Source organism: Cervus elaphus, chromosome 9 (assembly GCF_910594005.1).
Source record: "Cervus elaphus chromosome 9, mCerEla1.1, whole genome shotgun sequence".
In the NCBI taxonomy this organism is placed as follows: domain Eukaryota; kingdom Metazoa; phylum Chordata; class Mammalia; order Artiodactyla; family Cervidae; genus Cervus; species Cervus elaphus.
Window position 1 is genome coordinate 18941904 of NC_057823.1, and position 134913 is coordinate 19076816.

The 134913-nt window shown below is 53.9% G+C and overlaps 9 protein-coding genes across 31 annotated transcripts; 6 read left to right on the forward strand and 3 right to left on the reverse strand.

The window, feature by feature from the left end:
• Positions 1 to 1274: 1274 nt before the first annotated feature.
• Positions 1275 to 11105, reverse strand: PEX11G (peroxisomal biogenesis factor 11 gamma). 2 transcript variants are annotated; one of them, XM_043911657.1, is made up of 6 exons: positions 10999 to 11067; positions 10411 to 10456; positions 8904 to 9092; positions 6205 to 6383; positions 2485 to 2547; positions 1275 to 1856 (listed from the first exon to the last, which is right to left on the reverse strand). In XM_043911657.1, exons 3-6 carry the CDS (start codon positions 8940 to 8942, stop codon positions 1625 to 1627), a joined length of 513 nt encoding a protein of 170 aa, XP_043767592.1. In that variant the 5' UTR covers positions 8943 to 9092; positions 10411 to 10456; positions 10999 to 11067; the 3' UTR covers positions 1275 to 1624. The 2 variants fall into 2 exon arrangements, with proteins under 2 accessions (XP_043767592.1, XP_043767591.1); XM_043911656.1 differs by lacking the exon at positions 10411 to 10456 and having other exon boundaries at positions 10999 to 11105.
• Positions 11106 to 27056: 15951 nt separating this feature from the next.
• On the forward strand, positions 27057 to 34109 carry TEX45 (testis expressed 45). Its single transcript, XM_043913790.1, has 10 exons — positions 27057 to 27071; positions 27786 to 27801; positions 28709 to 29332; positions 30713 to 30819; positions 30920 to 31020; positions 31291 to 31403; positions 31486 to 31595; positions 31946 to 32147; positions 32721 to 32806; positions 33436 to 34109. Exons 1-10 carry the CDS (start codon positions 27057 to 27059, stop codon positions 33661 to 33663), a joined length of 1602 nt encoding a protein of 533 aa, XP_043769725.1. The 3' UTR covers positions 33664 to 34109.
• Positions 34110 to 40817: 6708 nt separating this feature from the next.
• On the forward strand, positions 40818 to 45244 carry ZNF358 (zinc finger protein 358). Of its 5 annotated transcripts, none has more exons than XM_043911647.1 (3): positions 40847 to 41223; positions 43112 to 43217; positions 43453 to 45244. In XM_043911647.1, exons 2-3 carry the CDS (start codon positions 43145 to 43147, stop codon positions 45168 to 45170), a joined length of 1791 nt encoding a protein of 596 aa, XP_043767582.1. In that variant the 5' UTR covers positions 40847 to 41223; positions 43112 to 43144; the 3' UTR covers positions 45171 to 45244. The 5 variants fall into 5 exon arrangements, with proteins under 5 accessions (XP_043767580.1, XP_043767582.1, XP_043767585.1 ...); XM_043911648.1 differs by lacking the exon at positions 40847 to 41223 and adding an exon at positions 41280 to 41594; XM_043911646.1 differs by lacking the exon at positions 40847 to 41223 and adding an exon at positions 42086 to 42386.
• A 1965-nt stretch (positions 45245 to 47209) lies between these two features.
• MCOLN1 (mucolipin TRP cation channel 1) lies at positions 47210 to 55660 on the forward strand. Its single transcript, XM_043911651.1, has 14 exons — positions 47210 to 47375; positions 48911 to 49116; positions 50180 to 50347; positions 50434 to 50599; positions 50990 to 51098; positions 51323 to 51419; positions 51644 to 51743; positions 51949 to 52055; positions 52163 to 52312; positions 52439 to 52540; positions 52910 to 53032; positions 53416 to 53631; positions 55210 to 55340; positions 55442 to 55660. Exons 1-14 carry the CDS (start codon positions 47345 to 47347, stop codon positions 55476 to 55478), a joined length of 1743 nt encoding a protein of 580 aa, XP_043767586.1. The 5' UTR covers positions 47210 to 47344; the 3' UTR covers positions 55479 to 55660.
• Positions 55661 to 55831: 171 nt separating this feature from the next.
• On the forward strand, positions 55832 to 79135 carry PNPLA6 (patatin like phospholipase domain containing 6). 12 transcript variants are annotated; one of them, XM_043911666.1, is made up of 35 exons: positions 55853 to 55899; positions 56044 to 56121; positions 57060 to 57121; positions 57459 to 57546; positions 57720 to 57802; positions 57987 to 58084; positions 60050 to 60190; positions 60279 to 60438; positions 60924 to 61004; positions 61209 to 61337; positions 61699 to 61779; positions 61868 to 62069; positions 62584 to 62667; positions 63227 to 63336; positions 63472 to 63639; positions 63727 to 63804; positions 68390 to 68595; positions 68835 to 68966; positions 69046 to 69169; positions 69532 to 69645; positions 69902 to 69977; positions 71851 to 71994; positions 72212 to 72275; positions 72554 to 72722; positions 72916 to 73098; positions 73266 to 73384; positions 73562 to 73718; positions 74022 to 74138; positions 74225 to 74294; positions 74736 to 74852; positions 76654 to 76955; positions 78132 to 78248; positions 78389 to 78494; positions 78596 to 78705; positions 78806 to 79135. In XM_043911666.1, the coding sequence occupies exons 3-35, from the start codon at positions 57095 to 57097 to the stop codon at positions 78908 to 78910; spliced, it is 4062 nt and encodes a 1353-aa protein (XP_043767601.1). In that variant the 5' UTR covers positions 55853 to 55899; positions 56044 to 56121; positions 57060 to 57094; the 3' UTR covers positions 78911 to 79135. The 12 variants fall into 12 exon arrangements, with proteins under 12 accessions (XP_043767602.1, XP_043767605.1, XP_043767601.1 ...); XM_043911667.1 differs by lacking the exon at positions 56044 to 56121 and having other exon boundaries at positions 55832 to 55899; XM_043911670.1 differs by lacking the exon at positions 56044 to 56121 and having other exon boundaries at positions 55832 to 55899; positions 61868 to 62039; positions 71854 to 71994; positions 78836 to 79135.
• Positions 79136 to 103163: 24028 nt separating this feature from the next.
• On the forward strand, positions 103164 to 119840 carry CAMSAP3 (calmodulin regulated spectrin associated protein family member 3). 6 transcript variants are annotated; one of them, XM_043911678.1, is made up of 19 exons: positions 103164 to 103514; positions 110298 to 110551; positions 110931 to 111053; positions 111143 to 111238; positions 111426 to 111458; positions 112341 to 112388; positions 112656 to 112794; positions 113611 to 113750; positions 113826 to 113919; positions 114017 to 114071; positions 114232 to 114305; positions 114606 to 114675; positions 114772 to 116245; positions 117529 to 117668; positions 117751 to 118058; positions 118384 to 118483; positions 118864 to 118976; positions 119057 to 119175; positions 119266 to 119840. In XM_043911678.1, the coding sequence occupies exons 1-19, from the start codon at positions 103367 to 103369 to the stop codon at positions 119569 to 119571; spliced, it is 3834 nt and encodes a 1277-aa protein (XP_043767613.1). In that variant the 5' UTR covers positions 103164 to 103366; the 3' UTR covers positions 119572 to 119840. The 6 variants fall into 6 exon arrangements, with proteins under 6 accessions (XP_043767613.1, XP_043767611.1, XP_043767609.1 ...); XM_043911676.1 differs by lacking the exon at positions 111426 to 111458 and having other exon boundaries at positions 114823 to 116245; XM_043911674.1 differs by lacking the exon at positions 112341 to 112388 and having other exon boundaries at positions 103166 to 103514.
• A 1174-nt stretch (positions 119841 to 121014) lies between these two features.
• Positions 121015 to 130014, reverse strand: XAB2 (XPA binding protein 2). The gene is made up of 19 exons (XM_043911679.1): positions 129822 to 130014; positions 128573 to 128721; positions 128179 to 128302; positions 127751 to 127948; positions 126894 to 127028; positions 126655 to 126819; positions 125252 to 125396; positions 124690 to 124841; positions 124462 to 124581; positions 124237 to 124368; positions 123973 to 124104; positions 123693 to 123806; positions 122632 to 122794; positions 122351 to 122541; positions 122043 to 122165; positions 121777 to 121948; positions 121446 to 121575; positions 121222 to 121331; positions 121015 to 121127 (listed from the first exon to the last, which is right to left on the reverse strand). Exons 1-19 carry the CDS (start codon positions 129870 to 129872, stop codon positions 121066 to 121068), a joined length of 2568 nt encoding a protein of 855 aa, XP_043767614.1. The 5' UTR covers positions 129873 to 130014; the 3' UTR covers positions 121015 to 121065.
• Positions 130015 to 130064: 50 nt separating this feature from the next.
• On the forward strand, positions 130065 to 131926 carry LOC122699563 (protein PET100 homolog, mitochondrial). The gene is made up of 4 exons (XM_043911683.1): positions 130065 to 130207; positions 130906 to 130992; positions 131130 to 131162; positions 131776 to 131926. Exons 1-4 carry the CDS (start codon positions 130181 to 130183, stop codon positions 131857 to 131859), a joined length of 231 nt encoding a protein of 76 aa, XP_043767618.1. The 5' UTR covers positions 130065 to 130180; the 3' UTR covers positions 131860 to 131926.
• Positions 131920 to 133505, reverse strand: PCP2 (Purkinje cell protein 2). Of its 2 annotated transcripts, none has more exons than XM_043911682.1 (4): positions 133371 to 133505; positions 133142 to 133256; positions 132765 to 132889; positions 131920 to 132105 (listed from the first exon to the last, which is right to left on the reverse strand). In XM_043911682.1, exons 1-4 carry the CDS (start codon positions 133371 to 133373, stop codon positions 131986 to 131988), a joined length of 363 nt encoding a protein of 120 aa, XP_043767617.1. In that variant the 5' UTR covers positions 133374 to 133505; the 3' UTR covers positions 131920 to 131985. The 2 variants fall into 2 exon arrangements, with proteins under 2 accessions (XP_043767617.1, XP_043767616.1); XM_043911681.1 differs by having other exon boundaries at positions 133124 to 133256; positions 133371 to 133421.
• Positions 133506 to 134913: the final 1408 nt, after the last annotated feature.

Genomic DNA, 134913 nt, shown 5'->3' on the forward strand with positions numbered 1-134913 from the left:
GGACCCTACTGGCTTCTGGACCTGTCAGTCTCCCTCCTCAAAGGAGCCTAATTTGCCATACACATGCTCTCCCACATCCCAGGAAAAAGCTGGAGATCCCCCTGGGGCTTGGTCCCCTGGAATCGTCACCTTAGTGCACCCCAACCTATAACTGAGCTGCCAGCCCAGGGAAGGGCACTGGGCAGGGGGCGTGGACACACGACTGGCAGTGCCCGCAGCCAGATCCCAGCCCTGCTGCCCAGGCCCTCGGGGATGCCAGCCCCTGGGTACCTGCGACCTGCCGTATCACACAGGCAGGTGTTCACGTGGTTCCCTGGCAAGCACACTGCCTTGCAGGTGTTAACTCAGTCCTCAGACAGGCAGCTGCCACTCTGACCCCCACCCTAATCTCCCAGGTCCCCTGGGTGCCTGGAAGGCAGAGCAAGAGAGAAGGGGGAGACTGACCTGGCCCAGCCTCCTAACCCAGAGGGAGCCCCCCAGATGGACAGGGCAGGGGCTCAGCTGGAGGCCAGGTGGGGTCCTTGTGTCCTGTGAGACCCTGAGCGGCCCCACGCCCCAGCTATTCCCCACCACGTACCTTCTTTGTAAAAGAAAACATGGTTGAAACCACAGGCTTCAGGGCCTGTAAACATGACCATTCATTGCTCTTCCAGGGGCCAGTGAGTGAGGGGCAGGCGTGGACCGCCCGCCACCTGCCAACATCACCTGAGGCCACACACGCACGTGGCCTCTGTTCCCCAGACTGGAAACAAACTGGTCCCTTCTCGCCCACCATGCTTTCACAAGCTGAGAGCCCCAGGCATCTCCAGTGATGATGCTCAGAGCCCTCGAAATGCTCAGACCGGCCCTGAATGGACCACGGCAGCCCCGAGTCTATGCCGTGGCTGTGAGATGCTTCAGCCACGACAGGCGCCCCATGATGCCTGGGAGCTTAAGACCCGGGCAGGGCCTGGCAGAGAAGGCGGCATCCACGGCCAGCCAAGGGTGCCCAAGCCCGCGGGCTGGGGAGGAAGGACCGCCCTCTGTGGCTGAGCCTCTCGGGGTCAACAGGCTGCGTTTGCAGCATCGGAGGGGAAGGTGGGCCAGGAGATGGTGCTTCCTGCTGCAGCTCCAGCCCACAGGAGGCCGAACCCTGGCCCACGGGGAGTTGGTGGGGGAACCTGTGCGCCCTCCCAGAAATAAGGCCCAGGGGGCGCCCCCGACCGCTGGAGAAAGAGGGCATGAGAATGAGCAGACAGAGACGGGGCTTAGGAATTCGCTCACACCTGGCCTGACACCATCACCACCTCATTTAATTGATCCTCACTTCACATTCCTCAGGCCCAACCTGGCTGCCCTGCTTGCCTTTATTGCACACAAGACTCTGGCCTGCCAGGGGCCAGTTCCTCTGCAAGCGAGTCTTCAGGGTCTTCCTGCTCCACCCCTACTGAGGCGGCACCTGGGGGACCTCGGCCCCCCAAGCCCACCCCTCTGGGGGCTGATACCCTAGACTGCTCTGGTGTGTCCTCTAGCCACACCTCCCTCCCGGCACCTGGCCGTGATCTGCTGGATTAGAGACCCGCCCCTCCCAGGCAATCACACTCCATGGGAAGGGTCCCTGCTGGGGTTCTGGCTCCCCTATCCCTCAGGGGGTGTCGTTGGCCTGGCGGCCTGCCTGGACTGCCTGGTACACGCTGAGGAGTGAGGACAGGGTGCCCAGGAGGCCCACCAGCCACTGGGGGAAGCGGCCGGCCCACAGGACACCCGGGGGCAGCCAGTGCACCGCGTTGGCCAGGTCCGCCAGGTTGCTCAGGAGGGTCAGTACCTCCGAGCAGATCTGGGTCTCCACGGTCCTCCGCTTGCCCCGGGTCAGCCGGCTGTGGGAGCAAAGGGTGGGGGAGGGGCACTCAGGGAAGGCCCCGTGTCCCCCGCTCGCCCTCTCCCCCACTCCCTGCAGGGACAGGGCAAGGAGTGCTGGGGAGGGCGGAGGACCGGCAGGCTGCGTCCGTCACATCCGCCAGAGGGAGCCCACAGTGGGGACCAGAGTCTCAGGTCCACGGGCGGGGGGAGGGGGGAAGGGGGAAGGGGGAAGGGGAGTGGGGAGCAGCTTCCGGGCCTGTGCTGGGCACCTGCTCCACCCTGCATTCTTTCCCAGGATGAGACAGTGACTGACCTTGGTCCTCAGGACACTGACTCCACCTCTGATCATCCTCCTAGACCCAGGGCCAGCCGTGAAGGCTCAGCCCTGGAGTCCCAGCTCTGCCACTTCCTGCCTAGGGACCCCCAGCTAGCCTCAGTTTCCCCATCTGTAAAAGGGCTCCCATCTCTGGGGGGAGCCACAGCGATGCCCCGGTACCCAGCACACATCAGGCCCCCAGCCCCACCCAGCAGAGCCTGCATGCATGGGGCAGGGCAGTGACTCTGGGCACCTCCTTGGCTGGGCAGACCCGCCGGGGACCCCGGCTTGCCGGAGGAAGTCTTCTAGGGGAACCCTGGAAGACGTACCTGGTGAAGGCTGCCGGGGGCTTCCTCAGCCTCTGTCTCAGCTTCAGGACCATCCACAGAGACCTACAACACCACACAGGCTGGGGTGGGAGCAGCTGGGTGACCCCCCGGTCACCAGGTAAATGGGGTCCAGATGGGTGCAAAGCCTGTCCACTCCCACCCTACCCACACACACCCTGGACACTGGCTGGGCCTGTCTGAAGGGAGTCTAGACAACCTTCGGGGTCCCCAGGGCTGGATCTGCAGGCTGGAGAAGCAGCCACCAGATGGGCGTCCAGTGCTCCCTCCAACCTTTGCTCCCTGCAGCCTGGGCAGGTGACTCTCCGGCACCCCAGGGTCTTAGGGACACCTGGTCATGATGTTGTTCAGTCACTCAGTCGTGTCCGACTCTTTGTGACCCCATGGACTGCAGCACAACAGGCTTTTCTGTCCTTCAACAGCTCCTGGAGTTTGCTCAAACTTGTGTCCATTGAGTCATGATGAGCACACACCAAGTGCTCCCCAGCCCCCATACCCTTGCTCACACCAAATACAGAGAAACGATGGGCAAACTAGCTGCTGTAAAATGAATGGAGGACTTCCCTGGTGGCCCAGTGGTTAAGACTCTGCCTGCCAATGCTGGGGACTCGGGTTCAATCCCTGTTCCGGGAAGATTCCACATGCTGAGGGGCAGCCCAGCCCGTGAGCCAACTACTGAGCCCACATGCTGCAACTACTGAAGCCTTTATAGCGCCTAAAGCCCCTTCTCCACAAGAGAAGCCGCTGCAGTGAGAGGCCCAACCGCTGCAACTAGAGAGAAGCCCCCGCACAGCAATGAAGACCCAGACCAGCCATAAATAAATGAAATTTTAAATAGATAAAAAGCACCCTAAAAGGTATTTAATACAAAATAAGATGAATGGAAGAACAGGCAGAGCACATTCACCCTAAAAATAGGACTTTTAGGGCAGTGAAAATACTTCAGTGGTGGATACATGTTATATGTTTGTCCAAACTCAAAGCCCAACACAGAGTGTGAACCCTGCTCTAAACCATGGACATGGGGCGATTAGGCCACGTCAACGTCAGTTCATCGACTAACAAATGTTGGGGTGTGGTGACGTGTGGATGGTGGGGAAGTCTGCGTGTGTGCTGGGTACGTGGGAAAACTCGGCTTCCAGTTCAGTTTTGCTGTGAACCTAAAACCGCTCTAAAAAATAGTCTATTTAAAAGAAAAAAAATTAAGGGAAACAAGGCAGACCTGAAAGCAGGAACGGGAAGTCTCTTGGGGCCGCAGAAGAGGCTGTGGCCTCAAAGGCACCCGGAGCCCGGCCTGGGCACCCTGAACTCACGGGGTGGGGGAGGTGGGGGCAATGCTGATAGAAAGACAGGGCCAGCTCCATAACAGCCGCCGAGACTGTGAGGGGAGCCATGTCCCTGAACCAGGAGAGCAGAGACAAGGGAAAACATGTCAGCACGGTGTCCGAAAGAAAGGCTGTTGGGGCTGACACGTGGGCACTGCTGCCGCTGTTTGGCCGCTCAGTCGTGTCTGACTCTGTGACCCCATGGACTGTAGCCCGCCAGGCTCCTCTGTCCATGGGATTCTCCAGGCAAGAATACTAGAGTGGGTAACCATTCTCTCCTCCAGGGGATCTTCCCGACCCAGGGATCAAGCCCGCATCTTCTTCTTGGCAGGTGGATTCTTTACCACTGAGCCACCTGGGAAGCCCACTGCTATGTATAAATTAGATAATTAACGAGAACCTACTGTATAGCTCAGGAACTCGGTGCTCTGTGGTAGCCTAAATGGGAAGGAAATCCAAAACAGACAGGGTCCAGGTATACATACAGCTGATTCACTTTGCGATACAGCAGACATTAACACATTTTAAAGCAACTAAACTCAAAAAGAAAAAAGTTTGTTGTTTTTTTTTTTTTTTTTTAAATCAAAGACTGGGAAAAATCACCAAAGTATAAAGAGAGAGGATCTCTGGGTTGGACAGTGGGTGACTTGAATCTTCTACTTTGGGGTCTGCTCATTTTCCAGGGCGTCTACGGTAAACATATAACTAGGGTGAGGGGGAGACAAGGACTACTGGACGTCAGTGTATGCCCAGGGACAAGGGACAGCAGATGAGGGCACTGGCCCCCCAACCTCGAAGTCAGGGGCTGCCCCACATCCCTTCAGGGATATAAGAGACCTTTGCCCCCAGGAAACAGGGGCACTGGAGGTCCTGCTTCGCCCATGCTTTCTGGGCCACGGGGCTCTGAACAAACCCACTCAGCAAATTGGCAGAGGGGGAGAAACCATTAAAGTTTTAGAGACCTTATGGTTTGTGGAAGCACGGAGCCAGTCTGGAAACTCCTGGCTGCTTCGTCTGAGGTTTGCTGATGATAATGCAAGCAGGACCTGGGGACCCAGGGAAAGGCAGCCACGCCAGCCACTTCTGTCCATGCCCCCCAAGTTATTTTCTTCTTCCTGGGTCTGGTAGGCACAGTCACGTGCCCCCACCCCCACCCCCAGAGATTCCCACATCCTAATCCCCAGGCTTATGATGTGAGCATGTTCCCTTCCACAGCAAAAACGACTTTGCAGGCCTTCCCTGGTGGTGCAGTGGATAAGAGTCCACCTGGCAATGCATGAGACACAGGTTCGATCCCTGGTCTGGGAAGATCCCACGTGCCTCAGAACAACTAAGCCCATGTGCCACAACTAAAGCTCGCATACCCAGGATCTGCAACAAGAGAAGCCACCACACGTCAGAAGAGAAGCCTGCACACCACAACAAAGAGGAGCCTCCGCTCGCCACAACTAGAGAAAGCCCGAGCACAGCAGCAAAGGCCCGGCACAGCCAAAAAAAATGAATAAATTTTTTTAAAAAGGAATTTGCAGATGGAACTGAGTTAAGGGTGTGGACATCAGAGATGATCTGGGGGGGTGGGGTGTCATCACAGGGGTCCTCAAAGGAGGGAGGAGGAGGCTCAGAGTCAGAGAAGGAGTTGTGACAAGAGACGCAGAGGCTGGAGCGACGGACACGCTTCAAAGACGGAGGGAGGGGCTTGAGCCAAGGAATGCGAGTGCCTCCAGCAGCTGGAGGGCTTCCCAGGTGGTGCTAGTGGTGAAAGAACCTGCCTGCCACTGCAGATGGAAGAGATGTGGGTTTGATCCCTGGGTCGGGAAGATTCCCCTGGAGGAAGGAGGGCACGGCACCCCACTCCAGTATTCTTGTCTGGAGAATGCCATGGACAGAGGAGCCTGGCGGGCTACAGTCCATAGAGTCGCACAGAGTTGGACACAACTGAAGCGACTTAGCACACACACACACACACACACACACGCACACTAGAGGCTGGGAAGGCCGAGAACAAAGTCCCTCAGAGCCTCTAGGAGGAACACAGGCCTGCCCACGCTTGGATGTTAGCCCACTGAGAAGCCGTTAGAGGCTGTTAGAAGCTGTTTTGGACTTCTAACCTCCAAAACTGTTAAGATGATCAATTTGTGTTGCTTAAAGCTGCCGGAGTCGGACAGACTGAGTGACTGAACTGAACTGAGAGCTGCCAAGTTTGTGGGAATCCATCTCAGCAGCAGCAGGGGATGGATACAACGAGGGAGGACAAGAGGGGGAAAAGCAGGAGAGGCAAAGACAGTCCCACCCCCGCCCCTCCAGCCCACCTGCCCACCTGCCCAAAGGATATCAGGGGCTCCCTTCCAGTCTCCTGACGGGCAGCAATGCTGCTTACCTAGCAACCCCCAGGAGCAGGGAGAGGCCCCAGAGGGTGGTGCTCAGTGTCCACCACCGGGCAGAGTCCACGTGGAGGATTTTGGCGTCAGCGGCCCAGGCGACATGCTCACAGGGGTAGTAGAGCTGGTCGGCCAGGTTGCCCAGGATGGACACGCAGCGGACAAACACATCCTTCTCCTGCAGGAATGGAAGAGAGTGGGGGGTGGGCCTGGGGTGGGTGGGACCCACTGCGGGACTCACCCACTGTCCATTTCACAAGCTCAGGCCATACCAGGGGGCAGTCACAGGGCAAGGTCCAAGCCAGGCAGGTTGGCTCATGGCTGGCACTATGGGAGAAGAAAGGCCTGATTTCTCAGTGTGGTCACCTCTGCCCAGTAGAGCGGCTGGTCTCAACCCCACCGCGCTGTGGGATCCCTGCCTGTGTGTGCTAAGCTGTTTCAGTCATGTCCTCTTTGCGACCCCGTGGACTGTAGCCCACCAGGCTCCTCAGTCTATGGTATTTCCCGGGCAAGAACACTGCAGTGGGTTGCCATTTCCTTCTCAAGGGGCCCCTCCTGACCCAGGGATCAAACAGATGTCTCCTGTGTCTCCTGCATTGGCAGGAAGATTCTTTACCACTGCACCACCTGGGACGCCTCAGGGGATGCCTAGGGAGCTTCAAAAAATCCCCACCCAGCCCCCAGCTCCAGGGGTTCTGCCTCACCAAGGTTGAGGTGGGCCCTCCCTGGCACCAGAAATTTTTTTAAGTTCCCAGATGATTCCTGTGGAGGACAACCTGGAATGCCCTGATGGCATTCCTAGTTCCTGTGCATGGGTCTCAGGCTCAGGACCCTGAGAGGGGCCAGGCGAGGGAGCCCCGCAGAGAACCCTGACCAGGCAGAGCGGCCGGCTGGCCTGCTGGGTTGCCACACACGCAGTGCCAGCTTGAAGCAGGCACAACCCTCACTGCAAAGCTTGGGTCACCTCCCCCAGATCAGACAGGGGTGAGCACCCAGCAAGGCAAGGCCGGTTGAGGCTGCAGGAGCCTCTCCCCTGGGCCCCAGCCCCCAGGGCCAGGCCCCCTCCAGGCCTCCAAGTTGGCCAGTCCCTGGCCGAGTCCTTCACTTCCCTGCCTGTAACCGTGTCATCCTCGCTGCCTGCCGTGCCCTTCCCCTCCTGTCTTCCCTGTCTAGCCCTCTCCTTCCTGGTAGCCGGCTGTGGTCCTGCCTCCCTCTAGGTGCTGAACCCCACTCCAGCTCCATCCCATCTGGGACCTTCTGGGATGTCCCGGCACACTTCATCCCTCCGTGAGGATAGGGCTCACTGCACTGGTGTTTTCTGAGAAGCTGCAAGAACCTGGGGCCCTATGCTGGGGAAGAGGCAGGAGCAGAGGGCACTCAACCGAAGAGGTTCTTGCCCTGGCTAGGGATATACGAGATGCAGAGAGCCCCCCCACCCCGACCCCGCTCACCTAGGAACTCAGGGGAGTCTTCACAGAGATGGTTGGGGGGACAGTGCAGGGAACATGCCCTCATCAAAGAGGAGGCTGGAGAGATGGGTGTCAACACAGGAGGAAGGTCCAGGCAAACCCTTGAGATTGGGGATAATCAGGCCATGGGCACTGGGGCAGGATGAGGGGGAATCTGAGCAAGTGAGTCTGGGAGGAGACCCCCGGAGGGTCGGGGGAAGGGCAGGGCAGCCCAGGAAGGGGGCATAACTTGGCCACGCTGGCCCAGGGCAGTGTCTCAGCCCATCCCCTGGGAGAGCAAGATTGCATTCCCTGCTGCCCCCTCCCCAGGTGAGGAGCATCACTCTAGACCCACTGGTGACAAGATGAGGTTCTGTTGTATCTGCAAGATATTATAAATAATCTACGTGTCCAACAGGGGACCAGTTCACTAAGTCACCATCCAGCTATACATGTGTACCCTGAGGCCCTAAAGGAAGGAGCTTCTTTTGGTTTTGGCTTTTTGGCCGAGGCACATGGCTTGAAGGGATGTTAGTTCCCCAAATGGAGATTATACTCAGGCCCTCTGCAGTGAAGGGGCTTCTCAGGTGGCACGGTGGTAAAGAATCTGCCTGCCAATGCAGGAGATGCAAAAGATGAGGATTAGATCCCCAGGCTGGGAAGATCCCCTGTAGGAGGAAATGGCAACCCATTCCCATATTTTTGCCTGGAGAATCCCACGGACAGAGAAGCCTGGAGGGCTACAGTCCATGGGGGTCACAAAGAATCAGACACGACTGATGGCACACTCTTCTGTGGCAGTGAAAGTGCTGAGTCCTAACTGCTGGACCACCAGGGAATTCCAAGAAGGAGCTTATTTTGGATGACTGATATGGAATGACCTCCAAGTTGCGCTGTTCCATGAAAAAAGCAGGTGGCAGAAGAATGTAAATGTCATGTAACCATTGATGTAAGCAAAGCACAGGTGCAGGAAATCTCATGAAAGAAACACAAGAAGCTGACAGCAGTGGCTGCCTCCGAGGAGGAAAACTGGTGACCGAAGGGTCAGGAAGAAGGCTTTAATTACATAGTCTTTGGGAATGAGCTAATTTGTTTAAATGAAATTGAAACGAGAACGTCTGATTGTCTCAAAAGTAAAATTGAAAAAATAATAAACTGCCCATACTGTTGCCTTTGCAAAGGCCAGTCCATAAGATGCCAACTTCCCAGGGTCCGCACCCCCTCCCTGGAGCCCCACGCACCCCCGTTACCTCTGCCCCCAGGCCGTACTGCTTAGTGTAGACAAACATGGCTGCGTCATCAAAGAGTCGCAGGACGATCCTGCAGTGGCTGAGCTGGGAGGACAGTGCCAGCAGGCGCGTCCCCACTTCTGACCTGGCAGGACACTGTTCCACCAGGACCCCGCCCACCAGCTGGCAGCTGTAACCCAGTGTTCGGATCTGTGGGAAACCAGAAGCAGTCAGGAGGACTGAGCCCATCACCCCTGACCCAGCTGCGGGCTTCGGGGGATCAAATAGCAGGAAGACTCTCAATCCAACTCCCAATGGAAAGCTGAAAGATACTTGTAGGCGGGATACATGGAGACACACGACATCATTGTGGAAAAGGCTCTGTGAGATTGGGATTGACAGGTATGCACTCTTGATACTATGTGTAAAACAGATAACGGTGTGTTAGTTGCTTAGTCATGTCCGACTCTTCGAGACCCCACGGACTGCAGCCTGCTGGGCTCCTCTGTCCATTAGGATTCTCCAGACAAGAATACTGGAGTGGGATGCCATTCCCTTCTCCACAGCATCTTCCCAACCTAGGGATTGAATCTCAATCTCCCACATTACAGCCAGATTCTTTACCATCTGAGCCACTAGGGAAGCCCAAAACAGGTAACTAATGAGAACCTACTGCATAGCTCAGGGAACTCTCAGTTCTCTGTGGTGACCTGAATGAGAAGTAAGTCCAGGATGGAGGAGATATATGTATATTGATGGCTGATTCATTCTGCTGTATGCTAGAAACTAACACAACATTGTAAAGCAACTATATAGGCCAATAAAAATTAATTTTTAAAAGAAAAGGTACTGTGGAGGCTAAGGGCACGCTCGCTCATGTCACTGAGTGGCACAGTCTTTGCAGACACGTGATGGGGACGAGAAAAAGAAACCCCCATTTCTTACCTCCTGGATCCTTGTTCCCAGCAGGCAGGAAGACTATTTGCATCTACCTTATTTGCATCTACCTGGCTGGACCAAAGTCCGTGGCTGGGCTGTGACTTAGGAAGGTGAGCAGGCCTCAACCCAGTGAACAAAAGGATAATTTGTTTGCATTACTTTGGTGAGAAGGAAGCCAGTGGTGATTCGGGAATCAGTGGATGATCTGGAGCATGGTGAACAGGGTCTGCTTCCCCACCCTCACATCTTTATTTCATCTGCTTTTCAGAAGTTGCTTTTTCCTGTTGTTTTATATATTATTTTTAGTTGTAATTCCTTTTCGCACCTTTGTAATGGCAAAAACGCTGCATTTTAAAAGTCCAGCTTTGTTGTTGGTTAGTTGCTAAGTCGTCTCCGACTCTTTTGCAAACCCATGGACTGAAGCCCACCAGACTCCTTTGTCCATGGGATTTCCCAGGCAACAATACTGGAGTGGGTGCCATTTCCTTCTCAAGGAGATTTAGAACCTGAATACTCAAACAGAGAGGGTTTGCCTAGAACCTAAATGCCCAGCCACTGGTACATTCCCTGGTACAACTGGAATGCCTACCTGTAAGAGGTTGATTGGGACAAGCTCAGAGTCCGACCTCAGCGGCCTGGAAGGAACAATCTAAATGCCCAATCTGAGTTGGGCAGAAGGTCAGAACCTAAACATCCAGCCACAGGGAAAGCGGTGCAAAATCTTATATCCCCGTATTAGATTTCAACAACCGAGGGACTAACTACAGCGGCTTAGTCTGATCCTAAATGTCCAAACATGGGTTTGTTTGGCATGGGAATGTCTGGCCAGGCCGAACTGGCCAGAGCAACCTAAGCGCCCAACTTCAGGGGATTTAGTCAGAACCCAAATGTCCAGCCTTAAGGGGAGCCTGCCACATCCCAAATCCTCATACATTGTTTGGGACCAACTTCAGTGGTCCGGCTGGATTCAAATGTATAAACGTGAGGATCTGGCGGGTACTGTAAATGTCCAGTCGTTTGGGGTGGCGGGAAGAACCTATATGTCCACCGCTAGGGGACAGAGCATCTGCCCTGGGGGGATCCTGAGTGACCCCGCTCCCTCTCTGGCCTCAGTGTCCCGGCCTCTGGATTTTGGCCGGACTCCAGGACCTCTAGCCTCGCTCCACCCCAGCCTCACCAGGCGATCGCGACCCCTATAGGACTCCAGCGCCGACGCCAGATCACTCAGGGCCACCATAGCGACTCCGACGTGACGACACCGTGACGTCAGTTCGCCGCGCCAGGGGGCGGGCCCGGTGTGGGGGCGGGGGGGGGCGGTCCTGGGAGCTTTCTGCGCAGGCGCGGGCGCGACCCTTTGTCCGGGGCTCTGCCCTTTGTCTGCTTCTGGGAGCAATGTAGTTTGCAGATTTAGGACCTCCACGTGTGGTTTCTCCCGGCCCTGTGCACCTAGATGGACGGTCTGAGCGCGCTACCCATGTTTCCAGAGTTAACCAGTTACACACATGCACACATAAAGATTTCAAGCAAAAGCACCAATCTGTTTGCTGTGGTCCAAGAAGAAAGTTTTCTGATTTTTCTGCTTCACCCTTTCGGCACTGTCGGCTTGTTTTTAGAGAGCATGGTTTGCTGTTATGCTCTGTAAGGCAGTTTTAAAAAGTCAAGGAAACGTTGGGGAATTCCCTGGTAGCCTAGTGGTTGGGACGTTCTGCTTGGACTACAGGGGGCGCGGTTCCATCCGTGTTTCCGCGTGCCTGCGTGCTCAGTCGTCCGACTCTTTGAGGACCCCATGGACTCTAGCCCGCCAGGCTCCTCTTTCCGTGGGATTTTCCGGGCAAGAATACTGGAGTGGGTTGCCATGCCCTCCTCCAGGGGATCTTCCCAACCCAGGGGTCAAACCCGAATCTCTTGCATTCTGAGGCGGATTCTTTACCACTGAGCCACCTGGGGAGCCCAAGTTCCTGCATGCGTGCATAAATAAACTAGTCCCCTTAAAAAAAAAAAAAGGAAATGCATGGAACCGATCTAGAAGAATAGACAAGAATCTGATAACTGGAATATTCCCAGAGGATAACTGGGTGGCTGATGTTGACTGAAATAAAAATGCACACCATGAGAGCTGTGAGTTTTTCCATTTAACTGGGGGGTTTACTGAGGGCTATAACCCAAGAAGTCTCAGGAAGAGTTGAGCAGAAAGTCTGCATTGCATGTGTGTGATTTTGGAGATGGTTATGTGTAATTGTCACTCGAGTGTATGCTCGTTGGTTCTTTGTCTCGTCACAACAAAGATTTGGAGTGACAGACATTAAAGACCCCTCGGCGTGTCATAGTTCTCGGGTCTTGGACAGACCGTGTTATAGCTCTTAGACAAATCAGTGTTATAGCTCCATTTTATTTAGCAGGTAGCAGGAAAATCCATCTTTGAGGCGTGAGGGCACGTCGAAGAGCGCCCCATCGCGTGGGGGTGGGGAGGGGAGAGAGAGAGTACATGCAAGCACCCGTGGGGGAGAGAGAGAGAGAGCCCTTTGGCTCCTCTTTTTGTTTTTTTCTTCCCACTGGGCCTGTCCTATGCAAAATTGGGCTTAGGCAGGAGCTCTGTTCTACCTGAAGTCCTCACTCCGGTCCTCGGACCTTCCTTTGACCTTCCTCTGTTCTATTTTCGCGGGCTTTTCCCTTCCTTGTCTTTTAGCCACCGCCATTTTGGACTCCTTTTCCCTATTCTAACTACCTAACATTCCCCCCTCAAGAGATGGGAAGCCCAATTCTTTGGGAATAGGGGCATCGAGGTCTTTCTGGCTACTTCCTGCTGAACTGGGACAGCGAGGGGTATTGGGCCTCCCCCTCTTGCTAGTCTCAAGCCTCAGAGTCCTTATAGCGGTGTCCACCTAAGGGTGAGTGATATTTTCCGTGGTTGGCTGTAGTTTTATATCGTTGTTGAACTGGCACTGCATGTTGTATCTTGTTGACCTGATCAGAGACAAAACAGGTTAGACAATTGATAATACATGGAGCAATCATAAGCAGGATCAATATGGCATAACAAGGACTAGTAGGGGCATTAGCCAATTCTAAATTCACATCACCAGATGGCTCAAGTCCCTCCTTGTTCAGGGATCAGAAGATCTATCTCCTGTCTGTTTTAGAGTATAATCTCTCAAGCTGTGTTGGCTCTTTAGAGATATCCTGAGAAATCTTATCCCCAGAAACCAGATTTTGGGAGTGTTCATTAGAATGTCACTCATTTGTAGTTCTGAATAGGTATCTGAGATCTCCCAGGGGCTCACAGGTGTACTGAGTGTCCTCTTCTGTTTTCTTCCATGGCTTGACTCATGAGTAGTGAATCCAGGAGTCATGTCCTGGCACTTTGACTGCTGTGGGGGTAGAAGGTATTACAGGGTAGGGGCCCTTCCATGTGGGCTGGAGTTGAGCCTTTGGGGACCCATCTTTCCAGATTTGAATTAGGACTTGAGTCCCTGGAGCATGTAGTGGTGACTCCTTAGGGTCTTTTGTGTCCTGGTTCATACCCCACAAACATATGTCCTGTTGGAATTGCCCAATGGCCATGGTATAAGACTGGAGGGTCTGAACCTCTGGATCTAGGAAGTCATTGACATAAATAAAAGGTCTCCCATATAGCATCTCATAAGGACTAAGACCGACCTGTTCCTTAGGGGCAATATGGGTGCGGAGGAGGGCTATTGGAGGTAAAGGAGGTAAAGCCTCCTTTCATCCCAGGGACGTCTCCTGGGTTATCTTTTTTATCACTGATTTTAAGAATTGGTTGGCTCTTTCTACTTTTCCTGAAGACTGAGGCCTCCAGGCACAATGGAGATAATAAGTAATGCCCAATGCTTTAGAGACCCCTTGGGTGACCTTAGAAGTAAATGATGTCCCACTGTCACTTTGTAATGACCTGGGCAGACCAAATCTTGGAATGATTTCATGGAGTAGTTTTTTCACCACCTCCTCAGCCTTCTCAGTCCGGGTGGGAAAGCCTTCAATCCATCCTGTGAATGTATCTATCATGACTAATAGGTATTTATACCCTTGAGAAACTGGCATCTGGGTGAAGTCCATCTGCCAGTCCTCTCCTGGAAAGGTCCCACATCATTGGACGGGCTGAGGCTAGTTGGGGTCTTCAGGCTCCTTGGGGTTGTTTAATTGGCAAGTGGGACAAGAAGAGACCACTTGCCTTATAGTTGTTTGGAGGCCTGTTCCTCTGAAGGACCTTTCTAGTAATCTTTGGAGGGCCTTTTCTCCTAAATGAGTGGTGGCATGTAAGGAGTTAACCAACTTCCACTGGAGGTTCCCAGGCAGAAAAAGGAGTCCTTCCTTTTGCAACCACCTTGTATGATCTTCTTGAAAGCCCTCACTCTTAGCTTTAAGAGTCCCACCTTCCGTATATGAAGGAGTTTCTGGCAAATTAGTCTGTGGAACTAAGGTGGCAACCCCTATTAGATCATGGTTCTGTAACGCTGCTCTCTTAGCTGCCTAGTCAGCTGCTTGGTTCCCTCGTGCCATTTCTGTGCTCCCTTTTTGGTGTCCTTCACAATGGGAGACTGAAACTTCAGTGGGCAGATGGACTGCCTCCAAGAGTCTAAGAATTTGATCACCATATTTGATTGGGGACCCTCGGGTGGTCAAGTGGCCCCTTTCTCTCCAAACAGCTGCATGTGCATGTAGCACCAGAAAGGCTTACTTGGAGTCAGTGTAAATGGCTATTCTTTTTCCTTTTCCCAGCTCTAAAGCTCGAGTCAGGGCTATGAGCTCTGCTAATTGGGCTGAAGTACCTGGTGGCAGAGGCTTAACCTCTATGATCTCAAAATTGGAGACTACTGCATACCCGACTCTTCTTTTTCCATCTAAGACAAAGCTGCTTCCATCAGTGAACCAGATTTCCTCAGGATTGGTCAGAGGATCTTCTGACAATCCCTCTCGGGATTTTGTCCAGTGGTCCAAGGTTTCTAGACAAGAGTGAAAGAGGAGAGAGCCCTCAGGCGTAGGCAGGAGGGTGGCTGGGTTAAGAACCTCACAAGGGGATATAGTGAGGCCTGGATTTTCCATCAGCATTACTTGATATCTGAGGATTCTTTGATCAGACACCCATAAATGGCCTTTCCCATTTAGGAGTTGTTTCACTTGGTGGCTGGTAAAAATAGTTTGCCCCCAAAAGAGAGTTTTAAAGCATCTTCTATTATGATTGCAATAGCTGCAAGATTTCAAAGGCAGGGGGGCCAGTCTTGGGAGGTTGGATCGTGTGTCTTGGATATGTAAGCTACAGGCTGGGGCTCAGATCCCAACCTTTGAGTTAACACTCCCAAGGTTATTCCCTCTCTTTCATGGACATAAAGTTGGAATGCTTTTTCTGGGTCTGGCAGCCTCAAGGCAGGTGCCTGAGTTAAGGTCTGTTTTAGTGTAGCCTCTGCCTTCTTTTGAGGAGTTCCCCACATCAGTGGGATTGAATCATCTCGTCCCTTTAAGCTTTCATATAAGGGCTGGGCAATTAGACCATAGTTGGGTATCCAGATTCTGCAATACCCAGTTAGCCCCAGGAAAGCTCGCAATTGTTTTCGAGTCATGGGGGAGGGCAACTGGAGGATTCCTTGTACCCAGTCCGAGGACAGCCTCCTAGACCCGTATGTAATCTGAACTCCCCGGTAAGTGACTTTTGTCTTGACCATCTGTGCCTTAGCACGGGAGACTTTATATCCCCTTTCTGCCAAAAAGTTTGGAACCTGAATTCCATGTTGTTGGGCATTTTCCTCATCTGGAGAGCAGATTAGTAGGTCATCTATGTATTGTAATATTTTCCCATTAGGTCCCAGGTCCAGATCTAGGAGATCCTGGCTAAGGGCCTGTCCAAAGAAGTGGGAGCTATCTCTGAACCCCTGAGGTAATACTGTCCAAGTCGTCTGTTGGTGTTTTTCTCCTGGGGCCTCCCACTCAAAGGCAAAAAGATATTGGGATTCTTTAGCCAGTGGTATGCAAAAACAAAATGCATCTTTGAAATCCAAAACTGTAAACCACTTGGCACTGGGTGAGATTTCCCTCAAGATTACATAGGGATTGGGTACTGTGGGAGGTAGGGGGACTACAGCTTCATTTATGATCCGGAGATCTTGAACCATTCGCCAGGTTTTGTCCTTTTTCTTTACTGAGAGGATTGGGGTGTTACATGGCGAACTGGTGGGGACCAATAGCCCACAAGCAAGGAATTTGTTTATTAAAGACTATAGTCCCTCCCAAGCCTCTCTTTTGAGGGGATATTGTTTCCGGTTAGGAAACCAAGTGGGATCTCGGAGGACAATGATGACCAGTTTAGCTTGGTGGGTTCATCCAGGAATTCCCTGGTCCCACACCTGGGGGTTAATTTTGTCCTCCCATAGTTTTTGGTCCCTCTCTATTGGAGAAGGTGTAATGGGTTCTTCGGTAGTAACCAGGAGCTGTAGAGCTCTAGGGGCTGAAAACTCCCCATCACAAGGGTGGTCCCCAGTTTAGTGAGTATATCTCTTTCCAATAAGGGAATAGGACACTCAGGGGCCACCAGAAACTGGTGGGAAAATATTTGTCCATCCCAGCAACAAAGTGCTTGGGTGAATCGTTTAGTAGTTGCTTTTCCTGTAGCACCCAAAATGGTACAGGTTTGGGAGGAGAAGGCTCTGGAGTAGGAGATCAAGACAGAGTAGGTAGCCCCCGTGTCAACCAAGAAATTCTTGGACCTACCTGCCACATCCAGTCGCACCCTTGGCTCCAGCCCCGTGATGGTTATCTGTGACAGGCGGGCTGGCTGGAGCGGGCCGCTTCAGTCCTCTTGAACCATCGTGAGGGAAGGCTTGGCATTTGACCTTGAGGCTCTTGGGTCCCCAGGGCAGAGTGCCACCCAATGTCCCAGTTGATGGCATTTGTAGCAAGCCATTTTAGGAGACTTGTCACCGTTTGGACACTCTTTGGCCCAATGCCCCGCCTGTCTACAGATTAGGCATTTGCCCCGTGGCTTGTCCTTCAAGGACTCGGGGTGTGCCATAGGGCTTCTCTGGAGCGCGGCCAGCATCTGGGCATGACTTCTCTCTTTCCTTCTCTCCCTCTCCTGGGCCTTGGCTTCCTTCTCCTATCCTCTGTTATAAAAGGCATCGGTGGCTGTCTGGACCATCTCATCCATAGAGGCAGCGGGGTCCTGCTGCTGTAGCTGTTGTAGCTTTATTCTGATGTCTGATGCACACTGGGACAGGAATTTGTCCTTTAAAATCACCTGTCCCTCATAAGAGTCTAAGTCCAAATTGGTAAACTTTTGGAGGGTCTCTTTTAGCCTTTCCAGACAGGCAATTGCGTTCTCTTTGGGCTCCTGAGTTATTGCTGAGACTGGGCACAGTCCCACAAGTAATAGGCTTGCTTCTGTTTCCATGGGTGGACTTCCTTAAGGGTGAGTCTTTCTGAAGCTTATCCTACCCAGAACTGTTGCGACCTGAGAGCCAGGCGTCCCTGGGTCAGGGTGCAGATCCCCAGGCAGGCTGAGGCGTGACAGCCTCCTAGAGATTGAATCCCCAGGCAGGTCAAGGTGTGATGACATCCTGGGACCCCCAGACTGGAGTTTGGGCATCCCCAAGATCTCCAGCGTGATCAGTGCTGGGTAGAATTAAGGGGTTGTAATCTTAACTCATTGCTGGTTTGCCCACCCTGGATGGGAATAGATACCATGATGTAAGCTCATCCTACCTAGTACTGTCGCAACCTGAGAGCCAGGTGTCCTTGGGTCAGGGTGCAGATCCTCAGGCAGGCTGAGGCGTGACAGCCTCCTAGAGATCGAATCCCCGGGCAGGTCGAGGCGTGACAACCTCCTGGGATCCCTGGGACTAGCGGATCCCTGAGCAGGTTGAGGCATGACAACCTTTCGAGGACCAGATCCCTAGGCAGGTCAAGGCGTGATGACCTCCTGGGACCCCCGGACTGGAGTTTGGGCGTCCCCAAGATCTCCAGTGTGACCAGTGCTAGGTAGGATTAAGGGGTTGGATATTATACAGTACTTTCCTCCCAAGGCCAGCTATTTTCTGGTTGTCCCTCTAGAAGATTGTAGAGGCAACATTGTGGGCTGGGATGGGGCTGAGGAAAGGAGCATGAAACAGGAGGGAAGGAAGCAGAGCACAACCTTTGAAAGAATGACATAGCACAAGGGCATAAGGTAAACCAATTAAAATCAATTGGGTCCAACAGGACAAGTCGAATTCAAGTAAACCTTAATCCCCAATCTATAAGCCAAAAGACACACCCAGAGGTGGCAGGACAGCTCTAAGTCACTGTCAAAAGAGGGAGGAGTGGGTGGTTCCCCAATGGCTGGGATGATCCTCCCACTCGCATATGAATTAACCCTGTGCTCACAAAACCTAACCAGGCCGCATTCCGTGGCCCGAACCCTTGTCCTCGGCAATGGCCCACACCCTGAAGCATGTGCTTCTCTCTGAATCCTAACAAATCCACCTCTTACTTTTTGGCTGGGCTCGAGTCCCAGGATAGAGCTGAAGGACAGGAGGAAAAAGCAGTGGGAAAAACGTGCCAAGGAATCCCCTTCACAGCCTGCCGGAAAAATCTGCTAAATTCCTGACCTGTGCTCACAGTTTCCATTGGCCTGATTCTTGGCACAGAGGAGAGAATGGACAGAAGAACCCCCACCGGCTTGGGTAACCGCTACTGGGGCCCAGCAGATAGTGCCTTGGGGACAGACCAAAGGGTAGCCTCTCCAGAGTCCCTTAATTGCGCCCACTGCCGCCCACCTGTTTGCGGGGGGTTCAAGGAAACAAGAAACGAGAGATTGTAAAGGAATTAAGATTTCTTTAGGCATATGTCCCTCCAGCCAAAGGAGCGAGGACCTCCTACCTTAACCAGAGGCCTTCTGGAATCTGAGGCTGAGCCGTGTGAGCCTTCTGCTGAGTTCGTTTTTCGCTGCCCGGGTTTTCAGCACGATGGGCTTTCCCCTGCGCTGAGTTTTCTTCACGTTTTGCTTCTATCACAGGAGCTTCGCTGAGTTGGGCTCCTGCTGCGCTTGGCCTCTAGCACGCAGAGGTTGTTTCAGCCAGGTTAAATCCGAGTCACGGCACCATAGATGTCAGGCGAGTGTATGCTCCTCGGTTCTTTGTCTCGTCACAGCAAAGATTTGGAGTGACGGACATTAAAGCCCCCTCGGCGGGTCACAGCTCTCGGGTCTTGGACAGACCGTGTTATAGCTTTTAGACAAATCAGTGTTACAGCTCCACTTCATTTAGAAGACAGCAGGAAAATCCATCTTCGAGGCGTGAGGGCATGTCAATCCAAAGACACCAAGAGAAGAGTCGCGCGGCGGTGGGGGGGGGAGGGGGAGAGAGAGAGAGAACGCATGCACCCATGGGAGAGAGAGATAGAGAGCCCTTTGGCTCCTCTTTTTATGTTTTTTCTTCCCCCTGGGCCTGTCCTATGCAAATTGGGCTTAGGCAGGAGCGCTGTTCTACTTGAAGTCCTCACTCCGGTCCTTGGACCTTCCTCTGACCTTCCTCTGTTCTATTTCCGCGGGCTTTTCCCTTCCTTGTCTTTTAGCCACAAACATTTTGGACTCCTTTTCCCTATTCTAACTACCTAACATAATCACGCATCCCAGTGGAAAGTTGTTTCTGTTCACAAAGAGCAAATACTGCAGTTAATGATTTTAGTGCTTTTCTAAGTGTGGGAAGATGGACAAGAATCCAGACTCATAAAAATTTTTTCCTGACAACATCTTCACTATCTGAAGGACTGTCCTGTCAGTTTTCCCAGAGCAGAGAGCAGCTCGTTTCTGATCCTCCACCTGGAACTCTTTTCAGGGGGGGTTAAAGGTCAGTGACCGCAGTGGCCAATGACTCAGTCCTTGTGGAGCAAGATGGCTAGCCATTAGTCATCACTGGGAAGAGATTAAATGTTCACCTTTGTACTGTTTTGTAGTCTTTGAATTTTGTGCCATCTGCATGGACTAGCCAGTCAAAAAAATCAAAGACACTGAGTTTTGTTTTACTTAGTATGAATAGAATGCTAGATTTCTATTTTATATTCACTCAAAATTTTGATATAGTTCCATGTATTTTGACATCTACTATTACTATTTAAAGTCTAGAAAGTTTATTATCTTAGTGATTTTAAAAAAATTTTTGAAAGAGGCTTGAAACTTTTAATCCAATTCTGAGAATATAAAGAAATACTATGTTGTAAAAAATCAAAGCACAGGGAATTAACATGTGATACACTATTATTAACTAATACACAGATTTTGTTCAAATTTCACAAAATTTTGTGTTAGTGTGCATTTATTTTCATACCTCATTCAAGATTCCACATTGTATTTAGTTGCATTGAGCAGCTTCAGCTGCATGCAACAAATCATGGTAAATTCTCTCTTCATTTTTATTCTATCACAAATATTTTCTAATTTTTCTTGTTATGGCTTCTTAGATTTACCCATCATTTAAAAGTGGACATTTAATTTCCAAATACATGGAGTTTCTAAAGTATCTTTGATATTAATTTCTCACTTTGATATTAATTTCTCATTTAAATGCTTTCTTTTCTGCAATCACCCTGTGTTTTTTCAGTCTTCTAACTTTACTGAGGCTTTCAATGGCTAAGTCAAAGATCTCTCTTGGTCAATGTCACATTGCAGTTAAAAATATGTGATTTATTCAAATATCTTTTGATATTGATTTTCTCACATAATTCCACAGTGATAAGAGAACAAACAGATTCTGTATAATTTCAGAACCTTTAGATCATGAAATTTTTGTACCTTGTTTTATGCCCCTGGATATGTTCCAGAGACTCCTAGTTTATAGTCTATGGGAACTTGAATAGAATTTGTATCCTACTGTTGTGTGAAGATTGCATAAATCTTAATTATGTTGAATTGGTCCATAGTCCTTTTCAGGTCTACTATATCCTTCTCTCTGCAACCCCATGGACTAAACAGTCCATGGAATTCTCCAGGCCAGAATACTGGAGTGGATAGCCGTTTCCTCTCCAGGAGATCTTCCCAACACAGGGATCGAACCCAAGTCTCCTACATTGCAGGCAGATTCTTTACCAGCTGAGCCACAAGGGAAGCCCACTATATCCTTCTACTTCTCTATATATTCATTCAATTTTGAGAGTTTGATATTGGAACTCCAACTAAAAATCTTAATTTATCTACTTTAAAAAATAATTGTAAGATATACTGAAACTATATGTATTAATAACCTTGTTCTATATTTGCCAAATCTCCCATAAATGTATTATCATACTTTCATAATTTGAAAAAGAAAAAAAGAAAGAGAAAAAAATGAAAGACATTCTTTCAAAGAGGTAACATAGCCTGTTTCCTTTATTTGTTTTATTTTTTGGCTGCGCTAGGTCTTTGTTGCTTTGCACGGGCTTTCTCGAGCTGTGGATAGCGGGGACGACTCTGTTGCTTGGGAGGGCTTCTTGCCGCTGTGGATTCTCAGGTTGCCGAGCGGGGCTCTGGGGCACAGGCTCAGCATCTGTGTCACACGGGCTGCACTGCTCCTCTGTCATGTGGGTCTTCCTGAACCTGGGATCAAACCTGCATCCCTTGCTTTGCAAGGCAGATTCTTAACTGCTGGACCACCCCTGAAGCCCCCTTTGTTTCTTTTTTAACTGAGGTGAAATTCACGTAACTGAGAGCTCAGTTGGTAAAGAATCTGCCTGCAATTCAGGAGACCCGGGTTCAATTTCTGGGTTAGGAAGGTCTTCTGGAGAAGGGATAAGCTACCCACTCCAGTATTCTTGGGCTTCCCTTGTGGCTCAGCTGGTGAAGAATCCACCTGCAATGCAGGAGACCTGGCTTCGATCCCTGGGTTGGGAAGATCGCCTGGAGAAGGGAACAGATACCCTCTCCAGTATTCTGGCCTGGAGAATTCCATGGACTGTCCAGTCTGTGGGGTCGCAAAGAGTCAGATACGACTGAGTAACTTTCACCCTCACTCACATAGCAAAAATTTCATCATTTTAAGATGTACAATTCTGTGGCATTTAGTACACTCATGTGTCATACAGACATCCCGCCTTGATAGTTTTCAAATGTTTTCATCACCCACCCTCAAAAGAAACTGTCACTCTTTCATGCAGTCATACTAATCCTCCTCCGCCTAGTCTCTAGCAACCACCATCTGCTGTCTGTGTGTACTGATTTACCTATTCTGGACATTTCTTATAAACAGAATGATGTAATATGTGAACATTTGTGTCTGGCTTCTTTCACTTACCCTGTTTTTGAAGTTCTCCACGTTGTGCATGTCTCAATAGTACTTAATTCCTTTTGTGGCTGAATAATATTCCATGCTCTGGCTACATCATATTTTTATCTGCTCACTGGTTGATGGACACTTGGATTGTTTCTCTTTTGTTTTGTTTTTTTCTACGCTGGGTCTTTGTTGCTGCTTGAGGCCTTTCTCTAGTTGCAACAAGCAGGGGCTACTCTCTAGTTGCAGTGCGAGGGCTTCTCACTGTCATGGTCTCTCCTGTTTCAGAGCACTGGTTCTAGGGCGAGCGTGCTTTAGTAACTGTAGTACGCCGCTCAGTAGTTGCGGCTCACGGGCTTCATTGCCCCTGAGGGTATTGCCCTTTGAAATCTTCCTGGACCAGGGATCGAACTCGTGTCCTTTGCACTGGCAGACGGTTTCCTAACCACTGGACCTCCAGGGAAGCCTCGTTTCCACCTTTTGACTCCTGTGAACAGTGCTGCTGCGAACATGGTGTACGTGGACCTGTTCTAGTCCCTGCTTTCAGTTCCTACCTATGAGCAGAATTGCTGGGCCATTCCACTATGTTTGACTTTTTAAAAAAAATATTCATTTGTTTATTTGGCTGTGCCGGGTCTTAGTTGTGGCATGCAAACTCTTAGTTGCAGCATGTGATCTAGTTCCCTGACAAAGGATCAAACTTGGGCCCCCTGCATTGATAATGCAGAGTTTTAGCCACTGGACTACCAGGGAAGTCCCCATGTTTGACTTGATGAGGAACCACTAGACCATTTTCCACAATGGCTGCACCATTTTACATTCTCACCCACAATGCACGAGGGTTCCAGTTTCTCCACATTCTTGCCAACACTTGGACTATTCTTTTAATAATACATTTTGTTTAACCCAACGTGCAAAAATATTGTCATGCCAGCTTGGGATCCGTGCAGACTAATGTACACACATTATACCACCTAATCCTCTCACCTCCATTCTCTTCTCATAGTTCATCGGCTTTCTTTGTCCTCTTCTTAGTCAACTCAGGAAATTCCTCTACATACATTCCTCCTTTGCAAGATTGCATCTGCTGTCCTATTTTTCCCAAGGCTAAAATAATAAATAAGGGTCAAGGAAAGGTAAGCTGGCTTACCAGTAAGGAGACACCCAAGAGCACATCTCCTGCTGACTCTGAAGTGGTATCTCATTGTGGTTTTGTTTTGCATCACTAATGATGCTGACTGGTTTCCTTTTTTTAAGAAAAAAAATACATTTCCTCTTGATTTAGACACATATTACTCATCCACCCTGGTTCACTCATATCCAACCATGTTGCCTTTTTCCTGTTCCTTGAAGTTGCAGCCCACACCTGCCTCAGGACTTTTGCACGTGCTGTTAGCTCTGCCTGGAAGGCTCTCCTTCCAGATCCTGGTCTGGCTCCCTCCCACACTTCCTTTTCAGATATACTCAAATGTCATTCTCCTCTGGGACCACACACACATACCCCTGGGCACTTCCTGCCCACATTTCTTGCTACCTTATTTTTCTTTTTAGCTTGTAACACTATTTAACATGACTATATATGTTACTTTTTCTTTTTCCTTCTTTAATATGGCTGCACCAGGTGTTAGTTGCAACACATGGGATCTTCAATCTTCACTGCAGGATTCGGGATTTTTAGTTGCAGCAGGTGGGATCTAGTTCTCTGACCAGGAATTGAACCTGGGCCCCCTTCATTGACAGCATGGAGTTTTAGCCACTGGACCAACAGAGAAGTCCCTATGTTGCTTCTTAACCTGTGTGTGCATACTCAGTCACTCAGTCTTGTACAATTCTTTGAGACTCCACGGCCTGTAGCCCGTCAGGCTCCTCTATCCATGGGATTCTCCAGGCAAGAATACTGGAGCGGGTTGCCATGCCCTCCTCCAGGGGATCTTCCTGACCCAGGGATCGAACCCTCATCTCTTATTTCTCCTGCATTGGCAGGAGGGTTCTTTACCACTAGCACCACCTGGGAAGCCCCCAACATGCTGCGACTAAAAAAAAAATCCCACATGCCTCAGCGAAGATCAAAGATCCTACAACTAAGGCCCAGAGCAGCCAAATATATAAATATTTAAACACACACACGTATACACACACACTGCAGAAAAAAACTGAAGCCAAGCCCAAGGCCTACAAAGGAAAGGAGACCTCGGGCTGCGGAGTGGCCGGATCCCTTCTCCTGAGGCTGTACTGTCCCCATGGTCCTTGTAACAGCACACTACATTTCTCTGATGCCTACTGTGTGCCAAGCCCTGTTGTAGGCACCAAAGAGACAGCAGTGAGCCTGGGGGCCAGGGCCCAGCCCTCCCACTGTTCATCACCGTCTGGTTAGGGCTCAGCTTGACCTTTGGGAAAGCGACAGGAGCTGGCCTGGCATTCACGGCTGGCCTTGTGGTTGCTAGGAGCTGGCCTGGAGCTCACTTGCAGTTGGGCGCTGGTGTTCTGCTGGACACAGATAATTTCACAGGATGCCTACATCAGACAAGGCCACTCTGTGACCATGGTGGAACAAGACAAAACAAGCCCGCTCCATCATGCTGTCTGAACACAGACAAAACATGAATACTGTCCAAATCATTACAGCAACCAGATGTGTCCCGGCTAATCTGAATGACTCTGAGTCTTTGCCAATCCCTGCTTTTTTTTTCTTTAAAAAACTATTATATTACTTATTTGGTTGCCTTGGGTTTTAGATCCTGCATTCAGGATCTTTCATTGTGGAATGCAGGCTTAGTTGTCTTGCAGCATGTGGGATCTTAGTCCCCTGACCAGGGATCGAAACTGTGCCCCCTGCTTTGGAAGGCAGACCCTTAACCACTGGACTACCAGGGAAGTTCCCAATCACCGCTTTCAAGTTGCTTCATTCCTTAGACTTTGTGATCAAGATTATTCAGTTCCTCCATAACAGCGTTACTTCTCCCCCTTGCTTCCAGACAGCATACAGAACCTCCCCACTCCTGCATCCTCCTTTTCCAGGCAGGCAGAGAAAATCAACATGGGCTTCCCCAGTGGCTCAGCTGTAAAGAATCCGTCTGCCAATGCAGGAGATGCAGGTTGGATCCTGAGTCAGGAAGATAAACTGAAGGAGGAAATGGCAACCCACTCCAGTATTCTTGCTTGGGAAATCCCGTGGACAGAGGAGCCTGGTGGGCTACAGTCCAAGGGATCGCAAAGAGTCAGACACAACTGAGCGACTGAGCATGCACACACGGCTGGACCAAAGCCCTCAACAGGACCCTGGGATGGGGACCAGGTGATGGAACCTCAACCCGGTGGACAAAACAACACTTTGCTTGAATTTAGTGAAAAGGAATTCATTCAGTATATAAGTCCTGGAGCTTGAATTCAAAGTATAGGGATGACAGACCACACACACACACACACACACACACACACACAGAGAACTGTATTATCAACATAAAACCCAGTAATACACCAAATGTTCACTGTTGCAGACCCTAGAAGAAATGATAGTGAGGTGATGCCAATCACGTGTGGGCTAAGGCGGGGGGCGGGCGGGGGGGCGGGGGTGGTGAAAAGAAGGGAGGGAGGAAGAAAGAAAGAGAAAAAGGAAAGGACGGAAGGAAGCTGTCATTCAGTAGATGATCTGGGGCAGCGTGAAAGAATCACCACCCTTACATTTTTATTTCATCTGTGTTTTTTTTTTTAAGAAATTGCTTTTTCCTTTAAATTTTTTTGTGTTGTGGTAAAATATACTTAAAACTGACCATTGTAATCATCTTTACATGTTCAGTGGCATTAAGTGAACTCAGACTGTAGTACAACCATCCCCACCATCCACCTCCAGAACTTTTTCTTCTCCCTAAACTGAAACTCTGTCCACATGAAACATCCATTTCCCATCCCCCACCCCATTCTGAGGGTTTTTTGAATATATTATTTATATTTGTCCGGACATTAAAAAAAAAAAAGAAAAAGAAGTCAATAGGACTTCCCTGACAGTACAGTGGTTAAGACTCTGTGTTCCCAATGCAGCGAGCGTGGGTTTATTTGCTGGTCTGATGCTGGGAAAGATTGAGGGCAGGAGGAAAAGGGGGTGACAGAGGATGCGATGGTTGGATGGCACCGTCGACTAAATGGACATGAGTTTGAGCAAACTCTGGGAGATGGTAAAGGACAGGGAAGCCTGCTGCGCTGCAGTCCATGGGGTCGCAAAGAGTCAGACACGACTGAGTGACTGAACAGCAAACTGGGAACTAAGATCCCATATGCCATGCTGCACAGCCAATAAATAAATCAATAAAAAGAAAGTCCAATTTCCAGCCAGTAAAAGCATCCAAGACACAGCAAAGTCCCACGTATTAAAACTTCCCTGGAAGCACCGAAGGCAAAGCCCAGACCCATGACATGCGTTGTACCCACTGCTGCAAGTAACAAGCCATGTGTGTTCAAATACATGTGTGTTCCTGGTGGTCTTGGGGCTGAAGGTGGGAAGCACAGATGTCTTTAAGGCTACACTGGAGGTCTGTGAGCCCTGGAGTGGCATTAAGAGGTATGGTGACTCAGACAGTTTGGTCCATCCTGTGCAGACAAGTGTTAGAAAGCTGATGAGAAATCAAACCTGGGGAAAAGCTGACAATGCATTCAGGTGGCCTCTGGCATCAAATCCTCCCCCACTCAAGTGGCTGCTATTGCCAGCCCCATTTTCCAGATGACAAAACTGAGTCTTCGAGAAGTCAAGTCACGAGCCAGACTCCCTTGAGCTCTCAGGGGGTAGGATCCTCTGTCCTTGCTCCTGATTTCCCCCTCGGTTGCCCCCAGAGTTGCTGGGGGACCCTTGTGACAGCATCGTCCCAGGCAGCTTATTGGGTCACAATGGGCAGGGCCAGACCACACTTGGATGAATCCCCAGATGGAATATCTGAGCATCCTCTGGGAGACCAGGGACTGAGGGAGTCTCGAGGGTCATGCCCATGCCAAGTGCATCTTCTAATACTCACTAGCTCCCATGTCCCACGTCGAGGTAGGTGCACTCTCTTCAACCCTGATCAGGAAACAAAATGAAGCTCACAGGAGCCCAGTTAATTATTCCAAGGTGATCCGGCTAGTCATTTCAGTCGTCAGATTCTCCTGCAAACTATTTGAAAGCTTCTTGATCTTCAGCTATTTTAGGTGGTGAAATGATCAGGGAAAAAAACCACTGTGGTTTCACTTAAAAAAAAAATCCTTGATGTGTGTTTTCTGAAGAGATTGATGTGAACCAATAGTTGTGAGCTGAACCAGTCTGGGAGGGCCTCCTGAAGGAGGTGATGCTGGGTGAGCCAGGAGTGTTGGTGGTATCCAAGGATCTGGTCTCTGAGGGGCAGAGACGGGTGAGGGAGACATCTCAGCTCTGAGCAAAAGCCAGAAAGTCTCGGTAGGCTAAGTGGGGGTGTTGAGAGTCCGGAGCTAAAGGTCAGAGAAATGAGTAAGAGGTGTGTAAAATGCAGATAGCTGGAAGACAGAAAGAATAGTCAGGGCCTAGGAAAACTGCTGAGGGCAGGAAGACCAGTGAGGAGAGGGGTATGGCAGAGATGGGATAATGACCAGAACTTGGAAGAGACAGAAGTGGGTTCCCAGGTGTGAAGGAGGGGAGGGCCACGGTCTTCACAGCTGACTAAGAGTGAAGGGAGTGGGTTCCAGTAGCAAACTGTCAAACGCAGTGGTTAATTCTGCAGCTCTTCCTATCTCTCTGCAGCAGCTGCAGGGCCTTTGTACCTGCTGTTTCTTCTGCCCAGAATGTTATTACCACCACCACCCCCAATACCCAAATGCCCCACTGCCCATTTTTCCAGGTCTTTGCTCAACTATCATCTTAGTGATGCCTTCCCTGACTATTTTTTTGTTTGTTTGTTTTTTGTTTTTTGTTCCTTCCCTGACTATTTTTTAAAATTTTCTGTTTATTTATTTATGACTGCACTGACTCCTCGTTGCTGTACATGGGCTTTCTCTAATTGTGGCACGCAGGGGGCTACTCTTCACTGTGTGTTTCTCAGTTCGGTGGCTTCTCTTGTGGTGCATGGGCTCCTAGAGTGTGGGCTTTGGTAGTTGTGGCTCCCACGGGCTTAACTGATCTGCAGCATATAGAATCTTCCCAGACCAGGGATCGAACCCATGTTTCCTACAATGGCAGGTGGATTCTTATCCACTGCACCACCAAGGAATGCCTTTCCTGACTATTTAAAACAACAAGGCTTCTAGCCCAAACCCTATCCTTTACTCAGTGTGACTTTTTCCCCCCAAGGCACTTATCACCTTGTAACTTACTCTTTAATTGATGTGATTACATTTATTCATTATTGTATGTTCCTGTTACCATCTCCACAAAGGTAGAGCTCTAGGTCTGTTGATGAACCCTCTCCGGGAGCCTAGAGCCGTGCCTGGCACACTCTAAATGCCAAATAAGTGATTATTTCTATCTCTACTTTCCCTGCGGGCAGGCAAAGGGGCTACACCTATTTCTTTTGGGCGGGGGTAAGGGACGCTCCACAGGGCTTGCGGGATCTCAGTTCCCCGATCAGGGTTGAACCCTGGTCCCTGGAAGTGAAAGCGAGGAGTCCTGGCCACTGGACCGCCAGTAAAATCCTTAAACCTGTTACTTACGATGTGTCCAACCCCGAGCCCACCTGCTCATTCCTGTCTCCGCCTCCTCGCAGGTGGCACCTCCCCCCGCTACGGCCGCGGGCGCCTTCCTGCCGTGCCCACTGTCCCGGCTGGACTTCCTCAAGGCCTCGCACTTCGCGCTGGGGCCGGACCCGCGGCTGCACGCGGACGCCAAGCAGTCCACATCGCATCGGGACTTTCCCGCCTACTCGAGCTCTAGCCGTGGGCCGCTGTGCCAGCCGCCGCCCTGCGCATCCCTCTTCCAAAAGGATGCGCGCTGGGCGGGCCAGGAGCGCCTGTCGGAGACGCGCTGCGCCTATGAGCCCCCGCCACCAATGCTGTTGAGGGAGCAGGAGCAGGAACTGGCGCGGGAGCGCACACTCGCCAGGCAAGCCAGTCACCTGCACGTGCACGCGGAAGCGCGCGCCCGCACCGGCCTCTCCACCGCGCGCGCCGACTACGGCTGGCCAGAGCCGCCGGAGCGCGCTCGCGAACAGACCCGCGGCGCGCGCCTCATCTTCGACCGCGACTCGCTGCCGTCCGGCGACCGAGCCAAGCTGCGCATCCCGCCCACCACGTATCGGGAGTTCTTCCCGCTCCACGACTTTTGCCTGAAGCCCCGCGAGCCTGCCTGCCGCCTCTGTGAGTGCGCGCCTGGGCGCCCTAGGCAATTTAACCGACACACTTATTCTCGCGGCGAACAGGGATTCTGCTCCTCGCCCCTAGTGGACACCCGGCAGTGTCTGATGATCGTCTTTTTCAGTCTTTACGACGGGAAGGAGAGAACACTACTGTCAGACGGGAGTTGGGAGGCCAGGGATACTACTAAACATCTTACCACGCATAGGGGAGCTCCCCGCAGTAAAGCATTATCCAGATGTTGGCTTCCCTGGTGGCTCAGTTAGTTAAGAATCTGCCTGCCAATCCAGGAGACCCGGGTTGGATCCCTGGGTCAGAAAGATACCCTAGAGAAGGGAACTGCAACTCACTCCAGCATTCTTGCCCTGGAAACCCTATGGACAGAGGAGCCTGGTGGGCTACTGTCCACGGAGTCACAAAAAGTGGAACACAAACGACCGATTAACACTTTCACTTTCACGTCAAATGTCAACAGCGCAGAGGCGGAGAAACCCTGGAACCTCCTTGAGCCTCAGTTTCTGCATCCACAGAACGGGCACATCTCCCTTAGCTCTCCAGGGTGCTTTGCTGTGGGCAGTCATGAAGCTGGTTTGGGGTTAAACAAATTCGCTAAGTGTCCTCCACCTCCACCACCCAGCCCTGCCACCTCAGTAGCTGTGTGACTCTGAGGAAAGCAACCTCTTCCAGCCCCAGTTTACTCATCTGCAAAGTGGGTGCAACAACCAGTTTTATAGTTACTGGTGAAGCCAAAAGAGCCCCGAGTGCAGGACATGCCTGCCAGATAGTGAGCAACAAAGGGTTGCTGTCATTTGTATGATTTTTCCGATTCTCTGACTCAGAGGAACCTGGGTCACAGCAGTGACAACCTGGAATCCTGACCACTAGGCCATCAGGGAACTCCCTTGTTGTCATTTAAAACATGTATATATATATATATATATTTATTTGGCTGTACTGGGTCTTAGTTTTGGCCTGCGGGATCTTTGATCTTTGTTGTGGCATGTGGGGTCTAGTTCCCTGACCAGAGATCGAACGAACCCAGGCCCCATGCATTGGGAGTGACCCCATGGACTGTAGCCTGCCAGGCTCCTCTGCCCATGGGATTCTCCAGGCAAGAATATTGGAGTGGTTCTTCAGGGGATCAACCCAGAGATCCAATCTGCTTCTCCTGCGGCTCCTGCATTGCAGGTGGACTGTCTACTGCTGAACCACCAGGGAAGCCCGTGGAAGTCCCTACTTATTATTTTTGATGTTTTCCAGACAGGCCTTTGGCTAAGCTAGTCTGGACTGCCCACCTGCCCTTCCCAGGTGAGGAACAGAATCCCAGTGGTCCTGAAGCTGCCAAGAATTGATCCCATTCTCTCCCCTCTTGCTCATCCTCAGGTGGGCCCAATCCCCTCCAGTGGGAACACAAGAGACAGGATGGCAACACCTCCTACCAGAGACAGTTCCAGGCCCTGCCAGGCCCACCTGCCTTGCCGTGTAAGAGGGTAAATTGAGACCAGGCTGGTGCTGCGGGTTGGGGGTCAGGGGGAGAAGCAGCGATGGGGGCTGGGTGGTCTTGCCCTCCCCACTCCTGTCCACCCACAGGTATCCTCCAGCATAGAACTGGGAGACTTCAAGATTGGCTACAGGCCTATGTGCACAGAGCAGAAACAAGCCTACAGGCCTCTGGATCTGCCCCTGGACAGGTACAAAGGAACCATGGCCTTTTCTACCAAGACAGGGTGAAAGGGCCCTCAGCGATACGTGGGGTGGGTCACCTAAGTCTCTAGGGTCAACACTGTGCCCTTGAAGTCTCCATCACCCACAGGCAAGACCCACTATTGTGCCAGATCACTCACAATTAGCACCCCACAGCTTGGCCATTGGGGAACCTGTCCCTCCCTCCCTTTTCCCGGGAGTTGTAAGGGCCCAGATCAGATGGATCCACCTCCTGCTTCCCATCCCCTTACCTGCAGGTATGACAAGGCCCAGGCCTCAGCCCACATCCACTGTGTGAACATCCGTCCTGGGGATGGCCTCTTCCATGACAGGACCACCAAGGGGGAACACTTCTATGCCCGGGAGCCAGGTGAGATCCAGCGGCCTGCCCGGCCCCCTCACTCTCACAGCAGCCACGCAGGGTTGCTCAGGACCTACTCTACCACTGGCAGAACCTTTCCTCCTTCACCACAACCAGACTCCGGAGTCACACATCCTGGAAGGAAACGGGTGTCCCGGTCCGGGCAGCCTCACCACCTCCACACAATTCTTCTACCGTCAGGTCAGCAGGAAGGCGAAAGGCTGCAGGGCGAGTCAGGGAAACGGGCTTTCCTCTGTTTCCCAGAGTGAATAATAGCAAGTGCAAAGGCCCTGAGGTGGGAGGGAGCTGGACCTGTGTACCGGGACCTCCTGGATCTATTTGCCGGATGTAGGGCGAGCCACTTAACCACTTCATACCTCAGTGGTTGTGTGTAAACTTAGATAACAGTACCAATTCCCAGCGCCATCACGTGGGACCCAGAGAGAGTATGAGCCGTCCAAGGTCACACAGCTCCCGCTTTTGAGCTTCATCCCCGGCCTTGGGACATCCACGACGAGGGGAGCTTCCCAGATGCCCTGTGGTCCTTACAGCCGCTGCGAGCGAGCGAGCCAGCCAGCCGCCATGTGCCTCATGAGACATTGCAGAGTCACATAACCCTAGGGGAGCCGTCGCTGCTCGGACAGTTCTTCCAGACCTCCATGGGCACGGACTATTTACCCCCTGGGATGCCAAAGCCGCCGAAAGCGCCCAACCTCCACCTGCAGCGAAGCAACCTGCCAGAGGGCACCGGCGGTGAGCGAGGCCCCGCCCACCTTTGGAAGCCCCGCCCTACCCCCCTGTGGTCCCGCCCCCGGCCAATCCCACCTCGCCCACTGCCTGCCTCTGGCTCCGCCTCCTGAAGGGTTAGAACTCACGCCCTGGGCCAGGATTCCCAGCTCTGACCCTGAACAACCCCATGCCCTCGTCATAGTGACTCTCAGCAACCTACTCCATCTCTGCATGACTCCGCCCCTCTGGCGTGGCTCCTCCCTTCTCCATATCCACCCTCTCAAGACTCTTAGCCCTCCTCCTCCTCGGCAACACTCTGACTCCGCCCCTTGACCAGCTAGTCCACTCTTCCTGTCCCCCGACCAGCTCCTCGCCCCGGATCTTCTGCCCTTGCCCCGCCCCTGGCCACCTCCCCCAACCCTGGCTCCCTTACCCTCCCTGCCTCCTAACGCATCCTCCTCCCCTGACAACTTCAGCGGGAATCCAGGCGTCGCCCTTGAACCCTTGCCGCATCCTTAGTCTCCGGCGTCCTTTCCCCCTGGGCCCTGCCTTTCCTCCCTCAGCCCCTCAGCTCGGCCACCCCACCCAAATCTCCAGACGTAGATTTTTTAACCATGAACCGGAAGATGCTGAAGCCACACGGAATAGCTCCAGCCTCTGTGACCGAGGAGATGCTACAGCGGGTGAGGGAGGAGGAAAGGGTATCTCCTTAACCAGGTAACCTCTCAGATCAGAATTAGCCTCACATCTGCTCAGGGTCAGGCTTCCCTGGTGACTCAGATGGTAAAGAATCTGCCTGCAAGGCAGGAGACATGGGTTAGATTCCTGGGTCGGGAAGATCCCCTGGAGAAGGGCATGGCAACCCACTCCAGTATTCTTGCCTGGAGAATTCCATGGACAGAGGAGCCTGGTGGGTTACAGTCCATGGGGTCACAAAGAGTCAGACACGAATGAGTGACTAACACTTTCACTTCACGGCTCAGGGTCACTCTAGGGTCACCCAAGGCTCAGGGGCCCATCACAGTCAGCTCGGGCCACTGTGGTGAGCCACTTACATTCCAAGCTGAGGATGAGCTCAGAATCACCTACGGTCAACAAGGCCGTGGGGTCTCTCCCGGGGCCTGCACTGATTTCTCTTCAGCTTCTCATCCAGCTCCTATGTCACCCCAACCTTTTGCCCACTTCCCCAGGACCCAGTCAGGGGCCAAACCTGGCTGAGTCTCTCCCCACAGCTTTATGCTCCCAGGGTGGCCTGGGTGGGTCAGCCGCCCTCCAGGCTGCCCTGCCAGGCTCCCCCACCCTGACTCCACAGTGCAAGTATAGCCACTTGGAGCCACCGCTGGGTCAACAGCGCTTCTTCTCAACCCTAAACAAGGATGAATATACCTTCAAGTACCAGGGCCCAGCGGTGCTAAGATGGGACGACTTCCAGGAGAGTCACTTGCCCCTGGGCTCTCTTCATCAGTGGGGCTGTGGGGCTCGGAAAGTGGACCCTCGGGTCCCCCAGACCCCTATCTACCCATGCCCTAGCCAGCAATAAACAGCGCTTTGGCAACCCATGCATGTGTGCTCAGTCGTGTCTGACTGTGCAACCCCATGGACTGTAGCCCACCAGGCTCCTCTGTCCATGGAATTTTCCAGGCAAGAATGCTGGAGCGGATTGCCATGCCCTCCTCCAGGAGATAGGGGGCTTGCAGGATGAAGGATGGAGGTCGGGGAGAATGTACAAGAGGGAATGACTCCGGGGAGAATCCCTTTTGCAGACCCTGGGTGTTGTCCCACTCTGGGCAGGGAGGCCATCCCAGTTTGTGCAAAGGCTTGGTGGTTGGATTCATGTAAGGAGTTTAGGTGCTGTCACAAGCTCTGAATGATGTGGGTGAATGACGCAGTGTCATGAGGCTGAGATCGCAGCCTCCTGGAACTGAATGGACAGAGTCCAAATCCTGATTCCACTATGTCCTGAAAAATACTCTTGGGCAGGTCATTTGACCCCTCTGAGCCTCTAGTTGCTTATCTATAAAATGGAGATAAATAATAGCTCTCTCTCATTGCATGTGTGCTGCGAGCTAAGTTGCTTCCATCACGTATGACTTTTTGCGACCCCATAGACTATAATAGCCTGCCAGGCTCCTCTGTCTGTGCGATTCTCCAAGAAAGAATACTGGAGTGGGTTGCCATGCCCTCCTCTAGAGGATCGTCCTGAACCAGGGGTTGAACCTGTGTCTCTTATGTCTCCTGTATTGCCAGATGGGTTCTTTACCACTAGCACCACCTGGACACAATCTCTCTCAGATTGTTATAACTGAGAAATGTATACACTAGTCAGGTCGTGTCTAGGAGTCAAGAAAGGAGAGTTTCCCTTCCAAGGATGAAGGAGAGGAGGAGGGGAAGGAGCTTTCAATCCTTGAGATGCTGGCTGGGGTTCAGAGGGGGCATGAAGGGGTGGACATGAGAACGACCCAGTAATTTACCCTGTCGTGAGCAGAAGCTGGAAGCTGAATGGTTGGTGCACTAGCTGGCTGGGAAACTGGCCCCCAGGTCAAAAGGGAAAAACAACAAAACTCATCAGGATATAATAAGGTCCAAGGGGGCAGGTGTTCAGCCAGAGACAGAATGAAAAGGGTAGAAAGGAGGAGGTTGGGGTGGGTCCCTGAAGCCAGGGGGTGACAGGGCTTGGCAAGTATGTCAAGGACCAGTACCTTGGACAGCAACCCACCATGACAATCTTGGAGGTCTGGTGTAATCAACACCAAGAAGCTGGCTCTATCTGGAATGATCAGATGGGTCTTGGTGGCCATACTTGGGTCCTACCTCGGCAGGCTGTTGAGAATCTGGTTTCAGGGAATGAATGTAGCTTCCTGACCCTGTAGACAGACCTTCACAAGACCCCCAATCCAATGGGCCACTAAGAGTCAGCCTCAAGCCTGGCCAGGTGTCCTTTCCCCATGGGCAATAGTCCTGTGAGACCAGCCTGTCATTTCCACAGGAAGGAGAGGAGTCCAGTTTGAGGTCCTACTGGGACAAGATGGCCCTTTCAGCTGCAATCATAGTATCCACATTGACCATGAGAAGGTCTGCTAGAGGCCAGACATTTCTTCTGTTTGCTTCCACTAATGATGCAGATGACACTCCTGTGAATTACTCCATGATAATAACATGATTTCTCAATGTCAGCCTTATTGGCATTCTGGATAGGATCATTCTTGGTGCTTGGAGGCCATCTCATGCATTGAAGGCTGGCCAGCATCCTCCTTGACCTCTACCTACCACCTGCCCATAGTACATTCCTCTGCCCCCACCCAGCTGTGACAACCAAAGATGTCTCCATACATTGCCAAGTGTCCCTCGGAGGGAAACGTTGCCCCTGACTGAGGACCTCTGCAATAAATCCATTTTCCAGTGGTTCCCACGACAGAATCAGGGGCTCCTGGTAAAGCCGGTCTGCTGCTTGGCCAGACTGTATGTACAAAGGGACTCATCCTCTTTGCCTTGCCTTCCAGGAAGCTCAGAAATTTTGCTTTGGTTCTGTGTAGCTCCAGTTGCAGGATTATGGGTGCTCCTGCTGGTTCTAAGAATGGTTTAAACTGCAGAGACACCAGATGAGAAATAAGAGGTAAGAGTTACAAGGAGACAGATTTTGGCACATGGTGAAGCATTTTCTAACCAAGGAACTGACAAGCCCCAGTATGGGTTGCCAGGAAAGAACAGAAACTTTACTCGAAATGTATTCAGTACAGAAAGAAATTACATGATGATGATTCTGGTTTTATGTTATGGATTTATGTCTACCCTCCTATATTCCACTTACTTTCCAAAAAAAGCATGTCATATGAACTATAAAAACCAAACGGGCTTATAAAATTAGATGAATAAAATAATCTTTTTAAAAATGTATGTATTTACTTTTATTTACTGTGCTCAGTCCTTATTGCTGCTTGGGCTTTTCTCTAGACGTAGTTAGTGGAGGCTACTCTCTAGTTGCAGTGCATGAGCTTCTCAGTTGGGTGACTTCTTTCGTTGTGAGCACAGGCTCTAGAGCTCCTGGGCTTCAATAGTTACGACACGAGGGCTCAGTCGTTGCAGTTCCCAGGCTCTAGAGCAGAGGCTCAATAGCTGTGATGCATGGGCTTAGCTGCTCCATGGCATGTGGGATCTTCCCAGACCAGGGATCGAACCCTTGTCTCCTGCATTGGCAGGCAGCTTTTTTTTTTTTTTTTTTTTTTAACTACTGAGCTACCAGGGAAGCCCAAATGAAATAGTCTTGAACATGGGAAAACAGATGACTCTTTTTGTATTTAGGCTATGCTTGGTCTTTGTTGTGACTCAGGCTTTTATCCAGTTGCAATGTGCGGGGGCTTCTCGTTGTGCCACGGGCTCTAGAGCGTACATCTTCAGTAGTTGCTGCACTCAGGCCTAGTTGCCCCTGCATGTGGCGATCTTAGTTCCTCGACCAGGGATTGAACCCTCATCTCCTGCATTGCAAGGCAGATTCTTAACCACTGGATCAGGGTTAGTCCCCAAACAGATGAATTTTTAAAGGAAAACATTCTTGTCAATGGTACTCGTCACTAAGCATCAGACTTATCTCTTATTGTCCTTCAGCAAATGATTTCATACTCTCACCTTCGCTTTCATTATGTGAAAAACTGGAGAGAGCAACAGTTCCTCCTCCATGGAGGGTTACAAAGAGTCAACACAATGTGCGTGTACCATCTTAAAACAGGGCCTCACACTTGGCTGCAGCTCAATGAACAGTGCCTGAATTTTGTTAAGGTCTTGCTGCTGCTGCTGCTAAGTCACTTCAGTCGTGTCCGACTCCGTGTGACCCCATAAACGACAGACCACCAGGCTCCCCCGTCCCTGGGATTCTCCAGGCAAGAATACTGGAGTGGGTTGCCATTTCCTTCTCCAATGCATGAAAGTGAAGAGTGAAAGTGAAGTCGCTCAGTCGTGTCTGACTCTCAGCAACCCCACAGACTCCAGCCTACCAGGCTCCTCCGTCCATGGGATTTTCCAGGCAAGAGTACTGGAGTGGAGTGCCATTGCCTTCTCCATGTTAAGGTCTTAGGTATTTCTGTTTCAAGTATCAGAAACCTAGCTCTATCTGCTCAAGCAGACAGGGATTTTATTGACTTAAGAAAGTCTGTAATTAGCAAGACTGCCAATTCCTTATCAGGCATGCTTTCTGCCTTGCTGCCTCTCAGTCCAAGCAGTGGCAAAAAACAAAACCAAAACAAAACCCAAATCCTAATAGTTAGGCCCCAAAGGAAGAGCTGTCTCACATTAGAAAGTAAGGAACACTCTGATTGACCCATTTGTGTCACATGTCCAGCCACAAACCAATCACTGTGCCCAGAGGGATGGGATGCTATGATTGTATGCCTGGATAATTTGGTTCTCCAAACCTCACCAGGATCTTGGAGTCTGGAGGCCAACCTTGGTAGATCCTGTCTCCTAGCAACAGACCTGTGCCTGCCCATCCCCATAGCATCTGTCTTGCCCCATGTTACAATCTAGAGAGCAGACAGACTCAGTCAATAGGCTCTTCCCAATGAGGGTAATTTTGTGTCTTTAGAGACAAGCAGTGTTCAGTGTTTGAAAGTACCCACCAGATCTCTGATAATCCCAGCCTTATCTCCCCCATCTCATTCCTAGTAACTTTGTTTTTTAGCCTGGGGCAGAGAATTGAGCTCTGGCAATCTCACAAAATCAAGGAAGTGCTAGACTCTGCTTTAAGAAGGAGCAGATAGAGGGAGTTTGTATCTATCTTATAAGACCTTGCTGAAGACTTCAGGAAGCTCCCAGGTATTCCAACATCCTGATGTTTTCCTCCAAAGGCACTTCGGCCACAGTCTCAAATGACACACCGTTAGAGTGCCAAGATAAAACAGGTAACAATTTAATCAGCTATTTTTCTACATAATAGATGTCTGTCTCCTGAGAAAGGCTCTTCTACGGGATGTGACATACATCTGGGGAGGTTGTGCACAGCGCAAAGCTTGAAGTCCTATTCATAATGAATATATATGTCTGTGGTGGCCCTGGCCCTCTATTTTACCTTTGTTCAGCCAATTTCACATTTTAAGTTATTCCCTTCAATACCCTTCCCTTTCCCGAAACTAATTTATAAATTAGTCAAGACTCTCATGACTGCAAGGAACAGAATACCCACTAAACTAGCTCAAATACCCGAGCAATTGGTTGGCTTGTGATACTGACAAGACTGAGGGCTTCAGGTATGGCTACATCCAGGAGCTCAACCTGGCTATATCCATGACCAACCTAGGCAGCATATTAAAAAGCAGAGACATTACTTTGCCACCAAAGGTCTGTCTAGTCAGAGCTATGATTTTTCCAGTAGCCACGTAAGGATGTGAGAGTTGGACTGTAAAGAAAGCTGAGCACCAAAAAATTGATGGTTTTGAACTGTGGTGTTGGAGAAGACTCTTGAGAGTCCCTTGGACTGCAAGGAGATCAAACCAGTCCTTCCTAAAGGAAATCAGTCCTGAATATTCACTGGAAGGACTGATGCTGAAGCTGAAACTCCAATACTTTGGCCACCTGATGCGAAGAACTGACTTATTGGAAAAGACTCTGATGCTGGGAAAGATTGAAGGTGAGAGGAGAAGAGGTTGACAGAGGATGAGAAGGTTGGATGGCATCACCAACTCAATGGACATGAGTTTGAGCAGGTTCCGGGAGTTGGTGATGGACAGGGAAGCCTGGCGTGCTGCAGTCCATGGGGTCACAAAGAGTCGGACACGACTGAGTGACTGAACTGAACTGAACTGAGGAGCGCAACCAATACAGCTCCGGCTGTCTCTCTGACTCTCACCTCTGCATCCTGGTACAGACTGACTTCAGTCTGCAGACGGTTCTTCCACACATCTGAAGAAGGTGGGTGCAGGTAGAATGAGGTCCTGTGAACAGTTCATGATCCCAGGGGAAGAAAGAGATCCTCCAGCTACATGGCTTCATCCCAGACCTCATTCTTGTGGCCAGGGGGTGAGGTTCTTGGGTTGATAAGTTTCAATGACAAGATACTGGGGGCTGTGTTAGACACAGGTCTGTCTGGAGTAGTGGTGGGGGCTACACAAAGGGAAAACAAGTTGCGGAGAGAAAGACTAGGCAGAGAGAAACAACAGCTGTCTTTACAAGTATTACTGTAATGGGATCATCCAGCAGGATAAGGATCCAGGAACATAATCCAATTGCAGTCTCAAGTCTCTCAGATCTGCTGTGGAGTTCTCCACAGAGGGGTGGAAAGCAGGTCTCAGGCCAAAAGTTCAGCCCAGATCTAGAAGATTCCAGAAGGAAGAGCAAAGTCTCCTGGAGGCCTGACCTACATGCAAGGGTGAAGTGAAATGAAGTGGCTCAGTCGTGTCCGACTCTTTGCGACCCCATGGACTGTAGCCCACCAGGCTCCTCTGTCCATGGATTCTCCAGGCAAGAATACTGGAGTGGGTTGCCATTTCCTTCTCCAGGGGATCTTCCCAACCCAGGGATTGAACCCAGGTCTCCTGCATTACAGGCAGACGCTTTGAGCTCTGAGCCACCAGGGAAGCCTGTCAAAATTCACCAGCCAAGGACCATCAGAGGCACTTGTTTTTGTTGTCGTTGTTTAGTCGCTCAGTCATGTCTGACTTTTTGCAACCCCGTGAACTGTAGCCCTCCAGGCTCCTCTGTCCACTGGAGTGGGTTGCCATTCCGTTTTCCAGGGGATCTTCATGACCCAGGAATCGAACCCATGTCTCCTGCATTGGCAGGTGGGTTCTTTACCACTGAGCCCCCAGAAAAGCCCGATCAGAAGCACAGCGGTAGTCAAAAAAGTTTGGTTTTTTAATGCTTGTGCAGCAAGGACGACCCCTTAGCAGGGTAGCTCCAGAAGAGAGAGGTGGAGGACAGAAAGGCTTCTTATAGGATTCAGGCTTGTGCTGGATAGTTTTAAGGAGAGTTGAGAGTAGAAGCAATTCTAGCCTGGCACTGTGAGGGGGCAGATTGATGACTGGGTATTTTGGTGATTCTTAGATGTAGGAGGAGGGATGTGGGGTGGTCATCAGGAAGAAGCAGCAGATACTTAGTAGGGGGCACAGGGTATGTATTCATTTTTGAGGTTGCAGAGTGTCCTTGTGTCTATCTCAGCTCAGACGTGGTCACAGAGTGGCCTTGTGTGATGACTGTTTATGTTCTGAGACCTGTTGTTTATGTTCTGGGAAGAACATCACAGCCCAGGGCTGCCAGGGCTTTACTTCATTCCCTCTTCACAGGGATCTTCATCTCCAGGTAAAGTATGCCCAGACTGCTTCCCAGACCTGGCTTATAGAAGGAGGAACAGGCACCCGGAGCCCACCAGTGACAAACGTGCATGACCCTGGGAGGAGAAGGAGGAGGAGTATCTCCAGCTCTTTTCCTCGGAGGAGGAGTCTTAAGGCGAAAACGCTGGACTGAGCAAAGATAACCACAAGTTTGTAAATTCTCAGCGTCTGAACTATGCTGATGTGTGTTGCCCGTCTGCAAGAGAAAGAGACTGTTCGGTGTTCCTGGAAACGAGAGAGAGAGACAGAGACAGAGAAACAGAGAGACAGAGAATCGGAAACACGGGCAGGAGGCAGAGACAGGGAAAGAGGGGAGGAGGATGCAGAGACAGAGGGACGGAGGCAGAGAAAGTAACAAGAGAGGCCAAGACATGGAAATAAAGGGACGGGGGGACAGAGAAGGGACACAGAGAGAGAGACAGGGGCGGAGAGGGATCAACAGCGGCTGAGAGAGAAGCCGAAGAGGAGAGGCGGCGGCGGGGACAGCGCGGGCGGGGCCCGGCGCAGACAAAGGCGCGGCCGCGCGGCCGGGTGGCCGGGCCGGGACAAAGGCTGGCCCGGGGGGGCGGGGGCAGCGATGGCGACGGCCGAGGCGGGCGCGGGCGAACTACAAGTCCCAGCAGCCCCCGCTGCGGCCCTCGGCCGGCCCCTCTCGCTCCCCGGGAGCGCCTGGCGGGGCCGCAGGGCCGAGGGGGCCGCCGGCGGGGCTGGCGGGCGGGGGGCTTCCTGCGGGCCCCGGGGGCGCCGGCGGGCGCGGCGGGCCGGGCAGGGGAGAGGGGCGCCGGGTGAGTGTCCCCGCGAGCGGGTCGGGCGGGCGGGGGCCGCGATGAGGGGGGCGGGCGCGGGGGGCCCCCAGCGCCGGGCGCGGCCCGGGGCGACCTCTGTCCCACCCCCCACCGCCGTCCCGCGCGCCCGCCCGCCCAGGGAGAGCAGAGCCTGGGGCGCGATGGGAGGGGGCCGCGCGACCTGCGGGCCTAGCGCGCAGGTTCCGCCGCTGCGGCCCCGGGGGAGGGCCCAGCCCAAGCTGGGCGCCGTCAATCGGGAGGTAGGGGAGAGGGGCACCTCTCGGCTGGGTGCGGGGGCGTTAAGTCCAGAACGCCCCCTCCCCTGGAGGCGATCCGGATCCCCCACCCCAGGAGCCCAGGAGTGACCCCAGGTATTGTTCCCTCAGACCCTCCAGCCTGGGGTCCGGAGTTCAGGAGACCCATCCTCCAGAGGGACCTCCCCCAGGACCCTAGTTGTTGTTTCCCCTCACTCTCCAGTCTTGGGGTCCAAAGCACTGGAAGCCCCTTCCTCAGAAGGTGATCCAGGATTCCACCAGGCCCCCAGGAACTCGGGGAAGGACCCCAGTTATGTCTCCTTGCTGCTTGTAGCTCAGAGGTGGGAATTCAGGAGCCAATCTAAGGGTCTTCCCCCTTCTGGGAATCCAGGGGTGACCCAGCACTGTCCCCCCACCCTCCATCATGGAATATGAGGAGGTGATCTAGGAACTCAGGGCTCTCTGTGTGTGTGTATACACTCCCAGTTCTGGGGTTGTGGCTCAGAAGGTCACCCTCCCCCAAAGGAGAGCCAAAGTGCCGCCCAATACACACCCACCCACCCCCACCTCAACCTCCCTCCCAATAATAGATCTATTTGTACCCCCCCCCCCCAGGCCTAGCCATGGGGTGGGCATCACCTCCTCTTCAGATAATCCTGAGCTCCCCCTGCTCCCCAGAAGGGGTCCCATCTTGTTTCTCTGTTCCACTCCCTACCTCCAGTCATGGAGGTAGAATTCAGGATCTTCCTTCCCAGAGAGGACCATCTCCATGCTTCAGCCATGGAGTCAGTCACTCAAGAAATCATTCCTTCCTAGGAGATGGCCCAGGGGTCCCCCCATTAACCCAGGGGAAGCCCCAGGTGTTGTTTTGCCTACCCTGCAGCTAGCGGTTTTCTGGTGCCTCAGATGGTAAAGAATCTGCCTGCAATGCAGGAGACCCTTGTTTGATCCCTGGGTGGGGAAGATCCGCTGGAGAAGGGAATTGGCTGCCCACTCCAGAATTCTTGCCTGGATAATTCCTTGGACAGAGAAGCCTGGTGGGTTACAGTCCATGAGATACCAAACAGTTGGATTGGACTAAGCAACTAACAAGCTAGGGGTTAGAATTCAGGATCTATCCAATCGGGCAGACAGGTATACTGACTCCTGTCCCTGCTCTCCTGGATAATGGGTCCATGGGTCTCCCTGCCCCCTCCAGGGGTCCCCACGCACACTCTAACTTTAGAAATCGGCATTCAGGATCTTCTATCTAAGACAGAACATAGGTGTTTTGACACTTAGTCCTACCCCAGAACTGTGAAGTTTGGAATTCAGTTGTCTCTTCCCCAGGAAGCAAGCCAGGGGTCTCCCTGCGTGCCCCCAGTGACCCAGGAGGAGTGCCAGATGTTGTCTGCCCGCCCCCTCCTCCTCCACACACACACACACTCATCCCCCCACAGATAGAGGCTTCAGAGATCATAATGTTTTCTCTCTAGGAGGTAAGCCAAGTTCCCTACCAGGAGCCCCCAAATATACCACCCCCAACAATGGGGCTGGAGTTCAGGCCATGTACTTAGAGCAAACACAGGAACCTAGACACCCACCCTCTTCCCCTCGAAGGGGCCATGGTCAAGGGGACTCTCTCTCCTCCACAGGACCTGAGCTTCCCACCAGAGGAGGAGCCCAGGATGGAGAGAGGGGCAGAGCCATGGAGCTGGGTGCTGGAGACCTCTAGTGCTGGGTCCCCTGACTTCTATCCAGGTGTGGGGCTGAGAAGGGAGGCCCCTCCCCATGTCCCACCAGGGTCCCTCTTCTCCCTGCCCTGGCAGGAGCCAATGCAATCTCCCTATAGCACGAGACAAGAGAAGGATCTGTGTGTGTACCCCAAAGAGGGATCTGGGGTACAGCCCGACTCCCTCTCCCTTCCCAGGCTCCAAAAGAGACCCCCGGTTCCCCAGAACCTACTCTCCACTCACCCTCTGCCCTCACCCCATAGATCCTGCCCCAGAAGCCGGTACTTCCACACCAGGGATGAGGCGTTCCGTCTTAGTCAGGAACCCAGGCCACAAAGGCAGGAGGCCTGATTATGAAGAGCTTGACTCAGACTCAGAAGACCTAGACCCCGACCCAGAAGAGCTGGACCCAGCTTCTGAAAACCTGGAGCCTGAGCCGGAAGACCTCCACACTGTCTCTGAGGACGTGGACCCCAGCTATGAAGATCTGGAGCCTGTCTCCGAGGCTCTGGATGCCGAGGTGGATGCTCCAGGCTCCATCTCGGGGATCCATGACTCCGACCCCCAAGATCTCGACCCCCTGTCTTCAAGTTTCGACGACCCCGACGTCATCGGCCCCGTTCCCCTGATCCTCGACCCTAACAGCGACACTCTCAGTCCCGCTGCCGCCCCAGACCTGGACTCCCTCTCCTCCGACCTCCCTGCCACCCCTGAGGTCCTGACCGCCGCCCCGGCGGTGCTCCCTGCACCTGCCAGCCCACCCCGGCCCTTCTCCTGCCCCGACTGCGGGCGAGCCTTCCGCCGCAGCTCGGGGCTGAGCCAGCACCGCCGCACGCACAGCGGCGAGAAGCCCTACCGCTGCCCCGACTGCGGCAAGTCATTCAGCCACGGCGCCACGCTGGCGCAGCACCGGGGCATCCACACTGGCGCGCGGCCCTACCAGTGCGCCGCGTGCGGCAAGGCCTTCGGTTGGCGCTCCACCCTGCTCAAGCACCGCAGCAGCCACAGTGGCGAGAAGCCTCACCATTGCCCGGTGTGTGGCAAAGCCTTCGGCCACGGCTCACTGCTGGCGCAGCACCTGCGCACGCACGGCGGCCCGCGGCCGCACAAGTGCCCGGTGTGCGCCAAGGGCTTCGGGCAGGGCTCGGCGCTGCTGAAGCACCTGCGCACGCACACGGGCGAGAGGCCGTACCCGTGTCCGCAATGCGGCAAGGCCTTCGGGCAGAGCTCGGCGCTGCTGCAGCACCAGCGCACGCACACGGCCGAGCGCCCCTACCGCTGTCCCCACTGCGGCAAGGCCTTTGGCCAGAGCTCCAACCTGCAGCATCACCTGCGCACGCACACGGGCGAGCGGCCCTACGCCTGCCCCCACTGCTCCAAGGCCTTTGGGCAGAGCTCCGCGTTGCTGCAGCACCTACATGTGCATTCGGGCGAGCGCCCCTACCGCTGCCAGCTCTGCGGCAAGGCCTTCGGCCAAGCCTCCAGCCTCACCAAGCACAAGCGCGTGCACGAGGGTGCGGCTGCAGCTGCGGCTGCCGCCGCTGCCGCTGCCGGCCTGGGCCTCAGCCCCACTTCGATGCTAAGGCCAGGGCAGGCCTCCCTCCTGGGTCCGGATGCTGTCTCAGTGCTCAGCCCTGGCCCTAGCTCTGGCCTTGACCCTGACCCTGGCTCTGCACTGGGCTCTCTCCCCAATCCCAACCCCATACCCACCAGTGGCTCTGGATCTAGCCCCATCCCTGATTCTGTCCTGTCTTCTGACCCTAAGCCTGGGCGCAATGCCAATTCCGACCTCCTGGCTAGCCCTGACCACAGATCTGGCCTCAGCCCCGACACAGATCCTGTGCCCAGCCCTGACCCCAACTCCAAGTCCCACCCTGACCCCGGCTCTCCCAGCCGTGACACTGTCAGCCCAGCCCTCCCTACGGGCGAGAGTCCCAGGTGGGTGCAAGAACAAGAAGCCCTGCTCGGGCCTGATGGCTGAAGGGTGTGCTGGCACCCAAGGGGCCTGGGAAAGCGTGTGTTGTGCAGTTAGTAAAATCCTCCCACTGCCTCCTGGCTCTGCGTCGTCGTTCTGCTGTTGCTCTTTTTTTCTAATGTGCAGCCTGCTCCTGGGGAGATGGGAGGGCACTGCCGGAGCGAGCCACACAAATGGAACCTTAGTGTTCTGGCTCCCCCCACAATATCCTCCTGGCCTCCCAGCTTCCCCCAGGAGGTCTCCTACTGGTCCATCCCAGCAGCCGCCACTCTCTGTTCCCTGAGACCTAGTCACCCCAGTCAGGGGCAGGCTCACCCTGCAGTTTGGTCTATGCTGCTTCCTTCCCTTTTAGAGTTAACTTTCCCACACGTGGTGGGATTTCTGGCACATTGAACGTCTAGCAGGTGCATAGCAGAGGCTGATATGAAACCATGTGGGCAGCCTGCCCTTTCTGCTCCCCAGATTTACCCCTTATCCTTCAAAGCCCACGTTGCAGGGACACCACAGGACAAAGGAGAGGTCACTCGCTTATTCATTCAACAAATGTGTGTTGATTGCTCATGTCTCAGCATGGAGCAAGATTAGCACAGCCTTGGTTCTCACAGAGCTCCCGGAGTTCAGAAACACTTAAAAAGCAACTATAGAGTATGGTGCATTCAAGAAGCATAACAAGACTTTGATTTAAATAGGGGACAGCTTCCCTGTGGAAGGAAGTGATTATAAGTCCAATCACTGCTACTTTAATCAGCACTACTGTTGGTCCAGACTTGTGCTATGTATTTGCATTTTCTCACTTAATTCTTTTTTAAAAATAATTTTATTTATTTATCTTTTGGCCATGCTGGGTCTTCATTGCTGTGCATGGGCTTTTCTCTAGTTGCAGTGAGCAGGGGTTACACTTCTTTGTGGTGCATGGGCTTGTCATTGTCTTAGTTTCTCTTACGGAGCACAGGCTCTAGGGAGACAGGCTTCAGTAGTTATGAATCACAGGCTCTAAAGCACTGGCTTAGTAGTTGTGGAGCACAGACTTAGTTGCTCCACGCCATGTGGGATCTTCCCAGATCAAGATAGAATCTGTGTTCCCTGCACTGGTAAGCAGATTCTTAATTACTGGACCATCAAGGAAGCCCTCTCATTTAATTCTCTCAGCAGCTCCATGAGACAGATAACTGAGTATTCCCCTTTTGCAAACGAGGACACTGAGGCACATGGAGTCTTAAGGGGGTTTTTTAAAGACCCAGAAGTGGTGGCTGGGAGCATCTAGATTTAAACCCAAATCGCCTGCCTTGGAGCCTGCATTATCAACCCTATGCTCTAAGGCAAGATTGTACTAAGGCCCTGGGGCCACTGAGATGAGACAGGGGAGGAGGTAGGTGGGGTTGGAAAAGAGGGCTCCAGTAGATTGAAGAGGGGGAGTTTGCTTGTCATCCCAGAGAAATGGGAAGCTACCAGCAGGTTCTGACAGAGGACTGATATCAATTATTTTTGGAAGACCCTTCTGGCTGCTGGATGGACAGGGGAGTGGAGGGGAATCAGAAATAGGAGTCTAAGATCAGGGAGGTTGTTGCAGTGGTCCAAGCCAGGAATGTTGGGAGACTCTGGGCTGACAGCCATTGGAGTGGAGGAAAGTGGTCCTATTTAGGATACAATTAGGAAAAGAAGTAGGATTAATGATAGTTCAGATAAGAGGGGGTTGAGAGTAAGGGAGGGTTTCTGGGACGATGGGGCCGGGCACCCTTGAGACAGGATCATTATCCTACACCGCGGAGGAAAAGGGGTCAAGCATTCGACATGGAAACCAAGAGACTGGCACTGGGCGCCGGAACGACAGGGAGCCGGGACCGAGTCAGTCCTAAGTCCGCACGCTCACAGCCGGCCCATCCCCCAGCACATTAGCACCTTCGGCGATAGGACCTCGCGACCGCCAAGAGGAAGTCAGCCGCCATCCGAGGCACGCTTTGCGTGCTGCTCGGGCAGAGGTTGTCGTGGCGCAGGGGGCGGGACCGGATTTGGTCGCCTGCCTCCCAGGCCGCGGTGGTCACGTGACTGAGGCGCGAGTCAGCTGATGCGGGGGGGTTTGAAGCTGCACCGCCAGGGAGCGAGGCCGCAGTGACAGCGCGGGGCGTTCGGACCCCGGCTGCCCCGCAGCGCCCGGCGGCGTCCGGCGCTCCGGGCCCGACATGGCAGCCCCCGTAGGCCCGCGCGGCTCAGGTGAGGGCGCAGGCAGCCCGGCGAGTTTCGGAACGCGGGCTGCGAACCTGCGGACGGCTTCTCCTACCTGGGACGGTGGAGCTCCGGGTTTCCCTTTCCTCAGCTCCCATGCCCACCTCTCAGCTTCCCGGTGGCGTCGGTATGGACTGACGGCTCCTAGAGCCTAGGAGAAAGGGCAGGCTGCCCACATGTGGCGGGTGGGCACCAGCTTCTCCCCTCTAAATGGCGGGACTCCGGGCTGTGTTCTGAGTACGTTCAACTCAGGCAGCTGGCGAAGCGCCAGCTTCTCCGACTCGCGGCGGCGAGGGTCCCAGGATTTGCATCCCGAGCCTAGATTCGGATTGCTCAGTTCTGCTGAAACTCCGACCGCGGGCCCCGGCTTCTCCGACCCCCACTCCCACCCTCCCGCCCCAACGTCAGACTCCCAGACTCTGCTTCCCCCGGCCAGGAGGCAAATGCTCATCTTTTCTAAACTCAGGCAGGACTTCTGGGGCGGGGTTGCCACCTTAAACCCAGGCGCCTAACTCAATTTCAGATCTCCAAACCCGTGGAAGCTCAGTTGCCTCTTATAGGGGAGCCTGGAGGAATGCCCATGTGTTGATCATCCCCTCTTAAACTAGCTGCAGACACCTCAGAGATGTCCTAGTCATTGGAGCCTGGGGTGGATTAGCTGTGATCCCAGCCACGGAGGTGCCCCACCCTCTGGCTTCCCATCCAGCTGTCTTGTAAACAACCACAACAGCATCTGAGTGCCAAAGGGATCTGGAGGTGGCCCTCCCTGTGGGACAGGTTCTGAGAGTGTCCACATTTTATCTTGGTGGCTGGGCTAGGCAGAGAGCCAGCCAGGCCTTGGAATGAAGCAGGGTTCTTCCAGTGGGGATCATGGGGGTATGTCAGGGACTATTCTAGGCTACTGTGACCAACTATGACCCCAGCAGTTGCTGAAAACTTGGACTTCCTCTTGGGCTGGTCAGGATTGAAAGGAATCAGTGGTGCTTAGAATAGCCTCTATTTAGCAGTTCCCTGGTGGTCTAGTGGTTAGGACTTGGTACTTTCATTCCTGTGGCCTGGGTTCAGTCCGTGGTCTGGGAACTAAGATCCTGCAAGCCCCTAGGCGTGGCCAAAAAGAAGGGGGAAAAAGCAAACAAACAAAAAAAAATAGAATAGCCTCTGCTTGTTGAGGAACTATTGAGGCCTAGGGATGGAATGCTTTGTAAGTATCAAATCCTTAGCTTCCTAGTGAAAGAATTTATTGCCCCATTTTTTGTTTCATTGCCCCATTTTGCAGTCGAGGAAGCTGAGACTCAGGGAAGCTGAGTGCCCTGAGGCAGGGCCAGGAATCAGTTCAGGCTCTTTCAAGTGACTTATAGTCTTTGACCAGCACTGCTGCAAATGTCTGTAGAATGTTACACATTTTCTGGTTTTCCTTAGATCTCTCAGAGTTTTCTTAGCTGGAGCTTGGGACCTGCCTCCCCTATTGGCAGGTAAACTTGTCTTGGCCTGGTCCCCACTTTCCCCTCCCTCCCATCTCACAGAGACCAAGCGGCTCCTGACACCCAGCCCTGGATATGGGACCCAGACAGGGGCTTCCCCAGCCCCTTCAACCCCTCCAGAAGAGGAAGATCTCCGTCGCCGTCTCAAGTACTTCTTCATGAGCCCCTGTGATAAATTCCGGGCCAAGGGTCGCAAGCCTTTCAAGCTTATGCTGCAGGTGGTGAAGATCTTGGTGGTCACCGTGCAGGTGAGACCTGTACTACTCCCCCCAGCCCCCAGAATTCCACCTGTGGGCCCTGTTTTCCTTGAAGGGGAATCTTGGAGTCAGAGCCTAGTCCTGCCCACGCAGCAGCATCATGATAGTGATAGTGGCAGTCATCAGTCGGAAGCCCTCTGGGATCTGCACGGGAGCAGCTCCTTTAAGCTTCACAAATGTCCTCTAAGGTCCTGGCCAGTGTTGTTGCCCTTTTTTTTTATAGATGAGACAAATGAGGCTCAGAGAGGTTAAGGGACTTGTCCAAAGTCACATAGCAACTAAGCCTTGGGAGCTGGCATGTGGACCCTGGCAGTCTGATGCTGTGCTGACCCTCAAAGAAAACTGACCTGGTGGCGGCAGAGATCACTGCCCTCACTCCCACCCTCTCCCAGGCCCTGTGCTGGGCTCCAAGGACTCCATGATGAGTCAGACTCAGCCCCTGTCCTGAGAGTTTCTGGTCTAGTGACTTTGGGTATGTCACCATGCTTCTGATCTCTGTCACTAAAGGAGCCCAGTGAGGGGCTTCCCAGGTGACTCGGTGGTAAAGAACCTACCTGCCAATGCAGGAGAATGCAGGTTTAATCCCTGGGTCGGGAAGATCCTCTGGAGGAGGAAATGGCAACCCACTCCAGTAATCTTGCCAGTGAAATCCCATGGACAGAGGAGCCTGGTAGGCTATAGTCCATGGGATCAAAAAGAGTCAGACACGACTGACCGACTGAACAACAACCAAAGGAACCCAATAGTGGTACTTACCCTGTGCAGTTCAGTTCAGTCGCTCAGTCGTGTCTGACTCTGTGACCCCATGGACTGCAGCACGCCAGGCTTCCCTGTCCATCACCAACTCCTGGAGCTTGACTCTCCCCATAGGTTTGTGTTTAGCATAGCAGTTGGCGCCCAGTACACACGTAATGGACGTTAGCTGTTGCTGTGAGTTCTATAAGCAGCCACTGTGGGCGTGTGGTGGGCCTGCCCTCATGGGGAGGGCCCTCTCTCTTCTCTCCCTCCACTCATTCACTGTGGGAGATTCCATCATCCTTGTCCCTCCTGCCAGCTCATCCTGTTTGGGCTCAGCAACCAGCTGGCGGTGACGTTCCGGGAGGAGAACACCATTGCCTTCCGGCACCTCTTCCTACTGGGCTACACGGATGGGGCGGATGACACATTCGCAGCCTACACGCGGGAACAGCTATACCAGGCCATCTTCTATGCTGTGGACCAGGTGCGGGTGGCCAGGAGCCAGTGGGCAGCTGGGCCCTCAAGGGAGAGTGGGCAGGGCTGACAGACCCTCCCCTCCTTTGCCCGCAGTACCTGATGCTCCCAGACGTGTCCCTGGGCCGGTATGCCTATGTGCGAGGCGGGGGCGGCCCCTGGGCCAACGGCTCCGCCCTGGCCCTCTGCCAGTGCTACTACCACCGGGGCCACGTGGACCCAGCCAACGACACATTTGACATTGATCCAATGGTCGTCACGGGTGAGTGGGTTGGGCAGGGCTCAGTGGTCAGGAGCCCGGGCTGCTAGGATTAAAATCCCACTTGAAAATCCCTCCTGCTCGTCTGGAAGACAGGGTGGTGAGGATGATGTGATGATTAGTAGGCTGCGTGGTGTGCAGACAGAGCTGCATGTTATGTTTCAGTGTCATTCATTCACTAAACATCTGGGGCCACAGAGCGCCAGGCACTGGGGCCTGTGTACGGGGTTGGATAGACTGGGCCTGACCCTTGTGGGGTAGACAGCAGAAACAAACAAATGTTGAAACATGAAGGGGGAGGTAAAGCAGGGAAGGGGGATGTCGGGGACTCTGGGGAGACCTGCCTGTGCCTCCCCTGCCACCAGTGTCCCCTCCCTGACTCCCTGTCCTCAGACTGTATCCGGGTGGACCCCCCTGAGAGACCCCCCGTTCCCCCCAGTGATGATCTCTCCCTCTCGGATGGCAGCGCCAGTTACAGGAACCTCACGCTCAAATTCCACAAGTACTGTCTGACCGATCGAGGGGGCTGGGGGTGCGGGGAGGCAGGACTCCAGGCATCTTCAGTGTTGGGGGAGGGGCAGCCACTTCCCCACAAGCCGGGGCTGGGCGGGCCAAGCCGATGCTGCCACGTGAGCACTTCCTCTGCCAGCTGCAGCGTCAGCGTGGGGCAGAGCACTGGCACTCAGGCAGAGCCCACCCACCCCCTCACCCAAGCCTCCCCCCCAGGCTGATCAACGTCACCATCCACTTCCAGCTGAAGACCATTAACCTCCAGAGCCTGATCAACAATGAAATCCCAGACTGCTACACCTTCAGTATCCTGGTGAGCCCACGGTCCCTGGGGTGTGGATGAGGAACCAGCCCGTGATGGGGGGCGGGGTGGGGCACGGGACTCCTGAACTCTGGAGCTGGGGGACCCTGGGCCAGGGGCAGTGTGGGGGTGATAGGGGAGGCTGGGGCTGGAGAGACCATCCGTCCTGCAGGTCTGGGAGCCTTGGGTCTGCCAAGGTTTACCCTGTCCCATCTCATCTCACCGCACCCCTGCAGATCACATTTGACAATAAGGCACACAGTGGGCGTGTCCCCATCAGCCTAGAGACCCAGGCCCACATCCAGGAGTGTAAGCACCCCAGCGTCTTTGGCCATGGTGAGCTCCCAATCCCCAAACCAGTGCTGCCCAGGGGCTCTGAATTTCTGTGGGAGCCCCGAGTCCCAGACCAGCATGGACCAAGCTCCTAACTCACCCAGAAAAACCTATGAGCCCACTGACCAGCCCAAACCAGCCCTGAAACCCCTCCGGGCCTGGCCCAGTCGCCTCATCGCTGGCCCTGGCTTTGGCCCCCTCCCCACAGGAGACAACAGCTTCCGGCTCCTGTTTGACGTGGTTGTGATCCTCACCTGCGCCTTCTCCTTCCTGCTATGTGCCCGCTCACTGCTCCGAGGCTTCCTCCTGCAGAATGTGAGAACCACCCCCAGCCTCGCCCAGCTCTGGAACCCTTGCGGCCGCCAGGGTGGTGAACCTCCCCTGCCCAGACCGGCCCTCACCCCACCCGCCTACCTCTGCAGGAATTTGTCAGGTTCATGTGGCGAAGGCGGGGACGGGTCATCAGCCTGTGGGAGCGGTTGGAATTTGTCAATGGCTGGTACATCCTGCTGGTCACCAGCGACATGCTCACCATCTCAGGCACCATCATGAAGATTGGCATTGAAGCCAAGGTGGGTCCTGCCCGAGCCCTGCCTCCCCACCCCATCTCCTTCCAGACCCTGGCCCCCTCTCCCACTCCCTGCCGATGCCATCCCCAGGGAAGGGCCGGATGGAGTTGACGCTATTCCCGCCCCTAGAACCTGGCAAGCTATGACGTCTGCAGCATCCTCCTGGGCACCTCTACACTGCTTGTCTGGGTCGGAGTCATCCGCTACTTGACCTTCTTCCATAAGTACAATGTAAGCTTCAGACATACAGGCAGGGCCCTCTTGGTAGAGGCCACATGTCCCTTAATTTCCACCCCCCCCCCCCCCAGATAAATCATACCCGTATTGCCATTAACAGCCCTTGCAGATGACCCACCAGGAGCCTCTTCCCCATACCTGCCCCCCCAAGGCCTGCCAGACATACCTGTCACTTGACATGGGCAGGGGCTATGTGAGCCCACTTTCATCCCCAACCCCCTGCCAACTGAATCCAGCCAAGGGGGTGTGCCCTCAGCACCCTGCTGCCCCTTCTGAGGCTCCCTCCATCTTCTCTGGTCACCCTGGCTGGCCTGTATTGTGGGTCCGCCCACACTACTGTCCCCCCCACCCCTCCCTCCACAGATCCTCATCGCCACGCTGCGAGTGGCCCTGCCCAGCGTCATGCGCTTCTGCTGCTGTGTGGCCGTCATCTATCTGGGCTATTGCTTTTGCGGCTGGATCGTGCTGGGGCCCTACCACGTGAAGGTAGGGGATGGCAGGGACCTGTGGGTGGTGCTCATGACCCACCATCCGGGGGTCCCTGGCTCCCCTTCTTACTTCCTGAGTCCTCTGACACCAGCGGGTCCACCTGCTATTCATCTGGTGACGCCGAACAACCCACCTTGATCCCTGGTACCTTACTAGCAAATCTCTAGCAATTCTATCCACTGTCTTCTCTGAGCCCCACCCCGGTGACCCTGGCCTTGACCCTTATTCAGTGACCCATCCCCCCCACTTGGCTTCACCATGACTACTAGTGCTTTGTCTGCTGTCCCCTCTGACTCCCCAATGCCGCTACCAGCCCCATCCCAGCCCCCGGCCATACCCCCAGCTTGCTCTGACCCCGCTACTGCGCTACCCGCCCGCAGTTCCGCTCACTGTCCATGGTGTCCGAGTGCCTGTTCTCGCTCATCAACGGGGATGACATGTTCGTGACCTTCGCGGCCATGCAGGCGCAGCAGAGCCGCAGCAGCCTGGTGTGGCTCTTCTCTCAGCTCTACCTGTACTCCTTCATCAGCCTGTTCATCTACATGGTGCTCAGCCTCTTCATCGCGCTCATCACAGGCGCCTACGACACCATCAAGGTCAGCCACCTCCCTGGGGGCCACCGCACACGCATTAGCGCACAGCCCCAAGCTCGGGCTCTGAGTCCCTTGAGGTTGGCCACAGCGGGCTGAGGTGAGAAGGACCCTGGGAAAGAATATGGGAAACTCCACAAGGCCAAAGGAGAGGTTAGCTCGGAATTGGGGGGCCCACAAGGGGCCGATACCATCCTCGTCACAGCTGCTGCATTCTCAGTTTTATCAAGGTGTGGGGCCAGGTACGATTCCTGCATCTTTTACCAACAGGGAAGCCAAGCCACTGGAGTAGGAAATAGCAGCCCACTCCAGCATTCTTGCCTGGAAAATCCCTTGGATAGAGGAGCCTGGTGGGCTACACTCCCTGGGATTGCAAAGAGTCGGACACGACTGAGTGACTGAACACACGCAAACCAAGCCATAGAGTTTCAGTGACCCGCCCAAGGTTGGCTACTAGGCAGATGGTGAACCCGGCTCATCCTGAAACTGTGTGATTCCAGAAGTGCTGCTCCCAACCCCTCTGTCCTGTGGGTCTGGGGAATGGTGGTGGTCCTGCAGGCTGCAGGGCCCAGAGCAGAATGTGGGCGTGACAGGTAGACAGGCTCTATCAGCAGATATGTTTGGGGGCCTGTTGTGTGCCAAGCCTGGTGCCAGGTGTCTGTCTAGCACTGGTGGGCAGGATGGATAATGGACAAACCAGAGTATGGTGATGTACTGATGGGAGGTGGTATAAAAAGGAAGTACTGAAGGTTACAGAGGTCCCCTGCTAAAGCAACACCAAGACTGGTGTTGGGCTGAGTCCAGGCAAATTTCTAAAATGTGCTGTCTGGTCTCTGGCCACACATGTGACTAGTTACACTTTGACTTTCATGAAAATGAAACAATTCGAAATTCAGTTCCTCACTCACACCAGGCATAGAGCAAGCACTCAAACGCCAGTGTGGTTAGTAGCTACCAGATTTAGACAGCATAGATATCAAACCTTTCCGTCATCTCAAAACATTCTGGATTGATGAGACAAGAGCCCAGAAGAGAGCGCACCAGGGAGAAGGAACTGCCAGAAAGGATTTGGAGAAGAGAGTGGTCCCATGAGGTTGGGAAGGGCGAAAAAGCCTGAAAGCCAGAACTTCCCTGCAACTGGGAATGCGGAAGACTGCACTGGCCTGTGCCTGGACATACAGCCAGGCAACAGACATACTTCTGTCACTCAGATCCAAGGACCCCTCATAGGTCTTCCTCTAGCACCTAAAGATCACACGTGTGTGTCAGCCTTGGGGGTACAAACCCAGACCTTGCTTCCGCTGTGTGCACCCAAGTCAGTAGGTGGTTGCCAAGCACCCAGATTGGGTCCAGCATGGCTCTAGGTGGTGGACCCACAGGTGGAGAGGGCACATTCAGTGGTCAGGGAATGTCTCCAGGTGAAGCAAAGCACGGGGAACCAGCAGGTGGAGGGCACAGCTTGTGCAAAACCCCAGAGGAGGGACCCTGGTTGGTCCACCAGGATTAGGGAGGAGATTCAGATGGTTGGAGAGGAGGGGTATGGCAGGGGTGTCTTTCATGCGGGTCCCGGGTCTCTCTCCCCAGCACCCAGGCGGAGCGGGCGCAGAGGTGAGCGAGCTCCAGGCCTACATCGCGCAGTGCCAGGACAGCCCCACCTCCGGCAAATTCCGCCGCGGGAGCGGCTCTGCCTGCAGCCTCCTTTGCTGCTGTGGCAGGTTCGAGGCTGCTTTGGCTCGGGCTTGGGATTGGCTCGTGGAAGGGAAGCGGACGGGGGAACCGATGCTTTCCACCTCCGCTAACACTGCCCCTCCTTCAGGGACGCTTCGGAGGAGCATTCGCTGCTGGTGAATTGACTCGGACCCGGACTGCTACCGGACATTAACCACCACTCCCCGGAGTGTGGAGACCCAAGCTTATTTATTTTTACCCTTTGCTTTTAAGGGCCGGCTGCCAGTCGGGCCCCGTGAGGGCCTGGGCCAGTCGGGTCGGACGTTGGACAAGGATAGGGTGGGTGTTAAATAAACGGGAAAATAAACTTGTTCTTATTTGTAGTGGGAGGGGAATCCCCTGCGCTACCTGGTCGCGGGTCCCTTTAAAGCGTCGCCACACTCCGCGCGACCTTCCAAGCATGGCGGGGGGGCGGGGCGGCGGGGGGGGCGGGGGGGCGGGGCTGCGGTGCGCCCTGCGGTGAATAATTTAAAGGGGCCGCGCCCGCGGCGCTGGGCGGAACGCTAACGGAGTTGGCGCAGGGTGGACCCCAGCTGCGGCTCCTGGGTAAGTCCGGGTTTCCTTGGCACCCGCAGGGACATCCCTTCGCGGGTTGTTAGCGAGCCCTCGGCTTTCCTAAGATCTGTCTTCCGTCGATTCTCGGTAGCTCTCGACTTCCTGACTCTTACCCCGCCCCCCCCCCCCCCCCAGCTCCCAGCAGGTGTTTTCGCACCGGTAGCCAGGTGCATCCTCGGGTGGGAGGAGACCAATTCCCTGCGAATTTTCCAGGTACGGCCTCAAGGGCACAGTGACTCCCCCAAATTTCCATTAATACTCTGAGGTTGCCAAAACAGTCTCAGCTTCCCAGAAAAGTCTCAGTGATATTCCAGCATTCTTCAGTATCACGCTCCAACGACTCCAGGGATGTGCCCAACTAGTTCCCGATTTTCCCAGTGATAGTCTTATATGCCTCGCAATCTCTCGATAACTTTTTATTGACCCCTGGTAACTCCAGCGTCCCTGGTTACGTCTCCCAGCAATGGTCCCAGCCTCGTTCCCCGAATCCCAGGGATGCTCCGCACCATGAGAAAACCCCTAAACTTTACTATTATGTGACAGTAAATCTCCAGCATCAACCAGTAACACTTTGCGAGCCCACCCCACTCCGAGCATCCCAGGATGCTACTGAGACCTCGGCATTGCATCACGACTCCTTGTGAAGGCGCTCCTGGCAGCATTCCGGCGGGAGCCAGGCATCTCCCCAGCCCCATGACTCGGGCCTGGTTTCCCTGGGGTGCGGCATCCAGTGTTCGCAGAGGGTGCAGGGGTGCGGCCTAGGGATCGGGTCAGGATTGATCCTGCAGAGGGGGCCACCTGCTGGAGAAAACCGTGCCCCTTGGGGAACCTGTTTTCTGGCTGCTGATAGTAGGTGTCCGACCGGCTGCCCTTTAGCCCCAGGGTGTGGCTGGACGAGTTGGGCGTCAGGCCGGTCTGGTGAGTAAGTAAGGAGACCCTGGTGGGGACCTGGGGACCCACCTCACTCCCTAGCTCGGGCCCCAAACTCAATTTGCCCCACCCCTCTGCTCCGCAGCACCCCTCCAGCCGTCCCCAAGCCGGCAAAGAAACCTCCCGGCAGTAAGGGTAAAAAGAGGGCAGGGTTTGCTGCAGGGGAGGAGCGGGCCCAGAGTGACGACTTGTCCGGGTTGCTCCGGCTTCTCATTCCCCAGGAGTGCCAGACGTGCAGCCCTGCCTGAAGAAACAGATGGACGCCCCGCTGCAAACCGAAATGGTAAGGGTTGGGGGGTTATGCACCGCCACGGGGACTACAGTTCCCGACGTGCTTAGCGCGCATCATCGCGGCCCCGCGATAACTAGGCTGCGTTGGTTCAGGCGGAACTACGCTTCCCGGCGTGCACTGCGGGCCGCCGAACCTCCAGAAAGAGTTGACTCCCCGGGGGAGTGAGCTGCGCTGGCCCATTTTGCAGATGGGGACGTCGGGGGCCGAGCCGACTGTGATCTCCGGGGCGGACTTGGCTCCGTTGGATGGAGTCCCGGGCGTCCCGGCCCCCGGGGAAGGCTTGACGGGCCCGGTATGCGATGCGCAGCCTGTGCCATTCGTCCCGCAGGTGCTGGGCATGATGATCGGCGCTGGAGTCGCGGTTCTGGTCACGGCCGTGCTCATCCTGCTGCTGGTGCGGAGGCTTCGAGTGCCGAGTGAGGACCGGGAGGGCCTTCTGGGGCTGTTGAGGGATGGGAAGGTGAAATGTCTGGGCCCCTGAGTCAGTAGAGGTGGGATGTGCTGGAGCCCGCAGGCAGCGTCCCCATCTCTCGCCGGGCGGAGTATGCGTTTAGCTTAGAATGCCCCTCTCCGTCCTTGTTATCCCCAGAAACCCCAGCCCCGGATGGCCCCCGTTACCGATTCCGGAAGAGAGACAAAGTGCTTTTCTATGGCCGGAAGATTATGCGGAAGGTAAGTCTGGGACCCTCTGGGGCTCCTTTTGACCGCACAGAGGCCCTGCCCTTTTCCTAGTTATACTTCTTGGTAAGCCCGCCTCCCTCCTTGATTAAGGGCCTCTGGATTTGCCCTCGCCTCTCTGGGTCTGAACTGGCAGTTGCTGCATTCCTCTCACCCCCCCTCCCCTTAATTCTCCCAGGTGTCACAATCCACTTCTTCCTTAGTGGATGCCTCCGTCTCCACCACTTCCCGCCCGCGCATGAAGAAGAAACTTAAGATGCTCAACATTGCCAAGAAGTAAGGCTGTGCTGGGTGTACCCAGGGCTATGTTCAGGGCTTTTTGAGTGATCAGCCTACACCGAAGCATGTATCTCAGGCTTCTTTGAACCCCATGGACTGTCTGTCTTAGGAGTCTTTCCACGTCTGTGGGACTGTTTCAGAGCTCTCCCCTACCAGATAGGCTGTTTATGTTCCTTGAGGGCTTTCTCAGTGATGTTTCTCTACTACAGAAGTATCTGTGAGTTATTTAATCCCCAGTTACTATCTCTGGCTTCCCTGGTGGCTCAGTGGTAAAGAATCCACCTGCCAATGCAGGAGATGTGGGTTTGATCCTTGGGTTAGGAGATCCCCTGGAAAAGGGAATGGCAACCTACTCCAGTATCCCTGCCTGGAAAATCCCATGAACCTGGCAGGCTACAATCCATGGGGTCACAAAGAGTTGGACATAACTTAGCAACTAAACAATAACAATGCTATCTTGGATGTCTTGCCCTGGTCCAGTCTCCCCATGTGAGAGGGTTTATTCCAGGGTACTCCAGAGTGTTTCTAGGACCTGCTGGAGGGGCTGTCTCTACCTTTTGTTTCCCGGGGATTATCTCAGCAGTCCCTCTACATCAGAAAGCATCTCTCTATGTCACCTTTGTTGCAGTTCTTCTACTACAAGGAGACTATGTCAGGGATTTCTGTTCCCTAGGAGTCATCTCAAGAATCTTTTCACGCTAGAGACAGGAAGAACATCTCAGGAAATGTCATCATAAAAGAGCTACCTCAGGGTTTCTGAGCAAGGCTCTCCCAGAGGTTGTTCTAAGCTGAGAGCTGGCTGTGGGGTCTCCTGACAATGTAGGGTCTACGTGAAGGTCTGTCTCAAGTGTTTCTTCACACTGAGGTGCTATGCCAGGGCTGACCACAGTCAGTAGGTGTGCTATCCCATGGCTTTCTATGACTTGAATAGAAGGGCTGTCTCGAGGTCTTCCACCATGAGCTGAGGGTCTGTCCAACTCCTGGGGGAGCAGTCTCATTGATTGCACAGCCTTGAGGAGCTACCCTGATGTCACCATGACCTTCAAAGGGTTATCTCAGTTCTCTGTGACCTGGATAAGGGCTAGCCCAAGGATCTTCCTGATCAGAAGGGGAGCTATTGCTCAATTCCTCTGTTCTGTGGAGTTTAACTCAGTTTGAGCTCATTCTAGAGGGTCTATCTTGAGCATCTTGTGACCAGTGAAAGGACTGTCTCAGTAATAACTATGCCTTGCAGGGAAGAGCTGTTTGAGGTCCATGATCAGCAGAGGAGCTGTATCTGGAGTCTCTGTCTGTAACCAGGGCTATCTCAAGAGCCTCTGTGGCCATCCAAAGGGCTCTCTCAGGGCTGTCTGAGGCTTGGGAGGAAGGGCTATCTCAGGGATGGTTATAAAGAGCAGAGAGGCTGCATCTGGGGTCTCCTGATATAACAGAAACTACCCCAGGGGTCTGCCTCCATGAGGGAGGCTGTATCAGGAGTCTAGTCTGTGATTGCCAGCTGATGGACTATCTCTAGGGTGCCATGATGAACATAGATGCTTTTGCTGAGGTCTGCTCATATCTTGGAAGCTATGTCAGGAGTCTGCCCAATGAGAGGTTCCATGTAGGAAGCCTGTGTCTAGTGGAGGGCAACCTCAGAGTTTTACATCAGGGGTCAGCAAGTTTCTTTCTCGGGCCACATCTTAGGCTTTGCAGGCTGCATACAATGGTAATGTAATGACTCAATCCTGCTGTTGTATCGTTAAAGCAGCCACAGATATGTGTAAATGAGTGAATGTAGCTGTGTGCCAATAAAACTTTATGGACAAAAGGAGGTGGCTGGCCTGATTCAGCCAGTGGGCCAGAGTTTGCTGACCCCTGCTCTAAGGACCCCAGGAGGGGCTCTGTGGGGGCAGGAGGGATCTGAGGTCTGCCTGAGCCTTCTCCCTGCTCTCCACTGCCCCCATCCCCCTCTCCTCCCACCAGGATCCTGCGCATCCAGAAAGAGGCGCCCACGCTGCAGCGGAAGGAGCCCCCGCCTGCTGTGCTGGAGGCTGACCTGACCGAGGGTGACCTGGCCAACTCCCACCTGCCCTCCGAGGTGCTCTACATGCTCAAGAACGTCCGGTCAGTGTCAGGGTGCAGGCAGGGGCGTTGCCGAGCTGGGGCTGACCTGACCTCCTGATATCTGCATTTCCCCGCCTTCCCTGTCCAGGGTGCTGGGCCACTTTGAGAAGCCACTCTTCCTGGAGCTCTGCCGCCACATGGTCTTCCAGCGGCTCGGCCAGGGTGACTACGTGTTCCGACCTGGCCAGCCGGACGCGAGCATCTACGTGGTTCAGGACGGGCTCCTGGAGCTGTGTCTGCCGGGGCCTGTGAGTGTGCCACCCCGGGGGGCTCCGCGGGGTGACGGGGTGGGCAGCAGGACAGGCAGGGGCGCCACGGTCACTGGGGACGGACAGTGGTTTTGGTCAGCAGGGTTGGTGGGTTTTTTTTTTTTTTAATTTGGGCGGTGCTGCATGTCTTGCAGAATCTCAGTTCCCTGACCAGGGATCAAATCTAGGCCATGGCAGTGACAGCACTGAATGCTAACCACCAGACCACCAGGGAAGTCCCCATGTTGGTGGTCCTTATGAGATGTACAGGCAGGAGTCAGGAACAGATGCCCAGGGGCGTCTGGGGTGGTCAGCACAGTCACCAGCTAGTTAGCGATGCTGGTCAGAAGGTTCATGGGGTCAGGATGTCAGCGATCACCAGGCTCCGTGAGAATGAGGGCTGGTGGCTTGGTCAGCAGGCAAGAGGCGGGTCAACAGGGTAAGGGCAGCACTGGTCAGTGCCCACCCCACTTTGTGTGTCTCAGGACGGGAAGGAGTGTGTGGTGAAGGAAGTGGTTCCTGGGGACAGTGTCAACAGCCTCCTGAGCATACTGGATGTCATCACTGTGAGTCACCAGTACGGAGGGGTGTGGGGAGACGGTAGGCCACACCCACTGGACTGGGTAGGAGAGGGTCACCCCCAGAGCCCCCATCTCTGATGGGTCCCTGATGTTTCCAGGGGTCCCTCAAGGAATGGCATCGGGAAGGGGCCAGGGGGGGCAGGCAGGGGCCTCTCACCACCCCGACCTTGACTCTCCTTGTGCCCGCAGGGCCACCAGCATCCCCAGCGTACTGTGTCCGCCCGGGCAGCCCGAGACTCCACGGTGCTGCGGCTGCCAGTCGAGGCCTTCTCAGCCGTGTTCACCAAGTACCCTGAGAGCCTGGTGCGGGTGGTGCAGGTGAGTGGGCTGTTCACTTCCTTCCATGACCCCCGCCCATCACAGGCTCCTGGGGGCTGGACCCAGCCGCCAAGAGGCGCTCACGGTGGGCTTATCAACTCCGAGCAGCCAGACCTCATCCACTCCTCCTCTGAGCCGCCTCCACCCCATCTCCCCAGGCTTCTGCCACCTGATTGTGGGTTTCTCCCTGGCTCCTGTGACTCTGCCTAGCCCCTTCCTGCTCTGATCTTGATCTCTGACCTTAGCTCCATCTCCTCCTCCCCATCCATGGCCCCACCCCCTGAGTGCTAGGTCCCCACTTTCTCCTGGGGCTCACCCTCTTTCTCCTTGGTCCCCGCCTCTGCCGACCACGCCCCCAAAGATCATCATGGTGAGGCTGCAGCGGGTCACGTTCCTGGCACTTCACAACTACCTGGGCCTGACCAATGAGCTCTTCAGCCATGTGAGTTGCCTGCAGAGCACCAGGGGCCAGAGGGGTGAGTGACGCCTGCCTCCCCCGGACGTGCCACAAGTACGCCCTCTGCCCTTAGGAGATCCAGCCGCTGCGCCTCTTCCCTAGCCCGGGCCTCCCACCCCGCACCAGCCCGGTGCGTGGCTCCAAGCGGATGGTCAACACCTCGGCCTCAGAGGAGCTGAGGGAGACCCCTGGCCGGCCGTCTGACCCCACTGGGGCCCCACTGCCTGGGACTGGAGTTACCCAAGGTGACCCCTGCCTGGCCTCCAGGAGCTCAGGTTGAGCCAGCCTCTGCCCCTCAGTGTCTGTCTCAATTCCTCAGGGACTCCCACCTGACCTGCCCAGCCCCCCAAAAGTGAAAGTGTTGGTCGCTTTAGTCATGTCTGACTCCTTGTGACCTCATGGACTATAGCCTACCAGGTTCCTCTGTCCATGGAATTCTCCAGGCAAGAATACTAGCCATTTCCTTCTCCAGAGGATCTTCCTGACCCAGGGATCAAACCCAGGTCTCCTGTATTGTAGGCAGATTCTTTACCATCTGAGCCACCTGGGAAGCCCTCAGCCCCCCCAAGAGCCCTTTCAACTAGGTCTCCAGGTCTTCCTCCTGCCTGGTCCCCCAGAACCCCTGGCCTCAGTCCCATGGGCCCACTGGAATTGCTTTTCCTAGTCCCCCAGTCCCCAGGAACTCTGAGCTGGCCCGTCCTCGAGCCCCCTTCAGTTCCCCACCCCCTGATCCTAGCTGTAGACCTGGGGGCTCCGAGGGGCCGGAGCCTAATTCCACGTCTCCTCCAGGGGACCCAGTGAAGCCCACATCCCTGGAAACCTCCTCAGCCCCCTTGTTGAGTCGCTGCATCTCCATGCCAGTGGATATCTCAGGTTTGGGGCACCAGGTGGAGCTGGGGGAGGCCATCAAATATCATTTATTTACTTATTTTTGCCTGCAGTGGGTCTTCGTTGCTGTGCAAGGGGGCTACTCTTCATTGTGGTGCACGGGCTTCTCATGCAGTGGCGTCTCTTATTGCAAAGCATGGGCCCTAGAGTGTGCACTCAGTAGGTGTGGCGCATGGGCTTACTTACTCGGGGGCATGTGGGATCTTCCTGGACCAGGAATAGTATAGGTGTCCCCTGCATTGGCAGGAGGGTTCTTAACCACTGGGTCACCAGGGAAGTCCACCTGCCTCCCAGTCTTGATTTTTCTCATCCACGAAGTAGGAATACTGGGGGCATTTCTCATGTCTTTTTTTTCTGTGGGTCCTTGTTGAGATGGTGCTCTCCCACTGTACTGAGACAGGTTGCAAGGGATAGAGAGAGGCGATGGATTAGTCCATGTCTTTACGGCTGCTGCCTGGGATAACGTTATTAGATAGTGTTTGCTTAGATTCCAGCTATGGTTACTCTCATCTTTATTGCATTTATTGCCCCTCATCCACCACAGGCTTGCAGGGTGGCCCCCGCTCGGACTTCGACATGGCATATGAACGGGGCCGGATCTCTGTGTCCCTGCAAGAAGAGGCTTCAGGGGGGTTCCAGGCAGCCTCAGCTCGGGTAAGGTCTTGCCCTCTTCCCCCACCCCTGCCTCCTGACTCCAGTCCCCTCCTGGAACCCTGGCCTAGCCACAGGTGGAGTCTCCCAAGGAGGAAGGTTGGGGGGAGCATGGAGGTCACAGACCCTGCCCCACAGACTCCCAGTCAGGAGCCCCGGGAGCAGCCAGCAGGCGCCTGTGAGTACAGCTACTGTGAGGACGAGTCGGCCCCCGGCAGCTGCCCCTTCGGGCCCTACCAGGGCCGCCAGACAAGCAGCATCTTTGAGGCAGCAAAGCAGGAGCTGGCCAAGCTGATGCAGATTGAGGTGGGTAGCCCAGGTCATCTAGGGGACCAGGTAAGGGGGGTAGTAGGTGTGCCTGGGCCGTCTCAGACCCCTATCCTTCCTCCTCAGGATCCCACCCTTCTGAATAGTCGAGTTCTGCTACATCATGCCAAAGCTGGCACCATCATTGCCCGCCAGGGGGACCAGGTGAGTCTGACCTTTGACCTCTGACCCTGCAGCTCTGACCCGAGACCTCTCTCTCTCCCTCTCTGATCTCTGATCCTTGCCTTTTCACCTTACATGTAGACCTCTTAGTCCATGATTTCCAACCCCTGACCTTTGGATCCTATGATTCTCACCCCCAGCCCTCCCTCCCCATGTCCTCTGGACCTATTGACCTTTCTCCTCCAAACTGGAACCTTTAACACTAGGACCCCCACCCCAAGATCTCTCTTCCCTGCCCTTGGCCATTCCTGCAACCTCCATTTTTCTGACCTTCAAAATCTACAACATATTCTGATGCTCTGTTTCTTATCCTAGGTCCCTGCTGGGATGGGGGGTGGTGGGGCTCACTAAATGGGTACAGGTGTGAATCTGACCTGGAGGCCAGGAACCAGCCCCACGAGCCTCACAAACTGGATTTCATTGCCCTCTGATGGCATGCAGAAGGTGGAGAAAACCGTAGCCCACTAATCTGCCCATTCTCCAGACGGGGAAACTGAGGCCCTTTCGTGACTTCACAGCTGGGGATCACAGGGGAGGAGGCTTAAAGAAGGAACCAGAGTTTCAGCCTTTGGGTGACCCTGGGTGAATAATCAGGGAACCAGAGTTGCAGCCCTTGGGTGACCTTGGGTGAATCATATAGAAACTTCTCATCTTTCCCACTTGTGGAATGGGGGGGCGAGGGCGTGGCTCATAACTACCTCCAGGAACTGTTATGAGGACCAGACAGGAAGTACTCAGTTCTGAGCTGCTAGGGTATGTGCAAGGGTGACCACAGAGGAAGGCATGGTGACCATGGGGGAGGGGGTGACAGTAAGGGTGACATGACTTAAGTGCTGAGACCACAGCAGCGCCCCAGGCTCAGGAGAGGGAGGTCTGGGCTTGGAGGAGGGGATGGCCCAGCTGTTAGCTGGCTGGATGATGGTGGTTTTTATTTTAATTAGATTCTAGTTGATTTGTTATATCACGTGATCAGTTTGATTGTATTGTCACTTTGAGCTGCTCAAAGCAGAATGGGCTCCTTCCTGCAGAGTACGTTTGGTGCCCGCTGTTCGAGGTATTGGAGGCCTGGCTGAAGAAGTGTGGTCACACCATGGCCCTTGCAGGGGCCCCTGGGCCCTGCTTATCTATGAACTTCTGCTGGGCTCAACTCAGCCCAGCCCAGCCCAGCCTGCTAACATACCAGGCTGGTGTGCAGCCATCCAAGGCTCCTCAGGGTCTTCAGGACTTGGTTAGGGACAAAGCTGGTCTGCTGTGCCCGCTCCCAAAACCATGTACAGTGGTTTTCAGTGGGTGGTAGGAGACAGTTTGGCCCACCCCCCTGGGATATTTGGCCATGTCGAGACTTTTTTTTAAGCTTTTCTTCAGTGTTTTTGAGATTAGGTTTTATTTCTTTACTTATTCATTTAACTGGCTATGTCTGGTCTTAGTTGTGGCACACAGGATCATCCTGTCATGTGGCATCTTTCTCGTTGCCATGCACAGACCCTCTAGTTGTGGTGTGCAGACTCAGTTGCTCCACGGCATGTAGGATCTTAGTTGCCCAACCAGGCATCGAACCTGTGTCCCCTGCATTGCAAAGCGGATTCTTAACCACTGGACCACCAGGGAAGTCCCACAGGGCGACATTTTTGATTGGCTTGGGAAGGTGGTACTGTCACCTAATGGCTAGACGCCAGGGATGCAAGATGCACAGGCCAGCCCCCCACAACAGAATTATCCAGTCCAACATGTCAGTAGTGCCAACGTTGAGAAACCCTGCTTTCCACAAACATTTCCCAGAATATATTTCACCGAACACCTCTATCACAAGGGATCTGAGTGCAACAGGTTTGGGGAACTTGGGCTGTTTTAGTCCTTCTTGGAAGTGCCCAGTGAACTCATTAGCATATTCAAGGCTCTGAAAAGTCCTGCTGTGGGGGAAAAAACATGTTTCGCAATCTGAGGATGAATGGCAGCCTAATACTAGTCACTCCCATTTGTAGCCCAAACCCAGTCTGGGAATTCTGTCTTGGAACGTTCCAGCATGTGTATGTCCCCCACCCCTCCCAAGGATCCTTGCTGTGTTTTGGTGCTCATCAGGGCTTTGTGGGGTGTCACACAGGTTTGTGTGCTGGATGAGGAAGGAATGTTTCTGTCTCTAGGCAGTTTCAGTTCCTTATTTAAGAGGGTGGTACAGAGTGGTGTCCAGCTGGGCAGGCTAACCAGAGGAGAGAGGGGTATTTGCTGTGTCCCAGGCTTGCTGTAGGGCCAACAAACACCATCGGGGTCCCCTGCCCTTGAGAAGCTCACAGATAGACCTTTCCTCAAAGCTCACAGATCGTTGCTAAATCACATAGGCTTCGTGCTACAAAGGGGATGTCCTCAGTTCTACGACGTCTGATTTAGGCAGAGCAGTGTCTCTGAGGAAGTGACCTCCAGGGAAGGAGGAAGAACAAAGAGAGATTAACTAGGTGCAAGCGGGAGGAAAAAGCATTCTAGGCAGAGGGTACAGTTTGTGCAGATGCCCTGTGGTGGAGCTGTCCCATCTCGAAAACAAAGGAAAACCAACAAGGTTGGAGCAGAACACAGGAACTGAGAGCAAAGGGGATTTTTTTTTTTCTTTGCACCAGTCAGCTTGTGGGATCTCAGTTTCCTGACCAAGGATTGAACCTTGGCTTCAGTAGTGAAAGTGCCAAATGCTAACCACTAGACCACCAGGGAACTCCCCAAAGGGGAATTCTTTCTTTTTTTTTGGTGATAATTTTAGAGATGTAATTAACACATTATACAGTTCACCCATTTGAAGAGTACAATTCAGTGGTTTTTACTATATTCAGAGTTGTGCACCCATAACCACTGTCAATTTTAGAACATCACCTTAAAGAGAAACACCACACTCTAAAGCCATCCATCTCCTACCTCCTAACCAGTGGCAGCCCTAAGCAACTACTGAGCGTATGTTTCTATAGATTTGCCTGTTCTGGACATTTCATATGAATGGAATCAAACAATATGTGGCCCTTTGTGTCTGGGATTCTTTCCCTTAGTATGATGTTTTCAGGGCTCACCCATGTGGTGGCATGCATCAGCGCCTTATTCCATTACAGCTGAATACTGTTCCATCATAGGAATGAACCACATTTTGCTTCTCAGTTAATCAGCTGATGGACATTGACTTATTTCCACCTTTTGGCTAGTATGCAAAATAGCATGATTCAGGTATGAACATTGTGTACACATGTCTGTGTGGATATGTTTTCATTGTGTCCTAGGAGTTGAGTTGCTGGGTCACATGGCAACTCTGGAGAAGGAAATGGCAACCCACTCCAGTATTCTTGCCTGGGAAATCTCAGGGACAGAGGAGCCTAGTGATTACAGTCCATGGGGTTGTAAAGAGTCCGACATGACTGAGCATGCATGCCCAACACAATGGCAACTCTATCTTTGAAATCTTTGAGGACTGTTTCTCAGTGGCTGCACCATTTTACATTTCCACCGGCAGTGTATAAGGATCCCAGTTTCCTACACCTCTCTGACACTTTTTGATTCTAGCCATCCTAGTGGCATCTCCTTGTGGTAATTTGCATTTCCCTAATGATTCATGGGGCTTCCCAGGCATGCTAGTGCCTGCCAATGCAGGAGACATAAGAGATGTGGGTTCGGTCTCTGGGTTGGGAAGATCTCCTGGAGCAGAGCGTGGCAACCCACTCCAGTATTCTTGCCTAGAGAATCCCATGGACAGGAGCTTGGCAGGCTACAGTCCATAGTGTCGCAAAGAGGAGGACATGACTTAGCATGCAGCATGCAGTGATTCGTAATGTTGAGCATCTTCATAGGATCACTAGCCATTCATATATCCTTTGGGGAAACGTCTATTTGGAGCCTTTGCCCATTTTTTTGAATTGAGTTATTTGTCTTTTTAGTGTGGATTTGTAAACATTCTTCACATATTCTGAATACCAAACCCTTAGCAGATATATGATTTGCAAATATTTTCTCCTAGCCTGTGGGTTGTCCTTTCACTTCCCTGATAGTGCCCTTTGAAGCTCAAAAGTTTTTAACTTTGATGAAGTCCAGTTTATCCGTTTTTCATTTTGTCACTCGGGCTTTTAGTATCATATCCAAGATTCCATTGCGTCCATGGTCCAGTGTGACCATGATTGACTCCTGTGTTTTCTCCTTAGAGTTGTATAGTTTAAGCTCTCACATTCATGTCTTTGATCCATTTGACATGATGAAAGGTGAGGCTCCAACTTTGTTCCTTTCCATGTAGCTATGCAGTTGACCTGCACAAGCAAAGAGGACCTAAGCTCAGCCATGCTCCTGTGTAGCCAGTCTTCCCAGCCTCTTGCTTCCTTCCTGTTGAAAAGAATTCCTGAGTCTTAATCTGGGCTGAGATGGGTGATCTACTAGCAGTATCTGCTGCGGGTGCCAAATGGGAATATAGATACATGTGCTGCTCAGCTCGGTGATATGGAAGGCCTTCACTGCCGCCAACTTTTCTTTCCTTAACCTCTTCCGAGGGCACAGACCCGAGCTGTGGGTGGGGTATCGCCCAGGTGCCCATCTCCTGGCCCCTCCCCCACAGGATGTGAGCCTGCACTTCGTGCTCTGGGGCAGTCTTCACGTGTACCAGCGCATGATCGACAAGGCGGAGGACGTGTGCCTCTTTGTGGTACAGCCCGGGGAGCTAGTGGGACAGTTGGCCGTGCTCACCGGCGAGCCCCTCATCTTCACGCTTCGAGCCCAGCGTGACTGCACCTTCCTGCGGATCTCCAAGTCCGACTTCTACGAGTACAGCCTGGGCCCCGTGTTGGGGCGGTGGTGACTCAGGGGGTCCCCTGACCAACTCCATTCTGCCCTGCGTGTGGCTATGCCTCTGAACGCTCCACACTTTTCAATGGCACTTGAAAAGCCGTTTTCACTTTTTGAGTCCTTCCTGTCCCACCCCCAGGCCATCACCCAACTCAACACTCCCTACTGGCTGTTCCTGGGTGCCCCCCGGCCCATGTGCCCCCGCCCTTTGCCTGCAGGATCATGCGTGCACAGCCCAGTGTGGTGCTGAGCGCCGCACAAACCGTGGCCGCCAGGATGTCACCCTTTGTGCGCCAGATGGACTTCGCCATCGACTGGACTGCGGTGGAGGCGGGACGCGCACTGTACAGGTGCAGCCCCCGCCTCTACCTCTTTCTTCAGGTCCTGCCTACCTGCCTACTCTGTCTGACACCTGCACCCCCACCCCAGGCAGGGCGACCGTTCAGACTGCACCTACATCGTGCTCAACGGGCGGCTTCGTAGTGTTATTCAGAGAGGCAGCGGCAAAAAAGAGCTGGTGGGCGAGTACGGCCGCGGGGATCTCATAGGAGTGGTGAGCGTGGCCCCACCCACTGACCTCTAACCTCTCCTAGTCCAGGTTCCCGCCACTCCCAACATGTATTTCATCCCGGGCAACAGGATGGGGCACTGAACGCGCCCTCCCCCGCCTCTAACCTCATGTACTCCACTTTCTCCAGCTGCTTTCCATGGGGCGGGGAGATGGGGGCAACCTCATCAGCGTAGTGAGGGACCCTCACGCGGTGTGGAACCCTGTCCTCCTGGCCTCTCTTTCCCCTAGCTCCGAGATGGATAGCGAGGCTTAGTTCCGCCTTCTGTCTGCACCCACAGTCGGCCTTTCCCTTACCTATCAGCCTCCTGGCTCATGCAGCCCTGGTCACGCACTCGGTCCCCTAGGTGGAGGCGCTGACAAGGCAACCACGTGCCACGACGGTGCACGCAGTGCGTGACACGGAGCTGGCCAAACTCCCCGAGGGCACCCTGGGCCACATCAAACGTCGATACCCGCAGGTGCAGCTCGCTGGGCTGGGGGCTGTTCTCCTAATGAGGGTGGGACAGATGAGTGGGGGTGTAGCCCTAGAGGAGGCGGGGCCTAATGGGTGGGGAGGGTGTTCGGGTGCGGTGGCGCCCTAGGGAGGAGCTGAGGCCTCCAAGTGAGGGGCGGGGCCCAGGTGACGGACCCAGGCGCCCTGGTCAAGGAGGAAAAGGTGGTACTCGCAGAGTTGCTCCTGCAGTCTCACTGGACCGCCGGCCTCCAACGCCCCAGGTCGTGACCCGCCTCATCCACCTGCTGAGTCAGAAGATTTTGGGGAATTTGCAGCAGCTGCGAGGACCCTTCCCAGGTAGGAGCCTGCAGGCGCCAGGGAATACTGGAGGATGTAGTCTAACGCTGCAGAACGTGCTGGGGGAGGGAGCATTGAGCCCAGGGCATTCTGGGAGGTGGAGTCCAGTGTATAACGTGCTCTGGGTGGAGTTTGAAGCAGGAAATTGCAATCCGAGTTCTGGTGCATGCTGGGGGATGAAGTTCGGGTTCCTGGGCATGCCGGGAAATGGAGTCCTGGACCCAGGGCTGCGTGTTAGTGGAATCTAAAGCGTCAGTCATGATAAGAGGTGGGGTCTTAGGGGCAACCTTGGTTCTGGGTGTCAGAGCTGGTTGGAGGATGGAGTCCACCTACTAGGAAAGGAAGACCTAGACTAACGTGTACTGGGAACTGTAGTTTATGGGGTGGTGTTTGGGGCCTAGGGTATATTGGGAAGTGACTTCAATAGGTTACCAACATGGTGGGAGATGTGGTTCCTGGTCCTGGTGGATGCTGGGAGTCGTATTTCTCAGTTTCAGTGCATGCTGGGAGGTGTCGTTCCCTTCCAGGGCATACTGGGAGATGAAGTTTCCTAGCTAGGATATACTGGAAAGTGGTCAGATTGGAGGCATGCAGAAATATGGGCCCGAGGTTTTCGGTTATGGTGACCTGACCCTGGACTAGCCTAGGCAACATCTACTTTCCTTTTTCCCCCCGGGGCTTCTGCCCAGGCAGCCCTGACAGTAACCATCCCCACGCCCAGGGTCTTCCTCGACAGACTTTCCCCCAGTCCTGCACTCTGCGCCCAAGTACACTTTCACTCCCACTCTGCTGGCAGGACCACCCTTGGTGTGATTCTGGGGCAGCTAAGGGGGTTAGGGACTTTAAAAATCTCAGACCCCTGAGAACCTCTCTGTGATGCTACAAAGACCGAGTTTCTAGTGAGCATCTAGTGTGTGCTGGGCATCCTGCAGGGTGGTGGGGGAGTACACAAGACAAAGCCCCTAGAAGGGTTCATGGCTTGGCTTGCAAGATAACAGTCTTTAAAATACAAAGAAAGAGCACAAGGTCAGTTAAGGTACTGTGTAGAAAACAAAAGAGAGTCTTGACGGGGCGTGACTAACCTAAGGAGGCAGGATTTTCTGAGGACAATGAGCAGAAACTTGATAAATGAGATGGGACCAGATGCTGACAGGACTCCGACAGGGTTTGGTGGTATTGAAACACTTCAAGGGGGAAAGTGAGTGAGGGGGAGGAATGGGCCAGAGCAAGTCTTGTAGGAACCAGAAAGGCATTTGAACTTGTTTAGATTGTTATAATCTGAGCAGACTCTGGGAGATAGTGATAGACAGGAAAGCCTGGAATGCTGCAGTTCATGGGGTCCCAAAGAATCGGACATGACATAGCAACTGAACAACAACAAGACTGTTATAGGAATTGGTGGAGGAGAAGAGGCAGTGAGAGGTCTGATCAAGAGATGGGGGTCAATGTTTTAGTCTAAGGTGTATGCAGAGAAGCTGAGACGCAATAGGTGGGTCAGAAACATCTTTATCTCAGTCTAGTTCTGTGTTCAAGTCCTTTTAGTGGACAGAGACCCCCCACCCCACCCCACCCAGGTGAGAATGGGTAGGGGCCCAGATCAAGTCCATGTAGGCAGAGTGGAAAACAGAAAGGGTTATACAGCTGTGTAATGGATCCCCCTGAGGAGATTGGGCCAAAACTGAGGGTCAGATAGCCAGATCTTATCAAGGACAGTGATTGAGGCTGTGGGGCTAAGATTGAGACCATGACCTTCAGTATGGCGTCACTAAGCCTCAGCTGAGGGACAAGGAGAAGGGATTTCTGAGAAGGTGGGGGAGAGCTGACCTTTCCAAACACAGGACCACACAGCAAATACCATCCTTTGGGGTCTCAGCAGGCTCGGGACTAGGTGTCCCCCCTCACTCGGAGCTCACCAACCCTGCCAGCAACCTGTCAACAGTGGCAGTGCTGCCTGTGTGTGCTGAGGTGCCCATGGTGGCCTTCATGCTGGAGCTGCAGCACGCTCTGCAAGCCATTGGTCAGTCGTGGGCAAGAGCAGGCCTTTGGTCTGTGTGGGGCAAGGCGCGTGCGGGTGGGGGCATTGGTCAAGGAATGGAGATGCCTTGGTGGGTCAGGGTGGGGGTGGAGCTGGAACAAGGCCCTGTAAGCCAAGTAGGTGGTATTCTCTCATGAGAGAGGCCCCACCTCTGTTGGCCCAGGTTCCTAAACACCCTTCCTCACTCATCCATCTCCAGGCCCCACGCTCCTCCTCAACAGTGACATCATCCGGGCCCGCCTGGGGGCCTCTGCACTGGACAGGTGTGTGTTGGGGATATGGGGACGGGGAGCACAGGGGTGAGCTCAGAACGTAGGATTCTTTCAGTCTCATTTGAGTTCTAGGCTGTGAAACAAGGAGCGTGGGCCCCCATCCCTCTGGTCACTGGGGAGACAGTGGGGTGAATTGGTCCCTAGAGGACACAGTCATGTTTAGGCCTTGAATGTCCACATCCACATCCCCACAGCAGTGGAGCTACATGGTCTCTGAGGGCAGGGACCCCTGACCAGCCCCAAGATGACCCTCCCCACTCCCACCCTAGCATCCAGGAATTCCGGCTGTCAGGGTGGCTGGCCCAGCAGGAGGACACGCACCGCATCGTGCTCTACCAAACAGACACATCGCTGACGCCCTGGACCGTGCGCTGCCTGCGCCAGGCCGACTGCATCCTCATCGTGGGCCTGGGCGACCAGGAGCCCACACTCGGCCAGGTCCGGACCAGGCACAGTGACCCGCACCCCCGGGATCCCGCCCCAGGCCCTTGGGTGCCTGTGCTGGGCCATGTGCACCTTCACCAGTGGGGCTAGGTGACCAGAAACCCAGGGGGCCAGGTGTGGGGGGCGGGGAGGAAACCACCGGCGAGAGTGACTTCCGTGCTCCCCACTCTCCCCCACCCCCATGCAGCTGGAGCAGATGCTGGAGAACACGGCAGTGCGCGCCCTCAAGCAGCTGGTCCTGCTGCACCGCGAGGAGGGCGCAGGCCCCACGCGCACTGTGGAGTGGCTCAACATGCGCAGCTGGTGCTCGGGACACCTGCATCTGCGCTGTCCGCGCCGCCTTTTCTCCCGCCGCAGCCCGGCCAAGCTGGTGAGGGGTGCTGTGGGGCGCGGGTCCACTGGCAGAACCCTTCGGGGGCGTGGCTAGTGAAGGGGCAGGGCTTAGAGGCCAGAGGGGCGTGGCAGTGTGTTTAAGGTCCAGAGGGTGCCTCCTACACCCCCATCCTTATGCGCCGTGTCTCTCTCCCCTCATGCCAGCACGAGCTCTACGAGAAGGTTTTCTCCAGGCGCGCAGACCGGCACAGCGACTTCTCCCGCCTGGCGCGGGTGCTCACAGGCAACACCATCGCCCTGGTGCTGGGCGGGGGCGGGGCCAGGTGAGGGGTGTGGCCAGTGCCGGCAGGGGCGGGGCCAGGTGCCTTGAGGGGTGGAGCTGACTCCCTGAGCGGGATCCCACAGCACCACGTTCCTTGCTGGTGGGGGAGCCTGGAGGAGATTCCTGGGGGTGGGGCTTAGGGATCCCAGCAAGTCACTGAGTCTCCTCCACCGTGCAGGGGCTGCTCACACATCGGGGTGCTGAAGGCATTAGAGGAGGCGGGGGTCCCCGTTGACCTGGTGGGCGGCACGTCCATCGGCTCCTTCATCGGGGCCCTGTACGCCGAGGAGCGGAGCGCCAGCCGCACTAAACAGCGGGCCCGGGAGTGGGCTAAGGTGTGCGTTACAGGGAGGGGTTGGGGAGGTGGTGGGGAAGGGTCCCCCCACCCCAGGAGCACCCTGAAAAACCTGACCTCAGAGGGGCTTCTGGATTTCTCCTGACCCTCCCTGACTTAATCCTGTGAAGCCCATCCGGATTCTTATAGAGATACCTCCAGGATCTTTAATGACCCCTGTGACTTCTGGGCTAGTGATCCTAGCTCCCAGCTCCTAGCTAGAACAATCAAGACCCTTAGGGACCTACTAGTCAGTGACCCCCAAGTGACTCCTGTTTGACCCCAGCTCGCCCCTCGCCCCTAGAGCATGACTTCGGTGCTGGAGCCCGTACTGGACCTCACCTACCCCGTCACCTCCATGTTCACGGGGTCAGCCTTCAACCGCAGCATCCACCGTGTCTTCCAGGACAAGCAGATCGAGGTGCATGCTTCCCTCATGCCCCCCCACCCCCACCCCTCCCCATAGGCTTCCCCAGTCCTCCTGGATCGCGGTTTCTGTTCCTGCAGGACCTGTGGCTGCCATACTTCAACGTGACCACAGACATCACCTCCTCGGCCATGCGTGTCCACAAAGATGGTGCGTGCCCCCAGGCGGCCCAGCCACAACCACTGGGGCCATTTGGGGAGTGGGTGCTGGGGGTGGGCAGCCAAGTTGTTAACATGAGTGACCATCCCTCCTGGCCTGATTGCTGAGCACTAACCGTCACCCACTAATGCCCCAGAGGGCCCCAGGTATGTCTCTCCTGGGGAGGGCGGGGGGAGGGGGGTCGGGAGACTTGTCGGGCGCCTCACCCCCTCACCCCCGGTCCCCGCAGGCTGCGTGTGGCGCTACGTCCGGGCCAGTGCCTCCTACTGCCCCTACCTGCCCCCGCTCTGCGACCCCAGGGACGGGCACCTGCTGGTGGATGGGTGCTTCGTCAACAACGTGCCAGGTCAGCGAGCCCACGGGGCTGGCCGGGCCTCTGAGTGTGTCTGAGTGTGCCTGTGCGTGTCTGTGTCTGTGTGTCCCGCTGGGCAGGCTCCCTGTGGCGATACGTGCGTGCCAGCATGACGCTCTCGGGCTACCTGCCGCCGCTGTGCGACCCCAAGGACGGGCATCTCCTCATGGATGGCGGCTACATCAACAACCTGCCAGGCAAGTAGCCACCTGCTCGTCCTCCTGCGCGGACACACGGGCGAGCTCACAGCCGGTATGTGCATGTGTAGGATGCACGCATATGCTGTGTTGGACAGGCACGTACACTCACAGATGGGCGGGGTGCCTCCACCACCAGCTTTCTCTCACGCCTGCTGACTTCAAGCATGCAGATGAGAGGCAGGGGCATTTGCAACTTAAAATTCCATACACACAGAAGCGTGCAAACACAAATAGACACCTATGCTGGCTACACAGATGCTTGAGGTCCCATAAGCCAGGGATCCACATAATTCGCTTGCACGCCAAGTTTGGCCCTCTGCCTGATATTATAAATAAAGTTTTATTGGCACACAGCCACTCCCAGTCATTTACCTTTTGTCTGTGGCTGTGTCTGTGCAGCAGAGTCAAATAGTTGCATCAGAGACCACATGGCCTAAAAAGCCGAAATAATTTTTCCTCTGACCTTTTATGGTTTGCCAACTCTGGCACAGGCAGCCCATATAGATACATGCATCAACACAACCACATTCACGTGAGCAGGTGTGTACAAACTCTGGTGCACAGGCATGCTTGGACGCACAAGGAAACATAGACAGACGTTGATCTAGGGACATGTGAAAGGAATACAAACAGTACTGGGTGTATGTACAGAGGAATACCCTACCCAGAGGTGGGTGTATTCACAAACATACAGACAAGAGATGTATATGTCTGATAAAGGTGCATACGGCATGCGCACACACACAAAAATTTGTGAGGGACACAGGCAGTCTGATGGAGACTCAGGTGTCTTTGGGGAATGGGCGTGACTATCAGACCTGTCCACAGGCACCCCCAGACCCACGCAGGGACCCTCAGTGGGGCACACAGACTGTGACCTCAGCACCCCACACACACTGTACCATCACTCCACCCTTTACCCTATCCATCCTGCTCCCCTGAATCTCCTTAAACCAGCTCTTTGCTCTCTGTCTCTTGCCTCAGTCTTGAGGTCTCTGGTTCCACCTGGATCCTCTTTCCTTCCATATCTCTGGCCACTGACCTCTGTCTCTTTCTCCCACCTGTCTCTGTTGCTGTCTCTGGTCCCCTGGGTTTTTCTTCCCTTGGCTCTGTCTCCTGGTGTCCTTTTTTGTTTTTAGCTGCTCTGGGTCTTCAATGTGGTATGCGGGCTCCTTGGTGAGGTATTTAGACTTTCTTTAGTTGCAGTGCAACAGGGCTTCTCCAGTTGTGGCACAAGGGTTTAGTTGCCCTGCGGCATGTGGGATCTTAGTTTCCTAACCAGGGATCGAACTCATGTCCCTTGCATTGGAAGGTGGATTCTTAACCACTGGACCAACAGAGAAGTCCCTCCCTGGGTGTCTTTATTCCCACATCTCCCTGTCAGTTTCCTTCCACCCCTGTCTGCCTGCATCTCGGACCCTCTGTCTGTTTCCATGACTGATCCCTTCACCTTTCTTTCCTGATGTCCTTACTATACTCTCTGTGTCACTCTCCTTCCATGTCTCTGTTTCCCATGCATCTGACTTCCTGTCTCTTTCCACAGTGACTTTGTCCCTGTGCTCCATCTTCTCCATTCCCTTGGCCCTGGTTCCCCAAACCCCAAAGCTCCAACACCCGACCCCACTTCCCACACATCATCAGCCTCTACATCCATCCATACACACCCCTTTGCATGCCTGCATGTCGTTCGCATGGTTTTTTTGCATGACCATGTGAGTGATGGTGTTTGTGGGACTGGGTTGATCTTCCCTGCCCCGGTACTGGTGGGGAGCCCCCGGCTGACTCCCTGGCCCCACAGCGGACATCGCCCGCAGCATGGGTGCCAAGACAGTCATCGCCATCGACGTGGGGAGCCAGGACGAGACAGACCTTAGCACATACGGGGACAGCCTGTCTGGCTGGTGGCTGCTGTGGAAGCGGCTGAACCCCTGGGCAGACAAGATCAAGGTTCCAGACATGGCAGAGATCCAGTCTCGCCTGGCCTATGTGTCCTGCGTGCGACAGCTGGAGGTTGTGAAGTCCAGCTCCTACTGTGAGTACCTGCGCCCACCCATTGACTGCTTCAAGACCATGGACTTCGGAAAGTTCGACCAGATCTATGTGAGTTGGTGGGAGCCACCTGGTGACAGTGTGGTGGGCTGGCAGACCTTTACTCCTGAAAGCCCAAAACCACAGAAGGGGAAATAGTCTAGGGCTGTATTTGGGATCTGGGGGGAATAGAACAGTAATCAATTAGTGATGTCTACAATGACTGTCACAAGGGGGCGTGGCTGCACATGCGCTATGTATGAACTACCAAGGAAGTTGCGCTGCCTGAAGCACGGTGTAGAGATTTCTAACACCATTTCTGTGTTGGTGGGAATAAGCACCACGGTCAATTAGTAATGTCTGCCACAGGTTTGTGATGCATTGAAAGCAGCACTGTGTAATGTGCCACTGGTCCAGAAAAATGGATCATAGTGCATGCCAAGAGAAAATGATCAGAAGCTGGGGGCTTCCGTGGTCCAGTGGTTAAGATTCCAAGCTTCTGCTCCAGGGGGCGCGGGTTCAATTCCTGGCTGGGGAACTAGGATCCTGCCTGCCGCATAGTGCCGCCAAAAAGAGAAAAAAGAAAGCATTAGTAGCTGCCTGTCCAGTGCTCTGAGTAAAAAATGTCTGATGCCCTTTCCAGGCTCACTGGGAAGGCAAGCCGTGATGGATTAGTGATGTCTGTAGTGGCCATGGGAAATGGTGATGTTTAGGGGTATAGCACATATTTGCAAGGGCTTCCCTGGTGGCTCAGATGGTAAAGAATCTGCCCACAGTGCCAGAGACCCAGGTTCCATCCCTGGGTCAGGAAGATCCCCTGGAGAAGGGAATGGCTACCCACTCCAGTATTCTTGCCTGGAGAATTTCATGGACAGTGGGGACTGGTGGGCTACAGTCCATGGGGTCTCAAACAGTCAAACATGACTGAGCAATTAACAGTTATTTGTAGAGCTTGAAATAAGCTTGCACACTGCCACCTGTGTCCTTTTGACACACTCCATGGTGCTGAGTGGGGAAAAAAATATGTGCTAAGACAGATTAGTAGTGTTGGGCAAGGGCATAGGATCAAGGATGTGGGGATGAGTGTGCTAAGTACACCCAACTCTGAACTTTTAGTCTCAAATGCCAGCTCCTACAGAGCAGCAGGCTTCTGAGGGGCCAGGGGAGGGGCAAGCAGGGTGGGGATAAGCGGAGAGGAACATTCTGGGGGTCGCATACATGGCCCCAAGCCCCCTTCATTTCCTGCAGGATGTGGGCTACCAGTATGGATCGACTGTCTTCGGGGGCTGGAGCCGGGGCGACATCATTGAAAAGATGCTCACGGACCGGCGGTCTGCCGACCTGAACGAGAGCCGCCGTGCAGACGTAAGCCTGCGCCCTCTTCCATCGGCAGGGCCCCTCCGACAACAGATTCTCCCCACCCCAGTTCCCTCTGGACCCCTCCCCCCCAGCACCCCCCAACACACACACCTCAGATGACCAGCCTCATCCACATCACCCGTCAGGTGCTCGCCTTCCCCAGCTCCGGCTTCACTGACTTGGCGGAGATAGTGTCCCGGATCGAGCCGCCCACCACGAGCTACGTTTCGGTTTCCGACGGCTGTGCTGATGGTGAGGGACCGAGGGCCACCCTAGGAAGGTGGGGATGGTATACGTGGCCGGGGAGGTCAGACCAGTCCTGGGCCGAGTCAGCTTCATCCATGCCATTCCAGGGGAGGAGTCGGACTGCCTGACGGAGTACGAGGAGGACGCGGGCCCCGAGTGCTCACGGGACGAAGGGGGCTCTCCGGAGGGCGCAAGCCCCAGCACTGCCTTGGAGATGGTGAGAGGGGGGTGACCCGGGCCTCCCTCCCCCCGCCCACACAGTGAGGAGACTCTGCTGACGTGCCCCCCTGGCCTGGGCTATGTGATGACACACGCAGGGCGTGGGGGGCCACCCCTTGTCCCCACAGGAGGAGGAGAAGTCGAACCTCCGGCACCGACGCTGGCTGCCGCAGGAACCCTCCAGCCCTGCTGCGGATACCTGAGGACCTCCAGTGGGGTCCCCGCCTTGGGCTGGACAAGGGGTGAGCCCTGTGGGGGTGGCTCACTCCCCCTCTGCCTGCTGCTATGCCTGTGACCCCTTGGGTCCCCCTTGACCCCCAGGGCCCACACACTGGACTGGCCTGTCCCCCCTCCCCGGCATGGGGGAGGGGCAGCACTGCACTGATGACCCTCGATCAGTCACACCAATAAACCTTTCCCTCTTGGAAGTGGCCTTATGTCATCTTTGGGTTCAGGGGGCACCTCACTCCACCTTCTATGCTCAGGATGGCTGAGGCTGGCGCTGGAAACAGCCTTGAGCTTGTCACAGTGACCAGTGCTCCCAGCCTCCGGCTGAACATCCCCCACTCCCAGTGGGAGTGCCTGCAGTCCCACTCGGTGCGGGCTCTGGACCACACGGCCTGCAGATGCTGTGAGCCTCTCTAGGGATCACGGATGCCCATTCTGGCACCCCTCATTTTCCATACTGGGTTCCCACAGCCTTCGCCCCTTGACTAGTCCTACTGTGTGCAGAAGCTCCATGTTTTCTATGTGTTCCTATTGTGTGTACTCCTGAGCCTGGTCCCCAAAGGACGTCCCATACATACACGCATGAACGGGGCTCAAGAACTTCACTCTCGGAGGCTCCCAGCCAGTTTCCTCTACTGTGTCCTGCTGGCCTGTTGGGGCTCCCCATCACTGCCTCCCCCTCCCCGGAGCCAGAGCGGGGATGTGACAATGGGTGGGCTCATTCACAAGACTATCTTGCGGGCAGCGGGGAACCCTGGATGATTTTTTGTTTGTTTGTTTAGTTGTGTGTGTATGTTTTATTATAAAATATACATAGCATAAGAGACTTCCCTGTCCATCCAATGTTTAAGACCCCATGCTTCCAATGCAGGGAGCATGGGTTCGATCCCTGGGTGAGGAACTAAGATCCTACATGCCACGTGGTATGGCCAAAAAAATAAAATTTTATATGTATATATTTAATTTTTTTGTTTTTAATTGAAGTATAGTTGGTTTACAATGTTGTGTTAGTTTCTGGCACACAGTAGAGTGATTCAGTTATATATAAGACATACATTCATTTTCAGATTCTTTTCCCTTACAGATTATTATAAGATACTGAGGATAGTTCCCTGTGCTATATAATATGTCCTTGTTGGTTATCTGGTTTTTTTTAATAAAGTGAGAGTGAATGTTTTTATTGACTCCCTATTTATTTGGCTGCTTGGGGTTTTCATTGTGGTATGCAGAATCTTCGTTGTGTCATGGGAGATTGTTCATTGTGGCACATAGACTGTAGTTGCAGCTCACAGACGTTACCAGCTGTGGCACATGGGCTTAGTTGACCCTGGGCATGTGTGAAGTGAAAGTGTTAGGACCCCATGGACTGTAGCCGGCCAGGCTCCTCCATCCATGGGATTTTCCAGGCAAGAATACTGGAGTGTGTGGCCATTTCCTTCTCCAGGGGATTGTCCCATTTGTTTAAAATGTATTCTTTTTTAAAATTTATTTATGGCTGCTCTGGGTCTTCATTGCTTTTGGTGCAGGCTTTCCTCTAGTTGTGCCAAGCAGGAGCTGCTCTTTGTTGTGGTGCATGGACTGCTCATTGCTGTGGCTTCTAGTCACGAAGCACAGGCTTAGGCACACAGACTTCAGTAGTGGTGGCTCATAGGTTTAGTCAAAATCTTCCTGGACCAGAGATTGAACTTGTGTACCCTGAATGGCAGGTGGATTCTTATCCATTGCGTCACCAGGGAAGCCCCCACTTGTTTATTTTCTGTTTATATTTCCATTACCCTAGGAGACAAATCTACAAAGATCTTTCTGTGGTTTCTAAGAGTGTCCTCCCTATGTTTTCCTCTAGGAGTTTCATAGGATCCATTCTCATATTTAGGTCTTTAATCCATTCTGATTTTCCTTTTGTGTATGTATGGTGTTAGAGAATTTTCTAATTTCATTCTTTTGCAGGAAACTGTCCAGTTTTCCCAGCACCTCATATTGAAGAGATTGTCTTTTTTCCTTTGTATATTCTTGCCTCCTTCATTGTAGATTAATTGACCATAGATGCATGGGTTAAAGCCTCTTTTCTATGTGAGGTGACACATTCATAGGTTCCAGGAATTACATTTTTGGAGGGAATAGAAATTATTTCGCCTACCATAAGTTCTTAGGAGAAGAGAATGGCAACAGCAACCCACTCCAGTATTCTTGCCTGGAAAATTCCATGGACAGAGGAGCCTGGCAGGCTACAGTCCATGGAGTCACAAAGAGTCAGACACTACTGAGTGACTAACACTTTCACTTTATAAGTTCCTAAGTTCACAAGCTAAGCCAATAGAAGACCCTCAGTGAATTATGGTTGTTACTAGGATGATCAGTAGGTCATTATTGACATTATGACTATTTATACCTGGAACTTCAGCATCTCGAGGGTAGGAACTTAGTCTCCTGTGTCTCCATTGTTGAACCAATGATGGCTCCCTTCTGGGGAACAACGTCTCAGCATGTCAGCACCATGGACAGCGAGGGTGCTATCCAAGGTGCTCCCAAGGCCCACCTCCCTCTGCCTTCACCTCCAAGCCCCTGACATCCCTGCCCCCTCCAGATCCTGGGGAACACATTAAGCTGAAAATTAAGCCCCGGTCTGTACCGTGCAGACGTCTCCACTATAATTGCCCCCCACTCCATGCTCACTTGCTCCTCCAATTCCACAAGCATTTCTTCTGCAACTCAAACTCTTCATAGATTCCTGCCTTGGAGCTCTTTACTCTGTGTAGTTGAGTAAGTCTATTCTCAAATACTGCCTCTTCAGATTGTCTGAAAGTACTGTCTAAATCAGTTTCCCCACTCCCACTGCCCTGTTTTCTTGCCTTTTTTTTCTTTTTAAAAAGTCTTTTGGCAGCACTGTGCAGCATGCATGATCTTAGTTCCCTGACCAGGGATTGAACCCATACTCCCATATTGGGAGCATGGAGTCTTAATCACTAGACTCCCAGGGAAGCCCCCTCCATGTCTTTAAAAAAATATAATTTTATTTATTTATTTATAGCTATGTGGGTCTTTGTTGATGTGCGGCTTTTCTCTAGTTGTGGTGAGCAGGGGCTACTCTCTGGTTGCAGTACTCAGGCTTCTCATTGTGGTAGCTTCTCTCATTCCAGAGCATGGGTGGGCTCTAGGGAGATCGAGCTTTAATAGTTGCAATGTGTGGGCTCAGTAGTTGCAGCTCCTGGGCTCTAGAGCACAGACTCAATAGCTATGGTGCGTGGGCTTAGTTGCTCCATGGCATGTGGGATCTTCCCAGACCAGGGATGAAACCTGTGTCTCCTGCATTGGCAAACAGACTGTTTATCACTGAGCCACCACGGAAGCCCCCTTCCTTGCCTTTCAATCATACTTACTGACCACAGTCACTTCGCTTGTTTATCATCTGTCTCTTTTGGCTCAAATATAAGCTCCAACCCTGGAGGAGCCTTGTGCAGAAGAGCTTTTGGCCCATAGTAGGATCTTAGTAATGTTTGTCTAATGAGATCAAGCTCTTGGGGTAAAGCAAAGATACATGAGATGTCCCCTATGCTCTAGGAATCTTGAAACCCCCACTTGGAAGCCACATAATATCCTCTTTCCCTTAAGCACATATGAGCACCACCAGCAGCAAGAACAATGACAATTTTTTGGAGACAATTTCCATATATCATGTCTTGAGCTGATGCATACATATTCTCTCTTTGAACTCTCACAAAAGCTCCATGGACGATGTATATTATTATTATTATTATCCCATTTCATTGAAGAGATAACTGAAGCTCAAAGAGAGGGTCAAGTGACACAGTTGCTAAGAGATGGAGCTGGTTTTCATATTCAGAAGCTTAACCACCAACTTATACTATCTCCCTGGGAAGTGGATTTGTTGAAGTTTCCTTACTAGGCTGCATTCCTGTGGACAGCACTTGATCCTCAGGAAAGAAGTTCTCTGTGGACCTGGAAGGGGTCCCCTGATCACCCAGCTCCCTTCTCTCACTGATGCTGGGAGGGCTGGGACCCCTGGCACTTTGGAGTTGAAATGAAGTCTGTAATGGGATGATTTTTGTTGTTGTTGTTCAGTTGCTAAGTGGGGTCCAACTCTTTGTGACCCTAGGGACTGCAATATGCCAGGCTCCCCTGTCCTTCACTGTCTCCTGGAGTTTGCTCAGATTCATGTCCATTGAGTCACCGATGCTATCTCATCCTCTACCACCCCCTTCTCCTTTTGCCCTCTATCTTCCCCAGCTTCAGGGTCTTTTCCAATGAGTTGGCTCTTCGCATCAGGTGGCCAAAGTATTGGAGTTTCAGCTTCAGCATCAGTCCTTCCAATGAATATTCAGGGTTGATTTCCTTTAAGATTGACTGGTTTCATCTCCTTGCAGTCCAAGGGACTCTCAAGAGTTTCCGCCAGCAACACAATTAAAAAGCATCAATTCTTCTGTGCTCAGTCTTCTTCTCCCACATCCATACATGACTACTGAGAAACCATAGCTTTGACTATATGGACCTTTGTCAGCAAAGTGATGTCTCTGCTTTTTAATACACTGTTTAGGTTTGTTATAGCTTCCCTTCCAAGGAGCAAACATCTTTTAATTTCATGGCTGCAGTCTCTGTCCACAGTAATTTTGGAGCCCAAGGAAACAAAATCTGTCACTGCTTCCCCTTTCCCCCCTTATATTTGCCATGAAGTGATTGGACTGGCTTCCATGATCTTTGCTTTTTCAATGTTGAGTTTCAAGCCAGCATCCCCCCTAAATCCATACATTGAAATCCTTATCCCCAGGACATCAGAATTGGACTTTATCTGGAGATGCGGTCTCTAAGAAGCAATAAAGTTGAAAGGAGATAATTCAGATGGGTCCTAATCTATTATGTGACTGGTGTCCTTGAAAAAGGGGGAAATTTGAACACAGACACATAGAGGATGATGGGGAGACACAGCGAGAATATCACCTAAAAACCAAGGAACCCCTGAGACCTTGAGAAGCTGGGAGAGAGGCATAGAAGATTCTCCCTTACAGCCCTCAGAAGGAGTCAAGGCTGTACTGTAGCATCTTGATCTTGGACTTCTAGCCTCCAGAACAGAGAGAATCCATTTTTGTTGTTTAAACTACCCTGCCTGTGGTCCCTGGCTGTGACAACCCTATCAAATGAATAGAGAGCCCTTGGTTGGGCCCAGGTGCATGAGGTATATGGGTTAGTGTATCACTCAGGAAAATTCAGATTATACTAACCAGGGTGCATAAAATTTAGATTATGCAGATGACACCACCCTTATGGCCGAAAGCGAAGAAGAACTAAAGAGCCTCTTGATGAAAATGAAAGAGGAGAGTGAAAAAACTGACTTAAAACTCAACATTCAGAAAGTGAAGATCATGGCATCCGGTCCCATCACTTCATGGCAAATAGATGGGGAAACAATGGAAACAGTGGTGGACTTTATTTTCTTAGGCTTCAAAATCACTGCAGATGGTGATTGCAGCCATGAAATTAAAAGACAATTGCTCCTTGGAAGAAAAGTTATGACCAACCTAGACAGCATATTAAAAAGGAAAGACATTACTTTGCCAACAAAGGTCCATCTAGTCAAAGCTATGGTTTTTCCAGTGAACTGTGGTGTTGGAGAAGACTCTTGAGAGTCCCTTGGACTGCAAGGAGATCAAACCAGTCATTCCTAAAGGAAATCAGTCCTGACTATGCACTGGAGGGACTGATGCTGAAGCTGAAGCTCCAATACTTTGGCCACCTGATGTGAAGAACTGACTCACTGGAAAAGACCCTGATGCTGGGAAAGATAGAAGGCAGGAGGAGAAGGGACGACAGAGGATGAGATGGTTGGATGGCATCGCTGACTCAATAGACATGAGTTTCAGCAAGCTCCGGGAGTTGGTAATGGACAGGCCTGGCGTTCTGCAGCCTATGGTTTTGCAAAGAGTCGGACATGACTGAGCGACTGAACTGAACCAGGGTGCCTAAAGAATAGAAAATTAATTTCTCACTCCCAGGATGTATCCATCACAGATCCACTGGGAATTCTTTCCCATGTGCCTTCACTCCATGACCCAGGTGATGAAGCAGCCACTACCTCGAATGTGTCAGGACACCATAGCAAAGGATAGGAACTCCCTGGAGGGCCTCACGCCAGCCATTCAATACTCTGGCCCAGAAATGACACAGTATTTCTGTTCACTTCTCATTGGTCAGAACAAGTCACGTGGTCCCACCCAACCAAGAGAGGGCAGGAAAGAACAGCCCTACCCTGTGCTCAGAAGAGACAGCATTGGAAACACTTGATGAATATTCATCACTAATAGAGTTATTCAGATTTCACTGGATCTTCTTGAGCTGTTTTGGCTACTTCTCTCTATTCCAGAGCTTGAGCCTCAGCTAACTCTAAGAAATCTCAGGGTTTCAGAAGGCCTGACCTGAACTCACAGAAGTTGGCCAAGAAGAATGAAGCCGGATGAGGCTGATGGAACCAGGCTGACAAGAAAGGTGTGTGTGTGTGTGTGTGTGTGTGTGTGTGTGTGTGTGTCTAGACGGGTCTCTGGAAATTCCCATATAGAGATTAGACAGCAAAGTGACAACTATGTTGGACATAGTTGTGACAACTATGTCTTGGACCCAAGACAACTATGTTGGGACACAACTATGTTGGACCCAAACTCAACTGGGAAGTTGAGTTTAAAAGACTTCTTATATACAGAGTTAGCTTATGGCCTAGCAATACCACTCCTAGGTTTCTACCCAAAAGATATGAAAGTATATGTCCACAGAAATGTTGTACATGAAAGTTCAGGACATTATTCTTCATAATAGCCGATTAGATGCCCAACCACTGATGACTGAATAAACAAATTGCAGCATATCCATACAATGGAACATTTGTTTGGACCTAAGTGGCACAGTGGTAAAGAATCCCCATGCCAATGCAGGAGACAGACACAAGAGATGCAAGTTCGATCCCTGGGTTGGGAAGATCCCTGGAGTAGGAAATGGCAACCCACTCCAGTATTCTTGCCTGGGAAATCCCATGGACAAAGGAGCCTGGTGGGCTACAGTCTGTGGGTCACAACTAGTCAGACACAACTGAGCACAACAGAACAAAAAAGAATGAAGTACAGATACAAGTTACAATGTGGATGAAACTTGAAAGCATTATGCTAAGTGAAGGAAGCCAGATACAAAAGGCCACATGTTGTACTATTCCATTTGTAGGAGTGCTTCCATTAATATGAAATATCTAGAACAGGAAATCCCTGGAGATAGACAGATTAGCAGTTGTCAGGGGTTGGTGGGAGGGGAAATATGGAATGACTGCTAATGAGCTCGGGGTTTCTTTCTGGGGTAATGGAAATGTTCTCTTTTTTTCCACCCAGCTTTTTTATCAAGGTATAATTGACAAAATTGTAAGATATTTTAAGTGTTCCATGTGATAATGTATACACTGAGAAATGATACCCTCCGTCTAGTTCATTAACACCTCCATCACCTCTCATATTTACTTTTTTTTCTTTTTTGGTGAGAACACTTCAATTCTACCCTTTTGGTCAGTTTCAGTCATACTGAAGTTTCAGTGTTATTCACAGTAATCACCATGTTATACATTAAATCCTCAGATCTATCTATTCATCTTCTAACTCAAAGCTTATACTCTTCACCAACATCTCCCTATTTACCTCACCACCAGTGTCTAGAAACTTCTTTTCTCCTCTCAGTTTCTATGAGTTCTACTTTTTTCCTTTCGATTCCACATATAAGTGATTGCAGGACTTCCCCGATGGTCCAATGGTAGAGACTCCGTGCTTCCACTACAGGGGACATGGTTCCATCTCTGGTCAGGGAACTAAGACCCCATGTGCTGCGTTGAGCAGCCAAAAATTCTTGAAAAGTAAGTGATTGCAGTATTTTTCTTTCTCAGTCTAGTTTACTTCACATAGCACAATGCCCTCCATGTTCATCCATGTTGTTGCAAATGACAGAATTTCATTCTTTTTAAAGGCTGAATCATATTCCATCCCCTATATAGTGGGGAAAAAAATACATATCCCATTTTCCTTATCTCTTCATCCACCAAGGAACAGTTAGGTTGTTTTCATACCCTGGCTATTGTGAATAATGCTGCTATGAAATAGAAGTGCAACTGTCTCTACTGGAAAAAGGTATCATTTCCTTTGGATGTAGATCCAACAGTGGGATCACTGGACCATATGATAGTTCTGTTTTTAATTTCTCGTGGAAACCTCATCACTGTTTTCCACAGCAGGTACCCTGATTTACATTCCCACCAACAGTGTGTGAGGGTTCCCTTTTCTCCACATCCTGTGATAGAAATGTTTTCAAATTGATCGTGATGATGGTTGCACAACTCAGAATAGACTAAAGCCCACTGAATTGTACACTGTTGATGGGCGAATTGAATGGTGTATGAATTAGATCCACAGACAAGGCAACAGAGGACTTCGTGATCAAAGACAGGGACCTGGGGGAATTCCCTGCTGGTCCAGTGATTAAGACCCTACACTTCCACTGAAGGAGGCATGGGTTCGGTCCCTGTTCAGGGAACTAAGATCCTGCACGCTCTATGGCACAGCTGAGAAAAAAACAAACAAAAACCAACCAAATAACAGCAAGAAAAAAACAGCCACCTGGACATTTCTCCAAGGGGTTGAGGAGCTATACTTTGCCAGTGGGTTGATTCAAATTTCTCATCTGTGACTTTTACATAATTTTTGTCGCCAACTCAAAAGGTTGCTTTGTGATGTAAGTAAAATGGAACAGAACTTCTTAACAGGAGGGCAGGCATGTGAGTGTGCACATGTGCACACACACACACACACACACACACACACACACACACACACACACACACACACATCCCTCCCTGGATCACCTCATCTCTCTACCACCTACCACCAGGGGGCGATCCTGCCATAATGTTTGGGTGTTGGGCCCCCACAGCTAGCTCCCTCAAGGGTGGAGCTTTCCTCTGTGGCTCTGTATGGGTTAAGAGTGGAGTCCCAAGCTGACTCCCTTTTTTTTTTGTCTTTTTGTCTTTTAAGATAAACAACACTCATTGGGAAGGGGTGCTTTTTCTCATTATAAAATGATTATCAGTGTGCTTAGGGTAAAATTTAAAACCACATAAAGCATAAAAATAAAGGTAATCTGTGCTCACTTGGAAATACATATTCATGATACATGCTCCTTAGAGCATTCTGAAAACAAGAAACATACAAAAAGGAGAAGTCGTCTGAATTCTATCGCCCAGAGGTGAGCATTGCTAACATTTTCTTCTTTCTCAGTTTATCACTCTTTGTTGTTGTTCAGTAGCTCATTCGTGTCCAGATCTTTGCAACCATAGACTGCAGCATGCCAGGCTCCTCTGTCCTTCACTGCCTCCCAGAATTTGCTCAGACTCACGTCCTGTTGAGTTGCTGATGCCATCCAACTATCTCATCCTCTGTTGCCCACTCTATGTTCATTTTAAATGTCCTGGTTTTACTTTTTTTGAAGCTGAGAGCCATGAAAGAAAAGACAGACAGATTTGATGACATGGAAACATGCTAAACAAAGACAAAAGGGCCAACAGAGCTGCAGCCCTGAAGGAAATATTTGCAACATAAATGATAGCAAAAGGGCAATTATTGCTAATGTTTTATGAACTGCTCACGGCATACCAGATGCTCTTCTTGGCCTTTATATACATAAAGTAATTTAATCTTCAACCCTGTGAGATGGATACTATCATTATCTCTATCTTACAGATGAGAAACAGGGACACAGAGAGGTTAAGTGATTTACCCAAGGTCACACAGCCAGTAAACAGCTGAGTTGGAAGCAAAGCAACTTGGCCATGGAGTCCATACTCCTAAACCCTACATCATCATGCGTCTTTATATAAATTAGGTTGACATCTGGACTGTGTAAGACGGCTAGAAATATAAACAGAAAAAAAAAAAGACAGCAACATGCCCGGTCTCACTAGTAATCAGACAAATTTTAATCCTCATTCTTTAACTTGCGCTGTGCTCAGCTGTGTCTGACTCTTTGTGGCCCCATGGACTGCAGCCCACCAGGTTCCTTTGTCCATGGAACTTTCCAGGCAAGAATACTGGAGTCGGTTGCCATTTCCTACTCCAGGGGATCTTCCTGACCCAGGGATCGACCCAGTCTCTTAAGTCTCCTGCATCGGCAGCAGGCTCTTTACCACTAGCGCCACATGGGAAGCCCAACAGTAAAACTATTGCAAGCATCAGATCTTAGGGAGAATTGGATGAATAATAAGCATTGCCACACTGTTTTGCGGGGGAAGTGTGAATTACTGCAACTTTTTTGGAAGGGAATTTGACTGTGGTCAAACAAACTATTTAAAGCACATCGCCTTTCACCTGGCCACTCTACAGCCAACAATTGATCCCAGGAATATATGTGCCCAAAGATGTGTTCTCATCGAAGCCTCGGTTGCAATGATGCCATTGCTCGTAAAAGCAAAACATGGAAAACAGTCTTGATGACTGACAATAGGGGCATAGTTAGACAAATTAGGGCATGGCAGACTGTGGGAAGGCAGCACAACCATTAAAAAAAATGACATGGAAAAATCCCTGTGTGTGTTGCTGGTATATTGCTCCGTGGGAAAAAAAAAAAAAACCATAACATTGTATACAGTCTGATTGCACTTATATTAAAGAACATGAATGATACACAAGTATGTACATGTATAAGATGCCCTGGGAGTTTATTCCAAACAATTGACAGTGGTTTCCTGTTAGGAAGAAGTGGCAGGGTGACAGTTAAAAGTGGAACTTCTGTCTCATCACTTTTTGCATTGTTTGACCCTTTTTTACAATGATATTGTACTATTTCAATAATTTTAAAGCCCCCCAGAAAAAAACTTGTTAAATATTCCCCTGAAACAAGATTCCTGGGACTTCCCTGGCAGTCTAGTGGTTAAGATTCCTTATTTCCTGTGGGGGAAGGTGAGGGTGGGACAGATCGAGAGAGTAGCGTTGAATTATATACACAGGCAGGTGTGAAATAGCTAGTTGGAAACTGCCGTGTAACACAGAGAGCTCAGCTCGGCGCTCTGTCCTGACCTAGAGGAGTGGAATGGGGAAGCAGGTGGGAGAGAAGTTCAGGAGGGAGGGGATATTTGTGTACATATGGCTGATTCTTGTTGTCATAGGGCAGAGACCAACACAACTCTGCAAAGCTACTGTCCTCCAACTAAAAATAAGTTTTTTTAAAAAACTGCAGGGCTTCATGAAAGGGAAAAAAAAGATTCTGTGCTTCTACTGCAGGGGACGTGGGTTCAATCCCTGGTGAGGGAACTAAGATCCCAAATGGCTTGTGGTGTGGCAAAGAACAAAAACAACAAACAGAGAGACAAAATCACAGGACTCCTTCTCTCTCCTGCCAACGTGGCTGGCGTAATTATTTAACCAGTTCTCTCCCGCTGGGCATTTAGGTTGGCTCTAACTTGCACTATTATGAATGAAATTGGGATGAATATCCTTGAGTGTTGACCTTTATTTGCCTCTGTGATTTCTTTATGCTATTCCCAACTGATTAGTGAAGAAATAAATACACAAGCACATATTTAGTATTTCTTTGCTTATGCTCTTAAGGAAAATAAACCCAGATGTGGAAATACTGGGTTAAAAATAAGTGATTTGGATGCAATTCACCTCCGTGGGGAAAGCATCTGGAAAAGAATAGATACATGTATGTGTGTAACTGAATCATTTTGCTATACACCTGAAACTAACACAGTATTGTAGATTGACTATACTCCAACATAAATTTTTTTTTAATTTTAAGTTAAAAATTTAAATTAATGAATAAGTGATTTGGGGAATTCTCTGGTGGTCCAATAATTGGGACTCTGAGATTTCACTGCTGAGAGCACAGGTTCAAGCCCTGGTCAAGGAACTAAGATGCCACTAAGCTGAGCTGTGTGGCCAAAAGAATAAATGAATAATTTAAAAATAATAAAAAGACATGGTTTTGTTAAATTTCTTGATGCATTGTGCCACGTGATCCTGGAAAAATGTCTGTCATCCCCAGCAGTGGATGCAAGTCTCACTCCAGAGGACACTTGAAGACCTGGGACATGATCACAATTGGAAAACATCTACGGATGGAGGGACTGACACTTTGACTTTCACTGATGCAATTGAAAATGGAATATCTCACATCCATGTAGTGTTACGGGCTTCCCTGGTAATTCAGCTGATAAAGAATCTGTCTGTAAGGCAAGAGACTCGTGTTCAATTCCTGGGTCGGGAAGTTCCCCTGGAGAAGGGATAGGCTACCCACTTCAGTATTCTTGGGTTTCCCTGGTGGCTTAGACGGTAAATAATCTGCTTGCAATGTGGAAGACCTGGGTTCGATCTCTGGGCTGGGAAAATCCCCTGGAGAAGGAAATGGCAACCCACTCCAGTATTCTTGCCTGGAGAATCCCATGGACAGAGGAGCCTGGAGGGTTACAGTCCATGGGGTTGCAAAGAGTTGGACACAACTGAGTGACTGAGCAGACAAGCATGCCATTCCCCAAGACACTTCCTTTCCACCTTTTTTCATTCTACAGTTCTGCTGGCAGGATTAAGTTTTGGGGAATGATAGGAAGTGGAAAAGAAGCAGAAAGCAGGAAGGATGGACTTTGGGGGGATAACAGCTTTGGAGAGAGCAAAGGAAAAGCATGAATGGTGGCTTGGAAATTTCGGTGGTGTTTCTACTCTCTCATCTCATTGCCTCATCTACTCCCTCCCTTGGGCCTCCACACACACATATCTTTGTGGCCAGTTTCCCCAAAGTCACCATTGAACCACTCCGTCCTTGTATCAGCTGTGACTGCCCAATCTTTCTCCTGCAGACGCTCCAAGCCAGCCCTGACCCTGGGGGTCCCTCTCGCCTTCCAGAAGCCCCTGCCCACTCAGTCCTTCACCCGTGTCTCATTTTTCTCAGGGCTTCAATTTCTCAGACTCCCACACGGGCATCTCCAGCCCTGACCATTACTCTTGAGGAGTTCACACACCATGGGGTCTTAGCAAATGGGGCCATTGCAAGACCCCAAAGTTTGTGTGTGATTTGCCGTGTGTCTCTTAGAGTTGAAAATAGTGGTTGGGCACAGCAATGAATTCAAAGGGTGATACAGACCCTTCGTTTGTGTTGAATCTCTACAGTCTTCATCAGCGTCTGAAGATCAGCCTCTCATCCTCCACCCTCCTTCCCCTACAATCATCTTGTGTATGTCCTTGCTAAGTCATTTCAGTCATGTCCGACTCTGTGTGACCTTATGGACTGTAGCCCGCCAAGCTCCTCTGTCCGTGGGAATACTGGAGTGGGTTTCCATGCCCTCCTCCAGGGCATCTCCCCGACCCAGGGATCGAACCTGTGTCTTCTGCATGGGCGGGTGGGTTCTTTACCACTAGCACCACCTGGGAAGCCCACAGTCACCTTAGATTTTTTTTTCTAGCCTGCTTTAGAAAGTCACTGGCTTCCCTGGTGGTTCAGATGGTAAAGAATCTGCCTGTAATGCAGGAGACCCAGGTTCGATCCTTGGGTTGGGCAGATCCCCTGGAGAAGGACATGCCAACCCACTCTAGTAATCTTGCCTGGAGGAGACTTGCGGGATATGGTTCATGGCGTCACAAACAGTCGGACACGACTGAGCATCTAACACTTTCACTTTAGAAAGTCACTGCTCCATTCTGTCTGCCCACAGATCTTCTCCTCCTAGAGGGAGGAAAAGGGAGAAAAAGGGAGAAAGGAACAGAGTGGATAGAAAATGTCTTTCCATCAAGGACATGCAGAGGACAGCAGGCACACTCGAGATCATCTTTTTTGCCTTGACCCACATCAATAATGAGTATGGCGTGAGTGTGTGTGTGTGAGGTGTTCGTGCACAGATATTTGTGCTCATGAGGATGGGCATGTGGGTATTACTGTGTGTTTTTAAAAATTATATTGGGACACAGTGGATTTACAGTGTTAGTTTGAGGTGTACAGCCGAGTGATTCAGTGATGCATATGCATATATTCATTCTTTTTTAGATTCTTTTGCCAGGTAGGCTATCACAGAATATCAAGTAGATACCTGTTGATTATCTGTTGTAGATATAGCAGGGTGTGTAGGTTAATCCCCAGTTCCTAATTTATCCTCCCTCACATGTTTCCCATTGGGTATATTTTAAATGCCCCAGTATGTATTTATGAGTATTTGCTCAGTGTTTATATGTATGTCTCACTGTATATGTTTATTATAGACTAACTTTTAGGGCAGCTTTAAATTCACAGCAAAACTGAGCAGAAAATACAGATTCGATTTCCCACATACCCCTCCCCCTCATAGCCTCCCCTACTATTGACATCCCCCACATTTGTTACATGAACAAATGCGTTTGTTACATGAACAAATGCATTTGTTATAATGCATTTGTTACAGTGTATTTGTTACAATGAACACACTTACAGTGAACACTAACAGTTCATTATCACTCAAAGTCCAGCGTGGACATTAGGGCCCACTCTTGGTGTTGTACATTCTGTGGGTTTTGGACAAAAGTATAATGGCAAGGGTCTGCCATGATAGCATCACACAGGGTGTTCTCACTGCCCTAAAAATCCACAGGGCCCTGCCTGTCCATCCTTCCTTCCCCCTTCATCCCCAGCAGCCACTGATTCTTCTACTGTCTCCATAGCTTTGCCTTCTCCAAAATGTCCTCAAGTTGGAATCACCCACTCCATAGATTTTTCAGATCAGCTTCTTTCACTTAGTCGTATGCATTTTTAAAAGTTGCTCTGAGTCTTTTCACAGCCTGACTGCTCATTTTAGCACCGAACAGTATACTATTGTCTGGATGTCTCACAGTTTGTTTATCCTGCTGAAGGACATCTTAGTGGTTTTCAAGTCTCCATTGTGTCTTCTTCTTTTTTTTTTATTTGGCCATGCCGGGTCTTACTTGCAGCATGTGGGGTCTAGTTCCTTGACCAGGGATCAAACCTGGGCCTCCTGCATTGGGAGCATGGGAGTGTTAGCCAGTGGACCACAACACTATGGAAGTCCCTGAATTGTGTCTTTGTGCCACAGAGGCAAGGAGCCAAATTACCCCTTTGGGACTATTTTACGTCCGTGGACGCACACCAGGCACCACTCATCCAGACAGGTAAGAGATTATGAGCAGATGCCCTCCTTTCCTCCCTCCAGGACCTGAAACTCATCCTGCCCAAGATGAAACTTGGCATCCTCCCCTCCCTCACCCAAGCTGGCCCCTCATCTCATGTCCCCATCTCAGCTGATGACTCCACATCCACCCAGCTGTGAAAGGGAAAGATATGGGCATCTTCCAAACTCCTCCCTTCTCCTGTCCTCTTCCTCCCATCAATCAGCAAGTTCTGTCAATTCTTTTTTTTTTTTTTTTTCTTGGCCATGGCAGGAGGCTGGCAAGGTCTTAGTTCCCAACCAGGCATTGAACCCTCACCTTGGGCAGTGAAACCACTGAGTCCTAATCATTGGACTGCCAGGAAATCCCCCAATTCTCTCTCTCTTTCTCTCATTTTTTAATAATTTTATTTATTTATTCTTGGCTATGCTGGGTTTTCGTTGCCGCACGCGCTTTTCTCTAGTTGCGGAGTGTGCGCTTCTCCTTGTGGTGGCTTCTCTTGTTGCCGAGCAGGGGCTCCGGGTGAGTCGGGCTTCAGAGGTTGTGGCACATGGGCTCTAAAGCACAGGTTCAGTAGTTGTGCTCAGTACTTGTATGGGGTTGGTTGCCCTGCAGCCTGTGGGATCTTCCTGGACCAGGGATGGAATCGATGTCTCTGGCATTGGCATGTGGATTCTTTACCATTGGGCCACCAGGGAAACCCCTCAATTTTCTCTCTTCACACATTCTGAATCCTTGCTCCCTCTCTAGTCCCAAAGCCCAGCCCTAGGATTGGCCTCCTAAGACATGCTTCTGTGGTCCACCTAGCACGAGGAGGATTGTTTGGGAGATCCCAAGCCCCTCAAGGCAGCTGTGAGGTCACAGACATGCCTAGGTATTTGCGGACTGTTAGCAGGTTTGACCTCATCACCTGTACACATGTATGGTTTTCAATGGGCAAGTGATTGATCCAGGTGGCCTGGGGACTTTTGGTAACGTCTGGAGACAATTTTGGTTGTCACAATTGGAGGCGTGTCTGCTACTGGTGTCTAGTGGGCAGAGGTCAGGGATGTCGCTAAACATCCAACAATGCAAAGGACCGATCCCTACAGCAAAGACTGATCTGTTCCCCAAATGTCAACAGAGCCGAGGGTGAGAACCACTGACCTAAAACTGCTCAGATCAACCCACAGACCAGCACTGGTCCCATCCAGCTGATTACCCAGCCAGATAAGAGAGTATAGACAACGATAAGGAGGCACTTCCCTGGTGATCCAGTGGCTAAGACTCTGCATTCCCAATATAGAGGGCCTGGGTTTGATCCCTGGTCTGGGAACTAGACCCCACAAGATGGAACTGAAGCTCCTGCTTGCAGCAACAAAGACTTATGCAGGCACAGACAACTAAATAGATACTGTTTTAAAGAGGAAAGAATAAGCATTTAGAAACTTTATAGCAACTTGCCATGGTCATTTCATGAACTATTGGGCTTGTGTTTTGCATGTTTTGTAAATTCTTTTTTGTAATCATTTTTTAAATTGATGTATACTTTGGCCACCTGATGCAAAGAGCTGGCTCATTGGAAAAGACCCTGATGCTGGGAAAGATTGAAAAACAAAAGGAGAAGGGGCGGGCGGCAGAGGATAAGATGGTTGGATGGCATCACCGACTCAATGGACCTGAATTTGAGAAACTCTGGGAGATAGTAGAGGACAGGGAAGCCTGGCATGCTGCAGTCCACGGGGTCGCAGAGTCAGACACAACTTAGCAACTGAACAACAACAAATAGTTTACAATGTTGTGTAAATTTAGTGTGCACAGATAAATGACTCAGTTATACAATCATATATAAATATTCATTTTCAGATTCTTTTCCATACAAATTCTTTATTTTAATTAATATACTTTTCTAGAACAAATTAAAATTTACAGAAACATTGGGCAAATAGTACTATTTCCATATATTCCCTGCCCCAACACACACACACACATACAGTTTCTCCAGTAACTAGTGGAAGTAACATCTTCCACTAGTCTGGGATTAGTGGACCAAGGTTTCCCTGGTAGCTCAGCTGGTAAAGAATCCGCCTGCAATGCAGGATACCCCAGTTCGATTCCTGGATCGGGAAGATCCCCTGGAGAAGGGATAGGCTACCCACTCCAGTATTCTTGCCTTCCTTTGTGGCTCAGCTGGTAAAGAATCTGCCTGCAGTGGGGGAGACCTGGGTTCGATCCCTGGGTTGGGCAAGTCCCCTGGAGGAGGGCATGGAACTCACTCCAGGATTCTTGTCTGGAGATTCCAATGGACAGAGGAGCCTGGCTGACTACAGTTCATGGGGTCACAAAGAGTTGGACAGGACTGAGCGACTAAGCACAGCACATCTATACATTATCATTAACTAAAGTTCATGCTTTATTCATATTTCTTCAGTTTTCCCAGAATATACTTTTTCTGGTCCAGGAGCCCACGTGACAACTAACTGACATGTCTCCTTAGATTTCTCTTGGCTGGGGCAGTTTCTTGAGGTCCCCCTGTCTTTGACGACCTGAGAGTTTTGAGGATCATGGTCAAGTATACAGGAGGATGGGGCTTCCAAAGTGGCACTAGTGTTAAAGAACCCACCTGCCAATGCAGGGAATGTAAGAGATGTGGGTTCGATCCCTGGGTTGGGAAGATGCCCTGAAGGAGGGCATGGCAACCCAGTCCAGTATTCCTGCCTGGAGAATCCCATGCACAGAGGAGCCTGGCGGGCTACAGTCCATGGGGTCACAAAGAGTGGACACGACTGAAGCGACTCAGCATGCATGCACGCATACAGGTGGATGCCTCTCAACTGAGACTTTTTGGATTATTTCCCTCATATTTAGACTAGGGTTATGGGTTTGGGGAGAGAAAGATCACAGAGGTAAAGTGCCATTTTCATCACATCACCTCAAGAGTGCATATGATCAAGAGTACAATTATGACTGTTGGTGTTGACCTTGAACACCCAGCCAGGTGATGTAGCATGTTTGGCAGTTTTCTCCACTTAAAAGTTACTCTTTCTTTCCCCTCTTTACATACTGTTCCTTCTTGGAAGGAGCCCACTGTGTGCAGTTCTAACCATCCCTCGGGGTGGAGTACTTACAGAAATTATCTGAAAACCTTCCATACCTGTCCTTCATGTGTTAATGTATTCCATCATTTCTGTGTATCGCTGACAAACTCATGGACATTTATTTTCTTCCTGGGTTGGTTTTTTTTTTTTGGCTGTGCTGGGTCTTCTCTACTTTGCTTTCTTGTGATGCGGCAAGCAGGGGCTACTCTTCGTTGCAGTGCATGGGCTTTTCATTGCAGTGGCTTCTCTTGTTATGGAACACAGGCTACAGGCTGGAGGGCTTCAGTAGTTGCAGCTTGCGGGCCCTAGAGCACAGGCTGGGTGGTTGTGGCACGCACAGGCTTAGTTGCCCTGCAGCATGTGGGATCTTCCCAGACCAGGGATCGGCAGGTGGATTCTTATCCATTGCACCACTAGGGAAATCATCTTCCTTGGGTTATAATCCAATACTATATATATATATATTTTTTAATATTTATTTTATTTGGCTGTGCTGGGTCTTAGTTGTGGTATGTGGGATCTAGTTCTGTCACCAGGGATCAAACCCAGGCCCCCCTGCATTGGGAGCTTGGAATCTTAGCCACTGGACCACCACAGAAGTCCCCTGATACTTGATTAATTTTGTTGTTCAAATGGCTCTGGCTTTGTCCTCTGGAAACTCTTTTTTTTTTTTTCAGCATTGCTATAGATATTTTATTTTATTTTTTTCCATTTATTTTTATTAGTTGGAGGCTAATTACTTTACAATATTGTAGTGGTTTTTGTCATACATTGACATGAATCAGCCATGGATTTACATGTATTCCCCATCCCGATCCCCCCTCCCACTTCCCTCTCCACCCGATTCCTCTGGGTCTTCCCAGTGCACCAGGCCCGAGCACTTGTCTCATGCATCCAGCCTGGGCTGGTGATCTGTTTCACCGTAGATAATATACATGTTTCAATGCTATTCTCTCGAAACATCCCACCCTCGCCTTCTCCCACAGAGTCCAAAATTCTGTTCTGTACATCTGTGTCTCCTTTTCTGTTTTGCATATAGGGTTATCGTTACCATCTTTCTAAATTCCATATATATGCGTTAGTATACTGTATTGGTCTTTATCTTTCTGGCTCACTTCACTCTGTATAATGGGCTCCAGTTTCATCCATCTCATTAGAACTGATTCAAATGAATTCTTTTTAATGGCTGAGTAATATTCCATGGTGTATATGTACCACAGCTTCCTTATCCATTCGTCTGTTGATGGGCATCTAGGTTGCTTCCATGTCCTGGCTATTATAAACAGTGCTGCGATGAACATTGGGGTGCACGTGTCTCTTTCAGATCTGGTTTCCTCGGTGTGTATGCCCAGAAGTGGGATTGTTGGGTCATATGGCAGTTCTATTTCCAGTTTTTTAAGAAATCTCCACACTGTTCTCCATAGCGTCTGTTCAAATGGCTCTGGCTTTGTCCTCTGGAAACTCTGTTAGTTGACTCCTGTGGATGATATCCTCTCATCCTTGATCCTTGTCAGCTGTTCCTTGCTTTCTGGCTCTAAGCACATCTTTTTCTTTCTTTCTGGCCATATGCCACATGGCTTGTGGAATCTTAGTTCCTGGATCAGGGATTGAACCCGTGCCGCTTGCAATGAAAGCCCGGGAGTCCTAACTGCCAGGGTATTCCCATGCATGTCTTTTTCAATCTCATTTTCAATCTTATTTTCCTAGAAATTAATTTCTATTGCATTTTAGGGATTGTAAAAAAAAAGGGGGCGGGGGTCTGCGTTTCAGAGAATTTAAGGAGCACTCCAAAACCTTCTAACATCTTCCTCTGCCTGTCTCACTCACACCAGCTCCAGGGGCCTGTCCTGAGCACCAAGCTTTTACCTGCTTCCCCATCCCCCCTTGCCCTTTGCCCAGGCAGCTCTCGCCTGGAATGCTCTCCCTCCAACTGTTCCGGGTCATCAATCCTGTCTCAGCTCCATCTCCCCCTCCTCAAAAAAGTCTCCTGGTCTCAAACTGAAGCAGCCCCCACCCTGGCTATTTCCAGCTCCCTCCCCCTGCCCCCACTTTGTTTCATTCCTGTCTTACTATTTTGTCCCTTGCTGAAATGATCTCTTTGATGGATTTGTTTATTGCCTCTGCATGGAAGTGTCATGAGGACAGGGACAACCCTGGGCAATGCACCATCGTGTTTTAGTTTTAAAAGACGTTATTTTGAAATATTTTAGAAATGTCTCCTGGAGGCCTCTGGAGGTCTGATAATAATCTCCCTCTACTCTGGCCAAACTTCAGAGGGACCACCATGGGAATACTGTGGGGATGTGGAGGACAGAAACACTGACCATACCTGAATCCCATCACCACAGTTTGCTATATAGGCTGCAGGTGCATAAAAGGGACCTCAAACTTCTTCTTCCACTCTGAGATCCCCAAAACTAGAGGCCTCACCCAACTCTATTTGAAGGTTCATAGATATGCAGAGAATGTGGGCCAGCCTTGGAATGGAAGGGCAGCATAATTATTAGGCAGATGCAACTTGGATCCTGGTGACTTGGGCTCAAAGTCTCCTTACATTCTCCTTACCATGTGACTTCGTGGTGCTCGGCCTCCGTTTTCCCGTCTGTGAAATGGGTATAATACTATGCTAGGGTGGTTGTGAGGATTAAATGAGACTGTGCTGGGCATATCATACTCTCAGAAATTGCTATCTGTTAGCACAATCCCCGGTAGTGCACCGCACATACAGAATTTTGCAGATGGCTTTTACGGGGTTCACCAGTTCCCTAAACTTAGTTCTGAACCCTTGACCTACAAAGGCTCTAAGTCATCCCCACCCCACCCCCGTTTAATAACCAGGGCCCATCGAATGAGTTAAGAGGCTTGAGAGCCAGGCCCGCAGGTGAGCGAGGAGGCTGGAGGCAAAGATGCCGGTAGGGCGGGAGGGGGCTGCTAGGATGGGGCGCCTGGCGCAAACTGGAGAGTCGGTGTGTCTGGAGCCGCCCGGGCCCCAGGAACAAGCCCCCGGGGGGGAAGGTGGGACGTGGTTTCCAGCAGGCGTGGGTGGGGCGGTCCAGCCCAGCCAGGCATTCCAGTCCGCCCAGTGTGGGGGCTGGGCGCCAGGAGGCCACTGGCTCCGGCTCGCTACACCACCGGAAGCCCCCTGGCTCTCCCACCCCGGGACGGTTGAGGGCTAGTGGAGGCGCCTCCCAAGGCGGGAAAGCCTTTGGCTGCGTGGTCACAATGCGTCCCCCGGGAGAGTGCCCACAAGCGGGAGGCACTGCCTTCACGCATGTATGCCCTTGGGGTCCACAAAGGTCATGAGAACTTCCCCAGGGAAAGCACAGACACGTGTGCGCCGGCAGGACACGCCACGCCCCCAGGAGGGGCAGGGCACGCAGGCACGCCCGTCCCCGCCAAGTCACCTCCCTACGCCCCTGAGCCCGGGATCCCCTGACAGCGTCGCAGATGGGGACACTGAAGCCCAAGGGAAAAAGGAATGAAGCCCAAGGGAAAAAGGACTCATCCAAGTCTTTCAGGCGGGAGGGGCGGGGGGGGGCGGTGGTTGGGGATAGGGGCCAGGGCACGTGCGCCACACACATCCCACACGTGTGTTCAGACACATCCACACTGGCCCCTTTGTGAGTGCGCCCACACCCACTCCTGCACGGGCACATCCAAACAGGAGGGCCCACGCCCCAGCTCCCCTCCCTTGGGCACACCCACCTCCTGCCTCCCACCCGCCCTGGACCAGGAGATCCACTCCTCAAGCACCCCTGTACCTTGTATGTTAAGCAGATGGGCAATTTCTAGGAAGGATGGGGCTCAGGGACCCCCATGGGGGTGGTTCTCGAGAGACTGACTTGCTGTAGTCAGTTTCATCTCATAGAATTTTACACCGTCAAGAAAACATTGTTCTGTGTGTGTGTATATAGATTGAAACACCTTCTATAGCTGTAAATGCAAAGACTCACTTACATTCCCTTACATGGAAGTCACCCACCCAGTTTCACATATATGACACCCAAGTGCATCTAGATGCACAAATACTTACCCTTATTCACCCACAAAGCCATTCAAAGTATGACTTCTTACACACATACACCTACACACACATTGCAGCCATATGTTCACAACCAGGCACCCACAAAAGCACTTATACATAAAGAGATACGTTCAGACACTCAGTTTACATTCAGAAACCAGATACACATTCTCTTCCAGGTGCAATATCCACAAATCCACAGAGGTAAACACCAGCTCCACACACACAAATATACACACAATACACTCAGCGATACAGGTCAATGCTCATATAAACAGATAACACATAAATCCAAACAGACACGTACATTTACTATACACACAAAACTGCACTCTGATATACACATCTAGACCTACACAAATACCTAACATTCGCAAACACTCCTGTGTTCACAATTACACACAGTTAAGAGGCCCACAGTCAATATTAAAAAAAAAAAAACACTAAGGAACACACAAGCAAATATTAAATATCCTCCAATAGGCGCTCAGGCAGTTACAAGTATACCCAGTAACATCCACACAATTGCATCGTGTACACAAATATCTGAGCTCACACACATATATTCACACAGACACACACACCTCCATGCCAACATACACAGTCAGGCTCATATCACACACAGATTTGCTCACACATATCTGCAGTTCCTACAGAAATAGGCACACACACTCATAAAGGGCTTCCCAGGTGGTGCTGGCTAGTGGTAAAGAACCTGCCTGCTAATGCAGAAGACACAAGAGACATGGGTTCGATCCCTGGGTCAGGAAGATTCCCTGGAAGAGGGAATGGCAACCTACTGTAGTATTCTCACCTGGAGAACTCCGTGAACAGAGGAACCTGGTGTGCTACAGTCCGTGGAGTCGCAAAGTGTCAGACACGCCTGAAAGGACTTCGCATGCACACACACTCATAAATGCATCCAAGAAATGGACATTCTTATACAATTACATCCCCTTCCACGATTTACACACCCTGTCACACCACCTTGGTTCACACCATACGCCCAAACGCAGTCACCCACAAATACACTTACATGGAAATACATATATATGCACAAAGCACATGCTGCCATGTCTCCCCCCATAGACAGCCATTGCACACAATCACACTCACAGACTCATATACAAATGCACTTGGATACAAATACATAATCCCCATCTATACAGTTGGAGCCCTGCCCCCAACCAATTCTGTTGACACCACAAATCCACACACGAATGTAAATATATTTGCAGATATACCCAATAACAGCCACTCAAACACACTCACAGCTACAAGCCATCACATTCCTCTATAAATACACATACTCGATTTTTCACATATCTTCCTTCATTGACATTCATCACACTCTGATACATAATACAAGTACATTTAAATGCTCACAAATAGGCACACTCACAAGCACAATGACAAAATACAAATACTCCTGTATCTTAAGGACACAGGCACCTACACAATATAGATCCTTGAAAACACAACACTCATGAAAATCAAGAACACACACACGCCTTGTCCCACACTCACACAGATACGCACATGCAGACACCCTCAAACACACTCGTTCACCACCCAGACACGTGCAGAGACCACACACTGGTGCCAACACAGACACCCGTTTTTGGACGCTCCCAAGACACAATGAGAAACAGGTGCACCCACGGGCGCGCTGCCTCCGGGCCAGGAATGACAAGCTCACACTCTCATCTAAGGAAACAACACTTGTGCCGGCACACACACCCGCAAGCCGAGGGTCCCTCATCCTCCCCAGTGCGCGCACACAGACAAGCGCGCGCGGGCGCGCACACACACATACACTCCTCCGCAGCCTCCCCCGCCGCCACCGCAGTCTGGGCCCGCCCCACCCTGCGGCGGCGAGGGGCCGGGCGAGGCGAGGGGACCGGGCGAGGCGAGGGGACCGGGTCAGGCGAGGGGACCGGGTCGGGGGCCAGGGCCGGGGGCGGGGCGCACCTGGGCTCCGCCCCGGGGCGGGGCCGACGCAGCGTCGTGAGCGCGAGCGGCCGCACCTGGCTCGCCTGCGGTGGTGGTGGTGGTGGTGGTGGCGGCGGCTGTGGTGGCGGCGGCGGGCCCGGCCCGGGTGCGAGCGCGGCGGAGCCCAGCCCGAGCGAGCGCGGAGCCGGTGCCCGCAGCCCCCGCGCCGCCATGGTGGAGGCGGCGCCCCCGGGGCCCGGGCCGCTGCGGAGGACCTTCCTGGTGCCCGAGATCAAGTCGCTGGACCAGTACGATTTCTCGCGGGCCAAGGCGGCGGCCAGCCTGGCGTGGGTGCTGCGGGCCGCGTTCGGGGGCGCAGGTACCGGGGCCAGGGGAAGAGGGGGGCGGCAGGTGCGGGGGGCGGGGCGCCGCGCTGGGGAGGCCGGGGCCGTGGGAACAATAGCGCCGGCAGCCGGGGGCGGGGGGGTCCCCGGGCCTGGGCCCCTCGGCGCCGGGCCTCTGGACTTCCTGCTCGGCCCGGGCGGTGGACTTTGCCCGCGCGGCTGCGGGAGCGCGGTGGGGGTGGGGCCGGCTGCCCGGCTCCGCGCCACGATCGGGGCGTCCGGGTCTTCAGGTGAGCCGGGCAGGGTCTGTGGGCCGAGTGGTGTCCCCCAGTGCGAGCCTCACCTCTGGCACGTCCTCCCCCCACCCTTTACACCCTCACATCACGCGCCCGCGAGGACCCCCGCCCCTGTCCAGGCCGGACACACACACCCGGCGTCGGCCCTGCCTGCGCTGCGGGCGGCGAGGGGAGCTCCAGGAAGCCCCTCTCTCGCCTCCATGGCCCCGGCCGGCGGCTGGCAGCTGTGACTTATTGCCCCATTTTACTCAGGAGGCAGGCGAGCCCGGCGGAAGGGAAATGGCTTATCCATGATCGCCGGGAGTGGGGGCCCAGATGTGGGGCCTTGTCCCACTTCCTCCCCAAGACCCACATGTGTGGAGACCTCGGGCCACCCCACGGGGGAGGAGGATGCGGGTACATCCCTAGGATTTGAGGCCCAGGGCAGTTTCAGTCATGGCCTCATGCCAGAGCCTGGAGTCAGGGCCTGGCCATGGGGAAGACGAGTTAATTAAGGTCTGGGCCTTCTGGGGGGACGCCCTGCCCGCCTACGGGTCCTGCCCACTGGTCTTGGCACCAGCTGAGCACAGCCCATCCCCCCTTCAGTGGCCTTCCCAGACCAACCTGTTCTGGGTGTGGGTCTTGGTGACAGCTGTCCGTCTGTCTCCTGGTTCCGCCTGAGCCTGTCTTTTTCTCCCAGTCTCTTTCCCTGCAGTCTCCCAGGCAGGGCCCACTCTAGGGCCCACCAACCCCCGAATACCAGCTTGAGGAAGAGAGGAGGGATTTGCAGGCAGAGAGCCCAGCCTGCCCCAGTCCCCCAAATCCCAAGTTATGAGGCCACAGAGGACTCAGCTTTGGGAATCAGCTGGGTTTGAGTGCCACGCTCCCCCAGAATGTGGATGAATTAACCCAATTCTCTGAGCTTCCGTTGAGTCCTCTGTAAAAGAAGGCATGTATTCACTTTGTTATCCATTTCACAATTGTCCACTAAGTCCCAGGGCAGTGCTGGGGTGAGTGGGGTCCCAGTTCCATCTTTCACAAGGTGAGACAGACAGACCATGGGATTCTTCTGTGTCTGGCCCACTGTACACACTAAGCGGATGTCGCTATTTCTGCTGCCATGACTGGTGGTGTTTTTATTAATGATTATATTATTTGTCATCTGGCCAGGGGACCGAAGAGAAATTACTATTCCATTTTGCAGAAAGAAAAGTCAGGTCTCTGGGAGGATGCCCTGACTTACCCGGTTCTGTTTTCACTGACTCAGCTCCCCCGAATTGTGTGATTATGGTCCCGGAGGGTCAAGTTCAGTCTGTCCCCTCACCCATGTTCTCTGAACAGAGGGGGACTGAGGAAGGGGGGACCCCAGGCTCTAAGCAGGAAGTGGTGAGCAGACCCCTGCTTGACCCATGAACTCTGGAACTCTTTTACTGATGCCTGTTGGGTGCCAGGCCAGTGCTGGGCGCTCAGGACAGAAAAGATGGGGATGAACTCTGGAGAGAGGACGATGGGACCCAAAACCAGACTGTTGCTTCTTCTAGTGATAAAGCCAGTGATGTCCAAGCAGTGTTGAAGCGGGTTGCCAGCCTTGCAGAGGGGCTGGGGGAGGAAATCCTAGAAATCTTCCAGGGAAGGGAGGAGAAGGGACAGACAGCTCACTAGAGGAAGGAGTGTTTGGACCTTGAAGGGTGTGTAGGAGTTTTCTAGGGGGAGGAGACCCACAGGGAGTTCTCCGTGCCGTGCCCAGGAGTGGCTGGGGGTGATGAGGGAGTCTGGTGCTATTGGAGAGGTCCTTTCAGGCCACATGTGGGGATCTGAGGGCCCTGGGGAGCCGGGGAAGGTGTTTAGGGACTGACAAGATGATATCAGTTATGCAGTTGCCCCACTGGGGAAAAATGGCTAGGGGGAAGGGGTCTTTATGGTGGCCCAGGGCCCAGTCCTGAGGAGGCTGGGCAGGAATGCAGGCTAGTGGGCTCCACAGTGAGCTCAGAGATAAGATAAGGAACAGTGCCATCTTTATACAAGTTTGGGAAACACTACATGCAGTCCCTCAGGCCACCAGAACCTCCCTGTGATGCTTTAGGGAGCTAGGGTCCCGTCGGCTCCACCTTTTACTAGCTCTTTGATCTTGGCCAAGTCATCTTAGCTGTCTGGGTCTATGTTTTCCCATCTGTACAATGGATAAGTTTCATAAGAATTCCATGAGCAAGGGGGGTGGGAGGAGGCTCAAGAGGGAGGGGATATACGGATACTTATGGCTGATTCACGGTGTATGGCAGAAACCAATACAACATTATAAAGCAGTTATCCTCCAATTAAAAAAATAAGGAATGCCATGAGCAGATGCACACAAGGTGGGTGGTCCAAAAGCTAGCCGTGCTGTCCAGTGTGGTAGCCACAAGCAACATATTGTTGTTCAGTCACTTAGTCATGTCCACCTCTTTGCAACCCCATGGATTGCAGCACACCAGACTTCCCTATCCTTTGCTATCTCCTGGAGGTTGCTCAAACTCATGTTCATTGAGTTGGTGATGCTGTCCAACCATCTCATCCTTTGTCGTCCCCTTTTCCTCCTGCCCTCAATCTTTCCCAGCATCACTGTCTTTTCCAATGAGTCTGCTCTTCACATCAGATGGCGAAAGTGTTGGAGCTTCAGCTTCAGCATCAGTCCTTCCCATGAATATTCAGGGTTGATTTCCTTTAGGACTAACTGGTTTGATCTCCTTGCAGTCCAAGGGACTCTCAAGAGCAACATGTGGCTGATATGACTTGTGAGAGGCTGTCAATGTAAAATACACAGTGGCTTCTGGGGACCTGGTACCAAAAAAAAAAAAAAGTGAACATCTCATTAATAATGTTTTTATCTTGACATGTTGAAATAATATTTTGGAGATATATATATATATATATATATATAGTGAGATATATATATTATATATATATTGGGTGAGATATAAGGTCATGTTACTCCTTGCTGCTGTTTAAATGGTGCAATAGAAAAATTTAACCTTCTTATGTGGCTCATATTCTATTCCTGTCGGACAGTATTAAATGCTCCAATAAACATTTTATAGTATAGAGCTGCAGTTCTCAACCGAGGATGAGTTTGACACTTAGGGCATGTGGCAATGTTTGGGAATGTGGCAATGTTTGGGAATATCTTTGGTTGTCACCATTAGAGAGGACAGTGCTCTTGTCAGCTCCTGAGGAAAGACCAGGAAGTCTGCTAAACATGTTACAATGCCCAGAACAGCATTCCCTGCCGCAATTCCCCACACCTACAGCCCCACTAAACACAAATCATCCAGCCCCAAATGCCAGTTGTGCCTTGGCAAAGACACGCTAGTATAACTTAAGTACTTGATAAACATTGTGTGTGCTTGGTCTTGTCCGACTCTTTGCAACCCTATGGACCGTTGACCACCAGGCTCCTCTGTCCATGGGATTTCCCAGACAAGAATACTGGAGTGGGTTGCCATGCCCTCCTCCAGGGGATTTTCCCCTCCCAGGGATCAAACCCACGTCTCTTGTGTCCCCTGCATTGGCACGTGAATTCTTTACCACTGCACCACCTGGGAACCCCCTGACCCCGGAAGCCCCTTAATAAACAGTAGCCATCAGTAGCTCCAGCTCAAGTTGTCATCTTCAAGTCCCTGACAAGTCCTGCAGGAAAGAAACTTGTTTCATTTTGCTGATAAGAGTAGGAAACAAACCAGGAGCTAGAGAGAGAGGGAGGAGGGTTTGGTTTCAGGGGATACCTGGAGCTGAAGCCCAGTGAGTGACTGACAGGATGTTGGAGGTGGGGAGAGAGAAGGAGGGATGGTGTTCTCTCACTGTGATGGGAACAGAGAGAAGGAGAAAGATGCTGAGGATTAGGGACAATGCCTGGGCTGCAGCAGGAGGCAGGGCTCAGATGACCATGGAAGCCATCACTGTGGTGGGAAGGAGGTGGGGGGAGGATGTCCATTGACAGGGCTGCTCAGACAGAGCTATCAGAAGCCCAGCAATGAAAAGGCATAGGGGCAGGCAGCCAGGCTTGAGTGGTGGGAGAAAGAGAAAAGTTAGGATGTCGGGAGACACCGGAGGGAGGAAGACTTCCCAAAGAAGGAGGTGCTCGGCAGAGAGCCCAGACAAGATAGTGGGCATTGGAAGGCCACTGCTGGCCTTGGGGAGGCTGGGAGCTACAAAGGAAGGAACAGATGGGGAGGGGTCTGAACTGGAGTAGGGTGAAAGGAAAGAGAACCTGGAGAACTCTTTTTTCTTTTTTTAAATTGGAGTATAGTTACAATGTTGTGTTTAGTTTCACATAAACAGCAAAGTGACTCAGTTATACATACATATATCGGCTTCCCAGGTGGTGAAGTGGTAAAGAATCCACCTGTCAGTGAGGGATATGCAAGAGACATGGGTTTGATCCCTGGGTTGGGAAGATCCCCTGGAGTAGGAAATGGCAGCCTGCTCCAGGATTCTTGCCTTGAAAATTCCATGGACAAAGGAGCTGACGAGCTACAGTCCATGAGGTTGCAAAGAGCTGGACGTGACTGAACGACTGAACACACACACACATTCATTTTCAGATTCTTTTTCAGTATAGGTTATTACAAGATACTGAGTGTAGTTTTCTGTGCTCTGCAGTGGGTCCTAGTTGGTTATCTAGTTCATAGTACTATGTCTATGTTAATCCTAAATTCCTAATTAATCACTCCCCACTTCCCCTTTAGTAACCCTGTTTGTTTTCTGTGTCTGTAAGTCTTGTTTCTATTTTGTAAATAAGCTCCTTTGTATCATTTTTTTAGATTCCACATATGGAATATTCCACATATTCCAAGTTTGACATTTGTGTTTCTCTGTCTGACTTCACATAATATAATCTGTCGCTTTGGAGAACTTTTCCTTGAAGGGGCAGGGAGATGGCCCAACTCTTAACAAAGTTTTGGTATTAAGTGGGAAGGTCAAGTGTGAGTTTAAGGGGTGGGGAAAGATCAGAGGGGGCAGAGGGGTTGAAGGCAAGGGTGCCTGGGTCCTTGTAGCTGAGGGCCAGGATCTGGGGGCAGCACTGCTGTGAATTCAGGCACCTGAGGAAGGCCTGGTATGTCATGTTCAGATGTTTCTAAGCGGTATAATCCCACCTCCTCGCATTCTTCCAACACAGGCAGAACCCAAGTGTACAGAGCAGCGGCTCTGACTGGGATAAGACTTGGGGCCTCCCTGGAAGGCCCAGGAGGGCAGATCCAACTCAGTTGGATCCTCCTTCTCTACTTCCAGAATCTTCTAGTGGCTCTGATTTTTCTCCTCCTCACCCTTGGGTTCTACTTGGTTGGGGTTCTGCTACTGCCCCCCTCACCCTGGGGCTTCCTCAAGCCTCCTCTTCTTACCTTGCCCCTCTCTTTCAGAGTTTCCATGGCTGCCTCTAAGTCCCAGGCCATCCTGTACCCCCATCTCAGCCAACACCCTGTTTCTCCCATCTGCCTTCCCCCTCCAGATAGGGCTCTGGGTGCCTCTCTCCCCCCACCTCCTCCCTTCAGTCACCAAGTTCAGGCTATTCACCCCTCTCAATGTGTTTGCAGTCTGTCCCCTCCTGCATTCTATGCCCCTCCAGCCAGACCCCCACTCCACAGCTCATCCCACCTCCAGCCTTCACTCTAAGGGTGTAGTCTCCTTGAGACCTGGGTTTGAATCCCAGTCCCAACCTTTTTTTTTTTTTTTTTTTAATATTTATTTGTTTGGATATTTAGTAGCGCCATGTGAACTCTTAGTTGAGGCATGTGGATCTAGTTCCCTGACCAGGGGTGTGCGGAGTCTCAGCTACTGGCCCCCCAGGGAAGTCCCCCAGTCCCAGCCTTGATGAGCTGTGTGGCCTTGGTGACTAGGTTTCCTCATCTGTAAAGCGGAGTTGCCACGTGTGCCCAGGCTGCCTCTTCGTAGGGTTGCTGTAAGGGGAAGCGAGTCCACTCGGGGTGGTAAGAAGCACCAGGGAGGTCCATTAACCCTTCTAGTCACTGTTGCCCTTAGGTGAGGGCGAGAGGCGTGGCTACAAGACCCCGCCTATCTGACCTCCATTTCCACTCTGGGTCCAAGAGACCGCCATCTCCTCTAGGCAAGGTGCTCTGTCCCACCCTCTCTTCTTAGTATGCAGAAACACCGTCATCCCTTACTCTGGGAAACTCCCCCACATGTGCGCCTCTTGTCTTAGCCCAGGTCCCCTATTCTCCCATCTTGGTGCCATCCTTCTTGGTAACAGACCTGCCCCAACCCACACCCCACCCACCCCCTGCTTTAATTGGGGCCATGTAATTGTATGTAAGGGCTTCCCTGGTGGCTCAGACGGGAAAGAATCTGCCTGCGATCCTGGAATTCCGGGTTCAATCCCTGGGTTGATCCCTGGGTCCTGGAGAAGGGAATGACTACCCACTTCAGTATTCTTGCCTGGAGAATTCCATGGACAGAGGAGCCTGGTAGGCTACGCAGTCCACGGGGTTGCAAGTATGGGGGTTTGTGCCCCGTGGCCCTGACCCTGCCATTACCCCCACTCCGCCCCCACAGAGCATGTGCCCTCGGAGCTGTGGGAGCCCTTCTACACGGATCAGTACGCCCAGGAGCACGTGAAGCCCCCGGTGACACGGCTGCTGCTCTCGGCCGAGCTGTACTGCCGGGCCTGGCGCCAGGCGCTGCCGCAGCTCGAAGCGCCCCCTAGCCCCTCTGCGCTTCTGGCACTGCTGGCACGGAGGGGCACAGTGCCTGCGCTGCCCGAGCGCCCGGTGCAGGAGGCCGACCTGAGGCACCAGCCTATCCTCATGGTAGGCCCCGCCCCTGCCCAGCCAGGCCCCGCCCCGCCAAACAAGGCCCCTCCCCCACCAAGGCTCCGCCCATCAGGCCTGGCTCTTCCTACCAAGTCTGGCGCCTCCCAAAAAGGCGCTACTTTGGCCGCCAGATCGCTAAGGCCTAGTTTGTGACCTCTAAGTATTCTGGCCTGGAGAATTCCATGGGCTGTATAGTCCATGAGGTCGCAAAGAGTCGGACACTGAGCGACTTTTAACTTTCCCTTTCAAGCTTGGCCTGCTTCCCAAAGCCCGTTTCACTACAAGACCCTCCCACCTCCAGGTTTTTCCTGTTTCTTTTCCCTTGGAGGCCTCCAACCTGCGCTCTGGGCTCACCCTTCAGCCCTTGCCCCCACAGGGAGCCCACCTAGCTGTCATTGATGCCCTCATGGTTGCCTTCGCCTTCGAGTGGACAAAGACACTGCCTGGTCCCTTGGCCCTAGCCAGCTTGGAGCACAAGCTCCTTTTCTGGGTAGACACGGTAGGTGGGATTTGGGCCAAGATGGGGAGGGGGGCGGGCGGCCAGGACCCGTCCAGCGACTGGAGCGCTAACCTTTCCCTGTTCCGCAGACCATCCGGCGGCTGCAGGAGAAGACGGAGCAGGAAGCTGCCCAGAGAGCATCTCCGGTGGCCCCTGCAGATGGGGTGGCCCCAGCACAGCCTTCGGTGAGGCTGGGGTGATGGATGGAAGGAGGGAGGGGCGGATCTTTGAGGGCTGGATGGGCAGGTCGGGGCTGTGCCTCAAGGCCATTCCTGCTCTTGGGGGGGCCGGAAATGACTCTCTCTCTCTCTCTCTGCCCTCTTGCCTCTGCCTACTCCTGCCACACTCTCCTCTCTGCCTCTCTGGCATCAGTGCCCCACACGCTGGTACTGGAAGCTGGTTCCTGTAAGTGGGGCCGTCTCTCCTCCCTGTCTGCCTGCCCTGCTTGTCGCTGTCTGTGTGTCTTTCTGCCTGCCTGTCCCGTTCCCTCTCCTATTCTCCCCTGCTCCCTGTTATGAGCAAAGGAAGTGGGACCCAGCCCTGGGGGACAGAGACAAGCCCTTTGGAGAACCAAGGCAAGAGGGTCATCTCTGCTCTTACTTCTCCCCTGGTATATGACTCCCCCTCCCAGTAATCCAAGGCTTGTCCCCCTGAGCCGAGGTGGGGAGACCTCTGGGGCTTCTGAAGGGAGGACCCCAGCCCATCAGACACATGGATCCTGACCCCAGCAGGCAGGGCACAGGGAGAAGACCCCTCTGGCCAAGAGGAAGATCCTCAAACCCAAAAGAGGGGAGAGGAACCTCCTTAACTGAGCCTCCAGCTTCCCTAAGGACAGCTCCCTGCTCCCAGCTCTGGAGGCAGTGGGGTGTCCATCCCTGAAGTGCAACAAGGGGAAAGTGACCACTGCAAGTGGGGTGAGGGTGGGGGTGCTTTGGGCTGAAGCCCCTGCCTTTGCTCACTTCAGGGCCTTCTCCTTTCCCCCACCCTAGGGCCTGGGTTGGGGGCTCCTCTCCTGCCTACCTGCTTCCTCTGCATCCCCTGCCCCAGCTGGGGCCTGGGTCTTTTGAGTGGGTGGGGAGGGCTTTCTGCATGAGAGGCTGCTCTGTTGGGTCCCTCCGTGCTGGGAGGTGCTGGGGTCCCCAAAGCCGGCCAGAACACAGCCAGGGAGCTGGACGGCCAGGGCTCAGGACAGGGGTCAGGGCCGTCCCCCATCCTGGAGGTGTGCTTGGGGGCCCAGCAAGTCAGCACCCCTCCCGCCCCGCTGACGGCTGCTCCTCTCCCCCCCAGCACGCAATTGCCTTCTGTTTGAAGGAGTCGGGGAGCAAACCCCCCATGGTAATGTATCCCCCGCCCCAGAGTCACAGGAGTCTCTGCCCCCAGCCCCCGCTGCTGGCCTGGCTGCTCGCGGACACCTCCTCTGCCTCTTGCTGCTGCCCTTCCCCACCCTGCTCCAGGCTGGCCCCCTTCCCACTCTGGCTCTGGGACCCCCCTCTGGCTTCACGCCCCTCCGTGGTAGAAACCCCAGGCCTCCCCACACAGCTTGCATGACTGCTAACTTGGGGGCCAGCCCGACCTCTGACCTGACACGGCTCCCACCCGCAGATTCGATATCGCAAGGACCGCGCTGTGGCCCGACGCGCCCCCTGCTTTCCAACGGTGACCAGCCTCCAAGACCTGGCAAGTGGGGCTGCGCTGGCTGCCACAATCCATTGCTACTGTCCCCAGCTCTTGCGACTTGAGGGTGAGTGAACGGGTCCGAGCCAGATCCTGTCCTGATGAGCCTGGCACCCAGGCCTTGGCTCCTGGCCCCAGAGTATCGCAGAGATTGTAAGTGTAGCTCCCAGGATTGGTAGACCTGAGTTTGAACCTCTCTCTTCTATTAATGAGCTGTGTGACCTTGCCCAAGTGTCTAAACCTCTCTGTGCTGCCTATAATTCAGTGTGTGTTAATTGCTCAGTCGTTTCTGACACTCTGTGACCCCACTGTAGACCGCCAGGCTCCTCTGCCCATGGGATTCTCCAGGCAAGAATACTGGAGTGGGTTGTCATGCCCTCCTCCTGGGGATCTTGCCAACCCAGGGATCAAACCCAGGTCTCCTGCATTGCAGGAAGATTCTTTACCATCTGAGCCATACTGTTTGATTCCATAATTCAGTCCTGCAGCAAATATAAGCAGAGTACAAACTGTGTGCCAGATCCTATTTTAGGCACCAAGAGATCCAACGAAAACAATATAGTCCTGCCCCTGGCCTCAGGCAGCTCACATCCTAGTTGAGAGAATGAACCGTCAGTTCATCTAGAGGAATGTTCTGCATGTTAGGTACTCTGTTAGGTGCTGGGTAGTCAGAAGCCTTTTGAGTTGAGTTCTAGGGGGACTAGCATTCCAGGCGGTGGGGAGAGTAGATGCAAAGACCTGACGGACAGACAGCCTGTCACGACACCCACCTGTGAAGGGGGCCTGGCTCAGCTCATCAGTCGAAGGTGTCCGTGTATACTGTGTGCTGGGACCCCGTCCTCTCTCCTGGAGAGCCAGGGACCCAGGCATCCTGTCCCTACAGAGGTATGCCTCAAGGACCCCATGTCTGTGGCGGACAGCCTGTACAACCTCCAGCTGGTGCAGGATTTCTGTGCCTCCCGCCTCCCTCGGGGCTGCCCGCTGTCCTTGGAGGACCTTCTCTATGTCCCACCACCCCTCAAGGTAAGGCTACCTCGTGGGCCTCATGGGCATCCGGGGCCGTGGGTCCGGGCGACTGACTCTGCCTCTTGCCTCCAGATCAACCTGATGGTGCTGCTGGCTGAGTTGTTCATGTGCTTCGAGGTGCTGAAACCCGACTTTGTGCAGGTCAAGGATCTGCCCGATGGTCACGGTAAGGAAGGCCTGGCCCCAGACCTGGGGTGGGATGGGGTTGAGGGGGATGGTGGGGATAAGACCAAGCCCTGCCTGACTCTCTGCTCTGCATGCAGCCGCCTCCCCCCAGGCCACAGAGGCCTCTACTCCTCAGAACAACAGTGGCAGCAGGTACATCCCCTGGTGGGTGGAGACTTCCCAGCCACGATGGGTTCCTCCTCCTGCTGGGTTGGCTAGAGGGGAAGTGTTGGGGGGTACTCTGGTCTCCACTCCCAAGAAGGGTAGGGGAGGGGGATGGGGGGACCCTTAGCTGACACACCTCTCTTGGCAGCTCTCCTGTCTTCAATTTCCGCCATCCACTCCTGTCAGCTGGTGGCCCCCAGTCCCCACTCCGAGGATCCACAGGTGAGGGCAGGGGGATGGCTTATCACTGGCACCCAAAGACTGCCCCTGCTGACCTCATGTGGGCACCTTGTGACCCCTCCATTGGGTCTGTCTGGTGCCTGAATGACTTCCTTGGTGACATTCACTGGCCCCCACAGTGACCTCCCCAGGGGCTCACAAGGACCCCCTAGTGACACCATGTGGCCCCCAGCTATCCATCCACATAATGCCCCATCAGTGACTCATCCACTGACACCCCATGGCTCACCCCACCCAGGGTCCCCAGTGACCCCAAAATGACCACTTATCACCCCTCCCCAGGCTCGCTGAAGTCCTCCCCGTCCATGTCCCACATGGAGGCCCTCGGCAAAGCCTGGAACCGTCAACTCAGGTGAGCACATCGAAAGGGCCCGGGTAATGGAGTCAGATGGGCCTGGGTGGGGCCTGGACCTGTCCCAGGGGCTGACCCTTCCCTCCGGCCGCCCAGCCGTCCCCTTTCCCAGGCCGTGTCGTTCAGCACCCCCTTTGGCCTGGACAGCGACGTGGATGTTGTCATGGGAGACCCCGTCCTACTGCGCTCCGTCAGCTCAGACAGCCTGGGTCCCCAGCGCCCTGTGCCAGCCCGGACCCCCGCGCAGCCACCCCCGGAGACTGGCGACCTGCCTACCATCGAGGAGGCCCTGCAGATCATCCACAGTGCCGAGCCCCGGCTGCTCCCAGACGGGGCTGCCGATGGCAGCTTCTACCTCCACTCCCCCGAGGGGTCCTCCAAACTGCCGCTGGCTTCCCCCTACCCACCAGAGGGGGCCTCGAAACCACTGCCTGACGGGCCCACCAAAGTACCTGCCTACTTGCCCCACCCCGAGGGCCCCTCAAAACCGGCTCCCTGTCCAGCCGGGGAGGTATCAAAACCACCAGCCCTGCCTGAGGGTTCCCCGAAGGTGGCAGCTTCGTCCCCAGCAGCCAGCAACTCCGAAGTGAAAATGACCAGCTTTGCTGAACGCAAGAAGCAGCTGGTGAAGGCCGAGGTTGAAGCCGGGTCCCCGGTGGCCACCCCGGGGGCACCGGAGGCCCTGAGCTCAGAGATGAGTGAGCTTGGAGCCCGGCTAGAGGAGAAACGCCGGGCCATCGAGGCCCAGAAGCGACGGATCGAGGCCATCTTTGCCAAGCACCGCCAGCGACTGGGCAAGAATGCTTTCCTGCAGGTGCAGCCCCGGGAGGCCGGTGGGGAAGCGGAGGCAGAGCTGGGCCCGGCCCCTGGCGGGGAGCGGCCAGCAGGTGAGGGCCAGGGAGAGCCGTCCCCACGGCCAAAGGCGGTGACCTTCTCACCAGAACTGGGCCCGGTGCCCCCCGAAGGACTGGGGGACTATAACCGGGCAGTGAGCAAGCTGAGCGCAGCGCTGAACTCTCTGCAACGGGACATGCAGAGGCTCACAGACCAGCAGCAGCGGCTCCTGGCCCCACCTGAGTCCTCCGCGGCCGCCCCTACTCCCGCTGCCGCCGCGTGGGTCATCCCCGGTCCCACAACGGGCCCCAAAGCTGCATCCCCCAGCCCCGCCCGGCGCACCCCAGCTGCCCGGCGCAGCCACGGGCCAGGCCCCAGCCCGGGGCCCAGCCCCACCCCCCGCAGCCCCAAACACGCGCGGCCAGCAGAGCTGCGGCTGGCGCCCCTGACCAGGGTGCTCACGCCCCCGCACGACGTGGACAGCCTCCCCCACCTGCGCAAGTTCTCGCCAAGCCAGGTGCCGGTGCAGACGCGCTCCTCCATCCTCCTGGCTGAGGGGCCGCCCCCCGAGGAGCCCACGGCACGGCCCGGCCTCATCGAGATCCCACTGAGCAGCCTGGAGGAGCCAGCGGCTGAGGAGGAGGGAGATGGGAGCCCCCCTGGGGCTGAGGATTCCTTAGAGGAGGAAGCGTCTTCAGAGGGAGAGCCCCGCGCTGGACTGGGGTTCTTCTATAAGGTGAGCACCTGAGCAGGTGGGGGCGGGGCCAGGTGGGCGGATGGATGGAAGGATGGGCAGACAGGCAGGTGGACAGGTGGTCGCATGGATGGGGCTTTCTCAGTGTATGATCAAACAGAGCTGGTAGGGGAACAGAGATGGGTAGACGGTTAGTCAGATGGGAGCAGGCAGACCTACAAGGTGTGCGTGGTCAGATGGACATGTAGATGGGGTGGGTAGTGGGTGAAAGTAAGTGGTAGACAGATGGACAGGGGTGGCCCGGTGGATGGATGGGTGGGTGGGTGGGTTATGGACAGATGAATAGGAATAAGTAGAGGGACAGATGCAGCTGGTGTCTTCCACGGCATCCCCTCCCTCCTGTTCTGTCCTCCCCACTCTCCCCAGCATGGCCCCACCAGTTCCTCTTTTGAATTCTTCCATATCCAATTACTCCTCTTCCTGTCAGCATCCCCAGCCTGGGCCAACGCCTTTTACTTGGACACCAGCAGTCTCGCCCTAGTTGGTCTCACTGCCCACCCCTCACCACACACCAATCCCTGGCCACTGTGAACTGAGCAGTTAGCATTTATTTAAAATGTAAATGGGACCTTGTCACCCCCTATCTGTGGGCTTCCCCAGTGGCTCAGACAGTAAAGAATCTGCCTGCAATGCAAGGCATTGCATTGGAATGGAATGCATAGAACTGGAGTTCGATCCCTGGGTCAGGAAGATCCCCTGGAGAAGGGAATGACAACCTGCTACAATATTCTTGTCTGGAGAATTCCATGGACAGAGGAGCCTGACAAGCTACAGTCCATGGGGTTGCAGAGTCGGGCACAACTGAGTGACTAACACGTTCCCCTATTTAAAACCCTCCTGTGGCTCCCCTTTGCTCCTAGAATAAACTGGTCTCCCTGCTCCACACCTGCTCAACCTGCTCTGGCCTCAGGGCCTTTGCACTTCCTGTTCCCTCCCCAGAATGCTCTCCTCACCACTCAACCCCACCTAGTTCAGTCCACCTCATTCTCCAAGGCTGCTTCCTCCAGGAAGCCTCTCCGCGTGTCCCCAGACTAGGATAGATCCTGCCCCACCAGTGTGCTCACCAGTGTTGCATCCTGGCTGGTTTGAGGCCTTTGTGTGCCCAGAACCCAGCATGGGGTCACACACACAGCAGGCACCCACCAAGTGCCTTCAGACCAATGACAAAAACTCAAGGACACGTGAGTGGCTGGCAGGCTGGGTCGAAACAGACTCCAGCCAAACCAGGGGAGGGACAGCCAGCTACACTCGGTGCCTGCCCCCAGGATGAAGACAAGCCCGAGGACGAGATGGCTCAGAAGCGGGCCAGCCTGCTGGAACGGCAGCAGCGGCGGGCAGAGGAGGCGCGGCGGAGGAAACAGTGGCAGGAGGCCGAGAAGGAGCAGCGGCGGGAGGAGGCCTCGAGGTGAGGCTGAGCCCAGCCCCAGGACCTCTGCCCCCGGGAACCCTGCCACCTGTCTGACTGCGTCCATCTCCTCTGTGCGTAGGCTGGCCCAGGAGGAGGTGGCCCCCAGCCCCCCTGCACCCACAGCTCCTACGGCCTCTGCTGTAACCCCAGCCCCAGCTGCCCGGGCCCCCGCTGAGGAGGAGGTGGGTCCCCGGCGGGGGGAGTTCACACGCCTGGAGTATGAACGCCGGGCCCAGCTGAAGTTGATGGACGATCTGGATAAGGTGCTGCGGCCCCGGGCAGCAGGGAGTGGGGGGCCAGGCCGCGGCGGTCGGAGGGCCCCCCGGCCACGCTCTGGTTGCTGCGATGACTCGGCCCTGGCTCGGAGCCCAGCCCGTGGGCTGCTGGGTGAGGCCCCCTGGGGGCAAGTGGGGCAGCTTGGGGTACACACACAGGGCTGCAGTGTGGGGGATCAAGGCTTCCAGAAGGATGTGGGCGCCACAGCAGGGTGAAGGGTACTGGCCCAGAGTTCTCTCCGCAGCTTAACAGGTCAGGCACTGCTTCCTTACAGCCTGGCTTAGGGGGAACAGGGGGCGGTCAGTGTGGGGTGAGGGTCTTTGGCAGGATTGACCCCCATGTTCCCTCTCCAACCGGCCAGGTCAGGCCCCCTGGGCATACATGGAGGTAAGGGGGCTTGGTAGGGGGTGCCTGACCCGACACTCTCTGCTCCCAGGCTCTCGGCTCAGCAAAATCTACTCCCAGTCCACCCTGTCTCTGTCGACAGTGGCCAACGAGGCCTCCAGTAACCTTGGCGTGAAGAGGTCCACATCTCGGTGAGTTTGGCCTGGACGTGCAGGTGCTTGTGGGCCAGGTGGCCTCTCGGAGTGTGCATGCGTGTGTGGGGGGGGGGGGTTGGGCTGTGAATGCGTGCCTAGGAGTGTGATATGGCACGAGGGTACATGTTTACTGCCAGAGATGGAAGGTCACACACCTGAGACGGAACCCAAGGATGCGCCTCTCTGCTCCCATGTTCAGTGTGCCAAGGGCTGGGACCTGGCCCTGCAGGGACTTAGGAGCACAGACAGTATCTGTGGATACATCCTGCTTTGCGGTGTCCTGGGCACACCCTTCCTGGGTCTCACTGCATACTGACTTGTTCACCACTGACCGCAACCCCCCCCCCCCCCCGCCCCCATCCCACCTCCCCCCGCAGGGCTCCATCTCCATCTGGCCTCATGTCTCCGAGCCGCCTGCCCGGCAGTCGCGAACGTGAGTGGGACAATGGCAGCAACGCATCTTCCCCGGCCTCAGTGCCTGAGTACACGGGTAGGTGGTGGGACTTTTGGGGGTGGGGGGGTGGTGAGCACCGGCCCTGACCAGTTCCTACTCACTGCCCTGCCCCCTAGGTCCGCGGCTATACAAGGAGCCGAGTGCCAAGTCCAACAAGTTCATCATCCACAACGCCCTGTCACACTGCTGCCTGGCGGGCAAGGTGAATGAGCCACAGAAGAACCGCATTCTTGAGGTAGGCCCTCTCCAGGGCTTTATGGGGGGGATCGGGGACAGATGGGGGGAGTCTCTGGTGGCCTGGCTAACTGTGTCTGCCACCCACCAGGAGATCGAGAAGAGCAAAGCCAACCACTTCCTGATCCTCTTCCGCGACTCAAGCTGCCAGTTCCGGGCCCTGTACACGCTGTCCGCGGAAACAGAGGAGCTGTCACGGCTGGCGGGCTATGGCCCCCGCACGGTCACGCCAGCCATGGTCGAGGGCATCTATAAGTACAACTCAGACCGCAAGCGCTTCACACAGATCCCCGCCAAGACCATGTCCATGAGCGTGGATGCCTTCACCATCCAGGGACACCTCTGGCAGAGCAAGAAGCCCACCACCCCCAAGAAGGGCAGCAGCACCCCCAAATAGCCCCGTCCTGGGTGGTCCGCAGGCCGGGCCCTGTGTACTCCGACTGCCGCCCCCTCTGGGGACCAGCCTGGAGGACAGTCAGTTGGTGTTCCTGGGTCCTGTCTGTCCCCGACCTTGTCCGGGTGGGGCTGGAGTCCCCACCCCCTAATTTTTGTCCCGTCCTGCTGTGGGGGCTGAGCTGGGAGGTTCAGGGACTCAGGGCTCAGCTCAGTGCCCCCCACCGTCTGTCCTCCCCACCTTCTTGAATAAAGTAATTTAAAGAGACGAGACTACCGGCACCTCCCCGAGAATGGCTGCAGGGCTGGGGACCTCTCTGCAGGAGAGCGTTTCCCACACTCGCCGACCGCTTCCTGTCTCCCAGTTCTCTCTTGATCCTGCTCCAGCCTCTTGTCTGCCCCCTTTGATGGCTCTGGTGCAGCTCCTGCCAAGGTCTGGCATGACTCCCCTGCCAGGGCCCCGTGGCCGCTTCCCAGCTGCCTCTTAGCTGAACTCCTGGGCACCTGGGGCTTCCGGCCAGCCCTCCCCACCCCCACTGGCTTCATTTTCCTCCTCAGCCTGGCTGTTATTATCGGCCCCTCCTGTCATTTGGTCCTTGGCCAATTGCTAAACTTGATCTTCTCTTCCCCAGCCGCCTGCCTACGTTTCTAGGCTTGGTGACCACCTCTGGGCCAAGGGGTCCTGTTTCTCTCCTCCAAGCTCCAGGTCTGAGGTTGCTGCCTTGGCGTGGCCCCCGGATGTCTCAGGTGGAGGAGCTATGTCTCAAGCTCAAGTGGGGAACCTCAGCCTCCCCAGGGTCACCTGATCCTGCACGTTCGCCTCCTGAAGATCTCCCTGCTCACTCGCTTCTCTGTCCCCCAGTCACCTCCTGCCACCAGCCGGTCCTACAGCAGCCTGCCTGGCCTGTTAAGGGCACAAATCTGATTAAGTCCCTGAATGCTTCAAATCCTTTAATAGCTTAGAGCCCGCTAATGGCTTCCCAGAGCTTAGGACTAAGGACCACGCCCTGGCCATGGCCCAGGGCCGAGGTCTGGCTCCTGGCTGCTATCCAGGTAGAGAATAGCCTTGCTAAGATCTCGGAGGTGGTCAAGGCCTGCCTGCCTCCAGAGCTCTCAGACTAGTCACCTCCCAAGGGTGGGGGGGGGTGCCACCCTCGCCCAGGGAGGCAGGGTTAGAGGTGGGGTGCTGTCTACCTGCTGATGGGGAGTGGGGTGGGGCCCCTCCAGGATCAAGCCCTCAGGCTGCAGAGAGACTGGCCTCAGAGTCCAGAACTGGCTCAGTGGGGTGAGGTTGGGGCGGGTGCCTGCCCTGGCCTGGAGCCCAGCTGCCCCACCTCCCACATGAGCCAATCCGGGGGTGGAGGGGGGCAGGGCGCTGAGTTGGCAAACCCCTCAGGCACCTGGGCAGCAGGAGAGGGCGGGCAGGAAGGAGGCTCAGACCAGGACATACAAACACAAGCTTCATTGAGGGGAGAGGCAGAATGGGCAGGGGTGGGGGTCAGTCTTCCTTCAGGCTCCCGAACACAGCGGCTGGCACGCTCTGCTGCTCCAGGCGCACCTCTGGATGGGGACGGGGTGTGAGGAGGACTTGGTCACTCTCTGGGAGGGGGTCCCGCCCCCACCCTCCACCCCACCTGGCCCACTGGCCCCTCACCGTTGGGCTCCAGGTCCATCTCATCCTCATCCTCATCTTCTCCCAGCTCAATCTCCTCCGGGTTGGCCTGCTGGGCCAGCTCAGCCAGCTCCTCCCGAGAGGCGTCACTCCTGGGGCGGGTGGGGGCCACACTGCTCAGCCGGGCCGGCGGCCCCCCACCTCCCGGCGCCTCCCCTCCTGAGAGCTGGCTGGCCCCGAGCCCTGGCCTCAGGGCGCCCCCTCACCTCACGAACAGGATCTTGCTCTGGGCCCTGGAGGGCTGGTCCCGCTCAGCCTCCGCCGCCAGCTGCTCGGCACGCTGCTCCAGTAGCTTCATGTCATCCATGCCGCTCTGCCCGGGCGCCAGGTCGGACACTGGGGGCGGGGGCAGGGAACGTGGGGCTCAGACGCCACGGGGACCGCGCCTGCTTTGCTTTGGGTGCAGCTGAGCGCCCCCCACGTTGAGCCTGAGGCCCCGGTCCCCCAGGGAGTTCCCAGCCTGAGGCGTGGGGGACAGGGTGGACCCTGATGCTCGCAGACCTGGGCGGCCAGCGCCCATGGCAAGGGCTCACTCACCGGTGCCTGTGGCGCTGCCCGACACCTTGAGCATCTGTGAGGCCATGAAGTTGACCTGTGTGTTGTATGTGGCCTGCACACTGCGGCGGATCCGCAGCATCTCCCGGATGGTGTCCTCGTTGCCATGCCGGACCTCGAAGTCCTTCCACGTCTGCCAGAAGGCACCGGTCGTCTGCAGAGGAGGGTAGCAGGAATGTGAGCTGGTCAGCTTGGCCACAACCTCCCACCCCCCGCCCATCCCTCCCCAGGCTCAGGACCGTCCCTACCCGGGGGTCGCAGATCTGCGAGCAGAAGCTGTATATGGCCCGGGCGCGGTCGATCTCCCCGAGCTTGCACTCCATGTCAGCAAACCGCAGGCACATCTCCCGGGCATGCTCATCAGACAGCACCTGGTGGGGTTGGGAGGGGTCAGGGAGGCTGGGATGGGGGTGGGGGTGCACACACCGCTCTGGGCACACCAGGCTGGCTCCTGGGCAGTGGGCCTGCCATCTGCCACACACACACAGGCTCGCTCAGATTCCCTGCCTGCAAGACCCTCCTCTGCCCCCCTCCCCCCACCCCCCAAGGCGGGCACCTCAATGGCCTTCTGATAGATGCTGCGGGTGTGGGTGACGCCGTAGATCTCCGCCGCCCGCTTGATGTAGATGTTGAACATGTCGTACTGCTGCGCGGGCTCCACGGCCCTGGTGGCGCGCTCGTACACTGCCATGGCGTGCCGCGCCAGGCCCCACTCTTCCTCCAGCTGGGCGTACAGCAGGTACAGCGCTGCGGCAGGACGAAGCCGGGGGTGGGGTGAGGTCAGCGGTGGGGCCCGGGATACGACGCCCCCCCCCAAGACCACATGACCCCTCTCACTCTTGGCGTATTTGGGAGGGCAGCCATCCAGCGCCTGCTCAAAGAGGTCGCGTGCCCGCTCCAGCTTGCGGCCCCCGTAGCGGGCAATGAACTTCGTCAGGTAAGTACTCCAGATGTCCGACACGTTGGGCCACTTGAACAACGAGATGCCGCGCTCATATGCCTGCCCAAGGGGGTGCTGTGTGTGAGCCCTCAGCAGGAGGACCCCTCATGCCCGCCCCTCCCTCCTGCTCCTCCCCATGATCACGCACTTAAAACCCAGCCTGGTGGCCAATATGTGGCCTGTCTCCCTCTACAGACTGCCAGGACCCTAGACAGAGCTGGACTAGGACTCACTAAGGTAACTCAGCAACTTTATGGCTGAAAACGGGAATAAATCCTCAGCTCCACAGACACTGAAGCCTGGGGAGAAAGGTCACCACCCAGGCGGGGGGCAGGCCTGACACTCAGAGGCGGCACTCATGTGTACAACACCCCCCTGTCCAGATATGTGCACGGTCCCCACATGTACACAACCAAAACTTCTGAGTGTACATACACATATGGAAAACCCGTCAAGTGCACACAACCCGTCACCCGAGCAGCAGGGCAGGGACACCCCACCACACACACACACACAGGCAGAACTCTGTGCCTGTCGCAAGCTGACCCGTGTCCCTGTGTTCCCTCAAATTCAAGTCAAAACCCTAGCTCCCAGTACCTCAGAACAAGATTGCGTTTGGAAAAAAAATTTTTACAAGATGTGACTTGAATTAAAATGCTATGACTAAGGTGACCTCGCTCCAACACAACTGACATCCTCATGACAGCAGAGGCAGCCACACCAGAACACCACAGAGAGGAGACCTCTGCAAGCCAGAGGCGGCGGGGGGGGGGGGGGGGGGGGGGGGTGTGTGTCTCGGAGGAAAACAACCCTGCCCACACCTTGATCTCAGACTTCGGGCCTCCACGAGGATGAAAAAGCACCTCTGTGGGTTAAGCTGCCCAATGGGTGGGTACCTTGTGGGGGCTGCCTGAGCACATGAACAGTTCCCCAGACACCTGGGTGGGGACCCCCTCACCTTGAAGCTCTCCTCAAAGTACTTGTGCTCCTCCAGGAACATGGCGTAGTTAATGACGATCTGTGGCGTAGCGATGCGCAGGTCCAGGATGCGATCATACACTGCCTTGGTGGACTGCGGGGGGCGGGGGGTGGGGGGTGGGGGTGGGGACAGGCACACCCCAGGGGTGGAGTCAGCCCCCTTCCCCTCCCAGGGAGCGCGTCCCATCCCATCCCCCACCCCATCCCAGGGGCTCAGCTGGAAGGTGCAATCCCACCCCCATCCTGTTCCAGGGGCTCACCTGGAAGGTGCCGAGGCTCTCCTCCAGGTCGGCCAGCATGGACCACACCTTCAGAGACTTGTACACACGGTTCTGCACAGGCTCTGAGCCATCGAAGTATTCAGCGCGCCGGGCAGGCAGTGCTGTCGCCTTCTGCAGGGGCAAGGACCCCAGGGGGAGGCGCTCAGGGGTCCTCCGGAACCCTGACCGCACACCCTGCAGCGCCCAAACCCGTCCATCCCACCCCTCACCTGCCTATCCCACCCCTTGCCCGCCTATACTCACCCGCAGAAGTCGCAAGGCCTGGTCGTAGTTCTCGTGCCGGAGCTCCAGCTCGCCACACTCGCACCACACGCTGGCCAGGTCGTCCACCTGCTTGAAGCTCACCTTGGTGGCTTTTTCCAAGATGACGCGGGCCTGCGGGGCGGGCAGAGGCCAGGCTGAGACCACGCCCACCAGGGGGCGGGGCAGAGAACCCATAAGACGCCCATAAGCGACACCCATACTCACATCGTCCAGCTGCCCGTTGTCCTCGTAAAACTTGGCGAAAGCGACCCACAGCGTGTGGGGCTTGCCGGTGGCCTTGAAGGGGTCCACCGTCTGCACAGCCTCCGTGTACGTATTGATGATCTGGGCGGGAAGGGCTGAGTCAGGCTGGGCGGGGAACTGGTGGGAAGGGGGCGGGCCTTGGAGGAGGGCGGGGCGAAGACAGGCTCTGGAGGTGGGGCCGTCACGCACCTCCCGGGGGCGGCCCTGGTGCAGGGCCACACGCTTGTGCCACTCGTGCACGTGGTGCGGGTTCTGGCGCAGCAGGACGCTGTTGAGGAGCAGGGGCCGCCGGCTGATGAGCTGCTCGAAGCGGGCCAGGCGCAGCTCCAGGTCTACGTCGTCTGGGAAGTCGGGGCAGAGTGGAGGGCGTCAGCTCACGGTCCCGGGGGGTACCTCCAGCTCACAGCCAGTCCCTAGCCCCACACCCCCACTGTCCATCTGGGCACTCCCTCCCCGAGCTGCCCCAGGGCCACTCTGACCCCACACTTGCACAGGGTCCAGGTTATCCTGGAAACCCCTCAATCCCACTCCCCTCCCCAGACATCCTTCCCTGCAAAGTGCTGGCCCAGGCCCCCTCTCCACCTCGCTGTCCACCCTGCTCTCCCTTCCCACCAGCGTTCAACCCAAGCCCCACTGAAAAGTGTCTCCAGTTCTGGCAACCCACCCACTCACACTCCCCTGCTGCTGGCCTCTGACCCCAAGACCCACTCACCCTGAGCAAGTCACTAGGGACCCCTCTCCCCCAGCTCACCCTCCTCCTCCCGCCCCAGCTCCGAGGCGGTCTCCATCTTCGCTGCAATCATACTCTCCTCGAATTGGGCGTAGCTGTCGAACACCTGGGTGAAGTCCCGCACAGTCATCACAGTCCGGATGGCCTCCTCATACACGTCCCGAGCCTGCAGGGAAGGGACGCGGGGGAGGGGGGTGTAAGGAAAGTGCAGGGGAGAGGCACGTGTGCCCACCGCAGGGACCCTAAGCATCTGACAGAACTGGCCTCTGAGCACCCGTCCCAAATCAGAACCCCTGCAGGGTACTCCCGGGGCCTGCCCAGCCCCGCCAGCACCCAACAATGGTCAGAGCTCTCCCTTCCCCTCTTCTGCCAGATGATCTGGGGACCTTGGCTCCTCATCAGTAAACAGAGTGACAGCTCCTCGTGCAGGCACCATGGGGCTCAAGTGAGATACATGACGGCCCAGCCCCAGTGGGACCCAAGAGGAGACCAACCACCCTGCCAGGATCTGAACCTTAGCAGGCCACGCAGAGCTCAGTTGTTGCTACAAAGTATCCCACACACCAGTCCGACCCCCTTTTCCAGCACACATTCTCCCTGTCATCCCCCAAACCCCAAGGGGACAGGTAGTATGAAAGGAAAGTGGTGGGAGGCCCCATCACTCTGCCCCTGCCTGGCCAGTCTCCTGCTGTCAGCCCCGGCCTATGTGGTCCACTCAAAGTGTCAGCCTGAAGGGTCTTTGTATTTTTCTAAAACGCACAGCTGGTCAGGCCTGTGTCCTGCTCACAGCTGGCTAACTGGCAGCTCCCTGTAGCGGGACACAGTCGGCCCCCTCTTGGCCTGCAGGGCTCCCCCTTCCCCCAGGCCTGCATGGCCCCCTCTGGGCCCCGACTCCAGCTCCGCCCTCTTGCTCTGATCGCCCCTGGCCCACCCCTTCCCCACCCTCGCAGCCCCAGCCAGCCCCTCCAGGGATCTCTCTAAGCCACCCCCACACTGCCCCCATCCCCAAGCTTGCCACTCCACTGCCACAAGAACAGCTAACATGAACAGATGGTAACACCAACACTCAGGAGGGACCCTCACACCAAACCCCGACTCCAGCCCGAGTCCCAATAGGTGGGAAGGCAACTGTCACTCTCAAAAGTTCATTCTCAGGAAACTTCAGCAAATGAGGACACCCAAGCTAAAACAGGTCCAAGGCTACCACCATGGACCATAGGTTTCGCTGGTTCAAGGTGGGTGCGCTTGCTAGCAGGGCCGGGCAGTCTGCCTCGCCCCACCTTCAGGAAGGCATGTGCAAAGGTGTGTACTAGCAATACATCGGCATGTGTTTTCTGCTCATATGCACATCCACAGGTGTCCCCCAAGGCTGAGTGCTGGAAGAAGGCCCTGCCCCGCTCCCAGACCCCTGCCTGCCCAGGCACCTTCTCGAAGTGACCGCTACGGATGTAGTAGTCGGCCAGCGAGCACCAGAGCTTGCCCAGCTGGTCGGTGAAGCGGGTGAGACCCCCGCGGATGATGGCGTCCACGTTGAGAGACTGCACCTTGTCAGGGTTCTGGGAGATGAGGTCACAGAGCTCGTGCCACAGCTGCAGGGCGAGGGAAGGTCAGCCTTGGCCCCAAGCGGCCAGCCCTCCCGCCCGGCCAGCACCCCAGGGCCCACCTGGTAGTTGGACTTGCCGGCCTTTGACACGAAGCGTTCGTCGTTCACTACGGTGGCCAGGCGCTGCGCCGCCTCATCCAGCCGGTCGCTTGACTTGAGGTACTCGATATACTCCTCAGCACTTTCAGGGCTCAGCTGGGCACCCACACACCACCGGCTGTCAGTGGGGCCACAAGGCCACACCACCATGCCTCCTCCCACCCCACCTCCGGTCAGCCACCCACCACTGTCCTGGGCAGGAGCTAGTGCTGCACTCCCAGTCTTAGCCACACCTGTCTAGCCCCAGCCCTCACCAGTCCAGTTCCAGCCCTCACTGGTCTGGGTTAGACACCAGTAGTCCAGCCTGCACAGACCAGGCCTTGCTTTCATCACAAGCCCCCTACCTAAAACAGCACTGCGCTAAGGATTTCACAATGCAGAAGAGACTATAAATTTGGGAAAACCACATGAGGCCTCCACACTGTTTGCCCCTCAACTCTCAGCCCTGCCTGGTATGTGTTTATCTCCTGTTCCCTGCTCTCTCATGGTTGCAGATTTACTCTGGTTTATGCAGTCAGGTCGTAAGCATTTGTCTGCCAGGTGAGACTGAAAGCTCCATGCAAGCAGGGACTGTCTTAGCCACGCTGTCCCCAGCACCCGTGTCCCAATGCCTGATGTGGAGTGGATGCTCGCAGACTCTCTGGAGATTGAACACAGAACTCACAAACAAAAGCCTGTCTGTCTCAACAAGCCATGTTCCCATTTCCTGTCTGTCAGGGCAGACAGTGCCCCAACAAGCCCGTTTTTGGAAAGCCCTGACCTGGGGAACTGGCCCACCTGCCTGAACCTGGCCCCGTCTCGCCCTTTTGGGGGCTCACCTTGAGGAAGCGCCGGTAGCCCCGCACGGCAGTCTCAGGCAGGGGGTGTGAGCGCAGGAAGCGCAGGTACAGGGGCCAAATGCGAGAGTGCTGGGTGATGGGCAACGCCCGGAGGGCCCGGTCGAAAGTTCGGCGCGTGTGCGTGACACGTCCCTGGTCCATTAGGAACTGGCAGTAATCCAGCCACAGCCGGGGCATCTGGAGGGGTGGGGAGAGGAGGGGCTGAGCTGCCAGCCTCACCACTGGGCCCCAGGATGCTGGATGTCCCCTGCAGCAGGACCCAGAACCCCAGTGCCCCTGGAACTAAGTCTCATTCAGCCAGGCATGCACAGAGGTCACAGAATTCCCACCCCTGCTTTGTCCACCTCTGTGGACTCTGAGCCCCACCTCCCTACTCATTCCCTGGCCCAGCCACGCCCCCTCCCCACCTTGTGCATGAACACAAAGGCCCTCTCATGGCAGTTGTTGACATCTTCATAGGCGGGGTCGGTCACACAGCGATGCTTCACCTGTGCCCGGCGGGCCTTCAGGTAGCGGTACCAGAGTTTGTAGCTGGGAGGTGGAGGGAGGCGCAGTGACTGGTCAGCTTTTCTGGACTCCCAGGACCCTCCCCTCTGCCCTATGAGATGAGTGCTGGGAGCAGGGGCCTGGGGAGAATGGCCAGGACATCAGGGAAGGTGTGCTCAGCGATTCCTGGGATGTTTACTCGCTGACACAACACCGAGGAGGGACCTGGGACCTACTAGCCAGTTCTGGTGTGATGGGAAAAGGTAGGGTGGGGCAGGGGGCGGGGCCAGGCAGGGCAGCTGCTGCCAATCTCACCTGCAGGGCAGCAGCTTGAGCGCCCGCTCATACAGTTGATTGAGCCTGGGCTTGGGGGCCCCCTGCTTGAACTCGATATAGCGGAGCCAGCACTTGACGGAGAACTGGTTCCGCATGATTTCCTCCTCATAGGGGAGGTCCTCTTCCTCCTGCCAGGGCCAGGGTATGGGGAGAAGAGACCTGCTCTCAGAGCCTGAACACAGCACCCTCCTACTGGGACCCCTACCCAGGTCCCAGATGCCACTGCTCACCACTGCAGCCCAGTCACCCAGATACCAGGACTCTGGGCCAGACTTTTACCTCTCAGAACCTGATGACCTACAACGTGACCCAGACTATCAGACTCCTCGGTCACTGGGTTCCAGGCCAGGCATGAGACTATTACCCAGACATCACTCTCTTGGCCTTCCAAATCAAGCTATCCACTTTCTGGCCCAGGTCACCAGACTCTACAGGCACCAAGGTTCTGATCCGGCACTAGGCCTCTACCCTAGTCACCAAGTCTTACCTCCTCAGAGCATGACTCTCCCCAAACAGCAGACCTTTGGCATCTCAGGCTCCCACCAGCCAGTTTAGCTCAACTCTGCCCCAGAAGTTGGAAGCTAGATCCTTATCTCAGGAAGAAAGGTATGGACAAGTTCCCTAGCCTTTAACTAAGACACCAAGGATCAATCTAGTGAAAATGCCACGCCTCTACTCCAAACACCAAGACTTTGACTCTCCAGGATTCTACTGGCTGTCGCCCACTCAGCTCCACATCACCAGGTCTTTACTTCTTTTCCCAAGATTCTCCCCGTCCAGGCACCATGCCTTTATCCCATAAACTATAACGCTCAGGACCAGACCTGGACCGTTACCTGTAACACTTAGATTTTACCAATGAAACCAGCCCTGGACTGGTCACCATGGTTTTACTTCAAACACCAGGACTCTCAAAGTTTAGCTACATGAGTTTCCCTTCCCGCCCACATCCCGCGCACTCCCATTTCCGTCCCAGGTCCGGGATGCCAGGCCGTTAACTTTGACCACTTGCTCTTTACGCAGGTCACCTGGGCTCCGGCACCAGATCTTTGCTCTTGACCAGCCTGGTCCAGACATCACCAGCCGGTCTTCGGCCCGTAAGGGTCCTCCTGCCCTCAGACCGGCACAGTTTTAGCCTAAATACCCCGAGTGGCCAAGCCCCAATCCCCTGAGGTATCTAAGCCCCGGTGCCCCTATGAATGCCACCCCCGGGCCGCCGCGGACTCACGAAGACAAGGTCCGGCCGCTCGGGCCTCGAGAGCCGCGCCATCACCACCATTTTCCAAGCTCTCCAGGTACGGACAGGAGTCGCGGTATGATGACGTCTACGCCTAAAGGCCTGGACTCTCGAACCAGACTAATTTCCCATTGGCTGAACTCTTCCCGATCATGTACCAGGTGTTGTTGACTTTCCGTTCGACCGCCCCAGCTACCGGAAGCAGAGGCGAGCGCTCTAAGATGACGTCATTGCAAAGCTAATCGGACCAATCAGCTTTAGCAGTGCATCCCGCGGACTCCCAATGACCTACTGCCTTGTTGGACGGTTTGCTTTGGGCGGAAGCGGCTGTGAAGCCTAAGAGGAGAAACATGGGGGTGAAGCTTGAGGTGTTTCGGGTCAGTGAGCAACGGAGCGGTCGGAAGGCTGGGCGCGGGGTTCTTCCTGTATGAGGAGAAGGCTCTGAAAAGGGAGGCCTCCGAGAGAGGGGCTCTGGGGCGAAAGCCCCAGAGATTTGAAAGGGACCTTTACAGTTGGAGACGCAGAGGAGGGGGCGCTGGTTTCGGGCTCTGGGAGGGCAGGTGTGAGGAAAGCCCTCTGAGAGATGTGACCTGGGGAGGAGGCTCTAAGAGGGAAGACTAAAGGCTCTGGCGGAGCTCTCGGGTTTACAGTGGGTGTGCGTCTTTCTCCTAGACCGATTCCTAGACTCTGAAGAATGAGTCCTGGGTCTGAGAGTGCCCTGGAATCTAGCTGGGGTGGCTTGAGGTCTCAGAGAGATGCCTTTATTGTAGTAGAGTTCTTCTGCTCCTGGGGCCAATATGTCTGTGTTTCTTTGAGAAAGCGTCTTCCAGACTCGGAGGGGGCTTTCGGGGTGGGGGGGGTGGGGTGGGGAGGTGGCTCTTGGATTCTGGGGACTAGACTTAAAGGTGTGTGACTTCTGTATCCTTGATGGGAGTTTTGAGGCTCTGGAGAGCCCTGAGGAAAAACCTCGTCTCGGCCAGAGGATGGTCTTCCAGACTCTGAGCAGCCTCTGTACAGTAGGGGTGGAGGCGGGGATGGTACTTCCTGACTACTCATCCGTCCTCTTCCCTTCCAGATGACCATCTACCTCACCTTCCCTGTGGCTATGTTCTGGATTGCCAATCAGGCCGAGTGGTTTGAGGACTATGTCATACAGCGCAAGGTGGGCACCGGTTCATTCCAGGGGGTGGGGAAGGGTATGAGGGACCAGGGTCAGCCTCCCCTGAGCCGACCCTGCCCTGGATGCTGGGCTCTGGAGGCTTCTGGCTTGTGATTCCAGCTGTGACTTTGTCCCTACAGAGGGAGCTGTGGCCCCCTGAGAAGGAGGACCAGGTAAGCCATGTAATTTTCCTCCCACCGGAGGGGGGCGGGGCCTGGATTCCTGTGGCCACGATGAGACCCTCAGTCGTGGGCAGGGCACCTAGAGTGGAGGGACATATGATTTCCTTAACTGCCCTCTCCCTGAAAGTGAAAGTGAAAGTCGCTCAGTCTCGTCTGACTCTTTTCGACCCCATGGACTATACAGTCCATGGAATTCTCCAGGCCAGAATACTGGAGTGGGTAGCCTTTCTCTTCTCCAAGGGATCTTCCCAACCCAAGGATTGAACCGAGGTCTCTCACATTGCAGACGGATTCTTTACCAGCTGAGCCACAAGGGAAGCCCAAGAATACTGGAGTGGGTAGCCTATCCCTTCTCCAGCATATCTTCCTGACCCAGGAATTGAACTGGGATATCCTGCATTGCAGATGGATTCTTTACCAATTGAGCTATCAGGGAACCCCCCTGAAGGTTGAAGCTAATCTGGGGTTGTAATTGACACAGGCTTCACTGTAGACAGTGAGCTCTGAAGCCACGATCTGGGGGGTTAAGGGGAGGCGGGCTGGGAACAAGATCCAGGCCCTGAGGTGCATTTGCCTCTCTTTCCTTCCCATCTCACCTCCCCAGCGCCGAGAGCTAGAAGAATTCAAAGAGAGGATACGGAAGCAGCGGGAGGAGAAACTCCTTCGTGCTGCCCAGCAGAGCCCCTGAGGCCTCCACGTGCGGGAATTCCAGCCCTCCCCACAGAATAACACACACACGGTTCTTTGTTTGCTCATGGAAGTGCTTTATTGTCAGCTCTCAGGGGCCAAGTGGGGCCCAGGACGCCGTAGGCCCTCAGGGGGCTTGTGTCTGGGGCTGGGGGCTGCTGTTCCGACGGAAGCTGAGAGCAGCTGGGTCCTGAGGGGTGAGGAGGGGTTGGGGACTGAGGGTCCCAGCTCGTTTCTGCACTCCGTCCTGTTGATACACAGGGATCAACCAAAGAGAGGGGGCGAGGGTAGTGCCAGCCAGAGGGGGACACAGACACTGGAGGGAGGCGGCAGATGGCAACTGAGTCACACCTCCCCCCTCCCCTTACCTGCTCCCACCATCCCTGAGCCTCTGTGCTCCTCGGTTACTCAACATTAAGGGTGGTATTTTGGGGCTGGTGGGTCTTGGGGGCCTCACTGGGGTCCTGATCAGAAGCCAAGCTGTGGGCAAGTATGTGTGATGTGGACCCGTGGGGGTCTGGATGCGTCCTCTGCACAAGCTCACCTGTCCTCTACCCTCGGGGTGCCTTCCCAGGGAGGGGTCTATTCTCCATCACCTCTTCACAGCTCTCAGACACCCGGGCTCAGGAGCCTTGAGTTCCCGCCATGTCTCTGACTTGAACATGCCCCAGACATGACTTTGATCCCTTTTCAGTGCTATCTGGGCCTCTGCCCTCCCTCCGAATTGGGATATTGGATCCACTGGGGTGTTGTGACTGGCGGGGACTCAGGATGAGTGCTCCTACCAGATGATGGACGGACAGAGGTGGGGGTGGGGCCCCTTGCACTCCTGGCTGGGGGTGGAAGGCAGGGTTAAAGGTCTCAGCCTGGTTGGTCTCTCCTCAGCCCAGGAAGATCATCACCTACCTTGGGGCCCAAAGGCTGGAAGCCAGGCAGGGCGCTGACCGTCACTCGCTGGTCATCCATGCGGCGGCCCTGGGTATTGGCCAGCATGTCCATGAGGCTGTCCATCTCGGGTGCAGGGCCACTCTCTGCGTGGAGCCGAGGCCGTGGGGAGCTCAGACAGCCCAGCTGGAGCCCTCGAGCCCACCCTGCCACCCCCCACTCACATCCTCCAAGAAGCATGCTGGTATCTGCCCCCAACCCATGGGCATCTCTGTCCCCAGTCACCGGCTCACTTTCTCAGACTCTTGCCCACAGGTCCCCCAGGTGGCCACTTGCCCCATTCATGCCCGGCCACCCACATCACAGCCACTTCTGCACACCCTGCTGTCCGCTCTCACGGCTGTCAGAGGCTGGGCTCGGCCCCGCCTGCAGCGAGCAGCGCTGCTCCTCCATCCGGCCGCCCTGCACGTGGCTCAGCAGGTTGAAGAAGCCCTCCTGGTCTGGGGAGCCAGCCTGAGGAATAGATAGGCTCAGTCCAGCCGGCCCTCAGCCAGGGGACCCCTCAACCCAGCCAGCCAGCTTCCACCTGGCTCCCGGGCCCGCCCTGAGCTTCTCCGTGGCTCTCACCATGGTCCCCGCCGATGTGCTGCTTTGCAGAGCTGCTCCAAATGAGACATGAGTCTCCTCAATCTTGCCCTGGCCCCTGCCCCAGGGGCCCACCAGCAGTGCCACGTGACTGCAGCACTGCCCCAAGAGAGAGGGCTGACGTCCTACATAGGGGTCTGACTGCGGGGCGACCTGGGACTCAGGCACGAGCCAGGGGACCTTCCCAGGGGCTGCTCCCTTATCCCAGCCCCCTCCCCCCATGGGGTCATCACTGAGAGCCCTGACCTCGCTGGGGGCCGGATTAGGCATTCAGAACCTCAAGTGCCCTCCTGCACCTTCTTAGGTGGCAACTGGGTCAGGGGTCCCAGAAGACTCCTTGCTAATTAGGTGCCCTACAAACGAATTAGTCTTGTCATTCATGGGCCCTTGAGTGGGGGGTGGGGGGTGGGGCCTGCTCACCTTGTCACAGGCAGAGCCCACATCCTCCTCTTCCTGGTCCATTGTTGTCCCTGCTCCCCTCCCCTGGATCCAGTCCACCTCTCCGCTGGCCTCTGCCCCGGCCCCAGGCCAGAGAAGGCTTTTTAAGAGACTGGGATATGGGGGGGCAGGGTGTGTGTAGTGGATACCCAGCCCCAAATCCCTAGCTCATGCCCCATCTGCTCCCACCCAAGCTTAAGCCCCATAAAGATGATCCAGATAATTGTTTTTGCAGCGTGAGGCTGGGGTTGCTGTGGGGGCAGGAGGCAGGGTGACCTGGGTTTAGGACCTGCTGGGCCTCATGGACTCTGAGGTGGGGTGCAGGGTCCCCACAGTGGAGAACTTGAGCTGACTGGACCCCCTTGGGAGAGGACTGGACCATGGGACAGCTCAGGTGAGATCTGCATCCACCTTGCCCACCCGTATTTGCTGGAAAGGCAGTTGCATCCACAGGTGGTGGGAGGAAAGGAAGCTCAAGGACACCTGAGCCACCACCAGCTAGCCTGGCTCCACTTCTCTCTCCTGGCCACCCCTTCTACTACTGTCCCCAGGCCTGCTTGTCCCCACCCCATCCCCCCCCCAAAACCAGGAAGTTGTGGGAGCACCTGTCTCCCCATCACCAATGCCAAGTGGACCTGTCTCCTCCCACTTGACGCCCCTCCCCCAGTCCCGATTAGGGATGAGAGGCTAGAGTCCTGGCGAGGGAGGCAAGAGGGAACCCCCCCCCCCAGCAGCTGTGGCTCCCCATCAGTGCCCCGGGAGAGGGTGCTGTTGGGAGGACCCCATGTGCACCCCACCCCCTTCCCAGGATGCCTTTCTGGAAACCAGTTAAAGCTTATTCTCAGGATAAAGGGGCTGCACCATGACCATCTCTGCCTGATTGTAAAGCTTGGTCCTCCTCCCCAGACAACCCACTGCCCTCTGGAGCCCCTGTCCACATCCTCTCCGTGGCCCCATGACCCCAAATGCCAACATGATGTCCTGCTCCTCCCCAGACATATTGGTTCCCCAGGCTGTCTTAACGAAGTGTGCCAAACGAGGTAGCTTAGAGCAGCAGACATTTATCGTCATACAGTTCCGGAGGCCA

Excerpts from the sequence above, each read along its gene's own strand:
- PEX11G (XM_043911656.1), bottom strand. The coding sequence starts at position 11,058 with ATGGTGGCCCTGAGTGATCTGGCGTCGGCGCTGGAGTCCTATAGGGGT. Across the intron at positions 2,548-6,204 it reads CTGCTCCTGGGGGTTGCTAG|GTCTCTGTGGATGGTCCTGA; the intron begins GTAAGCAGCATT and ends GTGGTGTTGTAG. Across the intron at positions 1,857-2,484 it reads CCCCCGGCAGCCTTCACCAG|CCGGCTGACCCGGGGCAAGC; the intron begins GTACGTCTTCCA and ends TTGCTCCCACAG.
- TEX45 (XM_043913790.1), top strand. Across the intron at positions 31,596-31,945 it reads CACAATTCTTCTACCGTCAG|CCGCTGCGAGCGAGCGAGCC; the intron begins GTCAGCAGGAAG and ends TGGTCCTTACAG. Across the intron at positions 32,807-33,435 it reads CCGAGGAGATGCTACAGCGG|TGCAAGTATAGCCACTTGGA; the intron begins GTGAGGGAGGAG and ends CTGACTCCACAG.
- ZNF358 (XM_043911645.1), top strand. The coding sequence starts at position 41,016 with ATGGCGACGGCCGAGGCGGGCGCGGGCGAACTACAAGTCCCAGCAGCC. Across the intron at positions 41,224-43,452 it reads GCAGGGGAGAGGGGCGCCGG|ATCCTGCCCCAGAAGCCGGT; the intron begins GTGAGTGTCCCC and ends CTCACCCCATAG.
- MCOLN1 (XM_043911651.1), top strand. The coding sequence starts at position 47,345 with ATGGCAGCCCCCGTAGGCCCGCGCGGCTCAG. Across the intron at positions 50,600-50,989 it reads TGATCCAATGGTCGTCACGG|ACTGTATCCGGGTGGACCCC; the intron begins GTGAGTGGGTTG and ends CCCTGTCCTCAG. Across the intron at positions 51,099-51,322 it reads CTCACGCTCAAATTCCACAA|GCTGATCAACGTCACCATCC; the intron begins GTACTGTCTGAC and ends CCTCCCCCCCAG.
- PNPLA6 (XM_043911661.1), top strand. The coding sequence starts at position 57,318 with ATGGGGACGTCGGGGGCCGAGCCGACTGTGATCTCCGGGGCGGACTTG. Across the intron at positions 60,191-60,278 it reads TACATGCTCAAGAACGTCCG|GGTGCTGGGCCACTTTGAGA; the intron begins GTCAGTGTCAGG and ends TTCCCTGTCCAG. Across the intron at positions 62,668-63,226 it reads CATGCCAGTGGATATCTCAG|GCTTGCAGGGTGGCCCCCGC; the intron begins GTTTGGGGCACC and ends CATCCACCACAG.
- CAMSAP3 (XM_043911678.1), top strand. The coding sequence starts at position 103,367 with ATGGTGGAGGCGGCGCCCCCGGGGCCCGGGCCGCTGCGGAGGACCTTC. Across the intron at positions 110,552-110,930 it reads GGCACCAGCCTATCCTCATG|GGAGCCCACCTAGCTGTCAT; the intron begins GTAGGCCCCGCC and ends TTGCCCCCACAG. Across the intron at positions 112,389-112,655 it reads CGGGGAGCAAACCCCCCATG|ATTCGATATCGCAAGGACCG; the intron begins GTAATGTATCCC and ends TCCCACCCGCAG.
- XAB2 (XM_043911679.1), bottom strand. The coding sequence starts at position 129,872 with ATGGTGGTGATGGCGCGGCTCTCGAGGCCCGAGCGGCCGGACCTTGTC. Across the intron at positions 128,303-128,572 it reads CTCAAGCTGCTGCCCTGCAG|CTACAAACTCTGGTACCGCT; the intron begins GTGAGATTGGCA and ends TCCACCTCCCAG. Across the intron at positions 121,332-121,445 it reads AGCAAGATCCTGTTCGTGAG|GAGTGACGCCTCTCGGGAGG; the intron begins GTGAGGGGGCGC and ends CACCCGCCCCAG.
- LOC122699563 (XM_043911683.1), top strand. The coding sequence starts at position 130,181 with ATGGGGGTGAAGCTTGAGGTGTTTCGG. Across the intron at positions 130,208-130,905 it reads TGAAGCTTGAGGTGTTTCGG|ATGACCATCTACCTCACCTT; the intron begins GTCAGTGAGCAA and ends CTTCCCTTCCAG. Across the intron at positions 130,993-131,129 it reads ACTATGTCATACAGCGCAAG|AGGGAGCTGTGGCCCCCTGA; the intron begins GTGGGCACCGGT and ends TTGTCCCTACAG.
- PCP2 (XM_043911681.1), bottom strand. Across the intron at positions 132,890-133,123 it reads CCGTGAGAGCGGACAGCAGG|AGAGTGGCCCTGCACCCGAG; the intron begins GTGTGCAGAAGT and ends GGCTCCACGCAG. Across the intron at positions 132,106-132,764 it reads TCCAGCCTTTGGGCCCCAAG|GACGGAGTGCAGAAACGAGC; the intron begins GTAGGTGATGAT and ends GTGTATCAACAG.